Below are 111,899 nucleotides of genomic sequence, written 5' to 3'. Positions count from 1 at the left end.
CCTTGTGACCGGGTGACGTTTATTCATTCGTACCCAGTTACCTGCTGGATTATATAATTAATAATCAACACATATCATTCAGCTGAGAGGAAGTCAGTAGTGTCAAAAAGCTGTTTAAATACTAAAGATTAAAATGTAAAGTGAATAAATACAGATGGGTGATAAATTAAAGGAAACTGAACCACTTAACTGAAACTGAACCTACAGTGTTAGGATCCAGTTTGGGCCTGTTTGTCCCTGTAGAGGGAAAGGTCACAATAACTCTACTTTCCTAATAAGGGCGTTCTCTTCCAGGCTGGCAGTGCATTGTATCTTTAGGCATGCAGTCTGCATATAGCTTTCAGACGTGCTTTAAGTTTTTCTAAACATGGTCTATCTTTTGATTTTCATTTTTTTTTTAAATGGTTATCTTTTGAGGTGAAAAAGCAAGTATGTTTGGTGTTAATGTCACTGGCTGGAGGCCATTGATTGGTAAACATTTGGTGCTTGGAAAGCAGCTGTGGCTGAGAGAGCCATTCATAAACTGATTGGAAGATTAGTGGTTCAGTTTGCACGTTGAATTGTCCTTGGGCAAGATGCTGAACCCCATATTAACACATTTGAGATGTTCAATACGGGTGCTGATATGATAGTTAGTAATGTAAAAAACCTGATATTCCGACTATATTGGCCCATATGTTTTTTCTTTCTCTAACATTTGTTGTGTAGCTATTTATTTACTTGTTTACACTCTGGTTTTTGTGTTTGCATTGTACCAAACGTAGACATTTGAAACGTGTTTGCTGTTGTAAGTGCTGATGCAATAGATCGGTAAGTGGCTAATATCATTGCCCCCGATGTATCTATCAGAGCGCGAGTGTTTGCACCATATTCTTAAAGGCCCATAGTATGCAAGCACTATATGAATACAGGTCTATTTAACGTTCACCAGTTTGGCAGTGTTGGGTTGTGCTTATTTTGTGTGAGCCGATGAACAGAAAAAAATGAGCCAAGAAAACAACTTTTGAAAACAGAAAGCAGACTCTTGTAAGCTGTGAAGTCACCAGACTGTCACCAGAATTACACTCACTTGGGCACCTATGGGAGAATGTGGGCTAGTTAGAGAGGACTCTGAAAACACCAAATGAGGGAATATGTTTTGGAGGAATGCTGTTCATCCCTGTAGTAGAGTTTTAGAAATTTGGAGAATCACTGAATTTCCAGTGCATGAAGGGCCAACACCTTGACACGACATTGGGTTTTTCCTTTAATTTGTTACCCATCTTTCTAATATGTGTGTGTGTGCGTAGACACACAGACTATACTTAAATACAGTATATCTATCCAAATCCATTTCTTTGTACACTATATAGACATATTAGCTTCAAATGAGAGAAACTATCAGTATGAGTCTTATCATGTTGGTGAAAGACGAGTGAAACATTAGCCAAAGTATTAAGTTTTAAAATTTTGTGTATTTTCTGAGTGTATGATAATCATGGATGAAACTGTGTGTTTGAGATATGCTAATCAAAGACGCATCAGATGTGTTAAAAACTATTTCAAGCAAATGCATCATTTTTATATTCTTTTTCAGGTATATCTGTGTTTGTGCTCGATATGCCATGTGTTCAAAACACACACTGTCACTTTTAAGCTGTATTTTCATTTTGAATGACACTTAATTTGTTTATGGTGCTTTGAGTCCTTGTTGATATATTTCACTAGTCACTAAGACTGACTGACAGGCCAGAGGAGGTTATTTCTTTTGAAATCACCATAAGAAGAAATCTCCTTTAATAATTAAAAAACCAAGTAAATATTTGAGGTAAAATTGAGGATATTTAAGGTTAGTACAGCCATTGTAGAAGTATTTTTAAAAGCTGAAGGCATGGAAGCGTCTAATAAGCCATAATTTAACTGTCTAAGTCAGATACACTCCTTGGTCTTCACATGTGGGTTCAAAACACCCAAGACAATAATGGCGAAGAAGTCCAGATGTGGGTGACGTCACAGCGATGCCGTCTTTACTAAACTGCTCGTGGTTCATATTGTTAAAGCTCCAGAACCCTAAAATAATTTCCAGATCAGTTTTGTAGTGAATACAAAATCATCCACCGGTCAAAAGTGAGTAAGGGCTCTGGGGCTTTTGGTTTAAACGCCGTCCTAGTCATGCACTCCCAAAATGTTCTGCACACTAAGCACCGTGCTCGGAGCGTTTCAACTACACTAACAGAAATGTCATAGTGATCCAAGCTTTGTACGTACGTCCTGTTCCACCAGAGTCAAGGAGGAGACATGGCTCCTCAGCTGCTTAATGTTCCGCTGATGAACATTAAGATAATTGAAAGATATACGGTCACAAGTATGTCTGAAGGATCCAGGATTTTAACTGAAGATTTTGACAAAATTTTGACTCTGGCTTTGGCTGAAAATGAGCTCAAGTTTGTAGGCGAGAAAAGCAAAACAATGGGTTAAAACACGCTAAAAAAAAGTAAGGATGACTGCAGTCTCCAGTATGAGCAACACGCACACAGACAGACACTTACTAACCTTTAAAACAAAATAAAAAAAAGTGAGTGCAGCTCAGTGGGGGATCACTGCTGACACTATCATTCAACACTATCAGTCCAGCTCTTACATTTGCTTACCTTTTACAGCTGACACTAAAACCTTCTCAAAGGCTAAAACATTAATAATACTACAGTGCAGTGTAACACTTGATAGAAACCTAAATGCTTATGAAGGTGCAGCACACCTCAGCTTCATGCTTAAGTGCCTCATTTTTCTCAGCGCACTAACAGAGGATCAGTGCATGAAGAAGACTTCTACAATGGCTGTACATTTTTAACCGTACTAATGCAGGCGAGTTAATAACATGATGTTCTGTTACACTAAAGCGGCTTCATTCAAACCGGTTCATCGTCACCAGGTGCTTTACAGGCTAAGCTACTAGTTCAGAGTTTAAAAACTCAACATATATACCTCGCTCCCTCCCATTCAGCTATAAGCTACTCCCCGCAGGTTTGTTCACAGCTGCTTCAATGTGAATCAAAGCTTCAAACTAACTGTCGAGCTGATTTGTGTCAGTCCCGTCTGGATCAAACTGTGACAAGGCCGTAAAGATGATTCACGCTGGCTGACAACAGAAGTGTCAGCGGCTTTTCAAAAGGGAAATTTCTCCTCAAACTAGAGCCAGTAAATATCACGTTTAAAGGGAATTTACTCATTTATGAGCTCCAACGTCCACCAGGGTCCATAAAATACGAAATAGTCTCTCTGTCATTCTGGTGGATTTCAGTGTTTCGGGCTAAATGTCTGAGAAACTTTGTTGCATGGTGGAGGATTTCTTTAATTGTGCGGCAGCAGAGCTGTCCTGGGTGTCTTTGCTTTAAGCATTTGAGACATTATTAGTCAGTTATGTAGCTTTCTGTCATTTAATGATTTACACCAAAATTTACAAACCCATCAAAGGGTTACAGATCGTTTTTTATTTAGTTTTTTTCTTTTTAATCTGCTAAGCAGAAGCCTTTCTGAAATGAATCTATGGATTCATTTAGGCCATTGTGCTATTTTGAGATTATTCTTTTTTGCCTTCATGGTCTTCTGATGACATTGCATTTTGGAGGTCTGAAGCAGCCAGTTAGTGTGAGTTTGTGTCATTTTAGCTATTTTGTACATAAGAAAAAGGGAAAGAAAACTGCAAATGAAAAATAAAGGCAAGGTCACAGTCTTAGTTTGATTACCCATCGCGGTCTATTAAAACGATTGGATAGATAAATCTGAGGTGGATCTGTGTCAATAATTTGTTAAGCACCACCAGGAGACCTTACAAAAGTGAGAGTAAACACTGATTTAAACGTTAAGAAATAAGCTAAACCTTCTTACATAAAGAACCCATATTTGCTTCTAATAACAGAAACCTCAGTCTTTTCTGGTGTTTACTGTGCTTTTGTCTGTTTTGATCTAAATGGACTCTTTTTGTGCCAGAAACTGCCTAATACAGTTAAAGTTCTCATAAAATAAAAAGCAGTAGGACAGAAACAGAAAAGCCTTTGCTCGTGCTGCGTGTTTCCATCTGCCTTCAGTCCTCTGTTGCCTTGTTGAACTGTTTTTCTTTGTTTGTTTTTTGGAACATCTACCTGTGCATATGTTTGGCACTGACTACACCTTGACTCGTCTTTACCTGTGCCATATCCCGCCGTCACTTTGGCCGGTGGTCCACATAGTACAGCAAATACTTTATTCAACAGGAAAGTTTGGATGTGCGATGCTTCCTTTAACAAAATCAGGGTGCATGTTAAGGTTGAGACTGATGCCTCTCATGTGAGGTGCTTTCATTCCTCCTTCATTGCTCAGTGTTGTGATATGCAGTTTCACGTTTAAAGAGTTAAAAAAAAAAGAAAAAATCTGTTTTTTGGGTTGTTTTTTTTTTTTTTAAATTAAGGTGAAAAACACATCTATCATCCATGTGGTCAACGTGAAATGGAGACGCTCCGGTGTTGATGTTCTCATGTAATCAGCCAGGAGGAAAACAAGCAGTGGTTGCCATTTCACTGTGGCAATAAGCTCTTCAATAAATCTCTGTAAAATGAAAAATATCAAACCTCAGCAGGATCTTTGTTGTATCAGTTTAAATTGATTTTTCTTTGTTTATTTGCTTCTTTTCTATTTCAGGATTTAGTGCCTTTTTTGGACAGTAGACTGTTCTGTAATCGCTATGTAGAAACTCTACATAGGCCTTTTGTTACTTTTTCATCTGTTGGATAAACCTTATGTTATATTTAAGGTGTGTTTTTATTGATATTCTATTTACAAGGGAATAAAAACTGATCAGACTCCATCAGTGTGCTGCTGTGCTTTCTTTACCTGCACATCTCACTACAGAATATTTAAGGCATTTGAGACTTTGGATGAAATCTCCGGTAACTAGTGAGCAAACTAAGATATAAATGCGTTCAAGTCATCAGGTTTGACCTGAGTGCCTGCTCTTGTCACTATACAGTCTGAAAATAAAACCAGCACAAGTAAAAGAATTTGACATCCAAATAAGGTCATCTGCTTCCTGAGGGCCAAGAGGTTGTGATTAGATTTCTGCCTAATTTCCAAAGTAGTCATTTGTGGTACTGGAACTGGGGAAAAAGAAATATATAAAAGATCTGTAAAACAGCTTTGCGCAATTGCATTATGCGTACAGTGTGATCTGTGCCTGCAACCATGGGAGAAAACTAATGAGTATGTGCAGTGGGCTGGACAACAAGAAAAGAAACCAGAAAATAGGAAAACTTGTTTGTCCATAAGCTTTTTCCCTTTTCCCAGTTCAATGAAACTAGCGTGAAACACTCATACCATTATGATTTAAGCATTTTACTCTTGAAGTATGTGTTTTCCCACTTGAGCCCTGCCCAGTGACACGAAATATGCAAACTGCTCAGTTCTGTAGTCTTACTGCTTTAATAATAAATAAATAATTCGGAGTTCAGTTGAATTTCTTTATAGCTCCAAATCACAACAGCAATGGTCTCAAAGCATGTTGTACTTTAACCTCCTAAGACCCAAACTCTTCCACGGCATGCATTTTTAATTTCTCTTTGATATTTGGGCTGATTGGGGCCCGATGAATGTAAAAACAAAGAATTACCAGATTTTTTTTTTTACCTTATTTTTGTTTTTATGAAAAATCAGGGCCACATATGAGGATATTAGTTTAAAATTTTGGTAGAACAGTAGCAGTATAATGTCCTCGTAAGTGGATATCAGGCCCTTGTAGAGCAAACTTGAGTAAATAACCCAAAATGTGATGTCCACATATGTGGACACCAGGTCCTAGGAGGTTAAGGTAAAACCCTAAAATACTGAGAAACCCTAACAATCACACCCCATATGAGCAAGAGATTTGGTGACAGTGGGAAAGACAAACACTCTTTTAACAGGAAGAAACCTCTAGGCTCAGGATGGAGCAGCCATCTGCAGCTACTGGTTGGATTGATGAAGGAGACGAGACAAAAGCCATGAAGAGGAAGAAAGCCAGATATTAAATGCAGAGACGTGTATTGGGTTAAAGGAATATATGTTCCACAGTATTAACAAAATAATTCCAGTTTAAGCTTCTGTATTTCCTGTTAATGTGGCTCAGTTACCAATTTGGAAAAAGCAGAAGCTCTGAAGTCTTAAGAAAATAGATATTTTCTACATGAAGAAATAAATCTGTTTTAAACTCGACTTAGTTGTAGTTAAAGCAGTTTGAGCCACATCAATTAATACACCAAGTTGAAGGCTGAGGTATCCTTTAAATGAGTTTTGTAATGAATCTGACTGGAATTAAAGTGATTTTAAAGTACCTAATAACTTTTTGTCTTGGCCTTGAGTGGTGTAAACAATCCCGCCTTAACTTGTATATTTGAGTTTTCAGCTGTGACATTTTTAAATCAGAGGAGTGTTCGTCGGAGGACGCACGATTAATTCTGTGCTATAATCTGAGCAAATTACACAGTCTAATGAAAACTTGGCAGCAAGACTGACTCACTTCAATTCATTTGACCTTATTTGAACTTAAATGGGCTGACCAGTAAAACAAGTCCATAATAAACCCCCCAAAAAAGTTGTGGTGTCTTCCAGTATTAAGAATTTATGTATACTATATAAGTGCTGTTTCAACATTACACCCGTTTCTCCACATGAAAGAAACACAACAGGAAATCTGTAAAATTACAGGTAAAGTTCCAGAAAATGGAAAAAAGTTCCAGTGGTGCCAGCTGTGTTTTGAGATAACAAATGAAACAAACAAAATGCAGTTATTTCTAAAAACTTCAAGCATCAGATCTTCTAGGCACAAACAAATACTCTGTTAATATTCCTCTTTTTTTAAATTTTATTTAATCTTATCAGATTACCCTTCAGATGGTTTTAAAAAAAGAAAAAGAAAAAACTTATTATAATACATGTTTATTCTTTGGATTGCAGCATATAATTACATAAAACAATTAAATTAATCAAAACCCAAACTTGTGCTCAGATTTTTTCTTTTATAATTCTTAATATGAGCATATATATACACACACATACATACATCGAACAAGCACTTGGATGGTGCACTCACACATACAAATGACACATCAGGACAAACGTGCCCTAAGGGATCAATAGTAGCAGTGACTGATAATGATTAGTTAAGATGATAGATGGGCTTTATTAATACTGCTGACCAGGCTGAAGCTCAATAAACAAACACTTGAATATTTAAATATTTTCAGCTGAATGGGTTAAAAGATACACGACTGAAAATATTTTTTTGTTGTCGTTTTTTGCAGGAGTAACAAGAGGAGTAAACTCTCTGACTCGGCAAGCACCAATCGCTCAGCTCGGTAAAAATATGGCAGCTGGTACCTCAGAGGAATATTGATAACAGCCTTTAAAATACACCAGCAGACATTGTATCTTAAATGATGCACATGCAACAAGGCGGCAATGCATCACCCGATGCCCTCATATTGCTCATTTGTGCAGTTTATACTAGCACAGAAAACAGGAACTTGCTGCCAGCAGTGAAAGGCTGTAAAAAAAAAAAACTATAAAAGGGCCTCGGAGCAGGAGGTGGCATAAGCAAGGCCAGAGGTAGTTTCAAGGTGAAAACTAACTACCCAGGCAGGAAAATATGCTTTTGTCCAACACAAATCCAAGAAAATACAATTTCGGAGATAAGATTTCATCCCAAGTAGCTGTTAGGTTGCTGCTGCAGGGCAGTGGTAGGTTAGATTTCACTGTCTAGCTATATAGAAAATTCCCTGTGAGGAAGTCAGGCATGGTACCCACTAGGGGGCGACACATTAGCCTTCCTTTAACTGGAAGAGAGTAATAAACCTGACAGCTCCTGTGGACCAAACCATTAAAAATTTAACCAGACTGGCTTTCTGTGGTTTTGGAATGACCCTTTTGAATACTGCTGAGTTTAGTACAGAGCAGAGCTGAAATTGTTGCTGCTGAAACTAGTCTGGCTCCAGGTTGAAGGCCACATTAAGGCAGGCGGGGGTTTGCTCAAAACCAGTGATCCTATACTCAGCATGCAGCTGCAGGCAGTACGACAGACGATGCAAAGACATGGGATTGAAAATGAGCAAAATAAAAGCAAAAAACCTTAAAAAAAAGAAACTGCGAGGGACAAAAGATTCGTCCAGACCGACATACGCTTGGATCCATATCACAGGAATACAAGTAGAATTAAATGTGGTCCTGATGGTAGTGTCATGGAAACAATCTCTACCTCTAATCTTTATAACTACTGCAGCAGAGATGGAGCCTATTGAATTGAAGCTAGAATATTAAACTCATCCAAACAGCAATTACTAACGCTACACTTCCTTTTGTTCAGTTCTTCTTTAAAAAAAAAGAAAAATAAATCGACCCTTGTTGACGTGTGGATCTTGAGCATCCTGCAGTCTACAGAGCTATATTCTTATCTGCTTTATGCCCTCATCACACTTGATCCACTGCTATGGGGAGCTAAACAGGAGATTGTGCTGGAAGAGAAGTCCATCTACATTGGAGCTTAGCTCTACATTTTACAGTTTAACTTCTGGGAGGAAAACAGTGAGTAATCTTAAATAATCATACTAGGAGAAGGAGAAGAAAAACAGGTAATCTGAAACAAGAAAAAACCCACTTCATCTTTAAAAAACAAACAAACAAAAAAACAGTTTGTATTTTTCTTCTTACATGTACAATAATTCCAGAAATTAAGTCTTCAATTCCATCTGGAGGCGTTTGTGCAAATGAATTGAAGCGTTGATATGAAAAAAGTGTGTGAAAGATACATGGTCACATGGTTTCTGAGGCACAACAACATAAAAGAACATCCAGAAGCCTGAAGTGATCTCAAACACACAAAGCAGAGCAGACACCAGGACGGGAATTAGTATTTTTTGCCAGTAGAGCAGCGAGGGCGAAGGCTTGCCGCTCTATGCTGAAGTCCCAGGAAATGTACGTGAAACGGCCGCTGACGGTTATTTTCCCATCTTGGCAACGACTCAAAGACACAACTGAATCAGAGACAGGTGCACTCGACACTCACCCACACACACAAACGCACACAGGAACACTTCCTTTATTACCACCGAACCGTTACAGACCACATTATTGAAAACTAACCGACAGAGCACTTCACAACCTGCTAACTAATGACACAACAGGCAGAAACTAGCCAATAAGAGGACTCCAGAGGTCTGGACTTTATGGCCAGACAATAAATACACAGATAATAAAATAGACTGTGGAGCCTCATCTTATATTTCAATCAGTTTCCTGTACAGAAGTGATTCTTCATCCAGAAAATATCCTGCCCATCGCTTCTTCAAGGCTCATACGACAAAGTGCCTCATTCAGAAGAATTTTACTAAGTCATAAAAATATATGGGCCACTGAATCAGGAGCACGGACTTTAGTTTTGTTTGTCAATTCGGGAATTAAACACTACTACTGAGATCCAATCTATCATACAGTATGAGACACGAGTAATCAACTGATTCATTTACAGGTAAATTTACAACGCTAATAGCAGCGATTTTAATTAAATCATTTGTGCAACATTTATTTATTCAAATAAAAAGGCTTTACCAGCTTGTGTGCGATCACTGCGTGCACACAAGCATTTAAGCATAAATAGTAACTTCACTGATGGATCCATAAAGACGATAGTGTTCAGACATAGTGTGTTTACAGTATAAGCACACAGTAATCCAGATAACCGTTCCATCATCAACATCAGGAACCTGAAAACCATTACAGACACCAAAAACCTGCCTCATCCTTCAATAAAACTTATTCAGTTCATTGGGAGGCTCTTTTAAAGGAACCATAGAGCTAAAATACCCCAAGAACGTTCAAAATTAATTATTTTCCACCTTTAAAGCCATCTGGCCGTGCTTCATCCTCCCTCTCTGAGACAAACCGAACACTTCCTCACCTCAGTCTCGACATTACTCCAGAGATTTAGTGTTGCCTTTTCAAAAAGGACCGCCGAATTTAAAAAGGAAAATCCAACAAAACTCCAGAACCCTCCAAAAAACATCTCCCATTATGCAACTCAGTAGCAGCTTTTATTAGAGTCTCACCACGAGATTAATGCATCTGTGGCTTCATGGTATAAATTTATAGAAAAGTGTCATTTGCTCAGGTGTACAGAGCTCCTCCTCAGAGCTACAGGACGTTTTCACAGGCAGTAAAATTTTCAATGTGAACTGAACTGGATTGGCCCTTTAAAGAAGACCTATTATGCTCATTTCCAGGATTTTCATTCTTTCCCATGTGACTGAATACAGTTTGCTTTGTATCACTTATGTTGGAATATCATCCTTTTGTCAGGCCTCTTGTGAAAGCTGCATAAACTCGGGGGAGAGTCACAATTAAAAAGAAAGGCTGACACTTTAACTCTTTAAACAGATTTAACATGTTTCAAATTTTTGCCTCTCTCCTTGGACTTCCATCATGTAACAGATTAAATGACAACTTACTCAAAATAACCCATATTTATATTATAGTTGGACTCAGTGGAGCCCCTCAATTCATAGAATGAAATAAGCTATTTTAGCTCCATTCCCCTCGCTTCAGGATGCCTTTCCTGATTGGCTCCTGAGATTAACCTGAGATGATTAGGTCATATAGAGCCAAGAATATAAAAACTGTCTGAAACAGAGCATTTTGAGAAGCTTAAAGCCTTAGATTTTGGCTTATAGGGATTACTTGTGCAAACATTTATTTTAGATATGATCGTTCACCACTGTAAAAGTACATACAGTACAGGAAATGAGTAAAAGCATAATAGATGTCCTTTAACTTGTAAAAGCACTGCAAACACATATACCATCTTCACTCCTAATAGTGCTTTGGTGCACTGAAACAATTTAAATCACATTAAATCACAAGAATAAAATTCAGTGTAAAAATGTCATCATCCCTCTGGAATGTTTCATAAAACCTAATTTAAAAAAAGTAATAATCCACATGTCTACGATATCTTTTAAATTTTCTTCCACAGATCAGTCAGGACTGCCTCTGGGTTTAACACTTTCCCAAAATGTACTCATAGCTCGTTCTCCCATTTGTGTCAGTATAAAGAAACAAGGACTAAAAACTTACTTTTAAAAAGATCAAATGCATAGAAGCAAATTCACCCTTCTCTCAAGCTTAAGTCACTTTCTTTTCCTCAGCACATACTCTGCCCATTTCCACCTCCACAGCACTAAGGTGCTGCCCAAACAGCGCCTCCTGGTGTCCGGATATCATCAGTCACTTTCAGGGACATGGGAATATCCTGACTGGGATTAAAAATCCAAACAAACAAAAGAATAAAACAAACAAAACAAAGACGACACCAAAGAAAGCCAACCTGTTCTCGTTACCTTATCTGGTCGCTGCATCATAACCACAGACATGTTCTGTTCACGTACAGAAGCTCCTTATCCAACGTCTCCAGTGCAAAAATCAACTTTTAAAGCCTCCCAGTTTCATAGTGGCTTTGTCACGACTATTCCTGCTGTACGAAGCTAATCTTTAACACCATCACGACTACAACATTAACGTACACACAGAGCAACACTGTACAACATTTACACACACACGCACACTGTGCTTTCCCCTCTGCAGTCCCTGAGATCACCTCACACTTAGCACAAGGCATTCTCTTCAACACAAACACGGCTACAAGGAGTTAAATATACAGACAAATGCAAACCAAGCCATGGTGAAGGCACATTCTGGGAGGATCAATCTTCAAAAGAAAATGGGAAAAAAAGGAGTCCGAGAGGGAGAGTCAAAGTGTCAGTCTGCAAATTGGACCTGGAGAGTTCAGGAAGGTGGCAACCGTAGCGTTAAATTCTGGACTATCAAGTAGAGGCATCATATGCAGGGATACAAACATGTCAAGTGTGAAAACGCAGCAAATATCTACTGCCACAATATGATTTGAGGTTTGTGGTACTCAGGAACTGAGATAAATAAATAAAATGTCAAAGAAAAGTGACGCCAATCTTCCCTGCCTAATAGTCAGCTTTATAAAATCTTTATGGTCAAATAGGATCATTTGACTTCTTTTAACAACTATTATAGGCTGACAATTAATCGTGAAAGATGAACGACAACAAAAAAAATAAAATAAGATGGGGCCAGTAAATCCATTAGCCTCGTCCTTTGAAAGTCTTCCATCCCACTGTAAAAATACCTTGCTCCCAACCAAATTACCCCAGTGTGACCACAAAAAAGCCACATGTTTGCATCCCTGTATATCAGCTAAGAAAGCATCATCCAGCCTGCGGGGTTCAGTCCTCACTCCTGGTCCAAATAGTTCTGCTTTTCATTCAGTCTCAGCAGTCTTCCCACTGACTGCTAATCATCTTCCCGCATGACAACTGGTCCTCCCATGTACTTCCAAATATCCTGCATAGTCTTTCATTATCTTACTTGAATTGTTCTTGAAAGTTCTCTTTACCGTGTTTATTCTATATCCATCCAGACTCTATGAATGGATGCAGTGAGTGTAGAATCTAACTGTAGGAGGTTAGGCAGTAGGTCAGTTGTAGCGTATGAGCCTGTTGCATAGCTGAGAGGAGGAGGACGACGATTGTGGGCTCCTAGTTTTCATGTCTCAGCTGCTCCAGGATTTGCGATTCTCCCCTCGGCGTGCAACAATGGCCTCTCCTCGCAGGATGGGGACGTGGGCAGAAGGGGTAAACTCCCCTGTCTGCCGATTGGTCCGCTCGCGGGAGGACAGCCGGTTTGGGCGGACCAGCACCCCGTAACCCGGCTTACAGTGGAAATACCGCTGACCTCCGACGGAGCCGTCGTTCTTACCTGCAAACATAAGGTCATCTCCATCAATCGACAGACATTTAGGACTATGGTGGACTGCGCTGATCCTTTTAACTGGATACATACCTACAGGAGTGTCCAGCTCCACCCCCACCCAAACTCCTTCAGCAAACTGTGTCACCCCAATGTAGCGCACCGTCCCCGCCTTATTGTTCCCTACTGTAACATATGCTCCTTCTGTCAGCCAATCAGGCAGCACGTCTTCACCACCTCGCTCATCATCATCCACAAAGATCTCTAGTCTTTCAAAGCCTTCATTTCCTCCGGAGTTTATCAGCTTCTGTTCGGAGGAGACGTCGGACGTGATGCTATTATGATTGGCTGAGTTGTGAGAAGCAGGCGAAGCGACGACTGACACCTTGGCACCAAACTGAGAAGGAGAGGTCACAATATCGTTCCTGTCAGCGCCCTGCTGCTGGGGGTTTGTGGGTAACGTGGTCTCGACAGCCAGGAGGGAGGAGGATGAGGAGGAGGGTTGGAGAACGTCACACAGGGTAGCTGTAGAAACACTAGCAGAGAAGTAGCCGCTTGACGACTGGCTGAGGGGGCTGAGAGGGGTGGTGTCATGCGGGTCATGCACAGGAAGAGGAGAGACTTCTGGGAGCTCTGCCCGTCTGTCTTTGGCTGGGGGCCGTAGAATAGCAGTCTACAGGAAACCGGGGGGACAGATAAGAGCATGCAGACAAGGCAAAACAAAAGAGTAATCAACAACAGTAATCAACCTTCAAAATAAAACTTGACAGGAAGAAGTCTAGGGTCTGCGAATCTCATCTTTTGACTGCGTTGACTCCCTATAGAGCCCCAAGGTGCATATCAGGCTAAAGCATACGTTACTGTGTACAGGGTGAGCTACGGCACAGATTTAGTGCAGTTCTATAAATCAAGCACAATGCAATTACGCTAATGAGTGAATCGCTGAAAAGGTCTTAAACTGCACATAAAGAGCAATTCATTAAAACTTACAATGGGACCACATTAAGAACCGATGTGGAATTGGAATCTAGTAAGGATGCATCTTACAGAGAAAGAAGAGAATAAACAGAACTACAGAACTGTATTATGGGACTGCGTGATTTGGGTACTAGATCTTCAGTTGCTTTTAGTATCCCTGAATTTATAAAAGTGCATTATCAGACTGTTGCAATGACCCTTGTTAGTTGATAAATTGGACAGCAGGGATTAATGGAGGCAACTTTTGTTTTTTGCAATACACTTGGGAAAAAAAGTGAAATCATCCTCTAATGCTGCAAACTGAAAACAAACAGAGACTGTGGTTACCTAATGCCGTTTTTCCTCAAAGAACCAAGTGGATTAAACTACAAATAAAAATTACTAATCAAAAGTATTCATGTTATTTTGATCTCAAACAAAATCTTAAAAAACCTGATTAAAATTAAGTTACCGATAAACCAAACAGCATGTAAAGGATAAGACGAGATTTAATCTCACCGTCTCGGTCTTGCCTTTGTTGTCGTCCCCTCCTGATGAGGTCACTATACGAGGCACGTGCTGCTGAGTGACAAGGACACAACAGAGAAAAAAGAAATGCAAATAAACAGGCTGTGGCAGGCTAATGGCACTGAATCAATGCTATGTATTTAACATCATGTCATGCTGCATATGCAACATTATGATTATTAGGATCGTTTACTACAGTCATGGCCAAAAGTTTTCAGACTGCTAAAATGTGTATTTCATACACTTTGTTCCTTCATTTTCCTGCCCCGGAAGTGTGCCAGAGGGCGAGCACCTGGTGGCCTGGCCTTAGTCCATGGGCCCACCCTTTCGTAAGTCCACCACCCACAGGAAGGGCTGGATGCAGTGTGTGCTGGGCCGATTCCTGGCTACCAAGGCTAGCAGTGGGGAAGGAGCCTGAGCTAATGTGTAAGGTTGAGAAGTACTGGATAGAGATAGTGAGGCTCAACTCAACACACAGCTCTGGAGTTATCTTTGGCAGTGCTCCACCTGGGGATTCTGTCAGTGAGACCTGGAGGGGTGTGACTGGCCTGCCACACCTGAGTGGTGTTCTACTACTGGACTTCTGTACAAACCACAGTTTGTCCACAGAAAACCATGTTTGAACATAAGGGTGTCCATAAGGGCACCAGGACATCCCAGGCAGCTCGATGATCAATTTTGTAATTGTGTCATAATGGGGTTAGCTCCTCCAGCCATACATTCTGGACACTCGGGTGAAGAGAGGTGCTGAGCTGTCAACTGATCACCAGCTGGTGGCGAGTTGGACCTGTGAGGTTGCACTGGGAATGTATGACAGAGGCTACCGTCCACGAAATCTTCAACTCCCAGCCTGAAGGAGCAGTCCTATCAGGCTTGGTTAGACTGTGGGACTTGGAAAGCAGCCAATAAGTGGAAGAAAATGGATGGATGTTTCTATGATATAGTGAAAAACAACGACTTCTACTGGCACATGAAGAGTCAGTATTTACATTTTCGAGCCTTCCTTTTCATAACTTGAAGTTCTAAAAAGTGGGGGGTAAGTAGAAATCCTCAAACTGATCAGCTAGGACCACTGATATGGCAGGAATCGATCACCAGTAGTCTAAATCTGACCAATAAGTTGATAGCCAGCATGCCACACAGAACAGCACAATGCACACTTTCTTTTAGTCATTAATTTGTCAATTATAATTCATCAATATTTTACTGAAACCATGAAACCCTGAAGAAAGAATAAAAAAAACAACAACAACAAAAAACAAACAAACTTGTGCCTGCGAAAACCTCTGGTCATGAGTGCAGCTACAGCTACAGCTACTCATAACATGGAGTGAAAAATGTCACCTGCAATCAATAAACTATTTCAATGGGCAGAAAGAGTAGAAATCAATTCTGATTAACCCGTCTACAATTTAGTTCAGGTCATTTCAGTTTTATTGAAATTGCCAAATAACAACAGTCACCTCAAGGCGCTTTATATTGTAAGGTAAGGATCCTAGAATAATGGTTCAAATATTTAAAAATAAAAGTTGAAAAATAAAAAAGTGATATTATATCTATTGCAGGTATGTAACAAACTCAATACAAGGCTTCCAGGGAATTGCACTGGACCATCTGCTGACCTGCTGGTTTTGCGGCGAAGGTCTCAGCTCCTTCTTCTCATCTCGCACTGGAAACAGAGACTTGAGCAGTTTGGGCATCTGGGGAACCAGCGCCTTAACTGAAAGATAAGAGGCAGCAAGTCCTGAACGACCTGGAGGGGGGGGAAGAAGGGAAGAAGGCGAGAAGGAGGAAGACGAGGCGAGAAGGGAGGAGGCAGAAGAGAGGGAAGGAAGCAAGGAAACAAGAGGAGGTCCGGGAGGTAGAGGAGGCATGAAAGATTAAGATTGGAAGTTGAAAGTGAGTCCAGAAAATGGCAAAAACCCCAATACTGGGATAGACTAACAGAGGAAGCTGGCAAAAAAAAAAAAAAAAAAAAACTAAACAAAAAAACTAACACAAAGATGATTTCAGCCATTAGGATATGATTTCATAAACACTCTAAATTACTGGACTGTGAAAGAGAAATTATTTAAACATCATTAATTCTGTTTATTTTCAAAACAGAATTACGCTGAAGGACATCACAGTGACAATGATTCAAACTGACATTAACATGAAATCACTATGAATCAACTAACTGACAGACAATATTCAGATTAATCACAGCAGACATAAAAAAAAAAAAAAAAAGCTCTGTTCAAGGAGATGAGGAGAGAATGGAGACCTTTACACTAGAAATGAATACAAAGAGAGCAGGTAGATAGTGTGATAACACACTGGACATGGAGGATCTAGCATTTAATAATGTGAACAATGAAACATCAGATGGTGTGGTTAAATATCTTTGGAACGTCAGACAAAAGAGGACAAGGTGGAAGAGAAAGTAAGGTGAAATCTGTGAGCAGCTCAAGTGGATGAATCCAGGCAGAAGAAAAAGGAGGAGAAAAGAATGGCTGGGGGAGTAAGATGGAGCAATGAGCAGAGCCCAAAGTGTTTTATTGAAGAGAGAAAGGAGATGGGAAAAGAAGGAGGGGTTTACCTTGCTCTGGTTCCTGGTTCTGTGGAGGAGGAGTGCCGAAGGGAGTAGTTGATGAAGACGGGGAGGTAGAGTAGGTGGAAGGGGAGGAGGCTGGGCGGGGCAGGGTGCGAGGAAACTGAGAGGGCATGTAGATATCCTGCTGACTCTCCCATCGACCCTGAGGGAGCAGACAGAGATAATGTTGGATTTAAAAGGATGAAATATCTGAGTCGTACAGCATCCACAAGTAAAAGCACACAAATTACTGCTCCAAGCACAAAGTATAATTTATGTATAGCTGTTCTTGTCAACTAAAAGATGCAAGTTGGTTAGTTTCTACTTTCAATGTACTACCTGTGCTAATGCACATTATTTTTAAATAATAAATAAGCATATTAACTAAAAAAACAAAAAAAAAAAACAAAAAAAAAACAACAACAGCAAAAACAAGAAAAAAAACCCAAAAAAACAACAACAGGAAAATACCCCTTTTTCAGATATACATGGTAACCCATATGTAAACAAATCATAAATTTTTTATGCAAATATAGGGTAAAAGCAAACAGGTCTTTCTGTTGATTTAAACTGAAAAACTTCAAACAGGGTTCCTAAACCTTTCGAAATATTGTTTTTTGGTCTTTCAACATGGTTTGTGTTCCAGTGTGCTAATGCACCTTACAATATGACATTAAAGTTGGGCCTTTTGAAGCATGTTGGCTGAAGCATAAAGCATAAGCAGACTAAGAAAAAGAAAAATTGTGTCACTTTCTCAAAACTCACTGTCAATAAATTATAAACTTATTTCAATTATAAACTTATTTAAATGATTAAGGTTGGTTACTTTGGTTCAGTGCTGAACTCTATAGTGTTTGGTGCTGAGATTAATCTGACTAGTATTACGTAGATAACTAGGGGTGCAACGATACACAAAATTCACGGTTCGGTTCGATACTTTGGTGTCACGGTTCGATATTTTTTCGATACAAAAAAATGTTCATGCCTTTTTAATTTGTCATTTATTAAACTTATAAATATATATTTTAACTCAAAAGTACATTTTTTAAATTTAATGTTGCTGAAACAAAAGTAATTTAAAAAATAAATATATCTCTGGGCTCTCAAAATTTCAAAATCCCTGGTAGCCCTTCGGGCAGGGACTCTTCAGTTTTTGGTAGCCCAAATAAAAAAAGAGAGCAATTTTTTGATTGATGTTTTGTTTCCTTTACAATATTATACATTAAAGTATAATATTGTAAAGGAAACAAAAAAACATAAATCAAAAAACTGTTGAAAAACAAATTACAACATTGTATAAAAATTACAATCATCAACTCAAATACTTGGTGCTAATTGAACAGAAATTTCTATGAACTTGTAAGAACTGTGTAGGACATGAATCAGTCTGTGTCAGATCCTGAATTTGAAATTTCCACTGAAGTCACGGGTAAGAGACAAGTGGAACCAAGATCTAGGCCATTTACTTTTTGAAGTTTGCAAAGACTGCTAAATTTTGCCAGTGGTAGTTCACTCCTTACAACATAGTACGCTGTTCTAAACAGATTTTTTCAGGTTTATTTTAGTATGTTATTTGCAATTGGTGTTTGTTCTGGGAAAGATATTGCAGACTGAGCAATAATGCATTTCTTGCATTTCTCATGGGTTCTAATGGGGGCCTTTCTTAAAATGACTGGTCCCAGTAACAAAGGCGCTTGTCGACTCAGAAATCGAGAGAAAACCAACAACACACCCAGCAGAACATTATGTTATTTATTTACACGGGTGCACATAAGTGGTCCGCATTCGCTGTCAAAATAAAAGACGCGCACCAGATAAGAAGTTGCAACGCGCGTTTGCGTCCATATAAAAAGCACTGTTTTTGTCCGCTAGAGTGAGATTTTCACGGCACATTCCGCACCACATCTCTGTGCGTTCATCATTTGTTTGAAGCCAGCTCACCTCCTGCAAACACTTTTCCGAGAATACGTGCTTCTTTTGTGGTTCGGACTTGGAGGTGGAGGAAGACCAAAGTAATTGCTTAAAGGAGCTTCTTCGACATCTTTAAGAGTTCTAAACAAATGTCTGTCCTCCTCCAGAAAATCTTATGTATGCAAACACGTGTTGCAACTTCATATCTTGTGCGCGTTTTTTTTCTTTATTTTGACAGCGAATGCGCACCTGCGGACCACTTATGTGCAGCCCCGGTTATATAGCTCATATTGCAGCCACAGAAATTCTTTTGTCCATGAAACCATAAAGCTGCACTTTCTTTTTGCCTTATAGTCTGATTTGTCATAACTTTTCCGTTTTGTGGTAAACTTTTCTTTGGCTGTCACTTCTTCACCCTGACCCGTCTTATTTGGCTCAGCAGAACTAAAATATATATCCTGCTGCTTTTACACACGCACACACACACACACACACACACAGGTCAGCGATTCTCTGCACGATCAACCTCTCACATGTTTAAGCTGCGGGAGATTTCACTTGTCATGTTTGCATAGTAAGCTAACGATTGATAAGACAATGTCAGAGGAATTGGTGCGCAAATTATCATCACTCACCAATCAGTACTGTCGCTCTCTATACACAGTTCGCGCGATTGCAAAGTGAAAGCAAAAAACAAGCGCAAATTCAAACGCGATTTCAATATGTCACATATTGACAGTGGCTCACCGATGCCAATGACATAATTACCCAGCTACATTTCCGAAAGAATGAGAAAAGCATTGACATATATGTAAATGACCTTTAAATTTGGTAAATATTTTTACGTTTGTTGAAAGGCACTTCGGTTTTATTTTGAAATCAATGCTTTTATTTTGAAACAGGAAACTGGCACAAAACCGTTAAAGGGCTGTTAGTAACGTTTCTTTTAGGATATGGTAAAATAGTGTGCCTTAAAGTGAAAAATATGTACGTTTACTTTGCCAATTAGTACCTGGCTGACAGTGGCACAAGGTTTGTTAATGTTTCCTTTAACGGAATAAGTTACATGCAATCAAAATGTCATTTAATAGAGTTTATGTTGTTAACCTTGACCTTTATGTGTAGTTGTAAGTTAGTGAGGTGATATAATGAATTGAGTGATGTAAATTTGATGTATATGCTATATGTGAGCAGGAGAAATTTGTTTCCTTTGATCTTATGGTATTAATATTGCTGGTTTTGTTTTGCTCCTAGCTCTTACGGTGTCTTCACTGAATGTTTCAATAAAAACTTATACTGATACTGTGAAGCATCAGTATAAGAGACCATCATTCAGCCAGGGATGCTACAATATATTTTTCTTCCTACAATAGCCCGACGGGCAGGGCAGAGATAGATTTTGGTAGCCCGACTGGAAAAATCGCTAGCCCCGGGACGTCGGGCTACCGATTTTGTAAGCCCTGTATCTGATTGAGGAATCACTCATCATTGGAAAAGAGAGTTTATTACAGAGAAATGGCTCTTTCCAAAATAAAAGCAATACTATACACTTCTTCTGGGCTATATTCTCAGCAGTATATTGTAGCGGGTCAGGGCTGTTCTGTTTGTACAGTTATGTTTTGTTTATGTTGCCATAGTGACGGGTGACGCCCTCTCGCTGCGACGGTGTGTCCTTCCGGGGTCAGAGGGCGCCCTGTGTGTTGTAGTTGTTGCTGTGCGGTTGCGGCGCTGAGCAGTTAGCTAGCGGCAGTGTTCTTCTGCAGATGTCAATAAACGGCTGTGCTCCCTGGCTAGCTCACGGGAAGCAAGACCAAACGACACCTCCGTCTCCTCCTTGTCTGAGCTCGCCACATTGGTGTCAGAAGTGGGATGATGGTGGCACCCCATGTTCTGACCCAAGTGACTTTTCCCCCGCCGGTCGTGACCGGCTGGTGCGCCAAAAGAAGGCACTTGGACATTTGCAGGACTTTGTGTGGGGTAATGGGGTCGTCGGGGACGACTGACCCCTTAGGTGGGGGCTATGTAGGGGTCAGGGCTTGGTCGGGGTTCTGTTTGTACAGTTATGTTTTGTTTATGTTGCCATAGTGACGGGTGACGCCCTCTCGCTGCGACGGTGTGTCCTTCCGGGGTCAGAGGGCGCCCTGTGTGTTGTTGTTGTTGTTGCTGTGCGGTTGCCGCGCTGAGCAGTTAGCTAGCGGCAGTGTTCTTCTGCAGATGTCAATAAACGGCTGTGCTCCCTGGCTAGCTCACGGGAAGCAAGACCAAACGACACCTCCGTCTCCTCCTTGTCTGAGCTCGCCACAATATTAAACATATCAGGTCCCCATAAGGAGAATCATGTGCTAACGGCTGTCTAAATGACTCGGGTAAAGTTTGTAGCATGCATGCTTGTTGTTTTTGTCTGCTTCCACTTGTCTTTGCACTAGGATGATGTCGGCGTAAATGCGCAGTCATATTCGTTGTGTTCCCACTAGTGCTGTTAGCGTTAATCTCGTTGAAATGATGTTAAGGCCACAACACGGCAAATCTCCGTTAACGAGCTACCCCTGATCGCCCGTGCGTGGGGTTAGACGGCCAACACGTTAACGAGCTAACTGCGCTAACACACTAGTTCCCACCCATGTAATTGAGCATTGCGTGGCACATCCAACATACTGTTTCACTTTAGTCCATGACGCGCTTACCTTCAGGGTCATACGTCACATGAAAACCAAAATAATTCCAAACGCAAGATCTGAATGAGGGTGGGGGAGGTTCAATTTGCCATGTTGCAAGGAGAGCTTAACTTCTGTCTCCCCTGCGCTCTTCCTTCTGGCAATGCTGTCTGTGTTGAACGCTCAGTGGATCTGCGCTCGACAGTGCAGCCTAGGCGGAGTAGTCAAACGCAGATTCACTGAGTGCTCAACACAGACAGCATTGTCAGAAGGAAAGTTGATAAAATAAATTACAAATTTTGTATTGTTTGATACATATGCGTACTGAACCGAAAGCACTGTATCGAACGGTTCAATATCGATACGAATATCGTTGCACCCCTAGTAGATACATTTAACTAGAAAAAAGTTCTTCTTTTATTAATTAAACTAAGTAAATTAAATGACCACATAATTATCGGGTCTATTTAATAACTGAATGCAGTGTTAAATACAAAGAGGTAAAGTTTTTGATTTCATGCAATAATAACACAGCTCTCCTAGCTCTCTTTATGCACGCTAATGAAGAGAGCTTCCAACGTTGCACAGGCAACACTCCAGCAGTTACACAAACAGAAACACATGATTTTGTGCTGTTGAACAGTGGGTATTACCTTATCGTCCAGCAGGCAGGTTGTGGACAGGTCTTGTCTACTTCCAGACAGCTGACAGAAGGGACAGCCAAGAAAATATATATATATTGAGAAACATCACATCTTATTGCAATAAAATGTAATGCCATCTGTGCTATGATGGTCTGCCACTATATTTCATGCTTTACCCTGTTAACAGAAGGAGAGCTTATGCTCCGTCTGTTACTCTTCCCTCTGCTAGTCAACTGCTCCTTCACGGCCACTTCCTAAAACACAGTATTTTAATGTATATATTAGAAGAAAATATTAGAAGATCATCAATTTAAAAAAAAAAAAAAAAAAAGCTGTGTGACTGGATGAATGCTTGCCTATTCATAATGTGGGTTTAAATTCAATCTACAGCTCTATTATTTATCTCCACCTACCTGTCTGAGTCTATCCAGTGTCAGAATGTTCTCCAGACTCAGGACACTCCGGAGGTATTTCTCAATGGCAGCTTCATCATCGCCTGACTGGCTGTTGTGTGCGCTTGCAGCGAGTCGGGCCAGCATCTCCCTGTCCTCTGAACCAGGAGCATCCTAAGGAGACAAAGCATCATAAAGATTAACAACATGTTTAATAATATGCTTGGCAAAACAATGCTTCTTCCCATTGGCCTTACCCCAGGTATGTTGGAAACCACCTCAAAGGTGACCCCACAGCCAGGTACGGTGCTGCGGGTTGACATCCTTCTGAGAAAGTTGTGGGCAAATCCCTGGCGGCCCGGGTTAACATTGACGCAGATCCTTTTTCTCAGCACCAGCTGCATGTCAGCAGGGTGACTGAGCTGGACCACCACCCGTATGGTCAGATAGACACGCTGCTCATGATATGATCCCCCTCGACTGAGCTGAGGACACTCATGGACAGTGGAGTCCCAGGATGCCTCTGCTTTAACCTGTGGAGTGAACAGCTCAGTTACTACAAGGGTTTCTAATGAAAAGGCCTCCTTTATGAGAATTACAGGTTTATCCTCACCTCTCCATCGTAGTGTCTGACAATCTGTAGATCAAAAAAGTCATCCTCATCCTCTCCATTCAAGATAGCATCCCAGCCTCCAGCCTCTGGAACTTCAAACTGGTCTTGAGAGCTGAGGTCATCAGCTGGGGAATCAAAGATATTTCAAATTAACTTATATAAAAAGATAAACACTTTGTGAGATTCTGCACAATTTTGCAAATGACTGACTTACGTTTGAGATTGAGGAAGAGGACGGGGATGTGAGTCTCCATGCCAGGCAGAGGAACCCTTTTTAAAAAAAAAAAAAAAAATGTTGCTTAAACCTCTGTGTCTTAAAATGTTATAATGAATGCTAATTTCCAGCTCGATATTTCTGTTCTCAGACAGTAATCCTTTGCAATTGGCCTACATGCACCTCCTCAGTTCAAACAAGATACTTTAGCTCCATTCAAGCCAAGTTATTACAAACTGCAAACAGAAGGTTTGATGAGACTTCTGTGTTTAAACCAGAGTGTGTGCCTTATATGACCATATTAGGGATATCTGCGCTCACTGACATCACAAAGAGCCGTTTAAAATTTTAAAGCGGTTTGATACAGAGCGTTTAAAGCAGTCTGAAGCTGCAGCTTTAGGCTCACAGGGGCTTCAGCTGTTTTCAATAAGAACATCATTTAATGGGCTGTACCATTCAGCAGGTGCTCCAGGAATGCCGCTGCCAGCAGAGGGCACCATTACAGCATTTCTCTCCTCAGTTAGAGTCAAACGCCATTCAAGGAGCTGCGCCTCTCTCTCCATGTCATCTTCTGTTTTTTCTGTACAAAACATGCATGCATTAAACATTTCATTCACCTTACTCCACTTGCAAAGTGTAAATTGCTGTAACTGTGAATTAGGATCAGAAACAGTTGTTAAATACCTGTGCACATCAATATTTTGCATACTAATCTACGTATTTTTACCTGCTTTGCTAACCAGGCTCTGTAGGTGCTGATCAAGGTATTCCTGTCTCTTGGTGAGAGCACCTAACCACTGCCGCCGTAACCGTTCCAGGTCTCTTTCCTGTCCACCAAACAACTCAGTTAATCACTCCATCTTCTTCTTCAAGTCAGCTACTTCAAAGGTAATTTATGACTCAATGAAAGTGTAAATCACACTGTAGACAGAGTGGTCTACCTGATAACTGTCCATCTCATCTGCTTCCTGGTTTGCTGTGGTGTTTCTGATCTCCACACAGCCCACTGATACAGCGAGCACAATCTCTGCGATCAGGGGCATAGTGCCAGAATCCTGAACTGAGCGCACGTCCACCTGGATTCTTCTCGACTGACCCTAAAGGAGCATGAGGAGAAGGTTGAGGAGGATTAAGAAGACAAGACACTAGTTAGAATATTTAGAAGCCCGCTTTTCCAGTTTTCTGATTCAAACAGGTTGACTGTTTTTGTTGTGATGTGTCATCCTCACCTGCCGAAGCTGGAAGATTCCTCCGGTCCGCACATCTCTGGCAGGTACCACTTCCACTGGAACAAAGTCTCCATTCTCGTTTATCTCCAGGATTTGAATCCACAGCTCGAGCTTACGTGTTACCTCACTCCATCTACAAAATCAGACACTGTTTGCACACCTGTGCTCCTTGCAGAACAAGAATCTATATGTACTCTTTCTGTTATATCTACCTGTCTCGTAATGTGCGTGTCTTAGCTTGGATGATGCTGAGGTCCCACAGTGCGGGGTTTCTTCCAGCATCAGCCTGTCTGTGTCCGTACACCTCAATGGCGACTGCCCCTTCTGTAAGGTGCTCGATAAATTCCTCAGTTACGGACACAGCCAGCTCCTACATAAGCCCCCAAAAAACAAGTGCCATTCAGACCAATCCACAACACATTTTCACACAACTAGAAATCAAAATAGACACCGCTCAGGAAAGCTTCTTGATTTGTTGCAAGACTTGAAATTCTCGTCTTCCCTCCCATGTTTACCTTGCAGCTGTCAAACACCACCATGCAGTGTGGGTCCTTGTTGCTGGGTGATGAGGATGACGTGTCAACTTCGGGAGCCACGATGATAGGCTCAGGCTGGTCCCAGAAAGAATACTGACAGAAGACGAAGTTGGACAGGTACTGAGGAAGACCAGTAGCCTGCAGGATTTTAATCTGTGGATGACAAACGGGAAAAATGAGATGCCAACTAAACATACCTAATAGTCCAGGAAGTATTGGGAAGATTCAGATGGTCTGAATGCACTAAATTTTCTGATGAGCTATGAGTCTTACCATGCAGACCAGTTTGCGATCCTGAACTTCAATGTCCTGGTTGTTGTCAGGCTCATCTCCTCCAGCCATGTTATCCTCTAAGCCCCCTCCAACTCTTACCACCTCCACATGCAGGCGACCTGCAACCTAAACACAGCAAGAAAACATCCTTTAGCCTTTAGTATAAGAAAAATACTTTTTTTTTAACGGGGAAAGATGCAAAGCTGTTTTAATAGACTTCATGAATAAAAGTACAGACTTGAAAATGAGAAAAGCATGTCAATTTTTCCCAGAATTTGTTCCTTGTCCCCAAAGACTTCCTGTATCTCTGGCTGTTCTATTCTATAGCTGCTCATTCACCACTCAGATTTCAAATGCAATCATGAAAATCAGCTGAAAGTTTACATCAGCTTCCTGGAGTCAATTTTTGCTATCAATCTTTTAACATTTTACCAACACAATTCCCTGAATATCATGCAAACTTTTACTTTTAAATTCTGATCTCAGTGAAACTCTTCCTGAGTCACAGTGAAAAGCGTAATACCATACCAAGTCTAGAGACTGTTTCTGTAAGTCAGGGCTACTTCTATAAGAAGAAATTAAGGAATTAAACTGGTGACAAATTGTGTTCTACCTCTCCTTTCTGGTTGATGATGGGAACAGCGTACTGCAGTTTGACGTCATAGAAAAGACAGGAAAGGAAGACGTTGGCGACGCCGATCAGACTGTGGTTTTCTTGCTCATCAAAAAACGGGTCCGCTCGGCGTAAATATGGACACATTGCCTGGACAAGGAAAATTTTAATAGGTAGATGTTAGAGATGTGCTTATTATGTGTGACTTCATAAGATTCCCAATAAGTTTACAATGAAGCTATCATGGTGGCAAATGGCTGTTAACTCACCTGGTCGTCTGGATTATTTAAGTGGTAGTCCTGCCATTCCTGGTACAGCTCTCTCATGTCAACCAGACGGTTCTCCATCTTCTCCAAACTCCAGATCTGTTTGCCCCGACCCCGTCTTCGAACCTGGATCGCTGGTTCACTGAGCACTGCATCCCTCTACACACAGACATACTTATAAGCTTTTGGGAACACCAGAGGACAGGTCACCCACATGTAAGGTCTTCATGTTTGTGTTTACGACCTTGCGGTTTGCATTAAGGTTGTCTGATGGGATCTGCAGAGTGACTCGGTACTCTGTGTGACGTTCCAGCTCATCTGCAATGAAACAGGCTTCTTGTACCAGGAGGTTCGCCCTGACTATCTGCTCCCTCAACCTCCGAAGACTCCTCACCAACACAGCCTCCCTGCAGAAGGACAACAGGTGGAAAACAACATGAAGGGAGACAGGCGAACGGATGGATTAGGAAAACCAAGTTGGTATTAATCAGCACATTATGCATATTCCTAAAATTCAAAGAAACTCACCTGTCCTCACTCCACTGCCTCAGTCTGCTCTGAGCACTGCTTGAATGGCTCATCCCTCCTATACTGAGCCTCTCCATGCTGCGATAGTGAGATTGCTGTCCTGGACCTTGCTGCCCAATTGTTGGCCCTCCAGACTGACCTGTGGACAGGCGTTCTGGGTTGAGCTTCTTACGCAACTGCTGGAGCTCCTGCTCGTACATCTGCCTCTGTCGCTCCAAAGCAGACCGCTTCTCCTCTTCGTGCTGCCTCTCCAGAGACTGGAGGACTGCCTGCATGGGGTCTGAATTGACACAACGTTGAGAAGTCAGACAGGAAGTGAAAAAGACATGCTGTTTTCCATAATAGTGTCCTAATACATCTTACCATTGCTGCCCAGGGCTTTCATCATGACCTCTGTCTGGGCAAACTCATACGAGAAGCTGACTTCACTGGACACTTCACTGGCTGTATCACCATCTGCATCCAGCTGTTCACTGCTACCACTGTTCTTCATCACGCCACCTTCACCCTCTTCATCATCAGCAGCCCGAGAGCGCCGCTTAGGCAGGTTGATCCTGAAAGTGAGTTAAATGCATTCATCCATGACTCAAAAATATTTTATGTAACTTTAACAAATAGCCCAAACCGATTGATGGGAGGTTTTTTAAAGACTTAAAATATAAATTAAATAGAAAGAACAGCGGTTACCTAAAGAAGTGGTTGTTTCCCCAGAGGATTCGGTCCCCATGGTGGAGTTGCAGAGCACTGGTTACTGGAGAGCCATTAACACACGTCCTGTTTAAAAAAAATGGTGACAATAGTTGGGAGTTGCATTTATATTTTTAAAGAACCTCAAACAGAAGCTGAAGCAACCGACTGAAGAAAACATCTCTTTTGGTAAGAGGACTTTAACCCTGGTGGGGTTAACTACACTATGTTTAGCCTCATCAGCATAGGGCCTGTATAATGTAGCAAGTTCCAAATAACCAGGACATCTTTTTCTTATCTGGCTTTACTTTGTAATCTTACATGTTGGACGTGTATTTGTATTTTATAGCTTATTTAACACCGATGTACCAGCCAGGAACTGCACATACAATTAGGTAGTAGCTAAATCTAGCACAAGGGATTGTTTCTCTCATGAGAATGTTTTTGTGAACGGTCCCTGACAAATACAGAGTAAAACTAAACTTAACTACTCTAACATAAGCAACGCTCACACGAAGGCATTTATTAACTAAATAAGTCAACCTAATGTTTCCCAGTGTAGTTACAAGTGTGTTCACATAAACTAGGCATTTTTGCACAAGGGTGACAAATTGTATATTTTAGAAAAGACAGCTATAACTTTAGTAAAATAAAAAGAAGCCAAATGCATATTACAAGCAGTTTAGCAACATATTTGCTGCAGTCTTACTAGATATAAAGCAGTCAGTGTGAGACAGGAGAAATAAAGTATGTATATAGGTTTGTGTAGCATAAAGATATCCTTATGCAATTTAGAACTCTTTTAGCACCTTTTCCCAAGTGATGGTGCCGAACTATTTGAGAGCAACAGATAAGTAGGCTGACCTCTAAATTCCACATAAAGGTCAACCAGAAAAAGGACTATGTGTTTCTGTAGCCAGCAGGAAGGGGGGGAAAAAGAATCAGGATATAAATTTCACTCCACTGGTCACAAGTTAATAAGGGAAAAATACAAGGTTTAGAATGATTGCTGAAAACTACTGACTCTCTCTCTGTGCACTGAGGCTGGTGAGAGAAGCCAGCTGGCCAGTGGGCAGTGGTTTTGTATGTGCTGATCTCTTATTTTGAATATAACCTGCTGAGAAATAAACCACCTTTAGAACTTTAAAAACCCTAATTTTAATCCAAAGTTACCCAATTAAAACCTTGCAGTGTAATTCTCTGAACTTTGTTTGTGTTACGTTTGCGTTCCTTACCTAGCGTTGCGGTAGGGGGCGAGAATCACAGCTGCCTCTGCTGTGATGTCAATGACACAGTGCTCTGCCTGGATACCCATCCCGCACAGCTGAATGTCCTGGGAGTCTGCTGAGCCCACTTTTGTGTGTTCCTGAGATGTTCAACATGTTACAATCAGCTGACCCAAACAAAAGGGGAATAAAGAGCCTGTCTAGAGGAACACATCACAAATCTATGGGATGTTCCAGTTATAATTACAATCACAACTGATCTAAATTTTACTCCTTAAACTTTATCTGTTCTAATCGAGCCCATCAAACAGCAACATTATTATGTTTCCATAACAGCTGGTTGCCTTTCAGGTTTCGTATAAATGAATGAAATTTCCTCTTAAGCGTTTTCAAAACCCAGTGCAAGTCACATGACAACTGGTTCTTCTTCAGCTTGCTATTAAGAAAAATGAAACTTCAGTTTCTATGATTCAAACTGTGTTAAAAAAAAAAAAAATCTCTTACACATCTGATCAAATTTAGTTTTTAGAGGACAAAGACTGATCGCTCATTAAGCTGCAGTTACACAACTCTGGTTTAAAAAAAAAAAAAAAGTCAGGAATAATACTTTAGAAGGCATTAGGTAAAGCATGATGGGGACTCTGTATGTGTCTGTGTGTTCATGCAAACCTTCAGGTAGTACACAAGCAGTTCATTGAGTGCAGGATCAGCATTAAGGTTGACAAGAAAACTCTTATCGTCTCCAACTTTAATCCCTGAAGACTGAAGAGAAATACCCAGACTCTCCAGCTGCTTCTGACGCTCCTGCGCACGCGCACACACAAAAAACATCAGACTTTCAGCTTTTAAAGTATCTGAATGATGCAGTTTGAGAAAATAAAGACACTGTGCACTGTAATTATTACACTGAATAAAAACAAAATCAATTACATTTGATGTTTCTTGTGCGTCTCACCTGTGCAATCTCCTCAGTTTTGCGAAGCTTCTCCTCCCACGTGACCGTCATCTCTTGAATCAACTTTTCGGACTCCTCCAGACGGTCTTTGAGCTCTGGAGCTTTCAAAGACTGGCGATAATAAAGCACATGACAAGCAGGTGAGGCAAATACTTCAACACGGTGATTGCTTAGATTGTGAAGATCTCTCACCTCTGCCTGTGTCAGTTGCACTCGTAGTTTTTCGACTTCCTCTCGGAGCTCCCTGATGATGCGAGCGTTGGGATCTTCATTAACAACAGCATGGTTAACTATGTTCTTTGCTCGGTCGGCATAACGTAGTGTCGACAGCGTCTCCTCGTAGTTGTCTGCCGCTGGACTCACAGTAGCAACCATTGCTGTCCGACTGTTACCTCCCAGGCAGTCCTGGAGAATTCATAAGGGGGGAAAAAAAGAAAAAAGTAAAATATAGAGGAAAAAATGCTATAAAATGTTTTTTGCTCAGGTGGTCGTTTATGTTTATCATACCTTCAGTAACCATGTCAAAACAGAGTCTCTGTAAGGAACAAACTTGGTCTTGTTCTTGGCAGTTCCTTGTTCAGCCAGAGCTGAGATCACTAGACCCAGAGTAGTGAGGGACCTTGCAAACACAAAGAGAAGAGACCAGCTGATGGACTGATAGCAATCATGTAGCTCTGTCTGCTTGTGTGTTGAGATACTTTAACGTCAGGCTTGAATGACCTTGGAAGAAATATAACCTTTATTGGGAAAACATTTAAAAAACTGTTTATGTACTGTTTCTCTGTATCCATGTTTTAATTGCTTCATTACTTGTTGATGTTGCTTCCTTCCTTCAGGCGCTCTCCTGCTGCTCCAGTCTTTGCTGCTCGCTCACTTCCAGCCAAGTCTACTAGGCTCAGCCGACTCACCTTTTCCCCACTCGTCTACAGAGATACAGAAAGAGCAAAAAGGAAAATAAAGTCTGATTACTGTCCCATTTGTTGCTGCATCCATGATGCCTTATGCACTAGAGATGCTCTAGCAGGGTCCTGCAACCTGCGTTGGTGTTTCTGTCCACTGTAAAATGTATTTGTAAATGTATTTTTTTTCCCTCCTTTCTCTGACTTTCCACTGATGTTTTTTTCCCCAGTGTAACAAGCAATGGAACAAAAAGCCATGGTGTTCCTAGGCTGGTTTAAAACATATCCAGGGGTTGCAGTAAAGATGATTAGGCACATCTGAATTAACTTCACTTACTTCAGAAAGCCGTAACACTGACCCACAAGGGGTCTGACAAATCTCTAATAACCCTTAAGGAGGCTGATTTTTAAGCAGCTACTACCTGAACACATTTCTGTATGCTTTGAAGTTTAACTGAGCAATATCCATTCTTGTCTTCTATACTTCTGATTCTTGTAATTCTACCAACCAGAGCACACCGTTATCTTTCAGTGTCTTGATGACAGTTTCCCTCTGTGTCTTCCCAAGGGCTGTTGAAGAGGTGGATATCACATCTCTATCTGTATGCCACATCCACTCCTGATTGTGACAGGTCAGCAGCTGACAAGGCTGAATCTAACACCTGATCAACACCTGCTGACAAGCCAAAGCAGCCCATCGGCTAAATATCAGCAGATGCAGTCCTCCGTGTGTGTCAACTGTGCACTTGTCAAGCCACCTTGCTTTTCTGCACACATCAATGTTTTAACAAAGTCGCATACAATGTCATGCAATTACTGATCAGCTAAGCGGCTGATGATCTGTGGTGTGACATGTCTGAACTTTACCAGGTGTTCTTATGTCGAGCCTCCAAAAGGTTTTGGCTGAATGTGCACACAGATACAATGATAATGGTGTTCTTGTAAAAGAACTGGTTCACTCCCACTCCCACATAACTCCATAAATCTCTATCAAGTCCACACTGCTCCACTTCAGTTGCAGCCTTGCAGACTCAACAAGCCAACTTCACAAGATGAGACTACCTGCTCCCTTACCAGAAGAGTAACCCCAGTACACAAAACGCCAAATTCATTACATGAGTCACACTGTGCTACGGGTGAAGCCGAATATACTTAACCTTCTACTGCTTTAGTTTCAGTGTTGTGACCTTTAGGCTCTTCTGGACTGCAAAGAAACATTTCAGCAAACACCATCCTAACTATTCTTTGACATCACTGGTTTTAATTAAAACAAAAACAAGCTCTTTCTTTTTAGTGTATATTCATCATTTTTCTGATTCTAAACTTTCATCAAAATCTTTACAAGTTGTTCAACATTTCAACAAGCTTGACTATTGAGACTTAAAGCTGACCTACTATGAGGATTTTTAGCTTTTATTCTTGGAGATTTATTGAATCTGGTTCGCCTACTGTCTGAAACAAGCGACTTTAGCATCCTTTAAGCCAGCGGTCCCCAACCTTCTTTACACCACGGACCGCTTTATATCCGACAATATTTTCACAGACCAGTCTTTAAGGTGTCGCGGATAAATACAACAAACTAAAACCAGTACTGGTGCCAAAAAAAACAGAAGATTTATTTATAACATAGAGGAAAAGACCCAGGGTTAACAGAATTAATGATTAAAAAAAGATTTAAAAAAAAATAATGCTAAAAAACAATAGCAACCTTGAAAACCATAAATTTCACACCCAAGCCTCAACTCTCGCGGCCCGGTACCAAACGACTCACGGACCAGTACCGGTCCGTGGCCTGGGGGTTGGGGACCGTTGCTTTAAGCCATTAGAAGCAACTTAGAAGCTGAAAAACAAAAAAACTGATGCTCTATATATCTGACAGTATTACCAATATTGTTATTTGTGTTTCTGTCTTTTCTGAATGGCTGACTCTCAAAAAAACAAAAAGCAAAAAAAAAAACAAAAAAAAACAAAAAACAAAAAAAAAAAAAAAACACACCCCCCCTTCCCCCCCCAAAAAACAAAAGAAAAACCAAGAACAAAAAACAACCAAAGTCTGAACAACAGGCCATAGTTAAGGGGTGGGCAACTCCAGACCTCAAGGGCCAGTGTCCTGCAGGTTTTAGATCTCACCCTGGGTCAACACACCTGAATCAAATGATTAGTTCATTACCAGGCGTCTGGAGAACTTCAAGCCATTTAAATCAGCTGTGTTGGATCAATGACATCCAAAACCTGCAGGACACCAGCCCTTGAGGCCTGGAGTTGCCCACCCCTGCCGTAGGGGCTGCTATGCTCACTGGCCAAGCTGCACCTGAGCAGGAAAAAACCCTCTGAAACAGAGTTTAGGGCAATCTGAAATCTCGGCTAAGAAGGATTTCGAGCATATAAGGTGATGTCATGGTTAGAAATACAACCATGACTAATATGAGAATACACTATTGTAACCTATTTTATCAGGATATATAAATGAAAGAAAATAAGGAAAATCATAATAAGCTAACTTTAGCCATGTGTTCTGTTACATGTTTTTCTTTTATTACATACAGAAAAGCTTTTCTACATTTTTTCTACACTACATTTCGCAGCAGTTTGTTTGTAGTTGTGAGAATGTGTATGTGTTACTATAAAATAAACATTTGTTAAAGGGGTTTTCATTGTGCTTGGAAAGCAAAGCAACCTTATCTTGAGAAGCGGATAAGTTCAATCTTAAATCCTAAACAGCTGCATTGCATTGTCACCTTGAAATCTCAGGTAAAGTAAACTCAAACTTGAATTCTGAAAAGACTCGCTTATGAGATAAAGCTCACCCTCAGGGACAAGTGATACAGATCAGCCTCACACCAGCACAAGTGTAGATCCCCCAGGACTGAGCAAATTGTTAAACAAACAAGAGATGTTTATCCGTAACAGAAAACTAGACCTTTTTTAAATAATGCCCTGAACTGAGAAGTCATGTTAGACAGCTACAGAGAGCGGGGAGGCAAAGCTGATGACTGAATAGCACTACCACATGAGAAGCCACAACCTTTTGTAATTCAGTAATTTTAGCTCCTTACTACATCATCAACGATAGGATCTGTAGCCCGGAAATATAAGACTTGGAGATAAACACAAAAGTCTACAGTACCCTGACACTTTTGTCTTGTTCGAGTCTTAACATCTAACTAGCTATTCGAATAGTAAAAAGAGGAAAATACTTTATTATTAAAGCAGGGGAGTTGATACTCGAGTCAGTAACAAATGTAATGCTGTAATGTGTCTGCTCATAAAACGAGTGTCGGGGCATCAACACACAGATACACATGGTAAGAAATAGGGTCAACTCTGCAGTGCAGAAAACAACTGCTGGAATACATTTTAAAAACTCTGCATTATACTACACAGCCTGCAAAGTGTTTTATGACACAGAGAAACATCAGGAAACCATTGAGATATAGATAGGTACACATGGCCAAAGCGCAAACAAATTTGACCTTTGAGTTGAAAGCGTGGCTGAAAAGTCCAAACAGGACAGGATACTGAAAGGAAAACCAGTGACAAGATTCTGAGTGTCAGAATGACTCATCCAGCAACAGGTGATTCTGCTACTTGTCAAAGGTTGCCTCTTATTAACCTGCCCCCAACACAGGCTGCGTCATTTGAGGGCGGAGATGAGCTCCAATTCAAAGATCAACGGTCACTATTTCTTTAAAACTGGGGACAGATTATATATTTAGATTGAAGAAACTTGGAAGCTTAAATACGTGTTGAATATTGAAGTTGACTACCTTAAATGGTGTTCTCAGGGTCTCAGAAATACTGCTTACCACTGCCTAACAGGGTTTCAGTGCCATGAAACGAGTCCAACTCCCCAATGACTAATGCTCTGCTAGTCAGAGGATCACAAAGCAACCTAAATATTGCAGTCAGCACGGCAAAAACAGAAATAAAATTACTCAAATTGCACTGAATGGTCAAAATTGTGTTCTTTGGAATAACACAAACCAGTAGAGATTTTTAATCTGATGTTCACTTATGACGGGATAATAAAATAAAATATAGTGTTAAAAGTAGCAGAAGGATGTGTCAGCTAAGTGATTCACTCACTGACTACACAGTTTATGCGTTTGCTGTCTGTTAGACTTTGTTCAGCTTGATGAACCTACCGGCGAATTGTCTGGCCAACTCAGTGACTGACTCTGGGCGTGACTTGAAAGGAGAGCAGGCTGTATCAACTGACAAACTCACAGTCATGTCTGTGAATTATTAACAGGACTTGCTGGTAGCAACTCTAGCTGGAAATAAGAGCAAGGATCAGGAGAGACTAAGTGGGTCAGTCAGGACGGAGAATTAGTCATTTAAGTCTTTTCTTAAGAGTGCCTGGTCACATGGCGGAGCTGACATCATCCCTTTTTTCTTGTGGTTTAGATATTATTAAAAATAGCAGAAACATTATCGCACCCCAAAAAAGTTCAGCAATCATAATGATTAAAAAGTAAAGTCTCAATCATTTCTAAAGCTTTAGATTTCTCGTGCCCAGCAAATCCTTGCAGGCCTTTTGAAGAAAATCTATGTGTGATTGATGTGGCTAGACAGTGTAGAGCATATTTGAGAGCTTAGAAGTGGGTGGATGATGCAGCAGCTTGATGGTGCAGGGATGAGATTATGGCATGGGGACTGAGGGAACATGGTTTGAATCCAAGTTGGAACAGATGTTAACTAGTCATCTTTATAAATAACAGACCAGTCTTGTGTGAGCATGTGTGTGTTTGTGTTGTTATATCTTACCCCAGACTTTAAATCTTTGAGTGTGTGTGTGAGAATAATGTTGAAGACTGCATGCGATCGACTGCTCTCCTCATTCATGTTGGTAGCAGCGACAGTGCGTGACTTATTGCCCTCTGACATTAGAGACTCGATGTCCTGAAGGAAGAAGACACAATAAACAAACAATACAATCATTTTCATAGTTTCCCATTTTGCTTTAATTTCAAAAACAGATTACATGACAGTATTTTACTAAAAAAAGAAAATGCTAAAATATTTTGCCATGCCTTCATAAAAACCACTATTTTGTCACATAAAAGAGAAAATGTGACAAGCATCATTACAAAGCTCAAACTCCAACCTTTAATACTTATGCAGCGACAAGTTCATGAGTGAGGATGGATGGATGCAGAGATACTGTAACCATGACATTTAGCTGTAAATTATAAAATTGTTTGTTTCACTTTTATTTGAACGTGCTTTTCCTCACTCCAAAGAATAGTTGTCAACATGGCCATAAATTACACGGCACATTCTTCGCCTATTTTTATATTTTATAATGATTATAATTTATAACTAGTGCGGTTGAATCGCCTGAAAATCACAATATAAAAAAACAAAATGTTATCACCATTTTTGATTTGGTTGGTGAGACTACTAACATTTGGTACTTCAAGTGATATAAATACTCAAAGAGGACGGTGAGAGGAAATGGCAGCAAGAAACTCTGTTCAGGTGTCACAGAAAATCTGAAGAACTGATCAGACAGGATGTGTGGTGCAGTGCTGCATGGTGGATGTTTGGGGTAGTAGGTGACATAAATGCATGAAAGGTTTTTTTGTTCAGTGAATTGTTTTTACCTTGTAGCTGGCCACTGCTAGTCGAGACAGGCCATCCACGTATGGACCCAAAACTTTATGTTCTCTCACCCGCAGTGTTTGCCTACCCCTGGGCATAGAAGAAAATGAGGTTTAAAACAAAGACACGCAACATGGTCACTCGTGACCAATTGCATCCAATGCTTGAACAATGATGTCCAAGCAGGGGAGGCAGTAGAGGCTAGGCTTGCTCTGGTAACCAATAGAAGTCCACAGTGCAGTTCACACTTTGTGAGCACTTGGCTCTCTGACCCCAATTCTAACTTGCCGCAGATCTAAGAACTTCATCATTATCTGACCCACAGCAGAGCGCATATGGCAGTCAGATGGTCTGCTAGTCTTTGGTCCGTTTTATTGAGGTTAAAAGTCATGCAGTGAGTGAAGGTCAAAGGTTATAGTGTCTGGGACAGCAGGCACAGGCCTGGGGTCCTGATTTACAGCTGACCTGCTGGACACGAACCGGACAAAAACAGTGACTGCAGGGCAGAATGCTAATCTTTTTATGCACTGACCACAGCAGCTGGTGGATCCAGAACAAATGACAGACTTTCACTGATTTATCAGCTAATCTGAGTTTATGTTAGAGCAGAGCTGCAAGCTGGTCATTAACCAGAAAAGTAGACTTACAGCAGATGTATTTTAGTTTATTGGAATTGTCATTATCATTATTAATGTGCATTTTTTTTTTCAAATTATTTGGAAATAAAACATTTAGCGTCTAAAATATTAGAAATATAAAACATTTTCTATCAATGTTTCTCCAAGAACAATTTCAGGGGTTGTGCCTGACATGCAGGTCAAACTCTCCAGATATTCAATATACAATAAAGTCAAATGCAGAATATCTTCAATCATTTTTGCTTGAAGAATGCCTTGAACAATTCTACACTTTCAAAACAGTTTCACATGCATTTTCTAAGAATCAACTTATTAATAAACTGAACAATAAATTTAAATGTGTTCTTATTCTTCAGTGCCTGTGTTTACAGTCTTTTAAATATGTAAAAATGAGTTTGCATTTGAAAATACACCGAAGACTGATGTAATTCTACACCTGCTGGTGCTGTTACAACCTTTGTGGGTTTTACAGTGAGTCAGCTCTAAGATGCTGAATCTAGTTTAATAGGATACTAATATTAGAAAGGCAGAATCTGCATTATAAGGATATGAGACGAAAGACAAACGTTCTGTAAATCTAATACTCTATTGATTTAAATTTGGCTCGTGGAAGGGAACTCAACCAAAGGCAACTACTGAATTGTTTAGGATTTATCAGAGCTGCCACACCTTTCAAATGAAAAACGAAACCACCCACACATTTGTAAAAGGGCTGATTGAGGAATGAAATCATACCCTTTGGGATCGAGCAGATCTCGGACCTTCTCATTGTAGATCTCCATGTAGGAAACCTCAACAGTGAAACTCTCCTCCTCCCGCTGTTCCTTCTGTGTCCGTTCAAACAAAGCACTGCACAGTCGAGGTATCAGCCCTGGCTGATCCACTGAGCCCATCATAGTGTACGACTTTCCCGAGCCTGCAAACACGGAGACAAATACTCCAGTTTCAGGAGACTGACTGCAGCAGGTATAGTTAAATGTAAAATAATTTCTTGTCTTTGTGGCAGCTGATACAAAACACTGCCACTAACACACAAAGTAATGATGGTACGATTGTGAAATTATTAAAGAATGATTTCACCTGACAAACAAGTAAAAGGTTCGACTCATTATGACTCATGTGTAGACAGTGGATCAATTTATGAGCTCCAACTTGCTGTCGCAGGGTCAAGATTATATGTAAAGTAAGAGTATGATAAGCGCTCTACACATTATGGGACATGAGATATCTGAAACATGTGCATGTATTTTAACTTCTGTGTCTTATTTGTACTGAAGAAATGCAAGTCGGTACAAGTGGTAGTCCACAAAGACACTCCTAAAAAAGCTTTAAGGCAATAAAATATAGATAGAAATCTGCCACATACTGTAACCAACCCCTGTTGTTAAGTTAGACGCTCTGTCATAAAATAAGATTCACCATAAATATGTGAGTTGTCCAAGTGTAAATTACCAGTTTGTCCATAGGCAAATATACAGGCATTGTAGCCCTGGAAGGCATTGTGGAGAAGACTTTCCCCAAGGCACTGGAACACCACCTCCTGACCTGCAGTTAAGTGGCACAAACAGACATAGTCTGTATAACTGAAGTATATATTTAGTTAACACATCTGGTAGTGATATTTTAATGCAATTTCTTTTTGAATGATTAAAATAAAAATTTACATACCTGCAAATTTTTCCTTATCTGTCTCATCCATGGACCAGAAACAATAATCATAGGCAAAAACCTGTAAACACACAGACAAAACAGCACCACCATGACATGTTATACTGGAATATGTAGTCGCACAAGCCACCACAGTAAAAAAAAAAAAGGTGTATATTGTGTTTTTAAATGCTCAAATGCTCAAATTGTGTAATCATAGCGACCATCAAGTCTCAAACGACGATAAAAATAATCACACACAGCAAAGAGAACCAGTGGGAAAAAACATTCAGTTTCTAGGGAACAAGTATTGCCTCAGGATTAAAATAAAGGTTCATAAATTAAACAAACCATTTTGGCAATAATGGTTTTACAAATCATTACTTTATATCGCTGCCTGTATGGTTGCACACAGCTCAGAAACTGAGCTGAAGTAGTACAGCGGTGCCTTTGTTTAAAACAGATGATTCACAACCATGGAATTAGTGTTGAAAATGTCTGTGTGTGTATTTGTGTGCCGTTACCTTGGACTGACTCCTGATGATGTTGGGAGGATCGAGGTCAACGGGAACATGTGGAAAGACAGAAAGACGGCATTTAGTGCAAATTAAAAGGATGCAGTAGGATGGGCTTTCAAGGCTAATTTTGACCCTAATGTGTAGCATGCAGAGATAAAAAGAGAAAGAAATTTATATGTGGGTGGACAGACAGGCAGACTGGATTAATGTCATTTGCTTTAGGCTTTCCTTGTTTTAACATTTACTTTAAAACATAGCCATTGTTGTAGTTGTTTACAGCTTCTGTGTCACATGTCAAAAACAGCCTCTCGGGGGATTTGGGTGTGTATCTGGGTGTTAGGGTGGGCGCTGCATTCATCTCTGAGGGCGTAGTAAATCGTTTCAGGAATGCGTGTGTGAGAATAGCACTAGATGTGCGAGATAGAGGGGTACTGAAGCTGGCAGTGTGTTAACCTTTAAAAAGAAGTGGAACAGCTCTGTATATCTGTGCAAGCTTTTACAGAAAAACTAAGGAAATATATACACAAGCAGCCTCAGTCATACACACGACAGACATCACGAGCTTTTAGCCAACAGCTATGTCCTTCAAAATGGTTTCCTCCAGTAAACAGACGGGAACTCCATCTGGTTTTCTCTGCATATGAGGAAATGTCAGTACAGGCTAACCTAATTTTAAATAGTATGTGCTGAAAATGAATTATAAGCTCTTAAGCTGGCAAATCAATAACTCAATAACATAAACATTTGACATCAACCTGCTCCACAGATTATAAGAAATACATAATTTAGAGCATGGTTTTACATTATTATATGCATGAAGTAAATGAGTATGTGTCTGTAAATATGTGCAGACACATATGTGATTCCAGTTTCCACATCTTGGAGTAAAAGTGGACTGTTCAGTCAATTCAATAATTCTTACTTCCCACAAAAAACACAACAAAATGTGTGAATCTGAGTGTGCAGAGAAAACCAACCATTTTAGAATTGTCATTACAATATGAAGTATGACTGAATACTGGTAAATCAAGCCTGGTGTAAGGTTACTAGCAGCCAGCTTAGCTGTCAAATCTCCTAAGGTGCTTAAGCACAATAATTATGCAAGTTCACTTCAGGCCACATTTTACAAGATGGATCATTTAAACTTAGGCAAGCGATCGCATTTGACGCATTTGCTGAATTGGTGCCAAGACGCCGTTATTACTTAGTGAGAAAGAAAAAGAGCTGGAGGCCATACACAAAACATTCTACTGCAGCAACTCAACTGGATTTTGCAATCATTTTGTTTTATATGGTTTACTCACACCCGTTCTAAGTGCCAATCTCTTTTGATCAGCATTGCACTTCACGCTGCATTCCTATTGGTTTGTTAGTCGACACAGGTCAAACCAGGGCTCACAGCATGAGACAGTCATCCTAAATTTGACACTGTCTGAATTTTGTCCCAGGATTTATCTATTAAAATGTCCTACCCTGAACCTCTCACAGTGCTACACAGGACTACCAATCTGTGGTTAGGGTCAGGCCGAACTCTCAAAGCATACTAGTGTGACCCAGGCCTGCAGATTCTTTTCAAGATCAAGATTGTTCAGTGTGAAGCCACAAGCACTGATTAGATTGGTGTTCCCTGAGAGAGGGAGTCTCTGGCAGTGCCTGTGACTCCTTCTACCATAGTTCATATTCACTTCAAATGCAATAAGGTTTTGTCTGTTGTCCTTTATTCTATTCATCCTAACTCTCCTCTCCTGTCACCTTCTTCCTCCATTAGTGCAGTGGTGGTGCTGCCCAAAGGGTGAGGGCAGCTGTCAGCCAAAGAGCTGCATCAAGTCAGATCATCATCTGACTCGATGGCTTGAGGAAAGAGATTTCTAGCGGTTTAAAAACCCACACTCAGAAATACTTCTGCCACCAAGGCCTACAACCTTTCACCGGCTTCCTTCTAAAACACATTACTGTACAGCTTAACATTCGGCAATGAAAACCTTGCTTAACCGAACTGTTCCCATTAGCATTAATCCTTTGTCTAAATATCTGAAACACATTTAGGCCCTCATAAAGATGGCGTCACGAGAAAACACACTTGCACAAAGACATCCTCACACCTGTTTCCTTTTACCCATGCACATTCTTTATAAACCACTATAGCTGCAGTTCTTGCACAAACCAGCCAGCAATCTGTAACACTTCATATTTCACAGACGTTCCACTGCTGATGTGTTGCATTCAGAGAGCAGATGCACGCAGACCGATTCCTATCTGCTGTGTAATTGATACCAGTAGCTATTCTTCAATAAGTATCCAATCAGGACTTCCTACAAATGTTTTAGAGGGTTTTGTCAATGCTAAAAAGTGAAGTTTATTTAAGTTCCCAAGTTAAAATTCATTAATAACATTTACTCTCTTAAAGCACAAAAAAGGGGATGAGGTAGGAGTAATTTTATACACTATAGTTGTCATCCACACCCTTATTTTCAGATTTTTATTTTTTTTAAATCCTATTCTTGGGGGCTTTTCAGAAGTCTCCCTGCAGATGCATCTCCAATTCAAGGATGAAGCTAACTTGACAGGTTTTGACATACACAGTGATGACAGCTGTCACAATTGCTTCAAAGGCTGCTGGCAAGAAGGGTCACCCATGTTTTGCGTGATATGAAGCTAGGGACCCCCCCTGACCAATGAGCGAGGAGAATGAGACGGTCAGGAGAGCTGTGAACCCGCCTCGTGCACTTCTATTAGTCCCTCCCTGCTTCGGCCTACTCCTCTGCTCTGATCGCCGTCATTTAAAAAAATAACTTAATGCATGGCTGCTTTCCCCCCCTCCTCTCTCTCTCTCTCTCTTCTGTTCTTGCATTCCTGCTTTCTCTCTCTCTCTCTCTCTCTCTCTCTCTCTCTCACTATCTCTCTCTCTCTCGGACTGTACCATCCATGGCGATGTAGGGAGGAACAGGAGTGGATGATGGAAAGAAGGCTGAAGGTAGCCAAGGGGTTTAAGGAGGAAAGAGCCTGAGTCTGAGACTGGAATGTTAAGCTGAAGCACAAAGAGCATAAGAGCAACACGGCACATACTGATGGCACATGACAACAGTTTTAGTACAGTTTACACAGGTTGGTAGGTTATAGAACAATTGGCCCTCACATGGTGTGTAAATGATTAAATGACCTGAATTTATCCTCCTATATTAACAAACTGTACTCTCCAGACAGCATACAATGTTTTATACATAGCACATTTTAAACCTCTGCACATTCACTGTATATGTGCAACAGCAACCTGCTATTCTTCCGATGAGCAAAAGTCAAATAATATAGAGAGTCTGCTTTTTCTGTCCTAGTTCTTACTGCTCGATGTTCTGAATGAGTAATTAATTAACCAGTTAGATGTATCAAGTCCCCCCCCCCAAAAAAAAAATAAAGCCAGAAAAAATCAAGACTCACTGTAGTTTAAGTGTGTCTGCAGTGATCATGTAAGTACTGCTGACATTAAGCCCCAAACCAAATTGAAGCCCAAGTAAATCTAGTTCAGTTTCTCAATCCCTGTGATGCACTTTCAGCGGAGTTCTGGATGGTTACTTTCCCTGCCTGCATTCAACCCTTTGCAGCAATATGACAGAAAACTTGACCTAAAAAATATAAATAGATTGCATCATTTGTATTATCAGGCAACTGAACAGTAGAGCAATTTGTACACAAATAAGACAGACCAAGCTGTTTATGCGGCTTGGCTTTGATATGAACACTGAAATTAAGGCTGCAGATTTTTTTTTTTTTAAGTTCCACCATCTCATACACTCAGGGTTAGTTTACCACTACTACTAAAATCCACAGCTGGGAGAGGATATAGTAAAGGTGGCAGTGACTATCGCAGCCTATTTATATATTTGTGCGATCAGCCAATGCTCTCCTGCTTCCCTCTGGTGCTAAGCAGGTAAAGTATGCTCAATTTATTGATGTGCTTACATTTAAGCTCTCTTCTTATCGCTGCACTACAGGCCAAACAAAGTCCATTTATCTCCAAGATGTTCATGGAAAAGTCAAATATTCAATCGACTGCTCACAGTACACCAAAACAATTCAATTTCTCACACATTTTAATTTTAGTTTTTATGGCTGTCACTTTCAGACAACAAAACTTATGGATTAAAGATTGCTGTGGACCCAACTCTGTATTCTCTTCTCAAATATTAAAGCTAAAAGCAAATGAACGTGTTAGCTTGGACTTCGCTGTTATTGGTTAAATCCTATCTGACATTCGGATAAAAGATCAGCTCGACCCAAATTCAAAAGCTGATGGAATACTGGTCACAATGTACTTATTTTTGCACTGATGTATTCTGTTTTTATATTACATGTGACAACAGGAGCTAGCAGGAGAGCTAATGTAGGAAGCTAACAGTGAAGAAGAAACAGTTTGGAGGTATTTAACACCACCTTTACCAACACCTTTTGTTTGTGTGTTTGGTAAAGGTTTTCATTTAACTGCAAAAGATGACTAAAATGATCTGATAGGAATGTAAATCTCCAATGAGATGAAGCTTTGACCTCAATTTTTTTTTTTTTTTTTTAAATCTCTTAATAGTCTTGCCCCTTGTTATTTCTCTGAGTTGCTTCACCCTTGCACACCATCCCATGCTCTTAGTTCAGCTAACTAGATGCTTTTGACTGTCCCAAAGATATTTTATACATCCAGAGGAGACAGTCTTTGCAGTTTTGGCTCCTAAGATATGGAATGCCCTGCCATTGGAGGTCAGACAGGTTCCATCTCTTGCTGCTTTTAAAACTTATTGAAAAACACATCTTTTCTCCTTGGCTTTCAACCAAGAGTAAGTTGTTATCCATCTTAAATTTTTACCCTTAGTATGTACCGTTACCATTTCAAATGTTTGGCCATCTTCTATGAATTAAGTTATAGCTGATTAATTGTTACATTGACACTTTGGTCAGTTGTTATGTTGTTTTTAAAGCGCTTTGGAAATAAAGTGATGATGATGAACATTTCAACATTTTCTCTTGTTACATCCACAAACGGATGTATTTTATGTGATAGACACAAAGTAGCCCATAACTGTGAAGTGGAAAGAAAATAAAATTTTTGTATTTAGCCCTCCTCAGCCAATTCTTTTTTGAACCTTTAATTTTTGGCAATTACAAGTCTTTTGGGGGTAGTTCTCAACTGCTAAGTATCTACTTTTAAGATTTGGGCAGTGACTATAGATAAAAATTAGCATATGGCTAAATCTGATACATTTACAGCAATGTTTATTAATGTACATTGTCCCTCCTATAAAAACAAAAAAACAAAATAACAACAACGACAACACAAGCTCCACCCCAAATTCTCTTTGTGAAAATAGCTCTAGTGCAGTCAGATTGGAGGGACAGCGTCTGTGAAAAGCCATTTTCAAGTCTTGCCACAGATTCTCAACAGGATTTATTGGACTTTGGGCCATTCTAACACAAATATGCTTGTAATATGCAACATTGTAGTTCTGACTGTAGGCTTGGTGTGGTTGTACTACTGGAAATTCTACTTTGTGCTCCTTGCCTGGACTGTCAGTTTAGGTGGATGACCATATCTTGGTAGGTTTGCTTTAATGGACTGCACAATGCTCTGCGAGATTTTCAAAGCTTGGAATACGTTTTTAAAACCTCCACAACTTCATCCCTGAACTGTGTGGTGTGTTACTTGGTCTTCATGATGCCATTTGCTATTAATCATTAGTTATTATTAATCTTTTTTTGGGGGGGTTCCCCCACAGCATGCCTTTTGTCCAGCCTTCCACACATCACCCTCATCCAGTTGCAGCAGATGGCTGCCCCTTCCTGAGTCTGGTTCTGTCAGAGGCTTCCTTCTGTTAAAAGGGAGTTTTTCCTTCCCACTGTTGCCAGGTGCTCGCTCATAGGGGATCATCAGATTGTTGGCTTCTTTATAAAATAAAGAGCCTTGAGGCAACTGTTGTTGTGATTTGGTGCTATATAAATGAAAAACTGAATCAATTCTGAATTCTCAAACAAGCCTTTGAGGCTGTCACAGAACAGCTGTATTTATACTGAGATTCAAGTATGACAGGTGGACTATTTACTAATCAGGTGACTTCTGAAGGCAACCGGTTGCACTGGATTTTATTTAGGGTTGTCTGAGTAAAGGGGGTTGAATACACCAGACTTTTTAGATTGTTATTTGGAAAAAGAAAATGAACACTATATAACATTTTCCTTCCAATTCACAAAGCCAATGCATCAGTATCACCTCTACTTGCAAGAGCAGGAATAATGTGGAGTCATAAGCCAGTGTGTCAGTCTTTTCCATCTTGATTCTAATGCAGACATTTTATTAGTGGACCCCCAACACATGGTTGGTTCACACTGAACAAGTTAAGCACCCGCCCTTACTTTACATTCAAGTGCCATCTTTTCGACATTAACACAAACACTGTAGAGCATTCACTCCCAACACAAATCTTAGTGAGCACAATAAAACCACTCTTACAAGCACAATGTATACTGCCCTCAGACATATGGTGTTACACACACCTCATCCAGCATCAATTCAAGATAAGGGGCCACATAGCCACTTTTGTGTATCGCCTTGGAAACCAAGCCGCCTGTATTTGCCTCGTTGACATCTGATGGGAGACAGATCTTTGTCAGAGTGTGTCAACATTCAGCTTCACGAGTCCAAAGCAAACAGCCTCAGGTCATCATGCAAACTGCAGCGACTGATGACGTGGCTGTAGGGAAGTTAGCTGCCTGCTTATCAGACACACAAGTGCAAAGTACCCTGGCAAAGCAATGCAGATCCTGGAGGTAAGGACATCTCTGGTGAGAAAGGACACATGGAAAAACACCAAGGATACTAAGTTTAATGAGAGATTTAATATAAGACGAAAAAAAGACCAAAAAAATCCCCCACAAAAAACTCATTAACCTTGGTTGACAGAGTGAATAGAGAGGTAGATAATTACATCATTAATGTATCTTTGATGGTCAAGAAATTTCCAACTTCAATCAAAAATGTATCACCATTATAGTGAGTCATAGAGTCAAAGGAGCTTGCAAAGAAAAGCGTCTGGACTTCTTTAAGTTGGCTTGAAGACGTTTCACCTCTCATCCGAGAAACGTCTTCAAGCAACTTAAAGAAGTCCAGACGCTTTTCTTTGCAAGCTCCTTTGACTACGATGACCTGGATGACTGAGAACCTTCACAGACATATGAGTCATAGAGTGGTCCCCTGAACAACTAAAGTGGTCTGCCCAGGAAGAACTGAATCAGACCCACACACAGGACACACAACTGAAAGGGAAAAAATAAGGAAATGCCTGCCGAGTCCTTTCAAATACTTGTAGTTGGTATCCGCACTGCAAAGTTGTTTTTTGGTTATTTTTGTTAGTTGTTTTTGTTTCCTCCCTCAAAGGTTTTACCCAGGGGAGAAAGAAAATCACCAGTAGTGTAATAAAATATTTTTAACTTAAAATATAATTACAATAATAATACAATACACAGTCATTAACGGGCAAGTGAACACCCTGTAAATGAACCGTCTTAGTGCTGAGGTGCATCTTTTCAGTCCAATGTTGAAAAACGGCTAGCAGAGAAAACTTGTGCTTTAATAATTTTATTATTTAATAATTTTATTGTAGTACAGGCTGTCGTAAAGAGGCTGCAAGTAAGCCTAAATAGAAAGGACAAGCTCTGTTGTGTTAATTTTGTTTAAGGTTTAGGGCGATCGTGGCTCAAGAGTTGGCAGTTCGTCTTGTAATCGGAAGGTTGCCGGTTCGAACCCTGGCTTGGACAGTCTCGGTTGTTGTGTTCTTGGGCAAGACACTTCACCTACCGCCTACTGGTGATGGCCAGAGGGGCCGATGGCGCGATATGGCAGCCTCGCTTCTGTCAGTCTGCCCCAGGGCAGCTGTGGCTACAACTGTAGCTTGCCTCCATCAGTGTGTGAATGAATAGTGGAATTGTAAAGCGCTTTGAGGGTCTCGAAAAGCGCTATATAAATGCAATCCATTATTATTATTATTATGATTATTATTATTATTATTATTATTATTATTATTCACCCATCCTGTACACAACCTTGTCTGCTGGCTGCCTTTCTTTCCTTCCACATTGAACAAGACAGTCAGGAATGAGAACATAAGTTACATTTGGAAAAGTCCTAATCCTTATATTTCTATATGCTGATGTCTGTATCGGTTTACACAATAAGCTACAAGTCTTCAAAAAGTAATCGTCATTTAGCCTTGGAAAAAAAAAAAAAAGTGTCCTCTGCTTTGACCCACATTAAACTGGAGGTATATGTCTAAACTGAAACAACCGACAGGTGCTTGTGCATCAGCTGTAAGGCATTCAGCACCAAGTCCATCTGGATGCATGCATTTACTAATCAGGAGTAAGCTTGAGAGCAGATACCTTTTAAATGAAAGTTGTGCTCCCAAGCTACCATTAGATATCAGATCAAGTAATCAGATCAGTGGCCATGACTTTCCCCTATCTGCCTGGTTAGAAACACAGGTCCTGACAACCTAAGAGAAGAAAATCCTTCATTTGTATTTAAACAGAACTAATCCTGAGTTTCGGCAACAACCCCCAACAAAAACACTTCTGGAGACGTTACTGAAAACTATCTCACGGCAGAGATTAGGGGTCTACTACATTAGAAGGTGAACATTTCCACAGGTGAAGTTTTCAGCTTCTTTTTTAATTAATAACAAGGCAGTGTGTTTTCTTGCACAGCTAACGGTATGTCAGAAAGCAACCTTAGGTTAAGGAAACTGAGAATAACTCTGGACACACACACACATCCCCCCCTCCCCCTCCAAACGCCTTCGACGCTTATTCCCTTCCATGCCGATGGTGGATCAAGGAGACCAGCGCTGCTGCAGGCCCGGATGTACTGTCTACATTGGCTGTCTCTCACCCTTTACCCATCCCTGTTGCTTGTCATGTGTTTCTTTGATGTATTAAGAGTTTTTTCATGTGCTATGTGCAGAGGTGTTTCTGTTCTCAAACTGATCTCCCTATTGAAGCTCAGTCGGGGGGGGGGGGGGGGGGAGTTATTTTTTTTTCTCCTTATCTTTCCTCATGTGGTGCATTTTGCATTGTTAGACCTGTCTGACCTGTCTTCCCAATGTGATGTTTTTGTGTAATGTATGTATGGTCGGAGGGTAAGATGGCGCCACCATAGCGTGCAATAGGTCAGCAGCCTTAGCATGAAATTTCCCACTCATGGGACTAATAAAGGTATCTTATCTTATCTTATACACCAGCCTTCATCCTTCAGCCCACCAACACTATGCTGATTATATATTGTACTAGTGGGCTGTATATAAATGCATATTGAGCTACCCTAAAGTTAAATAAACCTGTCACTGCTCCCAATCCTTTTGTGAAGGCCACATGTCACATGACCTCTGACTTAAAACTTCCTTCCTTGAGCTCATTTGTATAGCAAATGTCCTGTCCAATTTCCAAGCTGCCTATTGTTCCACACTAAGTGCTTTTACACAGTGTAAGCCACAGTTCTGACAGTCTGTAGTGGTTTGTTTAACATTGTTATTATTGTTTGAATTATATTAACAAGTGCAGTAATAAGACTCTACTTAATGCCAATTAAAGTAAATAAATTTAAATGAGAATCTAATAATAATAATAATAATAATAAAGCTAGTTTGTGCAGATAAAGCTATCAGTAAAGATGACGTTATCTTCTGCCCAGCTTTAAACAGAGGACCTTTATAACTCAGTAACTTAAACAAATAGTGTGCACCTGCAACACCCTAACCTTTATTGCACCCACTCCAGTCTTTCGAAACCTTAACAACCAGGAAACTTGGTGAGTAAAAGATAATCCTCAAATGTAAACACCATGTCAATGAAACCTGGACCCAAGCAAACAAAATAAAAACAGCATCTGCAAACAACACTCAGCCCATCCTTCTGTCACTTCGTTAGTCCTTTGTCACTGACAGACAGTGGGAGAAGCGGCAGCGCTGCTCTTGTTCAGGCCACCATAAAAGTCACCTCTAGGAAGTTTATGGGCGACAGATGCTCGTGTAAATGAGGCTTTCCCCCCCTCTTCCATCTTCTCCTCAATCAAGGAAGGGGCTTTACGGTCACTGGCAGTGACCCAGAGTTAACCTCCTCGTGCGTTGCTAAGGAAACAGAAGAGTTGAGAAAAAGGGAGGAAGCCCAGGCACAAGGAGTTGAGCAGGAGTCAAGTCTGTCTTTTTATATATACAACTCTCTCTGTCTCCGTGCATCTCGATGGTGAAGTCTTTCTTCTAGGCATATCACACACAGACACACACACACACACACACACACACACACACACACACACACACAGTGCTGCTGTCTGCTCATGAACGTCAGCCTGAAGCCATTATTCACCGCGTCTGATCTGGCAGTCTGCAGTCGGCTTCAGCAGTCACAAGGAGGTCTTTCTTCTGACACAGCTGGCTTCCACCAATATGGTCAGTAGTCAGAATCCGTAGTCAAGAATGATTAATAGATGATCTCAAACCATCAGACTAGACGAAAAAAGGTTAATTAAAATCGCTTACTTCCCATCAATTTGAGACGCAGTTTGAGCGATCTCACCATTAGTCTGGAACAACTTGGACACAAATTAACAGCACACACACAATCCTGTTCTGTGTTTTACAACCAAATCTAACACATCTTAATTCCTTCAGTACAGGAACTCAGACACCCCGAGCACAGTTATGCCATTACCACCAACAGCAGCTGGTTAACAAGATGGGAGGGAAAGCCAAGAGTGGAAAACAAGAGACAAGTGGCGTGAGTTAAAATCCACCTGCCTTGAAGAGGCCCAACAGGTGGCTGGTCTGCTTCCTGCCAAAAACTACATCATGAGGACATTCCAGACAAATCTGAGACAAGACCTCTTGAGAAACAGCAATTAGAGGGAGGATATAAGAAAATTCCCAAAGCACTGCAAACCTCTCAGAAGACAAAAGGGCAAAAAAAAGAATAAGAAAAAAAGCCAACTATAAATCTGTATGAGGGCAATAAAAGAGGGCTACTGGCAGCTCATGAGATGTGTGACTATTAAGGCCGTTAAAAGTAAGACACTGAAAGCACATCAATATTATTTTATCCTTTATTTTCTTACAATTTGGCTTAACCATTAAAAGTATGTCTATTCAGCCCGTATCAGCATGGTGTCTCAGTGGTTATCAATGTTGCCTCATAGCTAAAGGTTCAAATACAGGCAGGACCCTTCTGTGTAGAGTTAACTCACTTATAAAGAAGAGAGAAAATAAATATCACAAAACAACAATCTGTTCAAGTGAAAAAACACAAAATTACATTACAGTTCGTGCAACTTTGTAACGGAGGTATTTAATTTTCATGTCCGCAACATGTATTTTGTTTAGAATGGACAAAGTGTGGACAGGTAGCTGTTGCAGTCAAGACAGCAGAGCTTGAAACCTTCTAAAATGACAAATAAAGTGTATGACTTGAACTTGGGTCCCTGGTGTGAGTGCTGAAACCTATACCCTAAACACCAATAGTTTTTAAGTGTTAATGATTTAAACTTTTCTAGATCTAAACATATTTAGTAAGGCTGACATCACCACAAAAGGCATGATACTGCACTTTAACTGATGAATTTACAGTAGGTAATGACTAGGTCACATGTGTGACACCACTGGAGTGGAGTTAACATTATGCCTGTACGGGATTTCTTTGGGAGTTCCACTCTCTGCCACAATACCAAAAAAAAAAAACAAAAAAAAAAAACATGCTGCCTATTTTGGCCTAGGACACTCAAAAAACTTTCACTTCCTGGTAAAAACCCAGGCTAAAAATTGCTCCTTTCTTTTAAATACCCCTGGATAGTTTTGTCAGAATAAAAGTCAAATAGGGGTATTCTCAAGCAGGTTCTAGAGTTGTAAGAGCCAACTTTTTTCCATTGATTACTAAAATCATTTATGGATGTACATCTGTAATGGTCATAGTAGGTAATGTCCTCAGAACATTTTCTGAGAATTTCTCAAGTCTGTTCCACCCACATCCTCTTGAATTGTGTCAACACATAACAATGCAAAATGACTGTTTTCATTCACTGCTGCACAAGACATGCATTGCAGCCCTCATTGAGAAAGAAAAAAAAAAAAGGGGGGGGGGGAGGAATTAGGTGGCAGTGAAGAAAATACATCAGCTGTTGACATGAGTCACACTCTAAACAGACTTACCTAGAGTCTCCTTTTCCAAGGTTACCTCCTGCAGGATGGAGGATCGTCTGGTTTTTCACCATTTCCACAACACATTTAGTGTTTAATTCCTTTTCTGTGGATCAGAAAACACAAAGTGTTATTACTAAACGACTGAAGCTCAAAACCTCACACATCCCAGTCAATGCAACCATTCACAAGCAAACATAATATTTGGACCCAGAATCCTTAGTGTTATATACATGGCTGACACCAAGTAACTTTTATTAACACTGCTCTGATAGCCACGTCCTCCCTGCATAACAAGCAGGAGTTAAACTGCATTAGATATTAGCCGTAATTTCCTGTGGAACAAACGTTATGTTTAAACAATTGTGTGTGCAGAAAAGCAATCACAGACTCAGAAAAAAAATGACCTTTTACTTTAGAGTAAGCATTTGGCTAATCAATACCCTGGTTATTTTGGGCACACAAACACATACAGAACTAAGGACGTTCCATTCTGACCGTGGCCTGTTCGTGCAGTGACGTAACACTTGGCCTTCAGACCACCCACTGCCCACTTCCAACTCAGCATGTCTGTCGGGAGACAGACACTCTCTCTATTTTTAAGATTAGACATGTTTGATAAAGGCTATACTTAAATCTAGATCAGATGACACACTATAGTAAAAGTGGGTCGATTCTTGGCGTTTGATTGTCTCGCTATTACTGTAAGATCCATAACTTTATAATATAAAACAACTTGAGGGGACTTGTTATGATTTGACACTATATAGATTAAATTAAAAGCATGCATAAGGACTGATCTTGATGCCTTTTTCATTTATAAAAAAGAAAAAAGCTAGCTGTAAAAGTAACCAAACTGGAAAATAACAATAAATAATTGAGACTGGTATGTCTCTCCATTCATCTGCCGTCCTTAGGAGACCTAATAATAGTTGTCTGCATACTCGCATGGTAGGTGCTGCCAGCATATCCTGGGCTTCCAACATCTGACAGAACTGCTTGTTTATTTGAATTAAAAAAAAAAACATGTACTCATAGGAGAATATAACATTAGAGTCACTGGAATTTAAAAAAAAAAAAAAAAAAAAAAAAAAAAAAATCACAAGTGTGTACAATTATACATTATTACTATAGTTAAGACTGTGGTTACATGCCACAAAATACTGAATAAACATAATTAGTCAGTTTGTTATAAATTAATGTTTAATCATAATAATAACACAGCTACATACCACATCAATAGGATGTCTTTCTGTGTCAGCGGGAAGCATATTTGTTAAGACCATAAATATATGGCTGGGAATTGTGTTCTCCCTGGTAACGATAGCCTCTTTAAAGTATCATAAAATTACCCTGTGATCAGAGGTCACAATGGGGTTCCTTAAAATGCAAATCAGTATTTGCTCAAGGTCATTTTTATTGATAATAAATACCATCCTTCCACCACCACCATATGACCTTGTTCAGGCCATGTGTACATATGCATGATAGAGTAGCAGTTTTATTACATTGTTGCTGTGCAAATTACCACCATATTCAGTAAATACTTCAGCCAAATCTTTAGATATGGGCTGTTAGACTTTTTGTTAAACAAACAGTATATGAAATAGACGACTGTCAATAACCTCTCAACTGTGCAGTAGGCTTGCAAGAACATGTAGGGATGTTTCGATCATCAGCAAATGTGTTAGGACAGGAAAAACAGTTTGTGGTTTCAATTCCTTTCTGCAACAAGAACTGTCTAAAGTAGCGTTACAGAAGTGCTGTTTCTTCAGTCGTTTCTTTTTTTTTGTAACCAAGTCATGACTGCTGGTATAATCAACAAGTCAGGGTGACGCATACACTCGCTCACCATGTGCCAAATCATAGCTTCACAACCAACAATTCAATATCACTATGAGAGGAGTGCAACAATATCTCCCAAATTCCATAAAATAATTTTTGAACCACAGTTGCACAATTAATCCACTTGATTGGATCACAAAGCAATAAACTTGCTTATTCTAATCCATTTCTAGGTAAATTGGTACCTGAATGGCCTTTAAACATTAATTAATTTCACAGAATTAAAAGCTGGGAGGGTAAGACAGTTTGAGAATATTTATAACCCTAGTGCACAGAAGACATTAGTAGCCTTTCTCATGGTTTGGTGACAAAGTATGAAAAGTTAGCTTTATTGTTAAATAAAGCAATAAAACACGCTTTAGCAAAGGGCATTTCCAATTGCTGTGTAGCTGGTGAATAGGTTGTATGTGGTTTTACATGCTGAATTATTAGCATAGCTGCCTTTGCCTAACAAACAAGATGCAAATAGTCACTTTATCTAGCTGGTACAATTTCTTACATACAATACAAATGGGAATCCCAATGTGTGTAGTTGTACATCTCCAGGCTTTTCTGGCTTAAGCGGACAGGGTTACGGATGCGAGCATGATTGGACCACATACAGTTGTGGTCCAAGGCACATAGGCACAAGAAGGCTGTATTGCTCGACTTAAAAGAAGTCAGCGCATTTTACAGAATTTTTTGTTAATTTGACAAATAACGTGTACTTTATGCTTGAGCAAAATCAGTCTAACTTACAAAGATGTTCAAAATCAAAGGTCTTGTGATTTTCCGTGGGTGGAAGGGCAAAACTTGTCTGGTCGGCACCAAAGTTTACTGTATGCTGGAAAAACTGACGTCCGATGGGGAGGCCAAGTGTGGTCATTCAAATTAGAAATATTATGTATTTTAAGCTGAACTGTCTGCTTTGTGGAGCTTGCACTACTGTTTCAGGCATGAGGGTAGAGCCATGGAAACTTAATGTCAAAGGTCAGAGAACCTGAATCACGCTCCAATTCTTCTGCTGTCAAGGGCAGTACAAAGCAAAAAAAAGGAAAGCAAGAAAAAACGGCAGGTTGATTCAACAGAGAGCCCATAACAGACAGAAAGAGCAAACGTTAAACAAGGGGGCTGACACAGACATACAGCTTTTAGAATGCAAACTTTCTGTTCTACTTTTTCCTTCTGTTACTGCAGCCTACATTACCCATGTGCCCCATGTGCAGCAGCTGTACTTTCTGCTCAGCAGAGAGGAAAGTGTGATGTAGCATGGTTGAGAGGATAAATGTACCCATTGTTATCTGCCTCTCGTTGCTCCATAACCAGCTCCCACTTTCCACTGGCCTTCCCTGGGCTACCGGTGCTGAGGTTTGGCACCACAGCACTGACATCAGCCAGGAAGCTGATTGGCCGCGGTGTTGCCGTTGCTACGCCTGAGGTTGCTCTGTTCTTCGAAGTCCACAGCCATGGGAACATGGAGGATTATGCAACGTTAGCAAATACTCATTCAGACTCACTCCCTTCCTGCCTTTGTCCAGCTAGGCAGCTACAGCACCTCTCCTCCTCAACCTGGGATACATGGGGACAGTGGCCTTGGGTTAAAGGGGCCTGCTTATTATTTCAGACTCTGAATCACCACACCAGCTAGGGAAAGCTAAGAGGAAAGTGCTCTCCCTTAACTACCATGACTGTTTCCAGAAACAGCTGTGTGATGGTGGAGAACAGAGTAAGAGCTGTGGCTGAACAGATCAAAGGTGCGAATGTGTGAACTGGAAAACCACACAGAGCAATTTTTCTGAGATCTGAGAGGATTTGTGAGTGCACTTCTCCTGGAGTGACTCTTGCCCACTGCTTTTTATGAAATCAAAAAAATACTACTTGAATGCTGGTAGATGTGGACAGAAACTCCATTCAGACAGAGAAACCATCAAAAAGGCCCTTATGGAAACGTGGCACTGCCAGTTCCAAACCTATTCCCACTGCATTTAGCAAACTCTCAATTTTCCTGCCTGTTCCTTTTTTTGCCAAAATAATAATTGGTTCAACTTGCTGGAAGATAGAGGATGCATACAGGAACTGGTTTATGCACAACATTAACTAACTACTAGACCTGGATGCTGGCTTTGATCTAGTTTTAAATCTGCTTCTGAAAGTTGCTTTTAGTGGTTTGAAAATATAAGCCCATTTGAGTATAGTGAACTCATTGTTATGCTCAAGAAACTAATTTGAGATCATTTAAGCTTTATGACCTGGCATATTACATTATCCAGCTGGAAGCAGCCACAACCACCAGTCTGAACCATTAACATGACTCGGGATGGAGCTATGCTTCCATGTTTATGTTGTGTATGCCAAATTATGAGCCTACCATGCAAATGTCACCACAAACATCAAGTCTCATCAGACCAGGGAATCTTTTTCCAATCTTCTGCTGTCTTGGCTGGCTAATTAGTTATTTATGTTAACCACCAACTGAACAGGTGTATCTAAAGTGGCTGTGGCTGATGGGCATGTTGTCAAAGTTCAGGAAATCCACTGAATTAAAATTCACTTTGTTAAGTGTAACAAATTCACAAGTCTACAAGCAATCATGTAAAGTAACTGTGACTTTAGAAACTATGTTTGTTTTTTCCACACCTGACTCACATGTAAGCCTTTCTCCATTCTCAGCAAAATGCTGCACAAGCCTTTATTATTTATGGAATCAATAATAAGAGCATTAAAGAATGTGCTCCAAGTATCAATAAAATCCCCTCATAGATATCAGCTGTACCCGTTAGGTCAGATATCACACTGAAAAGGGATAACTGAATGAGGACAAACTGAAGAAATCTAAGACAAAACAGGACAAATGAACTTCAAGTAAATTCCCCTCACTCCCTGTCAACTACCTTGCAGCTGTTGGTGAAAAACTGGACTTTTTAAAGTGGAAAACTTACTTCTAATTTTACAGAGAGCCATCAGTGAAGAAAAAAAAAATCATCTTTCTCCCTGCAGAGTTTACTCTACATCAGAGTTCACAGTGAGATCAGTGTGGTGATCCACTGCCTTGATCTTGTGACCGACATCTCCAGTTCAAATGAGGGGGAGGACACACGTGATTCATTTTGCCGGTTGTTGGTCAACCACTCTACCTCAGCAGCTTTCCTCTTTCTCCTCCTTTTATGGGACACATGGTATCCCACGGCACAAACACAAATTGGAAATTGACCAGGAAATGTCATCTGTGTCTTCCTTCCTGCAGTGCAGGGAAAAAAAAAAATCTGGAATGCATTTGACCGGCGCATTCGAGCATGCACAAAAGATTTGTGCAATACTGTGCTTTTGTTATCTGGGCTTTTCTAAAATTAGAGATGTAACAAGATGTAGATGTTAAGATGTTAGCAGCCCAGGAGAGACAGTGAGAGATGCAAAGACAAAAGCCTAAATTTCTGCTCCAACATCATTAGGTCAGCCTTCTTGGGTTATTTACATTAAATGAACCAAAAACATGCCTCCTCAGCATATGACAGTTGAAGCCAAAAAGCTACAGACATCTGTATCAGCCAGTAAAGGAGACAAAGCGTCTAGACTTCCAAACAGTAGATCTTCACACAGCAGCTCAGCTTTAAATCTGGCTGGATGGCAGGCAGCCATCAGGGAAGCCCTATGGCAGCACTGTACAAACATGTGCCATCCAGCTCATTTCACTAATGGGTGCTAATCTCTGACTGCCATCCTACTCCTAAGGGGGAGAGAAAAAAAAAAAAAAACCCACCAGAAAAAGGGGAACAGTTAAGTCAGCCCAGGTTCCTGTGAATAATCCATACAGCATAAAAGTGTGAGACTGCCAACATGACATTACTGTATGTCAAGAAGAACTAGGAATCATGTGCAGTGTCAGTGTTTTAATTTCTCTGCACGAGCAATCATGCTGTATGTGTACAGAGATGTCAAAAGCCCTCCTTTTAGAGAACATGTGTTGCAGCTGAAAAAGACTCAGGTGGCACACAGAGATGCATTCAAGATTCTGATGAAGCCTCAAAGACACAAGTGCACACCAAATGTTTGAAATTGATGTGTCAGCCAACTGATTCTACCCACTCTTTCTAGAAACACTGGAGCAACTGATTATATCTCTGGGATGGACAACAATGTGAGAAATGAAATAAAAGTTTTTTGTATGGATATCAACCCCAGTCATAGCAGACTGAAGCCACCCTCTCACCTCTCCTGTTCATGGGCCGTACACGAACAGCCACCTTGACATTGGAGTCGTCCAGGCTCGGCTCCCCCATGCTGTCTCTTTACCCGGGGAGGGAAAGCAGCGCTTGTCCAAAATAAATCCGCCTTTCAGCTGAACAATCATCCAAAACTCGGGAAATGCTCCGCTAGCCGGACTCTGGGCCGGCTAGCCTCTCTCAGCTTTGCTCCACAGACCAGGCATGTCCACGGGAAAAAACAAAAAGCCTGGGTGAAATCCTGCAGGAAGACAGCCACCTCCACTACCACCACCGCCGCTGCTGCTTATTTTCTTCTTCTGTTCATATTCCAGGCTAATTTAAATCCGCCGGGGCGTGGAGGCTGGAAGAGGAAGGAGAAATGTAAATCAAGCAAGATATTACAGTAGCTGGGGTTTGTGACTGAGCAAACATATGCTATCTCCAAAGCCAGAAAAAGGGGGGCTAACCAGCTAATTTGCCAGGCAAACTGAAGGGGAGCAGCGGCAGGAAAAGAGCAAGTTTTGAATCTTTCCTACCATTTTACTCCATAACATGCCAAAACAACACCCAGTCTACGAGCTACACACCTAATGGAATTCATCCCAGATGTGACACCGTTAACCTGTCAGTTAAAGCGAAATGATCCGATGAGAACTGCCTGCCGATGATATGCAGCTTCCCAACGGAATCCGCTGTCCTCCCTTTGCGTCGAGTTGCAAACACCGAGCAGCATCCGCCCTTCCGCTTAATTATTTTCCCTTCATAATAAAAGCCCCGAAGTGTTGTTCTATCCCGCCGCTATCAAACATCGACTAAGTACACTGAATTATCTTAAAATAACGAACTGACAGTAAAGGTCAAATAAGGAAAAATACCAAACACATTGACAACTAAATTTCAGCTGCTTCAGTTTACGCCTGCTTTCATGATTTTATGCCAATTACCTTTACGTATAAACTTTACAAACTCATTTTAGTTGCGCCGGATTTTAACAAATTCATCAGTGGGCTTCAATTTAATTTTATTCATCATTTAAAGTTCATTCCTCGCTCAGCCATGAGTACGTCATCAAAACGCCCAGCCGGGTCCGTTAACAGCACGCTAGCCACACAACAAGCTCCCTTCTTAAGATACTAACTTGTGACTTTAAACTATAACCAGCGTGAATACAGCAGATACCAGCAAATGCCATAATCTTTTGGATAAATTGTTGATAAAAAAAAAGTACTTTTTACCAAAACGGTTCAATACCCCGGCCACTCAGTCAGTCACGCGACACTTCCGGTGGTCACCGTCAAGTTAAACGCAGCATACGGAATACTTCCGATATTTTTTTTCCAAAATATAACACGACAACTCCTTTTGACACTCATTGCAATTTCGGGTCATGTTCCTAAGTCACATCATAACATAACGTTACAAAATCAAATTCTAAATTCAGGCGCGACAAATGAACAAAGCAAAATCAATAAATACAGTTAACATTTAAGAGCTAACACAGAAAGCAATGTCTTCAAATATTAGCTATGCAGTACAGTTAATAATTTTACAGTTGTACCCAAATATCAGTGTAGCGATCAGCTTTTCTGTAAGAACCTGCTCAATAGATGGCCTGTCCAAACACTGAGCAAACAGCACTTCATAATTAATAACCTTAATGAGAAATAATTCGGTGGTAATTATCTGAGTACGTCCGTGGAAAATACTGAACAGGCAGAACCAGTAACAAGTAACAAATTTCATCAACGTGAATAGTTTATATTAGATATACAGAAAGGCCTATGCATATTATTAGTGTGTAATGCCTCAAGAAAAAAATCTGCAAAAAAGAAAAAACAAAAAAACGAGGTTGATTGACTATTAATTTTAAAAACTTATAACGGAAGTCAGTTCACATCCATAAATGAACAAAGGACTGTCAGTTTTGATTTTGAACGTGCTGGAAGATTCCTGACACCTAGTGGCCACAGGTGGAGCTGCAAGCAAAAAAAGGACGCCTGAACTGTTGGTAATAATAATTTGTGTCAAATTATTATTAGCAATTTTTAAAAAGTCAAACTTATATTAACAACAGCTATTTGTTTATTCATGACACCATAGTTTAATTACTGTACAATGATATGCATAATATGACACTATATTACATCATCCTGTAAGTGAATAATTTCATTTTTACATTCGGTCTGTGAAACTGAAAGGATAAAGTTGAAACCTTTGATCCAGAGACATCATAAGGCACTTAAATTAATACTGAATCTGAGGGAGAAATGTGGAACAGCAAAGATAGTGGTAGAAATAGTGGGGGTGATTGTGTGTCCCCATTCTGTTTGGGATCACACTATTACAGAATGGTCATTTGAACATGGCTGCCAAAGGGTGAGATGTGTTTATACAAAGAAATTTGATTGATCTGCTTCCACTGTGGCTGCTAGGAAGTTTCTGGAGTTGAATCTAGGTGGAGCTAAAGTTTGCAAAATGAGATAAAGGACACCGGCTATAGTGAGGACTGTAAAAGACTTTTAAATACAATTCTGGATTTGAGCCTTCCTAAGAACAATCATTTTACTTTTTGGAAAGAAAGCTGTATCTTCATATGTTCTTCCAACCAAATTTCTCACAATGTGTCTGCCTTATAATATATTTTAAAAGTAGCTTAAGATGGCTCAGGCTTCATGCCTTTTAATGACAAAATCAAACAAGAAAACAACAACAAAAAAACAACAATAAAAAGTGAAGTCTGGGGTTTCATTTCTTGTTTATGGTCGTTCAACATAAATCAGTGGTGTATGGTTCAGACCACTAGAGGATGCCCTGCCTCAAGATGTGGCAGCACTAAAGGTGAGGCACTGGAGAACAGACAAGACCTTGCTGAGCTGATTTTATGGTTTCTTTTGTCTCTACTAACTCTAACTTTGTATGAGAAAATTTTTAAATTATATGACCTTCACAATCAGAATAAGCTAACAAGATCTGTTGGTCTGCAGCTATCAGAAGGTCAGAGTAAATGCAAAATTGTAAGTAGCAATACTGACAATTTTTACTAGGACGACCATCATCTGTTGTCGTTACTAGCATCTCAAAGACTTTTCTTTTTTCCTTGTTGTTAATGCCTCATAGAATACATGTACCACGGTGCTGAAGGAAACACACACCTAAAGCATCGCTAAAAATGACATTTAGAAATGAAATCTGTGAAAAAGATGCTGTACTAAATGGAGATTATGTAACTCCAATGCTGAGTTCTCAAAGATTGTGAATTACCAGGTGACTCTTTCAGCCAACTACCTGTCAAATGTAAGTAAGTGCATGGAAGTGACAGGACCTCCAACTTGTCTTATGCTCTGATGAAGGCCATGAGGCTGAAATGTTATATTGATTGACAACCACTATGATCATTTTGACACTTGTAACACTTTAATCATAATGAAATAAATCAGATGTACAGGAAACATTTTATTACACCAACTATTTTACCATAAAACTCAGCAAAGCCAAAGTTGCGTGATCAGACTGGTAAAATGGGAAACTTGCTGAAGGGCATTTATATGACCTTCTGATGATGATCTCCTCTCTCCCCTCTTTCTCATTAGCTGCCTGAGGTTTCATTATGTTTTATAAATCATATGAATGCTAACACAACAATGAACACAAAATGATACGAAAAGGTTGTTTTGCTTTTTTTTTTTTTTTAAAGTTTTTTTTTATCCTATTTTTTGTCTGTTATTGATTTTTGTATGGCTTTGGTATTTTTGTGTCTCTTCTCTGTTTTTCTCAAGTCATATTTTGTCTGCATAACCATCTTAATTGCTAGTTGTTTGATTATTCGGCTTTATTTGTTGTGTTTTTATCACTGTGGTAATTTTGTGTCTCTTTTTAATTTTTTTTTTTATTGTCTTTGGCAATTTTGTGTTTCTTTTTTCCTTTTCTTGTGTCTCATTATTGTCTAATCTTTTGTAGTTGTTTTGCGCTTCTTTGTAATTGTTAATGTTATGGTGGTCTCTTTATGTCCATTTGTAATTGTTTTGCTTCACTGTCTCATCATTTTGTATCTCTCTGCAGTTTTTCTGAATCCCTCTGTCATCATTTAATTGACTCTCCAATAACATGCTAGCCCAGGAAGCATGCGTTACACAGAATTCATTGTGACCTTTTATAATTGTGATGTATAATAGAAAATCAATTGATAAATAAGTATAAGAAAACACAGGACTTATTGTTTATTATTCTCAGTTAAAAGGCGTGCGTATGTTTCATTTTTAGCACTCTGCTCCACTATTCCATCCGTTCACTTTGCCACTCATATGACGTATGTGTCTACGTAAATGCTAAGCAGGAGTGACTGAGTAGATGTCAAATGATTACCGAAACAAACCCCTCCTCTTATACGTAGGAGAACTGGAAATAGCAGACACAAGAAACAGAAGAGGTGGGAGTCAGAGGAGAAGAGGAGACAAGGATGGACAAGGACAAGGACCCTACTTAATGTCCTACCCGTCTGTTTACTTATTTACTTACTTATTTTACAGAAAGAAACTAGGAGGGCCAAGAATGATTAAGACCACTAAGGGGTTTTCTTAGGCAAAGGGCAGGAGTTTTAAAGAATATTAAAACACTCCTACTGTGTACATTTTTCAGTTCAAATCAACACCTTCCATTTAGGGCAATGAGGAATGAAAGGTCAGGGGTCAGCTGACTTCCTGTCAGCTGGGAAGAGACCACAGAGAAAAATAATTCACATTTTATAACTGAGTTTTCAGAGGTTTGTTTGGTTATTTCTACTGCTGGTTCTTCAATAAAGAAAAGGCTCTTAAGGCAAGCTAGTCAAAGTTCACAGCAGAAATTATGGCAGCATACTGTATGTAGTTTTTGAGCTTTCCTGTCTCCCTTGAAATTTACTTATAAGCTTCCTTTGTGTTTTGTGTTGTCTCACTTCTTTTAGCATTTACTGTAGTTATAACCTTTTTCTGTAAACCCGGTACAAATTGACAGAGTTATTAAGGGCAAAATGTTAACTATAACATCCAAGATGCCATGTTATCAACTCTGAAACTGTAGGCTACACAGTCACACTCCTGTTTTAACCTAAACGCAAGCTTTTTCACAGTAATCTTGTTTCTTTTATTGCTGAGAACGATATGAATGTCTCAACTTACTTTCACACCAGTCTGTCATATATCACCAAAAACAAATGCTACAGAAGAAGTCAGCCGCCTATCATCAACAGGAAGTACAGTATCATCTTGGGACTACAGATATTAGATTGACACATTTGTGTCCTGCATTAATTCACTGTGTGAGGTAGATTTTGTCAAACTGTTTCATTGTTTCTTCTCCCAGCTTTAGGTGAAATCGCTTGAAATGTCCAAAGCAACCTAAAAAGGATGATGGACATCTGTAGGAAATGATGCTTTCACCAGTGTTTCTTTGGCTTTGTGTGTGTGTGTGCCTGGGTAAACATGAGCGTGGTGATTTGAGTGATAAGAGAGGAGGGTGGAGGGGGAAGGACTGACTCCTTATCTGTTCCTTTGTTAAGATGACATGATTGCAGTAATTGTTCCGGCCACTAATCAGGCCAGTGCAGGAGATGGTTTGTGTGTGTGTTTGTTTGTATGTTCCTGCTTTGTGTGTGTTTTCATTGTGCGTGATGATTAGTTGAGAGATGGGTGTTGGAGATTCTCACAAGCATACCTGTTGTATTTTGGCGTACACAATAGGTATTCGAGGAACCTGATTGGGTCATGATTTCCAATTGTGCAATAATAATAAATAAAGTAGTTTTTGTACATTTAAGGGTACACCAATATCAGGTATTTTTATTCTTATGCTTTGTACCTTATTGGCAGTAGCGCTGAATTGTGGTGAAAACTGTTCTTTTATTTATGTTTTAAAAAAGCTCCTTTTTTTGTTTTTTAACGTTAAAATTTTTTTCAAATGGTTCATGAATTAGTCCAAGTGTGCTTGGCCTACACTCCAAAAAATGGGTGGTTGTTACATTTACAAGACTCTTAACAAGTAATTTGAACAAAAATAATTTCATGTTTCTATGGTGAACGTAATTAAATCATGTAGGATCTGCATGAAATTAAACAACTTATCTTTATTTATTCTTGTTGAGATTACATGATACAATGTAGCAAGAGTGGTTAGAGTGGTTGCCTGGACTCGTGAGAGTCCAAGATCACGTGAGATTTCAAACCACAGCAGAATCACTGGGGATATAAGAGGCAGAAAAGCATACACGTGTGTATACTATTGCTATTTATTATGGTTTAACCTGCCAAAGATGAGGTTAAACCACAAACAACCTTGATAAACCTTGATAAAGACAAGAGGATGGTTGGAGTGACAACTATGTGAAAGTTGTTATAAATCTATTAAAGTTTTATGTTAACCAGACTTTATTGAAAACTCAAAAAAAAAGAACTCTTTAAATGAACTTAAAATAATAATGGAAAGGATTTCCACATTAACAAATGGCTTTCTATTAGCATTAAGTATTTTTATTGGACTAACGTAATTTGCATGAGTTGGATCAGCTCCAACTCAAATACATTAAGTTGAAATAACAGAGCTGCATAATGCTAAAATTAAGCAATTTAATTGTATGGAAATTCGTTCCATGATTTTTTTTAATGTTCATTCAAAAGTTATTTTTTGAGTGTAGTGTTCTGATATAGCACCTCAGAATCAAGAAGAAACAGTTCACCTGATGTGCCTTTTACTGCTTGGGAACATACAGTTACCAGCCACTTTGTTAGGTACACCTGTTCTGTTGTTTGTTAACACAAATATTTAAGCAGCCAATCACATGTCAGGAACCCAGTGCATTTACGTAGATATTTTCTTGGCACAAACTGGGCTTCTTAGTACCAACTGATCATTTAAATATCACAGCCTACCTGAGTAGCCCAAGTATTGTTGGTGATCAAGCCCATCCTCTGATGACCTCAGTGCACCCATCTTCTGATGGCTGCAGGATAACCTGCCATGTCAAAAAGTACAAATCATCTCAAACTCGTTTGTTAAACATGACAGTGAACCCAGTGTCCTCAAATGGCCTCTCACAGTCACAAATTCTCATAGAGGAACTTTTGGATGAGGTGGAACGGGAGATTTGCATCATAAATGTGGAGTCAACAAGTCAGCAGCAATCATGTTAATATGGATCAAAATATCTGAAGAATGTTTCAAGCATCTTATTGCATCTATGCCACAAATAAATAAGGCAGGTCTGAAAGCAATTGAAGGTTCAACCCTGCACATCGGTGTATATAGGATTGTACCTAATATAACACTGGTGGGGTTGTTGTCTTCATTTAGATGCACTGCTCTGGCCTACAGCTCCCATAGAGAGACACCCTGTTTTAAATGTTTTTAGATTTTAGTCGGTTGCTTAGGTTGCTCATGGGCATGGTGATAGTTGTTACTAAAAATCAGGAGGGCATTACACATTCTTTCTCCCTGTGCAGGGTGTGATAATGTGATGTATTAAATGGTTCACATACTCTGGACATTAACCAGTAATCCTTGTTTCCTGGGCTGTCTGCAGCAGACATCTAGCACTCGCAGCAGGTTACAGGAGCCAGCTGGTGATTGGAGTGCTGCTGGGTTGAATTCCCAAAAGAATCCGGGAAGTCCAGGCGGGATAGAGACATCATTGAGTGGTGCTACCCTCCAGCAGTGAACCACACACATGAGCACGCACTCTCTTCAGAGCTTTTGTTAAATGATGTTTCACATTGAAAACTGTTTGTACTTTTTAGCCCCGAGGCGATCTCTAGACTCACTCAATTAAGGCCGAAATAAAGGCTGTGTGAGACTCTTGCTGCGTCAAAAACCACTCCCTCGTTAAAGTGCACTGCGTTTATCGATTTTATTTCAGTGTCTGGATCATTTATGTGTCAGTCATCCGCTATATAATGCCTTAAAAATTAAACTATTAAAAATCACGTCATGTCCTACTTTCTGTGAATGTTATACGGTCCTCAAAAATGACAGCACCAACTTTCAGTGATAATGAATGATAAATTTGCTAGAAGACTGTTTAGTGTTGTTATAAAGAAAGTAAGAATAGATGAAAAGGAATAATTTTGGATATAGCTATGTACACTATGTGGTCAGTGTTGATAAATGTCTGAATCATCTGACATTTTGGTTAACTCCATTCAGTGAACTAGTGAGAGTGGATTATATAGAGAATATAGCATATAGAGAGTGAACGAGTGGATGGTCTCAGACGTCCTTACATAAAGGGCTTTAAGTCCACATTATTCTGACACAAACCAGTTTTGGCTGTCACTCCCAAGCTCAGGAAGCTCAGGAAGAGCATTCAGTGACGTTTAACATCCGGACACGACCTGACCTGGAGTATGTCCATCTGCAGACAGTCACGACCTGAGAGATGTGATGTCAGTTACACGTGGCAGTGCATCAGAGCCTCCCACACTTTGCAAACCCACACCAAAAGACTCTAACCAACCAAAACTTAATAGGATCTCAATGGTCGCTTAATATAATTGTCTTTATTGCCTCTGTGGAAGCCACGGTGGATGGTAGGGATGCAGTTATTGCTGGATGTGACCTAATGGGTGGGGTGGGTAGAGGTATGAAGCTAAAAGCCGAGTTCTGGCAGGAGACATCAGAGATTGCACTTTATGGCCTTGGTGGCGGGGATCCATGGCAGAAGATGGCCGTCCATTACACTGAGCTCTATTAGGTTAATGACTTTAGCGGTTTTATGGGCATGAGCTCATTACTTAGACAGGCCAATGACCATGGACATAGCAAACTGGTTTGTGGGTAAAAATGGACCCGAGGGTGTTCCCTGTACAGCCTGGGAGATATTGTGGTTTCTGTGTTGTAGCTCTAGCCATAATTAAGTTGATTCACCTGTACATTCATACATACATCCTGTACTGCATTGTACTTGTATGAGGCTTTATAATATCTTTGATACCTGCATTCTAATTTTGATCAACTCAGAACCAGATTAAGCTACCCAATAGTTTTATTCCAATACACTGAGGTCAGTAAGTATTTGGACAATAAAACCATTTTTCCTCTGTTGTCCATTACAGCGGATGTGATGGGAGACCAGAATATAGATTAAATTAAAGGGATTTAATAAATGTATTGCATTAACTGTTTGGGGACATTGTTTAGGACATTTTCTGAGGCTCAAAAGTTATTAGATATGCAGTTTCATGTTCAGGGGAGGGCTGTTTGCTCATTATTCCACCACAAATTAAGCAGATAAAAGATCTCCAATTGATTTCAAATGTTGAATTTGTGTTTTGTTGTTGTTCGCTGGGAATCTTAAAGTTCCAAGGGAATGTCAATGCAAGTGAAGGAGGCCGTCATTTAGCTGGAAAACATAAATAAATGAATAAATAAATATGAGAAATAGTAAATCCTCTAGGAGTTCCCAAATCAGCAGTCTGGTACCGCCTTAAAACTGAATGCACTGGCCAGCTCTGCAACACAGAAAGACCTGAAAGGAATTTCTTTCTTTGGTTCATCTTGCAAAATGAAAAAAGCTGTTAATGAGGTAAGTACGGCATTGCCAAAGTCTACAATCAAGGCAAAGAAATACGACATTGGTCAACAGCCAAGTCAGTCACCTGATCTCTAACCAACAAAAGATGCTCATGAGTTACTGGAGACCCACAAAGAAGCAGCAACTGAAGGTGGCCACAGTAAAAAGCATCAGTACAGCATTTGGTGGTGTTGCTGAGCCCTGGGCTTCAGGTACCTTTAACTGTAAATGATTTTCACCCAAGTATTACATTTTTTTAATATATTTTACAATTATTTCAGTTAAGAGTGTCTCTGGAGTACCGTCTAAATATAAATTTGATTCAATTTGCATTTTAGACAATTAAAACAAAAAAATAAAAAATTGGTTTATATGCACTGGCTTTGCGGACCTTTTGGATGTATACATGTCTATAATTGTGAGTGGATGTGTTTTGCGTAGATGCCCATGAACAGGCAGGCAGACAGTGATGAAAAACAGCAGCAGTATCATGATCAGCTCTTCCTGCATTGACTCATCAGGCCGATGCTTCCTGGGTCTGCAGTGTTCAATAGGGAGCTGCAGGAGTTTGTTTGGTTCATCTCACACATCAACCACTGACAGGGTTATTTTAAACCCACGGTTTGATGGTACACAGTGGTCTAGAAGTTACGGAACAGGCATGTGGTGGTCAGGGTAGGAGCAGAGCGTCACAGCAACTGATTTAATCTAGAACCACATAAAGTGGGTCATTTAGCGCTTTGGCAACTTGCATTAAAAAGTAATTAATAAATGTAATTGGCAGAATGTTCTGTTGTTTCTTAGGCTGCAGCCTGTTGTTCTTTCCAGCTGATGCCATAGAAATACAAAGTGGCGGCTTGACAAATTGTGCTAATGCATCAGTATCAAAAACTACAGTTGATTGAATGGTGGCAAGAGGTGTCACGGTTGACGCTGGCCAACCGTGGGGATGTGAGGAAGGAGGACCCAAATGCTGGACTCTGTGTGCTTAGCAATGCGTTTATTTACAGTGAAATGGAAAATAACAATAAATCCTCACTGCGTTTCCGACTCCCGTGACGTGTCCAGTGTCAGTGTTTCTTGTCCCCGCTCCTCAGTGTCTGAGCACCCCGTGCTCGCTGACCTCTCGTCTCCACGCTTCTCCTGTGGGAGATAACAAACAGGCAGCCGTAAGACACACACAATGCGGCAGACTAACCGTACTGAATGGCCAAGAGACTAAAGTGAAGTCACACAATGATCCAGCGTTGGAGAGAACTCCACCGCACTCTTAAGTTGTAGACCAGGTGCTCTCAGAAACACCGGCATCCACACACACACACACACACACACACACACACACACACACACACACACACACACACACACACACACACACACACACACACACACACACACACACATACTTGCAAGCAGGGAGAACGAGGGACAGCACTCCAAAAACACACATGTCCATAACTGCTCAGGGACCCTGGGTCGCTCAGACCCAGGGTCCCTGACAAGAGGCTAGTTCTGGAATCGAGTCCATCACCACTTCCATGTTAAAATTATTAACTTTAGAGCCAAAAAACAAGCAAGAAAACAAACAAAACCTTTTTGCAACCATATACAAAAAAAGCTCAATAAGGATGACGTTTGTTTGGTTTTTTTTGAGTCAGTTACCTTTTTTCAGAGCTTAAAGTTATAAATCATTAGGGGGATGTCAGCTGTGAATGATGGCTGTGGTGATTGTCTATCAAACTTCACCTCAGCACAATCACGACTGAGCCGGACCTCTCACTTGTGTTTGTTGTGTTTATAGCTTTTACCTGGAGTTATGTGACAAACTATTAAGACTGCTGTGAGGTTAATTTCACTAGCAGTCCATCCAAAAAAGTCTGCTTTATACAGTTCAGGGTCATAGGGAGCTGAAACCCATACCAGTGGTCATAGGTCAAGAGGTAGGGTACACCATCGGCAGGTCACCAGTATAAAGCTTCGATCCTACTCTGTTGTGGACATGGACACAAACAGCGAGACGTGGAGATTAAGTAGTCTTTCCCCTTATACTTATTTGAAGTTTCTTTTAAGCCCATTGCCTAGATGATGTGTCTGTATCTTCACAAAAACAGCCAGACATGCAAACATCTGCACAGATATTTGCCCTCATGTAATGATGAAATTTATGCCACTCACATCCAAGAGGAATCACAAATGACAATAAAAGATTAACACACAAAAAGAAAGACAGCGTTCACAGTCACATTTAGACATTTGTTTAATTTGTAGTTAAAAAACACACGTCTTTGGACTGTAGAAGTAAACCAAACATGCACGGAACAAAGCCCCCAGCTGGTTGATGAATTTAAATCAGTGACCTTAAAGCTGTGAGTGAAAAGTGCTAACCTCTACATCACTGTGCATCCTATTTCTAGCATTTACAGTTTCACTTTTTTTGCATTCTATTTCCCACAAATTATGTGCATGTGCATGCAGCTCATGGATTCTACTTTGCAATTCAAATAGTCAAATAGTCACTTTTGAAAGAAAAAAAATGAACATGCTGATGGCTAAAACGCTAACACTGAGGCTTTAAAACGAGTCCATGAACCAGTGGGTGATACCATGTTGTCTACATTAATCTTTCATATACTTGACTTGCTGTCACATGTAAATTTATAAATATTTTAGCAGTAACTTCATATTGTGGAACATATGCGCAATATTTGAAGGCTGCGTGAGTTTGAACAGCATAAGCAAAGGTGTTTACAGTACTGTTGTAACGTTTATAGTAATTTGACTGATTTGTCACTGTTAGTTTAAGGGCAGTAGTCATTAATAATTTATCGATAATGTTGTCTTCATGTATTACTTGCTAAATTTCACTTTTATACTCTAGTGAGAAGTTGGAAAGCCACAACATCTCATACAACATTTTCTATAATGAGGCAGTTACAGCTGGCTAAAAACACAAAGAGATTTTTTGTCAGTTTTCTTGATTGTGTATCTAACTTTGGGTTGCGGGGGATGGCGCCTTGATGAGCTGTCACAGGGAAAGAGAATGGGCACACCTTGGAAATAGACACAGAGACACAAATGGACTAGCTTTATCCTCAGTCATCCACACCCACCACCAATTTCGAACCTCCAATTATCCCAAGATGAATGTTTTTGCAGGTTTGTTTTGGTACAAAACTGGAGTAAACCCTCATGATCACCAATGTAATGTGCAAAAAACAAATTCTGACGCAGACTTTTAAACCCAGAATATTTCTGCTGTGAAGAAAAGGTGCTAACCGTTGCACTATTGTCCAAATTAATGATTTTTACTACAATTACTTGCAGACATTGTTTGAGCTTTAAAATCCAAGTCAGTTTTTCATTTTTAGACTGTTTTCATGCTTTAAAGAGGCTTTAACTGTAGATTAGGTGCTCAGTGCCGCTTACCAAACTCAGGCTGTGGCCGCTATGTGTGCGTGCATGTGGGAGTGTGCGTACTTGAATCTGTGCATGATTGCAAGTCAGTGAGTGTTTTGCGTGCGTGAGTGTGTTAGACAGCAGAGACATGACAGAAGTGAAGCTTCCAGGGAACACTGGTAGATAACAGAGTGTTTCTGTTCTCCGCTCTACTGAATACCAATCACTTTCCCTTTCAGATAAAACCCAGAGGAATGAAAACAGACTGGAGAATGTGTGAATGTGTGTGTGTGCTTATAACTCCATGAAGGGCTGTGTGACAAAGAAGCATTTACTATTTTAAAAGTATTAAATATTTCTAAAGTATTGCTGAACCAGCTGTCCTTGAGTCACTTTTCTCATTTTTATTTGGATTGACCCTCAGGTAGAAGTAAAACCCTGCAAACCACTAGGTTGTGTATCTCTAAGTCCCTCATGCTTTGGCCTTCTGTCCACATCCAGATTTCTTAGCTAATGGTTATGACCTCTATTAGTGCCCCTTTTCCTCACAGACTCACCTCTTCCGTCCTTCTTCACGTTTCGCTCTCCTCCCGTTCTGTTCCCGGCTCTTCCTGCTTCTTGAACGAACACTTTCTTTTCAGCTATCTGCTCCTCCTGAACCTCATTTTGCCAACATCAACACAGCATCGAGAGCTTATGACACAACAGTGAGGTGACAAATGACACATAAGATTTTGTAGATATAACTTAAAAGATTGCAGCATATCATGATGTTGCTACAAGAAATACGCTTTTACTTTCTTTAGCTGTATCTGTAAAGCTGTAAAGTCCACAAGATGTCATCTAGTAGGAAAAATAATTTACAATACTTATATAATATTATGATAATGGCTGGGAATAATAGAAAGAATAATGTGTAAGACTCTAGAATTGTTCCTCCTGGCAAATAATTCATGTAAGAGCATGTTTTTAACAGAAAGACAGAGGTCAATTAGAAGCCTTACTGTTATGATTAAAATTGATTTGATTAATTTACTGAACCCAAATCTTCCCCAGTTCTATCAGTTAACATATCTAAACTTGAACATTATACTGTTTGGTGTGAAAGAGAAAAAGAAAACTAGAAGAGAGGAAAAAAGTAATTTGTAGATATGGTCAAGGAAATGACTACAAGATCACTCTGAAACAGCCTCAAGTCCCTATTGCCAATTCTGCAGGGTTCATGGTACCCTTCCTAACGTCTCTGTGTATGGCCAAAAGCCAGAAACTGATCCAAAGTGGCAAAAAATGGAGGAATAACAGTGGATCATGGTAGGATTTTTGCTTTCTGAACAAAATTGGGCACTGTGGAGAAACTGGACTCGAGAAGACCCCATTTTTGAGAGACTCACATGACAAAGCCTGACTGGAGTTTGCTGAAATGCATCTTGACAAGTCACAATGCTTCTGGGAGACAGCTTTCAAAGAAAGGAACATTGCCCTCAACATGAAATACTATGGAGGCAGCTCGAAAGACTGTTTTGAATGTGTGAAGGGCTCAGTGAAATCAGACCAGAGAGAGAGAAACATGCTCCCCAAAGCTCTGACCCAATCAATGACTGTGGGAACATGAACCAAAACATAAGTGTGAAAGGATCCAAGAACTGATGGGTAATGAATTGCCTCAGTAAATGACTTGCTATACATCCTGATCTGAAAATGCATAAAATGAAAAGATCAAACCTGAGAATTTTTGTAGTTCATTGAAAAACAACTACTGCTTCTGTCAATGGATACTTCATTTCACTTTTTGTATCATATATTAAGAATGCAAAGTGCTGTACTGTAACTTTTACCATTAAAAAAAAAAAAGTCAATTTTTAAAAAAACGTATCTTTTATTCCTTCCAAATTGTGCATTCATGTACAGAAATCATGTTTTCTTCTTTCTTCTCCTTTTTACATTTATATTTATGGTGAAATTAGTAAATATGACCAAATAAACTAAAATGAATCATTTCCAGTTGTTTAAGAGGACATATTATTTAGTTATTTCCTCACTCTCTTGCTTAGACTTGCCTCCTGGGTTGAGAACTGTTGCTGGTAAGCATGCCACCTCAAACTTCCACCTCAGCCTATTAATAGAGACCTTCAGCTCTATCACTGATCTGTCTCCATCCAGATAAGGAGCTCTTTGGCCGGGGAGGGAGCAAATCAAACCATTTGACGTAAATTTCCCGGTTGGGTCCCTCAAGCCGATTTATCTTGGAACTGAGGTGTGTGTTAAATTCCTTCTCTTTCTCTGACTAAGCTTCCTCCTTTTATTCACCTTATTTTCTGCATTACTCCTTAAATGAACAACCTCTGGCTAGATAATTGACACTCTGACCATTGACAGATGACTTTTTGCAATGAATTATGGGTCTTGCATTTTGTTTACAGCGCTATCACAGCTCTCAGTCATCTTTAATTTCTTAGATGCAATGGGCCATCACAAGACAATGATGGAGAAATATATTTATTCAACCATCTGCTCGTGAGTTCAACCCGATGTGGCCATTACGGTGTGGCTTTTAAAGGCTGATAAATCAGCCATTGCAGAGAAGTGAAATTGAACTCTAATTGGCCCCAACCCTAATATCTTCTGCTAAATAAAAGCCAGTCACCAAAGCTGTAGGTGGAGTTTTCATTATCATTTGTCCGCTTGTCTGTTTGTTTTTTTTATCTGTCTGTCAGGCAAAATTACCACGACACGGTTGGTGAAAGTTAGTAGAGAGGCAGAGCTCAGAGGCAGAGGCACTGTCAGAGCATCCTTTTAGTTCAGAATTACTCAGAAATTTGCAAAATTTCACTGAAAGCAGCTGAAATAAGTCTAGATGCCACGATTTGGCTATGTGGCAGGTTAGGCAGAACTCACACTAGAAAACACACAGCGTGAGTGGACGACAAGACAATGAGCAGAGGGAGACTGACAACATAAATACACAGAGGATATGAGGGAACAGACCACAGGTCTGAAACTAGTCTGACTGATGAGAAAACTGAACACAACGTGCACAGGACGAGAGACTATGAAAGTAAGACAGGGCGTACACAGGGATATAGAGACATGGAGACAAACGACAGACTGGAGAGACAAAGAAATGAAGCGGAGAGAACACTCAGAGAAACCAGCCATAAAGAACATTAACAGATGAGTGAGGCTCAATCACAAAACTCATGATAACCTAAAAAATAACATTCAGACACGATGATCTCCTCCTTTCAAAAAAATACAAATCCAGACAAAAAACGATCATGACACTGGAATTATTTTAGCTAAGCAATGGTTGTTTTCTACTAAGAGTTATTTAATAAATTATGTACACCAGAGGTTTTTGCAGTGAACACTTGATCAGGTGTAATGCTGGTAGTGGCAAGAGGACCATTAGGCCTAATAGAAAGTGTCTAAATTAGACATGAAAGAATAACTGTGGTCTGCAGTGGACAGGAAAGGGGCAGTCTCGGTAACCTTTCTGACACATTGGAGGGTAGGAAAATGACATGGTCTGACGTCTTGCAGAATGAATCACCTCTGTGACATTTGGTCCACAGAGAGGTTTTTACATGTGCTGTGAAACGCCCCCAGAGCGGCAACCAAACAAAATCATGGCTCGGAAAAGAAAAGAAGAAAAATTTTAAGACTGTTTTTAACCTCCTAAAACACAACAGCAACATATTTTACTTTTTGCTACTTTACCTGGTTTGGGAGCATAAAATCCATGTGCAGCCTGGTGTTATGAAATGGTATTCAAGTAGCTACTTAGCTACTGTCTTAGCTAAACATTTTCCTATTGATGAACAACATGCTAACCAATTCCCTAGCGCAGCACAAACTGAAACTGAGCTGCGTTGCCAGGAAAAATCAGTAAAGTGTCATTTTATGGCTAATATGTGGGGCCTAAAAGAACATGCGCACACGTGTTGTTTTCATTTGGTTGGTTTTAATCTCTTTTAAATAGATTTAAAACTTTGCTCATTCTATACGCTGATGCCCTGTTCACCCTTCACCTAATCGATGGATTGTTCCTTCAAGACACAAATTTTTAACAAAAGAATGTCTCCCCTCCCTCATGAACCTATTTCCCACTGAGGCTTTTTGCGTAAAAGTCGATGAATTGTTTTAACCAGGTCTCGATTGGATTGGGTCTCTGAGCGTCTGGCGGGGAGAAGATAAGACCCGTTATCTCTTTCTGCAACCTCTCTCTGTCCTCCCCATGAGTGGACAGGTAGATGGGGGAAAGTGAATAAAAGAGATGGAAGACAAAATCAACAGAGATGTAGTTAATAATGGTCTTAATATTAAAAAGCTCCCGGTCTTATGAGAGCTCCACTGGCTGAAGTTAAGATTGTGCTTTTTAGTGGCCTACTCAGTATAAGTGAACAAGAATGCAGACAACGTTGTTACCAAGACTTCCTGTTGCCACTTCCTGCAAGAGGTCAGAAAATTCATTCCAAAAATGGACATTTAATAATTTATCCCAAGCATTTTTCTCTGTCATACCAACACTGCAGGTTCTCCTTGATGTGTCAATGCCATTCTTTTTTGCTGATGATGTAACTAGCCTTGCAGTGCATTCTAGTACTGTTGTATTTTATTTTGAGAACTGGATAGTCTAGTTGCCTACTTAAGTGGTTTGCTTGCATAAAGTGGAGTTTTAGGCAAATCAGAGTTATCAGGTGTGACTTGAAGCCTGTGAAAACAGAATGAAAACAGATTTAGCAGTTGCACAGTTCATCTAGCCTCACCTTTTGTTTTCAGAAGGAGGTTGGAGTTTGAATAGAGGGACTTAATGTAAGACAAAGTTTAGAAAGAAGCTTCTATCTTGGAGTTGATCTGAAATCCAGGAGCAGAAAGCCTATGAGAGGCATTTGTCCAAGTGCAACAATGCGACGGAGAAGCCGTCTGTCAATCACCTATCATAAGCCTCTCCAATGGAGGGAAGCAGTACAGTCCATAGAGTGCAAAACACACCTGTGGACACGTATCATTACTTACATGGCAGAAAACATCACATGCATTGATTTTCTTTGGAAGGGCAATGGTGGGGGAAGCAATTGGTCTATTATCTAACATAGAAGTAATAAAAAGATAAAATACCAAACTTGATACTACTAACACACTGTATTGATCTAGATTTAAATCTGTTTATTTGCGGCATTAAAATAAAAAATCACTATCTCCAGTAGATAAATACATTATTTAAATTTTCATAAAATCCTATAACATAGACAGGTGAGGCACACGAGGTTTTGTTTTTTTTTACAAATAATTATGTGTTACTGCGGGCATGCTTACAGGTGATTAGCCTATTAGGTATGCTCTATATGACCTCACACGTCCTGTCGAAGAAATGCAAGTGAGCTTAGCACAGGAACTGGTCAATAAATAATCATTTCATTTCAGTCACAGCAAGGCATGCTAATGTAAGTGACTGTTGTACTTTAAATGATTCCTTCCCTCTTGTTGTTTTGTAGCAGGCTAAAATAAGCATCTGTTGTGGTTCTGTCTAATTTACTGTTTAGCTATCAGCCATTTCCCTCAGGAAAAGTCTTAACGAGTATTTAATTAATGACATTGATTCATTTGGTGGAGGAAAATGTGCTTCATGAATTGGACACTGAGATCAGACACAATAGTGACTTTAATTGTTTCTCAGTCGTTGTCTTCATTTGCCACCTTGTGTTTGACAATACTACCTTTCTTTAAATCTCTCAGATTTCTTCCGCACAGATTCATTTGTTACCTTTCATCCGGTTTGGTTTAATTAGCGGTCAACTAGAGGAACTTGGCTCCGCAAACCAATCCAATTGCTCATTTAGCGTTTTGTGTCACCTTTCAGATTGTCAGAATGCCAGAGTGTGTAATCAAGGGTGGGCAAATAAGTCGGCAATGTAGACCATCACTGTGTCGCAGAGGTTTATTTCCTCCATTTAGGTTAAACGAAGATGGACAAGAGTGTGGCTTTGAAGTGAAGGAGATATGTATCTGTTGACTCTGTCTGCTCTCATTATTACATGCTCTCTGCCCTCTGTTAATGTGATTTGTGTGTGAGCTGATTCAGTATTGATTTGATTTGAGCTAAACTTGGCCGAGTTGAATCAAGTGAAATTATGTCATTCTTTCTGGCATTTTTCTGACAACATAGCTAGCACCGCAGCCTGCGTCAGCACTAATTACCACTCTGTCAGTTTTTTAAGACCATCTGGGGAAAATTTCATTCCCTTCTCTGTGATTACTTCAAAAAGTAATTATGCAGGTAATGACAAGGCATTAAAAAGTGCAGTATTTTGCAGTGAAGTCATGTCAGTAATCTACAGTGAACTTTAGATGATCACGATTTATATGAATGAAAGAAGAAAAATAATATTACAGAAATAAAAATGGTTATTTGGCACTTTCAAGTGTGTCATGATACAATGCAGTACAGTGGATGGAAACATTAGGGGAGTTGGCACTGTAATTTGTGTTTTGATAAGAGAAAAGTCTTTGACCAAGCTGCTCTCTCTCCTCTGATGGCTATCTACTAATGAACCTTTGAGTAGAAGAGACAAACACAATAATGGCCTATTGACCTCCAGAAGACTGCATTTACTCCCACAACAACCTCTGTCTGTCTGTTGGTTTGTTGGTACTCAGAGTTTTGACTTCATGCCACAGAGCTGGGATTCTTGCATCAGCCTAGCAGTAGCGAAACAGCGTCATTCCCAAGTGATCCCACTGTCAAATGAATTAAGCCTTTTAAAATGTGGCGTTAATGTTGGCATTTCAACCCAAATTACAATCCTTTCCTAGCCACAACCAGCTCCTTGAAGGAACATAATTAAGCAGTGCGTGAAAGTTAAAGTGATCCCTGAGTGAAAACAAAATGCAAAATAGAAGCCTCCTAAACTTGTGATTCACCCTTTACGCATACTTTGTAGCTGCTGTTGCTGTCCAACATTGTGTCAGCTGGTGCATCAGTGCATGCCTGCGTGACGCCTGTAGCTTCTGATGAAATGTCACAATTGGGGATGAAAACTAGTTAATTAGAGACGGAAGCTGGATCCAAGACTCAGTTATCTCTCTGGCAACTTTGACCAATACATTAGACCACATCTACTTAATCCGTATAAACCTTTTTTTCACCTCAGACTGTTTCTTTTTGAGCCTCCAGAAAATCTGCATTTTATGGTATAATGCCTTGCCATTCATATTAATAAATAAATTAGATGCTATAGTATGTTTATTGTTGAGTTTTAGCTGTACTTAAAGACTTTTTTGCATTTGGGCAGATTTGGCTTGGCTGTTTCATCATTCTTTATGCTAAGCTAAACTCAAAAATGAATGAATTGAAGGGTATTTTCTGCCTTTTAAGCTGTCCCTTTAATAACAAACAGAAATGTCTATCCATCAGAAAAGCGGAGATTGTGTGCTGCAAAGTCTGGATGCATACAAGGATTGACGAAACACACCCTGCTGCAGCTTTTAGATTCCATCTCACAGGGCATTTGTTGACTCAAGGAAACCAAACACGATGGACCGGAGGCAGGAAACGTTCCAGAAACAGTAAACCAACTCACTAGGTTGACATGGATCCTCATAAGAAATGATCACTTGACAAAACCTATTTAAGTTGCTTCCACCCAAATTGACCTGAGCTCCTATTCAGTTCCATGATTGACCCCAGCTTTTGTCCAGTGTTAGATGGAGTACACTGTATCCTTTCATGACCCCTTAAAAGGACCGGTAGGCATATGCTTTATGGTACTTTATGGTACTCCATATTGTTGAAACTCAACTAAAAATTTGGAAAGGACCTTAATTGTCTGCTCTTTAAGCTTTTGTGGCAACTTAGAAAAAATACCTTATTTGAAATCCTTATTTTTATTAATAACAATAATAGTGAGCATGGCTCAGCACTGAGTTAAAAGTAGTATTGTTAATTAAAAAAGTCAAACAGAAAAGGGATTAAGATAGTTTAAAAAGACAGGATTATAAGGCAGTTTTTTTCTGTTAAGGAGTCCAGTGTGTGAATGAGAGTGTCAATACATCACAGAAGAAGGTCCTAGCACTCATAGCTCTGAGGCTGCCACTTGATCTATCGATACAGACTGCAGGGAGCAGGAGGGAAGGTAAGTCTGGAGGAGGTCAGGGAGATATGTAGCACAAAGAAGAGCCTTAAATGTTAATGATAATTTAAAGTTAATTTGTTGCAGTTCAGAGAGTCAGTGTAATTGAATCAGCAGGGGTGTGATACCAGTTCTGTTCTGTTCTTCCTGTAATCATGCTGATCATAAAGAGTGTATTTTTGATGGCTGCTGTCTGCTTTTTGTTGGTTTCTGGTAAATTGCGTATTTTTTAAACTCGAAATATTTGAAGCATGCAGCTTTTCTTTTTCCCGATGCTGGTTTTGCATTTGTAATTGTCATCCAGTGGAAGCAGTTATACTGTATTTTATGTTTGGCATATTTATTATTATCATTTGCTTTTTGGTCAAATATTTTATATTTTGCATGATATTAATGAATGTATTCCATGCATTCCTTTATTGTACAAATTTCTTGTTTTGATATTGCTTTACTTCCTACTCGTGACACTTTACATCTGCTTGGTTCAGTCCCACAACATAATGTGATTTCCAGCCAATCAAGGAAAGCTTCCCTTAGGCTAGGACCATTAGCATAGAAGACATTTACCTGTCCACATTTGTTAGATTGCCTGTTATAAAAACAAGAAAAACACAAATATTTTGGAATCTATCAAAATCTTGTTTATAATTTAAAATTATTTGAAAAACATTATAATAATAATAAAAAAATTATATCCAAATTTAAGCCAGCACACTGGACTTGTCTGAAATGTAAGAAATAATTCAAACACATCATTCAAAAAACATTGTTTTTTAAACAAGAATTCAAATAAATTATGGTAATTTTAATTAAAAAATACAAATGTGCAGCACGGTGGTACGGTGGTTAGCACTGTTGCCGCACAGCAAGAAGGTCCTGAGTTCAATTCCACCATCAGGCCGGGGTCTTTCTGTGTGGAGTTTGCATGTTCTCCCCGTGTTTGCGTGGGTTCTCTCCGGGTACTCCGGCTTCCTCCCCACCGTCCAAAGACATGCAGCTTGTGGGGATAGGTTAATTGATTAATCCAAATTGTCACTAGGTGTGAATGTGAGTGTGAATGGTTGTCTGTCCCTGTGTGTTAGCCCTGCGACAGACTGGCGACCTGTCCAGGGTGTACCCCGCCTTTCGCCCTATGACAGCTGGGATAGGCTCCAGCGCCCCCCGCGACCCTGAAAAGGATAAGCGGAAGCGAATAGATGGATGGAAATACAAATGTGCTTCACTATTATTTCTGATTTTTTTTTTTATTCAAAATTCATGAATAACAACAATAATTTTATTTTAGATTTAAAAATACCATTTTGATTAAAGAGCGTGTTCATGCTGGTAGAGCAACCATTACAGAAGCATGAAAAATGAGTTTTTAAACTACCTAGATTGTTAATTTAGGGCAACACTGGCATACACATTATATTTGGTGGTAGACTAATATGCTTTTTTAACCACAAGTGAAAAGAGATTGTGAAAAGCAAATGTAGTTTGGAGGACAATAAAAGAGGTTGAACCAGAAGAAATGTCTTGGAAGCCACATAGATGTTTTTCCAAGCATCTGGCAGAATTAAGTGTGCCGTGGAAGCATGTCCAGCGTGGAATCCATGAAAATCTACAATGTATCATGACAATGAAAGCCACAGCACTACATGTTCTTGATAGCCTACATTTTGAGAAAGGCCCTTTTTTATTTATCCAAAAGCTCTATTTACTATTGGGACTCTGTAAGATTTTTGGCAGTTTTAATTGGTTTTATCTCCTGTATTGTTGTAGGCTTTAAGGGTGTGTTTACTTAAAGAATTATTATTATTACTTAAAATTATTTCTGTACCTGAGGTTTCCAGCAGAACATTGCTGACTAAGTAACACTGTGATATTGGGAAACCAGGCATCAGAGAAAGTGAAAGAAGTAAAAGTTTTATTGTAAGTAAGGAGATGCTTTCTCAGCATCAAATATTGGCTAGATTAAAGGTTTCCTACAGGGCAGCGCATGGCACACTAAAATGCTTTGCAGAAACTGGATCAGTTGCATCCAAAGCACGATCAGGCAGTGCAAAAGTAACACACTACTGGAAGATCAATACGTCAAGCTTTGTTCTCTCAGAGATAGAAAAGCAGCTTCATCACAGGTACAGAATTTGATAAATTAAGAACACAAGACTTCGAGTACTGAGAAAAGAAGAGGCTGTGTGGTAGTGTCTCAAAGGAAGAAAAGGTCCATGAACCACCTCACATTAGAGGAAACACTAGGGCTGTGTTAAGGTATATAAGTATTTCACAGGCTTTTGGTTCACACACAACCACAATCTTATAGGAAAATCCCTATCAGGGCGAAGAAACTCAAACGTCCACAGTATATTTGTGTGCGTCTGTGTGTCGTCTAAAGTTCTTCAAGGGACGACTGCCTCATCCAGTTATTCATTACAAGTTATTACAAGAGAAACAAGGAACAAAACTTATATACAAATACAAAAATACAAATCAAAATCAAATAGGAATCATGAACCCATAAAAAGTCCTGGGTACAAAACCCAGGGATGATGACAGAGAGCCACATTTTAATTTCTGCACGTAATGTAGATGGTCCAGTCCATTCTGATAAAACTACTTAAAAAAATTGCTTTTCCCTGAAAAATATGGTTGAAAACGTTTTTCACCTGTAAAGTTATACTTGATGATCAGCATGTCCAGCCCTGGGCTTGGCCCAGCAGTACACTGGACAATGCTAATTCACTTTACAGCTGTAAGTACAATTACCTACATCTTTACTAAAATGATGAGTATGTTGAAAATAATCATTAACCTCTACCGCACAGCACACAACTGGCTCAGGTTTTTCACAAATTAGCTGCTGCTGGTCTCTTTGAGGGGCGACACACAATACCCTCAGTGGGTTAATATTCAGGATTCTTAGAGCGCCAACTCGCTAAAATGTTAGGGACAGCCCATACTGTAGCAGCCTATCAGTCACAAGATAGGCCCAGCCTAAAGTAAAATGTGCTTTGGTAATTAGATCTGAACTCATATAGCAATTTTCTCAAAGTGCTTTTTACTACATTTTTTTAGGTCTTAAATTGACATTTCTAATTTCCTCTAATTTGGCTTCCTGTGTTAATGTACATCCTCACTCCCTATGCTAATGTAAGATTTTGATTTCATGTTAGCTTAAAGGTAAAGCACAGCTTCGGTACTGCAACCTGCCTCTTTCCGTGTCCTGCATTTGATTGGTCCTTTCAGAACAGTAACCCTAACAGTATCTTGTTTCCTCACTTGTTTATTTCTTTATTGCAATACTGTGTTTCATTGTGTTCCATCCTCCATCGACAGGCGAACGCATGGCCAAAGCAGAGCAGCCCTAATCAGAGAGAAACAGGACACATCCTCCCCATAATGAAGGCCGGACAGACACATAATAAGTAGCTCTCAAATACACGCTTGTCGTGATTCTTTTGTTTTCAGCCCAGAATATTTTTTTCTTTTTTTCAGCAGAGTGACAGTAATGCAGTCCTGCCACTGCCTGAAGAGAGGTTGGAGGACATCTGACTGTCACTCCCACAACATAGTGGAGGAGTGACAGTCACATGTCCTCCAACCTCTCCTCAAAGCAACTCTGCACATTAAATATGACGTTTTATCTCTTTTTATAAGAAAATAAGAGTACTTAGGTGGTGGAGTTCATTCATATAATGATAATAAACAACAAACAGCTCAAATGAAATATTAAGCAAGACTGTTTGGATCACTATTTCCCTGTGAATTACTTTCTTTGTATTTTATGTTACAGAAATAGTAACATGTTACAGATTTTTGTCTTTGGCTTAAATATTATATTTAAGCCAAAGTAATTATAGTGCTATATATTTTTACCATGTATTAAAATAAACACCAGGAATATTGTGGGATATGGACAGAGGTTAAGATGGATCTGGGAGAGAACAGTGATGCACTATCCTGGACTGTGGTGTTCACTTTAGGTTACTCAGCGGTAGCAAACAGCAATATAAATTTAGGGTGATGACGCTGATTAGACTCATTCATTCGTCTGTCAAGCAGTGTGTCAGGAACCTACTGTGATCTTTGCAGCATTGAAATGAGATAGGTTGTTAGTCAGAAAATGAGACCTCTGATCCCTGCAGCTGTTGTAGCTGGGTTAAAATAGATCTAATTGGTTAATTAATATCAGATAGATCCAAGTCTATGGAGAAAAAAACGTTTGAAACACAGTGTTTAAAGCAGCCTGAGCTGTTGGTTCACAGAGATTACTTTTACATATGTTATTTGAAACTGTGACTATGTTTAATACGAGAATCAGTTAATAGTAACAACTATATCGGAGGATGAAGTGCAACCTGTTGCACAGTGTGATCGGCATCTGTGTCCTAAAAGAAACACAAAATGACTAAAATAATCTGAACCAGCTGAATACGTATGTGCAAAGACATCAGAATAAGAGACTTGGGGGCTGTGTCCACATTATTTCATTTGTTTAAGAGCTAAATATACATAGAGTATGTAAAAAAGATTTTTTATCTGAAGTCACCATTTATGGAATTCATCTTGCAGAAGTGTGATGCAGGCATGGGAAGGGTCACGTTTACATATACCAAGGATGAGCCCTCTGTCACACAAGATGCCTCAAGCATCCAGCAATTAAACTTTTGAAATTAACTTTTTATTTATGTATTTTTTTAATGAAGCAGTAGTAGTTGTAATTATAGTATCAAATAACTGTAGAATACCTTTTGAAAGAAGAATATTATATCTTTTTAATCTTTGAGTTAAATGTATTAGTATTTTCTGTTTTATTAGTATTTAAATGTATTGACGTCAATTTTCTGAAAATGACAACACAGCAGACATATGTCTTCCGTCCTTCCTCTTTACGTCTTTCTCCCTTCTTCTCAGCTTTATTTGCCTCTCCATCTTTCCACACACGTTGTCCATTTGTTTTTTTTTAATCTACCATCTCTCGTCTATCTTCGTCTTCTCCTTGCAGCCCTGCTTCTACCTCCTGACTCCTCCTTGCTCCCCCATCTTCTGCCTCCTCCTCCCTTGTCCATCCCTCTCTCTCTCTAAGTAATGAAAGAGGGATTTTTGAAAGAAAGAGAGTGAGAGAGAAAGAGAGACAGCAGAAGGAGGAGGTTGAAGTGGAGGGGTGGGTCCCTATAAGAGCAGCTGCCTCCAGCCTCCACGTAGCCAGAAACACCACACTGAGACAGAAGAAAGGAATCATACGCTGACAAACTGCATTCACCCAAGGGACCTCCTATTGGCAGCCCCAGAACAGGTAAGGAATCCTTGGCGAGCAGGAGGGAGTAGTACAGGAGGAAAAGAAACTGCTTGACCTCTGACCTTTATATAAAGAATTTTTTCCTTTGTAGTTTTCTCAGTATTGTCATGCACTAACCGTTTGTTGTGTGTATTGTTGAAGAAACCCCATAGAAACTATACATTTACATTCATTTGACTCGTCTTAGTTCCTTTAAGGGTGAGTGATGTTGCATTGCAAGCCCTGTTTAGACAGCCCAAAAGATAACAATGAAATCTAAATTTAGCAGAAAATACAAGATAAACAGGAGAAAGAAGAAACCAGTAAGTCCTTTTTAAGAGTAAAGCTTTATTATCCCACACCTGCTGGAGTCTCCCAGGATAATTACTTTAATAATTACTGAGTAATAATTACTTCTGTGTCGTTACCTTCTGACATTTGAGCCTAATCTCACTGAAAAAAAAAAATATAAAAAATATCTCAAACTGTAAGTGACAGTGTGAGTTAACACAGTACCTCAGGTTAAACACTTTGTGTTCAATAGAGTCAATGCATCTGCTCTTAAAGAGCAGCTACAGACCTCAATGTTCCTTAATATGTATGATTAAGAAGTTAGCTATTAGTGTTGATTAAAAAGCAGAAAGTTATGTACAGAACACAGAGCATGACGTGAAGAGGCTGCATCTGAGGAGTACACATGCATTTTAATTTGTAAGCACATTGGCAGGTAGCAGATAGAAAGGTCATAAATTGCTGGTCATGATTTGTCATTAATCATCAAGCTCTGATTCACAGCTGATAGGATCCAGGAATGAAAGGGGACTCTTTGCAGGGATATGTTGTTTGGGTTCATCTGAAGTAATGAAAGGTAATTTGGATGAGCTCATGTTGCCTAATGAGGGTAAGATTTTGCAGAACTCCCTTCATCAGAGGAATATTTTTCGATTTTTTTTGACGCAGTTGCCTGAAGGTTATGTTGTTTTTAATGACAGCTTCTGCCACATTCTTCATTAAAGTAAAAATACTTTGGGTTAATTATGACCAAAACAATTACATGAACATTAACCAGTATGAGCTCTCATGTAGTACTTATAGACTGCTCTCAGCTTATTTTGAGTCACTGGTGTAATTTGGAATGAACATTGCTACTTTAAAAGGTAGCGGCTCAGAAATCAAGGGTTTTACTGACAACAACTGTGAATAAGTCTCAAGCTTGTTTTGTTGTTGTCATTCAGAACCAGCTGTTCAGCTCCCTTTATAAAATATAGAGACTAAAAGGTTCAATTAAGTAATATAAATAGATTTTATTGACATCTAAGGCACCTGGACACATCTGGCCCATCGTTTTGCTCCAGACTTCAATGCTCTTTATTACCCCGTTCAAGAGCTGGAGTAATGAATCAAGCTAATAGGATTGATTAAAATGGTTGGATCTTTTATCAGATTTATCAAATGACAATTTGATGACACATACATCATCCATTATAGTTTTTAATTTTCTTTAATTAATGAATCATGTTGTCTAACTAACAAATGTAATAATTAATTTACTATTAATCATTGTAACTAATTATTAATCAATCAATTTTAAACATGAATCTTATTTTTCTGTCATTTATTTGCATTAGTAGTACTAAAATAGCAGCAGCCTCCTTCTTACATAGTTTATTAATATTATTCTTCCTGTGCCTTTAGGCATTTAATAAACTGATTACTAAGAGCTGCATTTATTCAATCTCTTAAAAAAAATCTTTATAAAGTCAATAACAAATTTGAATATATCTTTTTTCATATTAATAATTAGCCTAAGGTTATATTTAGCCTGGGGCACACTTTTCCTTTGACCTTCAAAGAAATTGTTTAAACAAAGGCAACACTGATGATTGAATTTTCTGTAGTAAACTTTTGTTTAAAGACCTTTTTAACAACTGTTAATCCTTGGTCTTGTGTCAGTTTATATTCATCTTCAGGAATATGTTTACAGACAGTGCTATTAAAAAGAATAAAAATAATAATAAAGAAGCGTCTGCTTTCTTACACTTCACAGCAAAATTTCCTGTGGGTACAACAGATCAGGGTAGAAGATGTTCCTATAGCTGTCTCGTTGCAGGTGTTTTGCGTTGACTGAATAAAACCAGATAAGGAATGTCTTTGGTGAGGCTGCATGAACACTAAATAACACTATAAAAATGTAATGCTTACATTTTGAGGAATACTTTGAAAAGAAGTTGAGGATTTGGTGTGGGTGGTTTTAGGTAAACACGCTTTTGTATTCAGAGATACTGATGTATGCAAAATGAGGTTTATATTGTAGCTCAGTTGTACCATTGTGAAACACATAATCTTGTAGTGATGAACATCCTTTCATTTTGTGGGCGATTTCATTGTGTACCTGCAGACAACCTGACAAACACTGCCAAAGTGACAATGAGAGATAGTGAGAGAGATGGGATTTCAAAACAAACTGTAATTGCAAACAAAATGTTTGAAATATCTAAGACAGCTATCTTAAACATTGTAGAATCAATCCAAAGAGACAAAAGAAGGCTCACTCACGGAGCTCTGAGCTTTTTTGTTCATGACATAGCTTGTCTTGCAAGTTTAATTTCTCAGTTTTTATTCAGACAAGAAAATTTCTTACATTTCTTATCCCTATTGGAAATATTTTCAACTCACGCCTTCAGCCAAATGCATCAAATATAATGCTTCTCCTGGCTTGTAAATCCCTTCTAATCCACAGTTCTCTTCCTATCACTAAATACATTCCACAATATCATTATTTTTTATAGTGAGATATATATATTTTATTCCAGCACAGTTTGTGTGAAGAACCTACAATTTTGTTGTACATGTTATTTTCTAATTCTTTTCTTTTCTATTCTATTCTATTCTATTCTATTCTATATGGATACACGTCGTTAACACTCACAAAACATTCTCATTTAGGGTAGAAGGGGAAAATGGAATGAGGAAATGATTGCTGGATCACAGGTCACACGGCATAGTGGCGGGGTACACATCTCTGACAGCAGCATTGAACTGCCTGTGAACGTGTGGACTTAATCCAAAGATGCAATGTTCCTAACACAGCAGGATCTCCAGCCATCCTTTTATGCTTATCTATCCTTTCACAGACCCCTCTCCTTATCGTCTTGCTGTGTTCCACTTTTCCCCTCTGTTTCAACACCAAATAGAAATGATTCATGTCAGATACAGTCTGTTGAGGAAGAAAACCCTACTTAAGGTTACTTAATTTCTTCGATATCTACTCAAGAAAAAAACTAGAAGTCATGATTATTGCTGTCTAGATACAGTCTCCATACTTTCCCTCTGTCTTAACACGTGGACATATTAAAAGACCTGGATGTGACCTTCTTAGTGGCAAATGATGAGCCTACTCCCTTGAAATTGCATGCTTCCTCAAACTAAATTGCAAGAGCAGAAAGACATAAATGCAATTAGATTTTTTTTTATATCTATTACGGCAACAACAAAGCTTTGATCATTAGTGCATTTGGCAAGCAACAAATAATTGTTAATATATTTACTATTCAATCTTGCATTGCAATATTTACTTGTAGTTCCTGCTACATCTGTTGCTGCTACATTTTGATATGGGGAAGATTTGAAACATGATACGTTTCTATGCTATTATGCATGACGTACAAGCCTCAGGCAAAATTATTCATTTTTATATTTGTTGCCTAATACTAGCCAGTGATGGGAGGCAGGATGTGAAAAATGTTTTTTTACAAGAAAGCTGAGTGCTTTGTATGTCTCATATCCACCTCAATCACCTCCTGCAGCCTGTTATACCTTTTGAATCTGTCAGATTTTAATTAATCTTGTAATTAAATTAACATAGTCATAATAATATAGAACAAGAAAAGATTAAAAATGAATAAATAAACAGGTAAACACTATACAGTAATTTTTTTATTATTAACAAATGATAAACATTTGTTAAACTTATTAACAAATCATTTTAACATTTAGATTTTTAAAACTTTTCAAACTACTACTACAAATTACTGTGAAAGACATCATGCTGTAGTAAATCGGTAGGCAGTGAAAGAGGGAAAAAATCTGGTTTTGAAGGAACTTGATCTACAGCTTTGACTTTACAGATCAAAGTGTAAATTAAGTTCAAGGGAAATTATGTCTGGCATATCCATGTTCCAAATCAGGAGTTAGTAATTTACTGAGGAAATTTGGTGATAGGGCGTGCAGTCTGAGCCACAACTTGACCTGTTCATTTCAGTCATCTGTCAGTGAATCTCTGTAATAACTTGAAAAAAGTGCAATAATAACAAGAAAAATCATTGGGAAACCAGTCTGGTGTGACCTCTGTGTAAGTATGTGTCAGTCACCTCTACAACGTCAATTGACTTCAGGTGATTAGATGCATTGAGAAAGGAAATTGATTTAGCTTAGCGTGTCTGCTGTTAATGGCTTTAGCTGCTACGTCACACTCAGTCTGACTGACAGGGAACATGACCCCCTCCCCCCCCAGAAACCAAATAAAACAAAACTTGAGGTCTTTTTCTAAATGTTTCCTCAAATCTGAGATTTATCGAATCACAGATGCATCAATCACAAAACTATATGAGTAATGGTGCAACTGACATGACCTCTGACCACGAAAGAGAAAGTTTAAAGAAATAACTTAGTGTTAAACCTTGTTTTTCACACAGATGAGTTATAGCTTTTGGAACATTGATACTGAGACATACATGCAGAAAAAGTAGAGGTTGTAGTAGAAATGTTATCTTGTTTTGGTGGGAAACAAAACAGTGCAAGTGAAAAAAAATAGCAGCATAAAGTGTGAAAAGAACAAAAGACACTGAAACAGCGTCTTAAAAGAAAAGAAGAGTTGATAACAGGGGAGTATAAGAGTGCTCGTAGGCATAAGGAAGAATCATGTATTGATGTGCAAGATTTATTTGCTCTCCTGAAACGTGTCACGTCAATGACCACACTGCCATTTTGCCAGTTAGACATCAATATTACAACAAAGAGCACAATGTATTTTGAGTGGGCCTGGGACAGGTTGTCACTCACAGTCTCTTTTCTGACAGAAAATGTACTCTGGCTGCAGGCAGAAGACTAAATAACATTTAATTACCTGTCAAATCGACTCATCAGCTTATAAAACCAACATCGTGATTTCACTCCAGTTATTTAATATTTCTTTAAAATTGCTCGTCCTCACTCCTGCAAGAGTTGGAAGGATTTTACTCCTTATGAAGAAGTTGTCTGAGCTGAATTAGCCCATAAAATAATCTGTACATAACTAAGGATTCAGAAGAGTGTAAAAAAAATGCTTTAAGCACGCGTTGCATTAAAATTTTACGTGACATATTACACCAGTTACTATTTTTAATATACTTTATTGTCCCTTAGGAGAAATTCAACATTCCTCTGAGATTTTGGTCTATATTGACATAATAGTGTCACACAGTTGCTGTAGATTCGGCAGCTTCACATCGATGATGTGATAAGCCATCCATCCATGAATTAAGCCTCGTGACATGGCACGTTATCCTGCTGGAAGCAGCCATCAGAAGATGGGTACACTGTGGCTGTAAAGGGATGAACCTGATACAAGGCAGGATGGTTCCACACTTACTCCAAATTCTGACCGTACAATCCAAATGTTGCAGCAGAGTTTGAGATTTATCAGCCCAGCTAACATTCTTCCAGTCTTCTGTTCTCCAGCTTTGCCTGTATGAACTGTAGCCTCAGTTGCCTCTTCTCAGCTGACAGTAATGGTACCTGCTGTGGTCTTCTGTTGCTCTCAGCTTCAAAGCTTGATGTGTTGTGGGCTTAGAGATGCTCTTTTGCTCTTGTGCTTGGTTGTAATGGCAAGTTATTTGAGTTTGTATTGCCTTCATCTCAGCTCAAAGCAGTCTGGCCATTCTCCTCTGACATCATCAATGCAATTTCACCCAGAGAATTGCTGCTCACTGGACAGTTTTGCCTTTTCACACCATTTTCTCAGTAGATCAGCAGTTCTAAGTTCAGCACATACAGAATAATCCTTTTTCCTCATTCTTAACAAGAGCTTAAAATTCATCAGGTTATTTTCACTATGTCTACATGCCTAAGATTCATATATTTATAAACAGAGATGGGCAGTAACGCGTTACTGTAATCAGATTACTTTTTTCAAGTAACGATTAAAGTAAGGGATTACTATTGCAAAAACGGCAATTAGATTACCGTTACTTTCCCGTAGGAACGCTGCGTTACTGCGTTACTAAAACTGTGATTCTTTTGCGAGAATGTCTCATAACAGTGACGTAAGCGAGTGCGACGTTCGTGAAAACAGCTGTGTGCAGAGCAACAATGGATAATATATCGAGTGCGGGAGAGAGTATGAGCGTGCAGCGTTTAAAGTGTGGAAGTACTGACCTTACTTTGAGTTTGATTCCATAAAAAGTGACAAAAACATTAGTGTCCGTTGTGCGTGGGAAGAAAACTTCTTTTTACAGCGAAAAAACCCCCCTAAACTTCCAAGCAAGCACCGAGTGCGCTACAACGTAATGGGAAATTCACAGAGAAACTCGCGGATTCTTCCACTGACCGCTGCGGCACACCTGCACCAGGGTAAACCTCCGCCTACCCGACTCCTGCTTTACAGGTGAAAATAGAGCAAAAGGACCGCTGAGTCTTTGACTTTATTTATTTTCTGCTGTGTTTTACTTGCATCTATTTGAAAGAGTGAGTGTAAACGCACACAAAAACAATATTTTATGTGCTGGAATGTGCAGAAAATAGGTTTAAATATTAAACAAATTTCTTCCAGTCAGAGAATGGTGCATATAATTAAATTTTTGCTTGATGCATAAAGTTAAAAGATTAAAACTAATAAAACAAGTTTTAAAAAGATGCTTTTCCATTTGATTACATTTTATATGATGGATTATGTAGAAAAAGTAGAATTGGGCTGAAAGATCTATCGCTTTATCACCTATTCAGGTTGTAAATCGTGTTTTTAAAAAGTAACTAAGTAACTAAGTAATTAATTACTTTTGAAAATAAGTAATCAGTAAAGTAACAGGATTACTTTTTGGAGGAAGTAATCAGTAATTAGTTACTGATTACTTTTTTATAGTAACTTGACCAACACTGTTTATAAACATAAATATAATAAATGTACATATGTAGAATGAAATAATAAAACATGATGAAACTATTCACTACCACTTTGTTTTGCGCCTGTGCGCTTTTTTTCCCTTTTTTTTTTCTTACAATAAAAGCAACCGGTGAAGTAGCAGAGTAAGTTAAAGAAAGATAAGACGGGGAAATTCAAGGCAGGCTAAGAAAATTATATTAGAGAGGTAGCTTGTGACACTTGGATTTGCACGAACTCTCTATGCACTGAGGATAGTAATCTGTTTTATACTCATACAATTTTGCTGCCCCTTTATACTTATGGTCCATCATCTTCCTCAAGTCAAATTTTCACGTTTAAAATCAAGTGGTGGTTGTCACATCAGTTCATAAAGTGAGCATTGTCTGTAGTAGAGACTCAGAGCCAGTCATTACCACACAACAGAGTCATTGCAATCATATCATCAGCATTGCATCATCATTTGGCAGACAACAGTTAAACTCACACAGCCTTGTAATGCCATTTGTGCATATGCACATCTACAGTGTGTCTGGCATCACAGAGGAAACAAAAAGTGAGGAAAGTTACAGCCGAGCGGAGACCCTGACGTGGTGCACTGACGCAAATTTGGCAATACTGTGGTCTTTACATAAGTTACCCGATAATCTGCAGCTTTGCTTTTAAAAAAAGATGCACTCCAAGACGGATGCACATTGCTCCCCGATCAGCCACGCGTAAATAATCCGGCTTTAAGCCGTACTTCAGGCTGGGAGTAATTTATTTTTTATTTCCTATTCTTGATGAGAAAATGGCAATAATGGGGAGAAACACTGGTGGAAACAGTCGATAATACGATGTGAGATAGTTTGAGAATTTCTGAGGGCTGTCCTTATAGTGAGGTGTATGTGGCTGGATGACAAGACCAGAAATTAGACTGGAATATAAGCCTTTCTTTAACCTTCTTTAACCTTAACAGCACTTATTTCTAGTTTCCTTGATGTAATTTAGAAGATTCTGAAGATTATAGAGTTAAATAAATGTACACACATATTTTCAAAGTACAAACTTATGTTCCTGTGTCAAAATATATTTTTTTATTATAGAAAATGAAAGAAAATGCATACCATTACATTTTTAATCACATAGAGGTTGCTGAAACAACCATTCAGTGTTTATTTCCTCTTAAAAATGTTTTAGCTTCACTTCATATTACTCCTAGCTCGCCACACCCCAACCTTCATTGACTTTATGACCCACAATTTGAGAATCAGTGAGAAATAACAGGTTTGGACACTAATGAGAAATGCATTTCCTTTCATCGGGGGGCTGGACTTATTCATTTTGACTGCAGACATCCATCAGTAGCGCCTCAGCACAGTAATGACTTAATTAACTGGTTTATTTAGTGGTTAATCAGTTAATTAAAAGCAGAATAATTGAGTCTTACAGGCACTCAAGAGAACATGGCAGACTTGAGAATAAATCCACACTGTGCTTCATTTTTACAGAGCTTTGAACAATTTAGAAAAGACGTCAAATATAGATAAACACTACCTTCAGGGCTCCTCTGTTTGCACACATATCTGTACTCCAATATCCTCAGTGAGTGCTATCAGGCTGTATTCGTTCTCTTCTGGTATATTCTGGATAGCAAATCGGGCCTTAGTTCTTTGCCAGTGAGAGAGTTAGCCCAGATAGGATAGTCATCTGTTCCCTAAAGTGTAGCACTGGTTGCTCGTTACATCTCCAATGACAGCTGCCCAAGCATATTTGAATTTTTACAAAATTAAGAATACTTATCATATTATTCTGACAGGGTTAGCCAGTTGCCTTATTTTGTCTGAAACTTGTGAAAGAGGGAATCATCTGAACAAAAAGCTTTTAAACCTTTCCAAAACGTTTGACTTAGTTGAAGTAGTAATGTATAGATGTATAACTCTGCGACTGTTCTGTTGGTCAGTCAGTCTAAAGTGAAATATTCTACCAGTAACTGGAAATTGTGATAAAAACATTAAATTGATCGATCTATGTTTAAACCCTCAACTGTGGTCATAGGCTCTAAGAAGTGACCAAACGAATGAAGTGGCAGATTTAAATGGGCAAAAGGAGTTTCCTTTAGTGTGACTTGACTCAGCCTGAGAGATACAGTATGGTGAGGAGCTGAGACATCTAGAGCCTAAAGTAAAGCTGCTGCTAAGGATCCAATTGATCTGATTCAGGCTTCTCATCAGAATGCCTTCTGAATGCCTTTGGAAGTTTTCCAGGCATGTCAAACTGAAAAAAATCTTGTCTATCTAGAGCCCAGAAGAGGCACCGGGGCAGGCCAAAAACTCACTGGAGGGATTATGTATCTAATCTAGACTGAATGTGTGAGAATCATCCAGAAGGACCTGGAAAATGGTTTCTAGGTCCTTCTGGTTGAAGGATATTTACTTAGCCTGTTACCACCATTGCCCAACCTAGAATACGGTAAGTGGAATAAAATAGACTGAGGCATGGACGGCTGGAAGCTCACCCTCTGACTTTCAATTTAACAAAATCAGAAAGTTGTGATTCATAAATAAAATAAAATTACAGTAATATTAATCCTTAATTAAAACATGGAAAATTGGCTTGAAAAGCAATGCAGTCATTTGGTGCAAGCATAACTACTAATGTTTAGTAGTAGTATAGCGGTATAGTATACTAAAATATTAAAACTGAGATAGTAAAGGCTCAGCTCAAAAAGCAGCAGCATGATTTCACCCTGATGAACATGATTTAACCAGATGTGATTTGTTTAAAGGTAAAAGCTCACTGTTTTCTTATTTAAATTATTCCATCTCGTAACATTAATCTGTGTGGTAGAGAAGATGGATTTGTCTGAATGCAACCATTTTACAAGCAAATAAAACATAATTTCAAATCCAGCATACAGAAGGACATGCATTTGTATTCCTAAAACAGAGGCTAGATGTTGAAAGATGAAGAAAGCTTTTTACCTGTTTGAGGTAAGAACATATCCGCCACACCGTTACACCACCGCCAGCAGTTGGCAGGATGTATCCATACCTTCATGTTGTTTATACAAAACTATGACCCTGCCATCTGAATACCACAACAGAAATCGAGACTCATCAGAACCTTTTAAGAATTTTCTATTGTACAGATTTGGTGAGGTCATGTCACTTGCAGCCACAGTTTCTTGTTCCTATATGATAGGATGTCAGTTCTGTGTGGTCTTCTGCTGTAGCTCATCTGCTTCAAGTTGGACACACTCTGAGATGTTCTTGCACTGGCCTCTGGCATCAACAAAGCCTTTTTGTCCAGAGAACCGCTGCTCACTGGATAGGTTTTCTTTCCTGACCATTCTCTGTAAACCCCAGAGATAGCTGTGTCAAATGTCAGTAGATCAAACACTTGGGAAATAAACCAACAACCATGCCACGTTCAAGATCACTTTACTTTCCCTTTCTGATGATCAGTTTGAACTTCAACAGGTTGCACCGATCATGTCTACATGCCTAAATGCACTGAGTTGCTGCCATGCAAATGGCTGAATAAATGAGATAACTGAGATAAAACCAAGTAATTAGATAAAACCAGTTTATCTAACAAAGAGTACGTCTTTAATTATCTTCACTCACTGCTAAATTAAGGATATGTGGCTCACCTGTGTTTTCCTCTTCTGACCACATCTCAGTAGAGAAATGTGGCCATCTTTGCACATTATCCTCTTGCTCTTGGAAAACAAGCAGGGACAGATTCAGTGACAGGAGGATGGAGAACGAGATGTATTGTGGCCACATGAATGCGCACAAGCTGTTTGTCTAAATCCAGTGCCATCTGTCTTACATTCCTGCCTAAAACAGCTGTGATGTTCTTTTGTCCTTCACTGGCAAACCCACCCTCTTTCCCATCAGATTAAAGACTTGACACACACTTTTATTGTTTGCACACGAGAAGGCTGATTAATTTTGCAGAGCTATTGTTTTTCATGAGTTGTCAGAGACTGGACTGAACTGTACTGCAATTACATTTCTATCGTTTTTTAATTACCCTGAATAAATTCCAGATTTCTAAGATATTAAAAAAGTTTTTCACTGAAGACAAATTAGTTCTAAATTTTTTTTAAGCTGTTTTAATAGATAATTTAAACCAGCCGTTAAAGTTGCATTTTAGTACTGTCTGTTTTAATGTATTGAAGTACAGATACAGTGTGGACATATGCTTGTGTGCCGTGTAAGTGTGTGTGTTCCACTGTTTTGTGCATATGAGTTCAAATTTGTTTGTCATCAAGAAACAATGACTCAGTTTGTTGCCGGAGGCATTATTGAGGCATCAATTAAAGGAGTTAACGAGTTTGTTTAATGAGACGAAAACCGTAATTGTGTTTCTGACGTCAGACTTGCCAGACTCTTCCTACCAAAATAAGGTCAAACTGTTTTATTTTGTTTTTGTCCCTGTCTGTATGCTGTTTCATTTATCGCTTACACTCATTCAGTATTCCTTTTTTTTCCATGTGGATGTGCTGTTTTTCCTCTTGAACTCTTGTCTGCCCTACACAGTATTTAGTGCAAATCACACATTGATGAGAAGCTAGTAAAAGTTTAAAACAGCCATCCATTCGCTTATCCTTTTTCGGGGTCCCGGGGGTGCTGGAGCCTATCCCAGCTGGCTTAGGGCGAGAGGCAGGGTACACCCTGGACAGGTCGCCAGTCTGTCGCAGGGCTAACACATAGACAAAGACAAGTAATTGTGCTCACATTCACCCCTATTTCCAATTAACCCAACCCCACTAACTGCTAACTAACTGGAGTGCCTGGGGTGAACCCACGCAAACACAGGGAGAACATGCAAACTCCACACAGAAAGACCCCTGATGGTGAAATTGAACTCAGGATCTTCTTGCTGTGAGGCAATAGTGCTAATCACCGTGCCACTGTGCTATTAGTATCAGTTCAAGCTATTAGTGTCAGTAATAATTAAAATGTTATTTAAAAAATAATTTGCATTAAAAGTGACTTTCAGTTCTATGTATTATTACTGTGATATTAATCGAAAGTATTTAGCACACTAATGATTGAATAGTAGCTATATGTTTGTGTGACATAATGACACTAATTGCACAAATGGCTGGCTTAACCTCAGTTGATAGAACAGTAGTGGTGTGGTCAAGGACATCAAGGATATTCTAGTAATTCTTGAATGTTTATTTTAAAACTAATTGTCAAATGTAATGCATCCATGCAGTCTGTGAATGCACCTTTCAGTCCTTACAGGAGATAACTATCCTCTCATCCAAATATGATCAGTTCCAGCTCAAAAATCAATACTGTCATTACCATAATGCCAAACTGAGAAGAAATACCAACATTATTATTGATATAATACATAGAAAGAAGTGTCACTATTAGAAAGAACACAGATTGTAATATAGAACAGACCAAGTGAAATGTGTGGGACTGCAAGAAAAGGTGCATAAATCTGTCTGCTACTTCAGCTCTATTGCTTTATATTGACTGGTATTTTAGAGCTATGATGGGAACTACACATCCTAACTTAAAGAGTCAGTGAGTCAGTGAGGCAGGCTAACTTGTTCAACTAAACAAAACCACTTCTCCTGTACTTTTTCGGGGATGGGCAGAGGTGAAGGCAGATTGACTGAGGGATGCAGTCAGTGCTCCCTCATCCCTCATCAACTGCCTACTGAGGTTTTTGTCAATGTATTTAGCTGAATTTAGAATAATGAGCTTGGCAAGCTCAGTCCAAGGTCTCATCAAAAATATATTTGAAAGTAAAAAAAACCCAACCTAAAACTCAATCTAATTGATAAAATATGACAGTAATAAACAGCTTTGTCTCATGCTAACTTCTCTTATTATACTATTATCAACTATAGCAGATATTTCCATAGAAAACCCTGTAAAAATGTGTTGGATACTTTGTACAATATCTGCGTCAGAGAGACACAGTTAGCACCTGAAGTTAGAGGGAAATTTCAGAGCTATATTTCCCCAAGGACTTTGTAAGAAAAAAAAAACTACTATTGAAACAAAAAACAGAGCTAAATGAGACAGAATATTACAATTACATTTGCCTCGTGGCCAGAAACACGAGTCCAAATTTATGACAATGTTGCTCCCTAACTGTTACAGTAAGGACTCTGTAACAAGCTTGTCACATTAGCTTAAAACATGTGTTCATACTGCCTACACAATATGCTGCTAATTGAAAATGACATTGTGGGCTTAACAAGCACAAAGTGCTTTTTAAAGACTACACTGCATGCTTGATTTTGGATACCCTGATAGGTAATGTAGCAGGACACCACAAATAAACAAAACTTCGTTGATAGACATACAGTTATGATTTCAGCAGGGATTTGTTTCCTTGTCCCTTTCTTCAATTTTTATTTGGCTCGCAGAAATTATTATTGGTGTCAAGAAAATAAGGCAAACCATGACATATCAGAAGATACGGACTTAATCACTGCACATTTAGCTGAAACTACTTTTCATAGCAATTTGATATTATATTACATAGAAGTATATTACTCTGCTATTCTGCAAAGACAGATAGTGTTTGAAAATTACACACTCACCAAACACTACAGAATGTAAGTTACCCGAGATGTAGTTAGTTCAGTATCAAAGTGTTGGACTGAACACTTGCCTTTCCTCTGTCCTGTTGTGCAACAGAAGGTGGGACCATGAAGACTGTGGTGGCTCTGCTTCTGCTCTGTCTCTGTGATCCTGGACAGAGTGACTGCCAGGCTGACTGCTTGTCTTGCAACAACATCCTGCCCAAACAGCTCAGTTTTAACACCATGGTAAGGGCTCAACACACATCAACACACATCAACACACACACACGCTTGTGGTTATGAGAGTGACCCATAGTCACAAAGGTGAAGGCAACAGAAGAGTCAACTGGGAGCAGTTAAAAGGTAGCTGCTATTCTTCACTTTCACATCAATAATTATTAATTATTTGCCATCAACCATATAATCAGTAGTTGATGGTATTATGCATAATAATTTTTCAACAATATCTTATTATGAAACTACTATGAAGCTCAGTTTTGCTACACATCAGCTATGAAATATTAATAACATAATAATGCACAGCAGATATGTCATGAAGGCAAAACTGGTCTTCTCTCACATTAATAAATCAGCTAACATATAGCGCTAAATAAATCTCTTCACTTGTATTATTTTCATTTAGTGAATATAAAGTGGAAACTCCTCACTCCACCTCCCTGTATTTATCTCATCCTCTCAACAGCTCCCTCACTGACTGACTCAACAAACTACCCTTTTGGCATTTGAGTTTTAATTTGTTGTGGCTAATTGATTCCTGGGGATAGATGTATGTTTCTCTTCGTGTTTATGCCTGGTGGTTGTTTTTCTCTACTTAATGGCATGTCTGCTTCTAAGTCAATTTTGGCAGGGAGCACACTAGAAGACATTCAAGTCCACATGGCTTAAAACATAACCTTTTAAACTGTTAGTGTTAGGTACTTAGCTCAGGTGTGGTATTTAAAGGGACCTCAAGTGAGCCTAGTGCTTAAAGACAAATTGTTATTTAAAGCTATGCTGACCACCTTTTACTCCTTTGCTAATTTAAATGTTCAATTTCTTTCAATTTCACTTGGAAATCTTGCAGCCCTCCAAGCACCTCAGTATTTCATGCATCACATGTTCGAATCCTCAATCTTATTTTGACAGATGCAGTCCAGTAACACAAACCAGCATACCAGTTACAGAATGGATCCGCATCCATACTGCATCAACACATGTCATCTTCGGTGATGAAAAACAGGTTCCCTATTTAACGGTGAAGATGTGATTTAAGGCTTAGGGTTTGGGCTGAGGTTAGCATTAGTGCTTGACATGTAGTAGTTGACATGTAGTATCTTCGAAATTAGTGTATGTCAGTGTTCTTTGAGAGACAGACACCCAGGCAGGCAGGCAGGCAGGCAGGCAGACATGTAGACATATCACAAATGCCCACTGAACAGCTGAAGTGGAAGAAAGAGGTGATAACAAGGGCAGAAATCTAATCAATGTCCTTTTGTCTTATTGATTTTGGCATTTTTCAAGTTAAGGACTTTCCACTCAAGCAGCCCTAGCAGATCAGGTGCTTTAATACTGCAGCACATGTGTAAATGTCTACGCTTTTAATGCATAGACGTGTTCAGGACTCAGATTACCCAATCATCTAACAATGATTGCATTTTCCAGTTTCTCAGTTGTATGTAATAGTTATATTTCCTAATTTTGTGTGTCATGGATTTCTCAGGAGCCATAATGGGAGAGACACAGCTTCATCCAAAATGTATCAATTTAGTAATCAAATAGTCTATGTTAGTCAGTGTCATTAGCGTGTCAGCATGAGTAGGTGTATGGTTTTGTATGGCGCAAACCAATGACTATGATTCATTTTAATATTTGTTAAGAGATGATATAAACAGCTCTGCCAAAAATAAACAGATCTGGTCATAAACCTTGTCCTTTCATTTTGTGGACTTCAGCTGTGTTGTCAGTTGTATGTCTGGGAATCAGCATCAGTAAACTCAGATATCAAGTGGAAACTGGTAAAATGATGTAAGTGTGTGACTGTCAGCCAAGAATACTGTGAGAATGCCTTCAGTCTTCACTGTAATTCATCTTTGGTTGATATTACATTACCATCAAAACAAATACGAATTTAGTGATGTGCATGCTTCTATTTATCATTTTTTTTAAATGCAGCAGCATTATTTATTTTGGTGTTTTTATCTGAGAGATTACCTTATGTGCAAACTTTTGTCTGTTACAAAGATCTCCTCTGTTGGGAGCTGGGAAATTAAGATTATCTCCTGTCTTTGTCTTTGTCAGGTGTGTTTCATTGAGTGCGAAAGCAGCGTTTCCCCATCCTCCTCATGGGACCTCTGTCGTGAAGCACTGCTGTCACCAATCTTGTCCCCAAGTGGTTCAGTGTGGAAACGATCTCAGGAGGAGGTGGAGGCTCTGTTTCCTGGGGAGGACGAGCAGATGAATGGACATTTGTTTCTTCCTATTGCACTACAGAGGGTTGATCATGTGACCCATGGACTTGATGCAGAGGAGAGGGATCTGGGTGGGAAGGGAAATCACCTCAACACTGCCTATAATTCCCAGAATGCGATGTCCCTGGAGGATGAGTATGCAGAGGAGGAGGAAGGTCAGGAAGGAGGAGACCCTGATGTGGCAGCAGGGCAGGGAGATGCAGCGCTAATCTCCAAAAGGTTTGGTGGCTTTGTAAAAGGGAGGCACGGCCACAGGAGACTCATGTCTCCAGGAAGATCCTACCAGAAGAGGTATGGGGGCTTTGTTGGTATTCGGAAGTCAGCCCGCAAGTGGAACAACCAAAAACGTTTCAGTGAGTTCCTGAAGCAGTATCTGGGGATGAGCACTCGGGCCACTGAGTTCAACAGTGTGTCAGAAGACCTCACTCAACAGAATGAGGTCTGAAGTCTTTTCATTGATCTGTTTTGTAGTCCGGTCACTAACATGTCAATGTTTGTCTGACATCATCAAACCTATTAAATCTAAGTAACCAAAATGAAGCCCATAATCGGAGACTTCTGTTGGAGTTCCTTGATGTTCTGAGATATTTGAAGTGCTGATTCTATTTTCCCATTCCTTGTATTTATGTTATCAAACTCTCCTTTGAACACTCATATAGTTTGATGCTCCAGTGGAGGTTTTAGGCCCTTTGAAACTGCATATAACCTGGCATGTTTCCCACCTCTTGAAACTCTTCATTTTTCAGACTTCCCATTCTGTTCCCTTGATCAAATGTAACAGTTTCATTTGATTGGCATTTTACTTTTGAAGGAAGCTTTTACTTTTAAAATCCATAGTAGTCCTGCAATGATTTACAGTAAAATGTAGATTTATTTTACTGTTTTATACAATCTGGCAGTCAGATTACCAACAAAGGTAGCATAATCCTTGCTGTTCTGCTACCAGGTATTATATGATTATTTTAACCAATAATTTTAGTATTATTTCAGTAATGCTTAAAACGCGTACATGCATCCTTAATGTTGAATATGTGTAAGTTCCTCTCTCTTAAATATACCACTATCTTGGAGCAGAATGCAAAAGTCAGTCTCTTTAAAATGACAACATCATTTTTCTTTTAATTTATGGTTTGGGTAATGTCAGCAGTAATGTAAAGTAATCTGTATGTAACTTGTGGAAAATAAATGGAAAAAAAAATCAGCTCAAATCTGTTGATTTATCACTGTGCCAAAATACACCTGAGACAGGGCTATTGCTATTTCATGTACAAGTGAGCAACATACATAACTGGCTCTTGAAGCGCCAGTGTGTACAAAAAGTGTTGGGTTCTTGAACTGTGCTAGTGTGGAATATTTTTCTTGCTCATTATTATAACTTGTAAATAGCTGGATTTAAACATGTCAATAAATATAGTTTAATATTTCCTTCGTGGCTTGTCATGGAGCAACTGATTCTGTGTCTTGAAGTGTTTTTTCCTTTGTTTTTATAAGACAGATGACTATTTGAAACGACATTTTTTTTGGAAGAGCAGAAAAAATTATTTGGTCTCTCTATTAAATTATCAAGTAGGCATACATGTAAGTAATCTAGTGGTAGCCCATGGCTTTAACCCATAAGCTTTAATAATAGAATCTTTATACTGATCCAATGAGAGAGGAGCTGTAAACAATATAGATGGATGGAAATGATTTAGACCTTCCAGAGTTTCATTGTGAGCTTTTCATAAAATCAAACTGGAATAAAAGCCCCATATTCAGGATGAATCTGCTATTGCTACATTTTTATTTTTAGGAACAGTTTTTTGATTCTCTCCTCGGTCAATCACGGCACTTTCCCCCTAGCATATTAAATGGATTATTACACAAACTTTTGCTACTTAAACTAAGTAGTATTTAAAATATGCAACTTATCTAATTATTAAGTGAATTAAAAACAAGGAAACACACAGAGATAAGCATGAATGTGTTTTATGAAGAAAAGATTACATGTAAATATACTATTAACAATTAATGGGAGTAATGTAGTCAGTTATTTTCCACTAAAAACTCAAAAAAGGTTCCTTCCTTTTAAAATTTAAAAGATAAGTACACAAATAAAATTTGCGTACTTATTTTACTTTGCAGTGCAACATGTTAAAAATACATTTAGAAAAGCTGATTACAAGAATGATTATTCTGTGTGACCCCCATACACAGTGGACATGGGTTCACCTCTTTACAAATCCCAGTTTAACCTGATTACGTGTGAAATCTCAAAAGAACTTTGTTGCTATGTATTTAATTTTTCTCTCCCTTGTTTGTGTGAAAAAATGTGAAACTGAATGAGAAGGCTGGACTATTGTACAGACAATTTAAGGTAAAAACAAAATTAACAGTAAAATTAAACCTGCTGAAAAAGTTGAATTACTTATAGAATATTCTTAATTGCATTATAATATTGCATTTTGACCTTCTTGAAAATAGGGTAGCAGTAGTAACAGGGTTACTAACCCTCTGGGAGTTAATTTCACTAACATGAGGGAGCGCTTCCTGAGAGTAAGTTATATTTCTACCTTTTGTGAACATGAATATTAATTAGAACTAGAAATAGACTGGAACGCATATTTAGTACCCTTTGTTTTACTAGAACACTGCAGCCACAGAAGCATGCAGACAATACTTACAAATCCTATACAGAAGGTTTTTGGCTCCCCTCAGTGGTTACCTCTGTGCAGGCCCAGCTCTATGCTATTGCAATACACACTTGCCAGCAGAGGTGGGACCAAGTCATTGTTTTGCAAGTCTCAAGTAAGTCTCAAGTCTTTATCCTCAAGTCTCAAGTCAAGTCTCAAGTAATGTCAGGCAAGTCAGAGTCGAGTCTCAAGTCACTGGTGTAAAAGTCCGAGTCAAGTCACAAGTCTGAAACTTTGAATTTCAAGTCCTTTCGAGTCTTTAAAAAAAAAAAAAACGAAAAAAAGCATGTTGCAGTTATATGCTAAATGTAAATATTAGACCATGTAATTTTAAAATCTGTGTTTTTCTCAACACATGACAAAATAGTGAACTTAGAAAATATACACAAATTGTGAAATTGCACCTCTATAAAATGCAGCTCAATTAAACCTAGCTCCAAGAATAATTTTCACTGACAGTTCTGAGATAAGCTGCATGTTATTCTTGGATGCGGTTGTAGGACCGGCTTTAAAATCGCATGACAAAAATATCATACACATTAAAAAAAAACTGCATCACCAACGTAGCCTGGACAACATTTGCTAGTTAGATGAAGTCAGCTATCTCATCGTAGCATATTTATATGCATATTTATAATTATACGGTTCTTGGAGTGAGTGCATACACTCATGAAGTTTAGTAACTTCCGGTCACTGCAACAAGCCCAGGTACAGTTTACCGACAGATGGGTGCAGGACCTTGAAATGCACCGTGTAGAAAGTAAAGACCATCGTACGTATCATAAGTTTACCAGTCTCACAAATCGTCTTCATAAATATACATTCCTTAACCGTTTATTAATAGGACCTTTGAGCTCAACGATAATTAATTAGTAGTGGAAATAATTTCTGGTAGCATCACAGAAATGTAGCAGTGACAATAATATTGTATGCTGTAATCGTACTGGGCAATTAGTGATACAAAAAAACCCGTTTTATCCTGTGAATAAAAGTATGTTTTTGTCAATGTACCATAATAACAGAAGCGAAACGCAATATTGTGTCAGGACAATTCACTATTTATGCACAATAAACAAAGGAGCATAGCGCGACAATTTCTGTTCAGCGCCAGACTTGCTTGTAACCTATATCACCAATTATGTTATGAAAATGACGTATTAACTACAACAGCAGACTTGCCTTTGTGGAAATGCTTGGAGCAGACTAACCTGTGAGCTGGAGGGTTCTGGGACGTTATATTTGATCTTTGAATGGCTGCAATCCAGTCGCCTCTTTGTTACTTCGGAAACATGGCTCGAACAATTTCTCTTCAACGACGTAATCCGATAACAACCGATCTCTTTACCCGTCGGCTTCCCGTGGCTGTCATGCGACCGGCTATTGTAGTTAATAATACAACAGCTTCTTGCCATTTTTGTGTTTCTTTTTATCGCTGTGTGACTGATTTCAATTGAAAGTCTGTGTGCGCTAGTACCTCTTGCCACGAGTTCCCAGAATCCTTTGCGGTTCTACCCGTGAATGACGTCACATTTTCAATCTCTATATAATATGCATGTTAAATTTTATATTTGGGGTAAAATATCAAGTCTTTTCAAGTAAACCGGTTCAAGTCCAATTCAAGTCCCAAGTCATTGGTGTAAAAGTCCAAGTCAAGTCACAAGTCTTAGAACATTTTTTCAAGTCAAGTCTAAAGTCATAAAATTAATGACTCGAGTCTGACTCGAGTCCAAGTCATGTGACTCGAGTCCACACCTCTGCTTGCCAGCCCCTTCTTAAGTTTCCCAATTCAACTGCTTATCAACACAAATGTGTAATTAGCCAATCACATGGCAGCAACTCAGTCATCCATTTAAGCATGCAGACACGGTCAAGATGACCTGCTGAAGTTCAAACTAAGCATCAGAATGTGTCAGAAAAGTGATTTACGTGACTTTGAATTTGGCATGGTCATTAGTGCCGGGCAGGCTAGTCTGAACATTTTAGAAACTGTTGATCTACTGAGATGTTCCCACGCAACCATCTCTAGAATGCTTATTGTTGATATCAGAAGTCGGAGAAGAATGGTCGACCTCTGGCCATTCTGGGCACACAAGTCAACTCTTGAAGCAGAACTACACTAGCATAAGACCACACTGGGTGCCACTCCTGTCAGCGAAGAACAGGAAGCTGAGGCTACAATTCACATGGGCTCAGAAACATTTGACAATAGAAGACTAGAAAAACTGCCTTGGTCCAATGAATATAGAAGTGCAACATTCTGTTAGGCTTAAACAACATGAAAGCATGAACCTACCTTGTCTTGTAACAGTTCAGGCTGCTGCTGCTGGTGTAATCATATTGGGGGTATTTTCTTTGCACAGTTTGGACCCCTTACCACCTGAGCATTGTTTAAACCCTACAGCCTTTCTGCGTATTGCTGGTGGCCATGTTCATATTCCTTTAGAGTAGAGGCAGCTTCAAAAAGTTAATGCACTTGATGTTTCTTGAACATCACATTTAAGAAACATCTAGTGTATTACCTGTTGGAGTGAGTTCACTTTACTCAAATAGCCTCCACACAGTCTCAGATCTCAATGCAATAGAGCACCTTTGGGATGTGGTGGAACTGAAGATTTAGATCAAGAATGTGCAGCTGACAGAGCTACAGCAACTACGTGATGCCATCATGTCAAAATGGACCAAAATCTCTGAGGAATGTTTCCAGCACCTTATTAAACCAATAATAAGATAATTTAAGGTTGTTTTCAAGGCAAAGGAGTGTCCAACCCTGTACAGAATACCTAACACTGTAAGTATGCATAGACAGTTGTGTTGATAAATCTGACTTTGAGAAGTTGAAAGAAAGAAAAAAACTTCGATAATGAGGTACATGGCCCCATGTAACCAAAGACATGTTTAAATATTCCAGATGTGCAAACCTAGCTGATATCTTTAAGAGAAGAATAACTTGCACAATCACTTCCGCGTTCTATGTAGTCCTGCCCCAGTGCTTCCGGTGTGGTTAAACCATGGCGACGTTCCACACTCGCTGCCTACAAGAGCTCCCAAAATTGAACATCACTGATGTTCATCGGATTTGCAGATTGACGACTACCCCGGCCAGCAATTAGATAAAGGATTTAAGTTATATGCTGCATCATATATACACAACTACGAAGGTAAGAAAACGTAAATTAACCGACAAAGAAACGCTAGCTAACGTCAAATGCAAACACTACGTTACTCCGCTATGTCCTTCATTTGATGTCAATTCTCTATATTACATGTTTTCTTAAACGGTGTTTTATGTCGTCCGAAACTATAGTTGAGGTTTTCTTAACTAATGTCACTTTTGTTGTTAGACACTGTTATAATAGCGTTAGGTAGTTGGCTAACTAAGGAGGTAGTTAACTACCTAATGCTACTCTTGCTAAGTGTAAAGTATATATGTTTAAGACGTGCTGACATGAGTAATACAGAAATAATGCTAATGGTACTTGTATCTTTATTCAGTGTCCAATAAAGACAGGTTGTCAGGGGAGGTCGGTGTGAGAGCCCTGTGCTACAAGTCAATGAGGAAGAGTGAGGCACCACACAGACTAAGTGTAGGCAGGAAGCTGTGTAAAGTTGTTAATCCCCGTTCACTGGGGTTCAGTTTATTTAAGCATTAGTTAAGTTCATTCCTAAAGGCCCATCAACTTGAATGTTTTCCTTGTCTCCCTGCTTTATCACTCCTAATTTGACTAGTCGGATAGTTTACTCAACGTGTGTGGGTGATCAGAAACATTTGACACCAAATTAATACTGCAAATATACACAATCTAAGTTATTACAGTTATCAAGGATGGCTGTTGTTTTAATAGGGAGAGAAAGAAACACTAAGCATTCAAGAGGGTAAGCCTGTAGTAACCATAACACTGAACTATGTTCCTGTTCGGCTCTTCCATGAAGATGTTACATTTTTAATTTTCGTTCTTTCTTCTTAGATTAAGCTTCTGGATTCATCGCCGGTGGTACTGACACATAGCGAGTGCTCCTGTGTGGCAGGCGCTGTTATGTGCAATCACACAGTGGCATTGCTCTTCCAAACAGCACACTACTCACAACTCAGAGTGCCAGTTGTCCCCCCTGTGCATAGCTGCATGGAATCTGAACAGCAATGGCACAAGCCACGGACAGTGGTAATTTAAATGAGGTTAAAGTTTTTGAATTAGTCCATGTTTACATATGAACAGCAACACCATCCATAGTAAATGTGTCTTCTGTTAGGGTGTGAAGCCAGGACCCATCAACTCCATGATCTTCACTAAGCCGGTACCAAATAGGGTGGCCCAGACTGGAGTACGGTAATTAGATTTGTAAAATTTGGTTTCATGTGTTACAAATGTATGTTGCTATTTGTTCATACATACATGTGTCAGAATAGGTATTAATTTACATACAACATTACACTTTCTGAAGACTGCTAACTCAGTCATGTACATATACATCCCAGTCTCTAACTTATGCACCACTGTTTTACACCTTTTTAGTTTAGTTGTTGTTCAGTATAATAACCTTCTTTCTTACATTATTGTCATTGATGTTTTCTTTAGGAGTGGCTTCTACAGAGGCATGGTGGGTCCGTTACCAGATCCCTGCTTGTTCAGAATAACGGAGGCATATGCAAAATTTAATATTGAGGACAGGCCACTTGTGACCACAATGAACATGAGACCTGACAAGCCCCTTGTGGAAAGTGCCTTTGGGCTGGTGCAGGAGGGCAGTGTTCTGTCATATCAGCAGCTGGTTTTGACAACCCGGTACATCACACTACACCGTGATGCACCACCAACACCGCACTTGCCTCTGGAGGGGTATGACATCTTGCCATCAGATTGTGTGTTTGTGTGCTCAGAAGAAGAGCTTCTGCATCCGAAAAGCTTGTCTGTAACTCTGGAAATGGCTCACAAAATAGAGGAAGCTACACGTGAGCAAAGCTCTTCGTCTGAGTGGCATCAGCTCTGCAGGCCCAGAGTGACTGCCTCTAGGTTTCGGGAGGTGTGTCACGTCAGAGGCCAGAGCTCTGCAGTCACTAGCAGAGCGTATATTGAAGGGAACAAGGCAGACAGCAGACATGAGGAGGGGAATTGAGATGGAGCTTGCAATAGCAGCAGAGTATAGTAGGCTAATGAATGTTAACTACTCACCCTGTGGTCTGGTCATTCACCCCATTGCCCCCTGGCTTGCTGCATCTCCTGATGGTGTTGTTTTTGACCCCAATGAATACCCCCAGTTTGGCCTCGTCAAATGCAAATGTCCCAATGTGCAAAACTTTGACTGCAAATATGTGCAAATGGAATGTGGTACCCCTAAACTAAAAAAGAGCCACGCATATTATTGGCAAGTGCAAGGACAACTGCTCATCAGTGGGATGCAGTGGTGTGACTTTGTTGTGTGGGCACAAGAGGACTACCTAGTGCAAAGAATATACATGGATACAGATGTGCACAATGCAATCAGAGAAAAGGCTGACTACTTATTTTTTCACATATATATGCCAAGATACCCGTGTTTGGGGAAAAATGAACAGTGAAAACATAGCAAAAAGGAAAACAGATCCTTCAGGCTGGCTGGAACAAAATAACTGAGGTTTTATTTGCAATATATTTCATGAATTCTTTTGTTGTTACATGTTACTTTTATGTGAAATCAATAAACAGTTATTTAAGCAATGGCATCAATTTCATTTTTTAAAAACACACATTAAAAGATTGAATTTGTGCAGAACTTATTTACATGGTAAGTATTTAAAACTCCATGCCTAGCATACTGATATACATTTAGACAATAACACAACTGAATGAAGAAAATGACAAATGGTATGATGATTTTAAAACGATTTAGTGATTTACTTTATAATTTTGATAAACAATTTTGTTGAATCTGAATAGTAATATAGTAGTATAATTAAACAGTATTATTAACATTCAACATTTGCAATGAATTTGAATTATTAATAACTGAAACTCAACTATCAGCACTCAAGTACTATTTCTGTAATCAAGTATTGTCAGCTGAGAAGGAAGAAATGCAACTGTAGTGGCCTCAGCTGCAGGTCATTTTCCATAAGTTACTTGTACTGGCACCGGTGTCTTGGGAAAAAACCATCTTGTCTCACTTAACCCATTTTTTTAACTAATGCTGTGTTCTGGTAATTTGACAGCATACATGCTACTGCAAACAGTTGGTTGATATTGTAAACATGTGACATGGTAATGATGCTATCAAAAAGTTTGTTCTGTTTTATCCTCATAATGACTCGCTCCACATGTACCCTGAGTCTGGCTATGGCCTGCGTCTCCTTAACCTGGTATGCTGGCATCTGCTTCTGCTTCGATAGAAAAGGTGGGCAGTACACTTTGCATTTACAACAATCGGTGATTAGGAAGCCCTTATCTACCATCACTGCCATGTCTTCAGTCAACTTCTCAGCAATGCCTGATTGTTTGAATAGTTCCTTGTCACTAACCGAACCAGCATACAGATTAGAGATGAATGTCACTGGACCATGTGGAGCTATGCCAACCAGGGCTTTCATCGTACAGTGGGATTTGTACGAAGAGTACATTTCACTTTGGAGAAGTGGTGAGGATGGTGTCTGACACCTCAGCTCTGTACAGTCAAGGATCATCTGGGTGTCTGAGAAATCTTTGAATTCCTCAGGGAGGTAAGCTTGCACTTCTTCACGTGTAAGCCAAATGCATTGAGACCCCAGTACAGTGGCAAGAAAATTTGTCCATTTTGCAATAATGCGGCTCACTGTGGACTGGTGTATGGTAAATCGGTGTGCCAGGTCCCTCTCCTTCAAACCAACTGACAGGAAAACCAGGAAAAGAAAAAACTCGTCAATTGGCTGTAGCAGCTGCCTCTGGAAGGTGAAAACAAAAGGGAAAATGTTACTCCTTAAGCTATGAACTAGTAAAATTATGCTTTTCTTGGCTAAATGTTTTGTAATGGTTATGCATACTACACTGTACCATGGGGTAAACAATGAGGTGCTGTAGTACACAGGTGTATGTATGTAGGATACTGAGTCTAGCGCTATTGTACATAATGTAATGTTATTGTACATAAATACAATAACATTACACCTCTAGTTCTAACTACCAACAAACCCATAACCTACCGTTGATGTGCGTGCAGGTGTCAACACTTCTTCATTCCGATTGGCAGCTGACTTGGCTCTTGAAACCCGGATCATTTTATAGATACAAGGCTCAATCAAAAACCAAAATGCCATCAAATGATCATAGCTTGGAAATCTATTCACGAGAGAGACATACATCGTGTCAATCATTAATTAACATTACACACTGACATAAAAATAATGTAAACTGTGACAAATATGCTAATGACATGCTGTATAAAATAGTTTGATTAAGAGTATTTGGTGTTGTATTTTATCTGTAGCATTAGAATATCGTTTAAATACTAAAGCATCTAGATGAAACATACAGTCAGCAGAGAAAAAGTAAATATCTATTTTGTTTTCATTAAGACTGGAAAAACTTTCTAAATTTAACTGATGGTGACCTTGGTATATTTTAAACAGTTAGCTTGGATAGAACTTAGGTGTACCTGGTATAGAATCGGATGTCAGTGTCGGAGCCAGCAAAACGCTGTAACCCAAATTCTCGCTGGACACGTAACTCCTGTATTTCTTTCCTCAGAGTCTCCACGTCTTTGGACAGGTCTTCTGCAGCTGATGCAGATATGTCCAATGCAGACGGCTCAGGGACTGAGCAGTAGTCATGATCTCTTGTAAGACTGTGGTCTTCTTGATCGTCAGGAGGAACTAGTTCTGGGCGTCGCTCCGTTCTCTCCCAAACACCAGGCCGCGGTGGTTCAACTTTATAGCCATTCCACTCAAAAAGTGTTGGTACAGCACCTTTAATAAGCCGCCTTCGACCACCGAGGGTTGTTGGCTCTATGAGTTGATCACTGGCAAAGTGTCTGCAGCAGACCCTGGTGTGAGAGGTAATCGTGAAATGATCCCGTCGTATGTTTACCAGCCATTGTCTTCTCAAGTCGGAAAGGGTCGGAAAGCCATGAAAACTTAGTATGCCGTTAAATTTGGCTGAAGCCGAACAAAGTGGGACACAGCAATGCTCGGAGTATTTCTTCTCTTGTTTTTGAAAATATTCTGTTTTAAATACTTTCCTTTTTATACTCATTCTGAAGCGACATTAGCATAGCAAACGATAGATAAACAAACATACCGGAAATGCCCAAGCGGTAGTATTTGGAAACGGAAATACGTCACATGCCCTAGTGCAAGTAGTCCATTGCAGCAACAATTCAGCAACCTAACATATTTTAAAAGTCACACTGCGAAATTTAGTATTCATCTCATATTGGGGAAATTAATTTGTTACAGCAGCACAAGGGGCAGGAAGAAAAGGTAAATTCGAGATAAAAAAAACAAAACAAAAAAAACAAACAAAAAAAACAAACAAACAATAAAAATAGAAAAAAAATAAAATTTTTAGAAAAAATAATTAGATTAACAATAAGTAGGTTTGCAACTTTCTAGATATACCCTAAGCATTTGAGTTGGATGAGTTCAATGTTTTCGCTGATAACCGCTCCACCGCTACTGAAGCCATTCTAAAAAGACGCAGACGTAATTTATTTTGAAGGGTTATACCGGAAGAGGTACCACTTAACTAACGGGAGTCTCTGAATTTGGCTTTCAGTTACACCTTAGTGACTATCCTTCTGTTGAAATATCATAATCACTGGACTTAACTAAATCGGTAAGTTTAATGTAGTTGTGAAAAATAAGTGTTATGATTAGAGAAGATTTTCTGCCTGGTTTAGCCGTCGTGTTAGCAAAAATAATAAACATTGGCTAGCTTTTCGATAGCCTAAGCTGTGCTATGTTACTAACATTATCAGTAGTGCTAACTTTAGTAGTACCAACACATACCCCCCAAATGTTAGGAACTTTGTGCGTGACTTTGGTCATCTACACGTCTGCTAGGTATCTACCACTAATCTAAATATCACAAAAAATCACAAAGATACCGACATGCTGTTAGCTAAAGCTAGCTGTGCTGCTAAGAATACAAGTAAAGCTAAAGCAGTGCTTCAAGGCTAACAGCAGTCTTTATAATACAAGCAAGACATTTGAAGGACTGTTGTAAGTTCACCTTGCTGATTTCCCAGGCCCTATTCAAAGTGTTTAATGTTGTATTTACTTTCGATTATGTCTGGTTAAGCTAAATGTAGCAACTTAAGTTTAGGAACAGCAGTGCATCTTTGTAACCTTATGGAAACTAGCGACTTCCAGTGTTGACAATTGAATCTGGTTTATAGTAGACACTTTCAAAGGCCCTGACATAGCAACTTTAGAACGCAAACTAATCCATGCTGTTAGCAGAAAAGGTCAGCAGTACTGTCAGAGATGTATAGATTGTGGTGTAGTAATAATTTTATTAGTATCTACCTAGCCAAATTAAAATGAAACTGTGACATTGACACAACCCTATCTACAGCAAATATCAAATTATTTCAGATTAAAAAAAATACAGCAACTTAAAATAATACAAGAGGTCTATATCACACCCTGCAAACTGTAG

General features: G+C 39.4%; 5 protein-coding genes and 1 long non-coding RNA gene across 10 annotated transcripts in view; 3 read left to right on the top strand and 3 right to left on the bottom strand.

The window, feature by feature from the left end:
- Positions 1-11,605: 11,605 nt before the first annotated feature.
- kif13ba (kinesin family member 13Ba) lies at positions 11,606-57,380 on the bottom strand. 5 transcript variants are annotated; one of them, XM_026174899.2, is made up of 38 exons: positions 57,161-57,380; positions 51,142-51,235; positions 38,924-38,936; positions 38,421-38,481; positions 38,205-38,297; positions 37,488-37,668; positions 36,117-36,204; positions 35,278-35,412; positions 30,422-30,534; positions 30,119-30,230; positions 29,804-30,016; positions 29,612-29,722; positions 29,326-29,460; positions 28,666-28,796; positions 27,431-27,517; positions 27,107-27,297; positions 26,744-27,023; positions 26,460-26,622; positions 26,219-26,374; positions 25,950-26,099; positions 25,337-25,462; positions 25,043-25,216; positions 24,740-24,897; positions 24,528-24,660; positions 24,240-24,395; positions 24,026-24,125; positions 23,752-23,878; positions 23,299-23,354; positions 23,085-23,209; positions 22,729-23,004; positions 22,493-22,645; positions 22,256-22,333; positions 22,089-22,139; positions 16,877-17,033; positions 15,918-16,048; positions 14,287-14,349; positions 12,904-13,483; positions 11,606-12,819 (listed from the first exon to the last, which is right to left on the bottom strand). In XM_026174899.2, exons 1-38 carry the CDS (start codon positions 57,228-57,230, stop codon positions 12,614-12,616), a joined length of 5,427 nt encoding a protein of 1,808 aa, XP_026030684.2. In that variant the 5' UTR covers positions 57,231-57,380; the 3' UTR covers positions 11,606-12,613. The 5 variants fall into 5 exon arrangements, with proteins under 5 accessions (XP_026030684.2, XP_026030712.2, XP_026030722.2 ...); XM_026174927.2 differs by having other exon boundaries at positions 14,287-14,346; XM_026174937.2 differs by having other exon boundaries at positions 15,918-16,015.
- Positions 57,381-57,462: 82 nt separating this feature from the next.
- On the bottom strand, positions 57,463-58,493 carry LOC145428257 (uncharacterized). Its single transcript, XR_013908514.1, has 2 exons — positions 58,391-58,493; positions 57,463-57,516 (listed from the first exon to the last, which is right to left on the bottom strand). It is a non-coding gene; the product is annotated as an uncharacterized LOC145428257 (long non-coding RNA).
- A 24,865-nt stretch (positions 58,494-83,358) lies between these two features.
- pnoca (prepronociceptin a) lies at positions 83,359-101,050 on the top strand. Its single transcript, XM_026171196.2, has 3 exons — positions 83,359-83,493; positions 97,273-97,403; positions 99,456-101,050. The coding sequence occupies exons 2-3, from the start codon at positions 97,284-97,286 to the stop codon at positions 100,068-100,070; spliced, it is 735 nt and encodes a 244-aa protein (XP_026026981.1). The 5' UTR covers positions 83,359-83,493; positions 97,273-97,283; the 3' UTR covers positions 100,071-101,050.
- A 4,232-nt stretch (positions 101,051-105,282) lies between these two features.
- LOC113026286 (uncharacterized) lies at positions 105,283-107,990 on the top strand. The gene is made up of 4 exons (XM_026174876.2): positions 105,283-105,455; positions 106,263-106,457; positions 106,546-106,622; positions 106,872-107,990. Exons 1-4 carry the CDS (start codon positions 105,426-105,428, stop codon positions 107,407-107,409), a joined length of 840 nt encoding a protein of 279 aa, XP_026030661.2. The 5' UTR covers positions 105,283-105,425; the 3' UTR covers positions 107,410-107,990.
- LOC113026275 (uncharacterized) lies at positions 107,886-111,510 on the bottom strand. Its single transcript, XM_026174857.2, has 3 exons — positions 109,897-111,510; positions 109,445-109,580; positions 107,886-109,186 (listed from the first exon to the last, which is right to left on the bottom strand). Exons 1-3 carry the CDS (start codon positions 110,490-110,492, stop codon positions 108,437-108,439), a joined length of 1,482 nt encoding a protein of 493 aa, XP_026030642.1. The 5' UTR covers positions 110,493-111,510; the 3' UTR covers positions 107,886-108,436.
- Positions 110,949-111,899, top strand: part of pdpr (pyruvate dehydrogenase phosphatase regulatory subunit) — a 13,184-nt gene continuing 12,233 nt past the window's right edge. Inside the window, exon 1 of the mRNA XM_026174845.2 lies at positions 110,949-111,074. The gene's annotated coding sequence lies outside the window, so the exon portion shown is untranslated. The remainder of the gene's footprint in view (positions 111,075-111,899) is intronic.

This window comes from Astatotilapia calliptera, chromosome 1 (genome assembly GCF_964374335.1).
Source record: "Astatotilapia calliptera chromosome 1, fAstCal68.1, whole genome shotgun sequence".
NCBI classification, from domain to species: Eukaryota; Metazoa; Chordata; class Actinopteri; order Cichliformes; family Cichlidae; genus Astatotilapia; species Astatotilapia calliptera.
This window is presented reverse-complemented; position numbering and strand designations above follow the sequence as displayed.

Coding starts and splice junctions, on each gene's coding strand:
- kif13ba (XM_026174899.2), bottom strand. CDS start 57,230: ATGGGGGAGCCGAGCCTGGACGACTCCAATGTCAAGGTGGCTGTTCGT. Junction 26,375..26,459: donor ACCTTAATGCAAACCGCAAG/GTCGTAAACACA, acceptor GTCTGTGTGTAG/AGGGATGCAGTGCTCAGTGA. Junction 24,898..25,042: donor TGGTGTTTGACAGCTGCAAG/GTAAACATGGGA, acceptor GGGCTTATGTAG/GAGCTGGCTGTGTCCGTAAC.
- pnoca (XM_026171196.2), top strand. CDS start 97,284: ATGAAGACTGTGGTGGCTCTGCTTCTGCTCTGTCTCTGTGATCCTGGA. Junction 97,404..99,455: donor AGCTCAGTTTTAACACCATG/GTAAGGGCTCAA, acceptor TGTCTTTGTCAG/GTGTGTTTCATTGAGTGCGA.
- LOC113026286 (XM_026174876.2), top strand. CDS start 105,426: ATGCTGCATCATATATACACAACTACGAAG. Junction 105,456..106,262: donor ATATATACACAACTACGAAG/GTAAGAAAACGT, acceptor CTTTCTTCTTAG/ATTAAGCTTCTGGATTCATC. Junction 106,458..106,545: donor GGCACAAGCCACGGACAGTG/GTAATTTAAATG, acceptor GTCTTCTGTTAG/GGTGTGAAGCCAGGACCCAT.
- LOC113026275 (XM_026174857.2), bottom strand. CDS start 110,492: ATGAGTATAAAAAGGAAAGTATTTAAAACAGAATATTTTCAAAAACAA. Junction 109,581..109,896: donor GACATCCGATTCTATACCAG/GTACACCTAAGT, acceptor TCTCGTGAATAG/ATTTCCAAGCTATGATCATT. Junction 109,187..109,444: donor CACCTGCACGCACATCAACG/GTAGGTTATGGG, acceptor TTCACCTTCCAG/AGGCAGCTGCTACAGCCAAT.